We start from the raw sequence: 121,896 nt of genomic DNA on the forward strand, positions 1-121,896 counted from the left end.
GGACTAGCATCCAGGGTGGCCCATTAAGGCCAGCTGCCTGGTGGCCAGTTCTATGTGGCTAAATACACTAAAAAGTACCCACACAATAGGGAACTCGCTCACAGAGAGGCCTCCTAAGGCCTACTTATCAAAAAACTAGTCATTGCTAGCTGCCGAGAACCCCAAACCATACGGGTTTTGCCCACAGGGCGGCCCACCAAGGCCTGCTACCTGACAGCAAATTCCTGCTAGCTTTCACATACCCAAAGTGTTGGGGACTCGCTTACAAAGAGCATGTCTTGTTGTCCGGAGCGTGTCTTGTTGCTACAACATCCACACTAATGGCGGCTCGCCACAGAGAAGCCTGCTAAGGCCCATTATCTGATAGCATATCAAACTAGCTACCAGAAAACCCATTTACTGGGGCTGTTAACAGGGAGGCCTGTTAAGGCCAGCTACCTGACAGCACATGTGCTGGCTGCTAGGGGCCCAACATGGTGGGAATTCATTCTGAAGGGAGGCCTGTTAAGGCCTACTGCCTTATAGGAAGTTTAGTAGCAGAGATAGGTCCCAGGCCTTGTTGAATACTAAAACTATCACATTGCCAACAAGTGGTGTACTCAGTAAAATCACTTTTTACCCTTTAAGCAAGAAGAGTACAAACATACACCAACATGCCCTGGAGGAGGCCCACCTGGACCTACTACTCCCGATGAACATGAGCATCAGCTTGTGGCAATGCTGAGCAAACTAAATGACCATCCCATAGTGAAATACTGTTCAACCTGAGCCACAATGGTGCAGGGCAGACAAAACGGAGCTATAAGCGAAGCACTCAGAAAACACCTTTTTTTAAAAAGGGAGTAGTATCTGCCTGGACCAGGGTGGAGGCCAACCACCAAGACTCTACTCATGTACTCACCCCAGGGGAATGGGGGCCTTTCATAGAAAAGAGACCCACCATCAACCCAATGCTTGAATGTCTAGTACAGCGGGCTTAAGAGGAGCCTAGCGAAGGCGTACCAGAGCTCAACTTCTGAAATGCAGGCCGCAGCAAATGCATTTACTATTCACAAATAGAAAACTGAAACCCATCTATTCTGCCTCTACACCAATCTGCACTATACAGAAGGGGGACGGGCCTTGGCCAGACAACTCTCAATTGAGAGGATGCAAAAGGGGACTTACACTCACCTAATGAGGGATCAGAAGCAGAAATGTTCAACAGACTGCCTTCACTATCCCTAGTACTAGCCTAGGCCAGTGGTTCTCAAACCTGTCCTGGGGACCCCCCACCACTGCACATTTTGCATGTCACCCTCATCTAACACACCTGATTCAAGTCATCAGCTAATTAGTAGAGACTGCAAGAGTTGAATTGGGTGTGTTAGATGAGGGAGACATGCAAAATGTGCAGTGGTGGGGGGTCCCCAGGACAGGTTTGAGAACCACTGGCCTAGGCCAACTACCAGCCCATAACACATAGGTCTACCTGCCGCTCCTCAGAGCAGCGGCCTCTACAGAACAATTCTAAGCAGAGAGGAGGCAAAATCACCTAAACTGACACCACTAAGGTGCCATAAATGCCATAAAAGCCTTAGCTATCCTAAATTAATTAATTAATTAATTTTAGGATAGCTGAGTGACGCTAACCAGGTAACAATGTCAGGCGGCCCCGTGTTATTCCCTTAACTAAGACGAGTTGATACATACCTCTCTCGTCTCAGTGCGTGCACTAAATCGCTCTGTCTTGCGGCGAAACTTTGTTAGCACTTAGCTTAGCCCAGTTCATTCAATAGGGGCCAACTGAACCTTCTGGCCCTGTCCGCAGCCCACGGGTCAGGACGGGCCAGGCTCAACCTGTCTGGTTGAGGACTCAGACCTCAACGGCATGCACGTCTTGAATGCTGGTCTAAGTCGCTCAGCATCGTGTGCAGAGCAACACCAGTCTGACCCGCTGCCGCGTATGCCCTGCCATTCAAGCGAAATGCCACTTTAAGAGGCATAGATTGCAAATTCTGAGCTATCAGTGTTGTTGTCCGCTCTTTTTTTTTTTTTTTTTTAAAACAAGAAATGTGCTAAATAATAACACTTATTAATAGAATTATTTTACCAGGCGGTGGCATCAACACATACACATTCAGAATCAAATGTAAACATCCAAATAAATATTATACTCACATGATCCGACGCATACACCTAGTATGCATGACGAACATCTTGTAAAGATCCATTTGAGGGTTAGATTAGCTTTGTGAACTATGTTTATGGGTGGGGAGCGAGAGATTTAAAGGGGCTACGCAGCCTGAATCGTTGCATATAATGAAGGCCCAAAATAGGCAGTAAAAAAAAATTAATTAAAAAAAATCTATGGGGTATTTTGAGCTGAAAATTCAGACACATTCAGGGGACACCTTAGACTTATATTACATCTTTTGAAAAGACATTCTACGGCACCTTTAAATGTATTCTCTGAATTATTTCTCTTCCTCTTTTGCTTCAATTCGGTTTCAATATGCACTTAAACACTGCACACATCACATGAGAACATTCTTTGCCTTTCACAAATCACCAATTGAATACAAAGTATATTGTTCATCAACAAAAATCAAAGAAAAGAAAAAAAAATCTGTATGTGTACTTGAGTGTATACTTAAATCCGAGTGAAATATAAATGTCTCCGTTCCATTTGTGTGGATATGTCTCAGTTCAGTTTGTGTGGATGTGTCTCAGTTCAGTCTGTGTGTATGTGTGAATGCCTACAGTCTCTGCAGAAAGAAACTATGAAGAAAAACAAGCAGAGTCCTCAGATGACGCAATTACTTTGCAGTGCAAACCCAGCGTGGCTGTCCCTCACTGCTTGACTCCAACACGACCACCGAACGTTGAGACAGTCACACTTTACACCCATTTAACAAACAGCATTAGAGTCATTCTACGAAATGGGTGCCATTTCCATTTTGTTAAATTTTCATTATGAACAAACTTTTTTTAAACAAACCTACAAATTGAAAGATATGTTAATCCTCCAAAAACATATTTTCCCACCTCAGGCACAAAATCTTTATGAATATTATCCTTTTTATTCAGGCAAGGAAGCCATTCTTGTACCACCCCATCATGGACAATATGCATGTCACTGGAGTAGTAAAACAAGAAATAGATTTTTAAAATCTAATGTTTTCCTAATAGAATGTCCCTTTTTTGGAAACCATCAATAGAAAATCTGTAATTTAATATATATTTTTTATTTTTAGATTTTTAATCTTGAAACATGAATTTGACCTTTCAATGGCCTCGTTGTTTGTACTGAAAAAATGAATTTACTTAAAAAATACAAATAAAGTTACATTTATCTGATCAGTCCACACAACACGAACATCATTCAACATTAATTTATGTAATATTTAATTTTAATTGTGATGGGGTGGTATGGACAAAGTCTTTCTCTATATGATCTGCTGGTTTTAAACTTTATAAACTGGGGGAGGAGAGACCTTCAAATTGACTAAAATGTGAGTGAATGAGTGAATTAATAAACCAAACAGTGTTGCCAAGTCTGCATTTTTTCTGCGAAATTGGGCTAGGCTACTTTTACACTGTTGCCACGGGTTGTTTTTCATGTCCACGGGTTGAAGCGAGCCCAAATAACATGATATTTAGCCCTTGGAATGCACATTTTACCAAGGGAACCCTGTCAGACAAGGTGGTAAGTTTAAGCTTGACGGGCCCTGCCTAACATAAAAAGCAACAAATAAACAATGTAAAAAAAAAATTACATAGTTGCCTGCTTTTGTTCTTGGTGGCTATAAGGCTCAAATGATGTCACTTTGGCTTTGTGATGTCATTTAAAGGAACAGTGCATTACTTATAGATAAAACAAGTTAGTGTGATGGGGTGGTAAATCAAACTGCACAAATCATAAAATATTTACAAAAAAATAAGTTTTATTGTGAATAAATATATTTTGTGTAAACAGGGACACATATAATCCTGAAAATAGCATATGTTTGAAAAAAAAAAAAAAACACCTTATTTGGTGATATTATAGATGCAAGTGTCATGTTGGTTAACACCGACATGTGAAATTGGCTATGTAATAATGAAAAATGATTGAAAATAGTATGCTAATCTTCAAAAAAACATTTGATCATATATCTATGTGGCGACCAGGGCGGGCGAGAGCCGTGAGGGAACGGCGCGAGTGTTAATGAGCTTCACCTGGGAGGCGCACCGGCCTTGAGTCCCTCACGGAGGAGCTCCGGGAGCATAAAAGGAGAAGCGACTACCGTGAAGGACGAGAGAGGACCAGGCCTGGACTTTATTTTATGTTTTAATATGTTTGTGTGGCCGGCAGACGTCCACGAGGGTCTGCCGGCATTACTTTCGTTTTGTTCTTTGTTTATTTTATATTAAAGTTTGTTGAATGTTTGCCGGTTCCCGCCTCCTTCTTCCCCCATCTACTAACCTCGTTACAATCATGTTAAAAAGAACACTTGAATGAATAACTTTAAGCTGTGGAAACAGACTTTGGGACATTTTTTGTGCCTTATGCATCTGATCAAATGTTGCAGACCCAAATGGCACCCGTTTCGTAGAATGATTCATTAACCATCCGCATTTCATTACATGAACAAACATCAAACATATACTTTAACAATATTTATGAAAATAAAGAATTGAGACTTACCTAATGCAATGAAACAGTTCAGACATCAATTTAGACAAATAATGATGAAGATGGGCAAGATTAATAATAGCCGCACATGTGGCTCACATCTCTCTCTTCAACAAGCTGGCGCGCATGTGACGTCAGCACCCAACGACGCGTTTCTTTTACTTATTTTTGTCCGTCACGAAAACAATAATTATAAAATAATTAAAATTAAATAAAAAAAAAAATGTCTGAACATTTTATGCATTAGGAAAGGGGAAAAAAAAATACATAGGAACAACCTCAATTAATTGGGTGGGTTACATACGCACAGCTTGTGTGTGTTATCTGGTGTCAGATAATGAGGACATGGATCCACACATTTAGTAAGCCTACTAGATACAAGATGCTTTTCATAATTGCCACGATACTGTTTCACACAAAACAGTCTCTGAAGACAAAAAGAGAATGATATGTTTTCTGGGCGCCCCTTATATTGTCGCATGATGTCATGGGCTGTTGCTGGTCAATGTGATATTGCCCTATTCCATTGTATTTTATTTGTATGTTCTTGCAACTTTTAAAGGCGATATAAATTAAAGTTTATTATTATTGTTATAAACGCATGTTTCGGGGCTTCTCTTGGAAGACTAGTGTAAATTGACCCATAGGAAAGTGCCATCTGCTGTTTTGGAAGAGGAAGTTGCTCATTCTGCCTGCACACATTTGTGAGAAAATCTAGCCGAGAGATTTTACAAAAAGGCAAGTGTCTTACAATCGTAACAGACAGGTGTGCGTATGTATGCACTAGATTTGGTATTTGTTCAATGGTTACATGCCGTTTGTAGGATGGTTTGTATTTATTTGTGAAATATGATGTAGGCTCATATATTTATATTTGTAAAACAATGCATATATTTGTTACTCCTCTGCGTTTTCGCTCAAACTGACCTTTGTATTTGCACATCACTTTCTGTTTGTTTGCAAGTCTAGAAAGCACTAGCATTCAATATTGTTCACTCAAGACAGCACAACTTTAGCTCAATTAGCACACAAATACCCAGGTGGAAACACTAAAAGTCAATCACACACCAATCAGAACTGTCAATAGATAGATAAAAGAGCCAGAGTCAGTTCATTCAGTTTTGGAACAGTGGATCCAGAGAAATGTGATGGAAGAGCAGTGTTGGGGAGTAACGGAATACATGTACCGGCGTTACGTATTCAGAATACAAATTATGAGTAACTGTATTCCGTTACAGTTACAATTTAAATAGTTGGTATTTAGAATACAGTTACATTGTTGAAATCAATGGATTGCATGAGGATACTTCTCTGTTTCACAATCTCTAAATAACGTTTATATATATATATTAAAAAAAAAAAAAAATAAGGCAACTTCATGCATTTCCCAGAAGCCCCAATATAAAAACGAAAAAATGCGCGGTTTGCGTGATCAGTCGGAAGAGAAGCAGCGGGAGCTCAGCTACAGGTAGAGATGGAGCCGAAACAACAGAGCCAGGGCAAGAATGCGTTTATATCTTGGAAATTTAAACAGCATTTCACACTAAAAAAAGAGGGAGAACGAAATATATCTGTGCAATGCAACCTTTGCTTACCAGCAACCAACCTCCTTTCAGCGTCCAAAGACTCCACTTCCAACCTGAAGAAGCATCTTAAAGTAAGTATTTTTTTTTTCTTTAAATTAGCCAGGTTTAGTCGTCTGCTGTAATTTTACTGGTCACCTTGCTATTTTATAGTTGTATCAGGTAGCTAACGTTACCAGGTCTGTAACGATATGCAATGTGATATGAAACCGAAATCACGATGACACTCATATCGACGAACTGCGTGTCCATTACAGATTTGAGCAAAACTTTTGCGATTTTTTTTTTTTTTTTTTCTAAATGTCGACAAAAAACTATTTTGAAATGACGGTGTTTCCATTAACCAATGTTATGCGACTAAACCTTTTTTTTTTACATTTTTTTTTTCTTGCACGAAAAGCAAAATCATTCCAAAAACCATGGCAACGGACGTTGGTAGGTTTATGTACTAGGCTATATCCCAGCCACTGCGCTGGCCATTATTATTAATTGTTGGAAATGTATGTGTGTTTTCCAAGCATTAATGGTAAGGAACGACCCTTGTTATACTTGTGAGTGGCACATATGAGGTGTTTCAGCACTAAAAGACTGCTTTAAAACTTTCACAGAGACCTCAAACAGAAAGCACAAAGGCTTTCTGTAAAGTTAATTTCGTTTTGTATTAATTTTATTTTAATTTTAATCAACGTTTCATTAAAAAATTTCATGGATTTAATAAATAAGTAAATATAGCATACTCATACCACTTGGCTAGCAACATGGGTTCAGGATAGTGCTAAAACAATTTCAGTGTTATTAATTTGTGCTCTTTGTGTCTTTCTTTATTTTAGAGGAAGCATTCCAGTGTCTTGCATAGAGCAGAAATGGCATCAGATGATGGTGGTGAAGGAAGTGCCATGCCCACCCCACCTCCTCTCAAACAAGCAACACTCTGCAGCACCTCAGCATCAATCACCCAAAGTAAAGTAAACTCCTTGGTTCTTAATTTCATAATTGCAGATGTGCAGCCCTTTTCTTTGGTGGACAATGCCTCATTCCGTGAGATGATTGCAGGAATTAGTGGGGGTAGGACACACATGTGCAGAAAAACATTGATGCAGCGCATTGAAAGGGGATTTCAAAATATGAAGGAGGCAATTACTGAAACTCTTCAGGATGTTCAAACCGTGTGCACAACAGCAGATATATGGACGGATCATCATAGGAGTTTCATGGGAATCACGTGTCATTGGATTGAGCCAGAGACATTAGATCGAAAGTCTGCTGCATTGGCATGTGAAAGGATAAGGGGCCGCCACACCTATGATGTCATTGCTGCCAAAGTTAGTCAGATTCATGCAGAATTCCAGATCCAAGGCAAAGTCAGTGCCACAGTCACTGACAATGGTAGCAATTTCGTTAAGGCATTCAGTGAATATGGAGGCTGTGAAATGGATGATGAGATGGATAACACAGATGATGTGCAGTTTGCTGATGTCTCTGCAGTTCTTCAGGAAGAGGAAGAGGAGCTAAACTTTTTTTTGCCACCTCACCATCGATGTGCCGCGCATACCTTGAATCTTATTGCCACAACTGATCTTGACAAAGCTGCCTCACAGGGTGTTTCTCGAAAATTATACAGAAGTGCAATGTCTAAATGTGCTGCAATCTGGAATAAGGCTCATCGCTCATCAGGTGCTGCTGATGCAATTGAGGAAATTGCCCAAATGAGATGTTTGGTACCTTCAGTGACTAGGTGGAGCTCAGAGTATCATGCAATCGAGAAGTTGATGAGTCTCACTGAGAGTCAGCTCAATGGAATCTGTGACCAGCTGAAATTGGCCAAACTGCATCCTCAAGAGACAATGTTTCTAATAGAGTACACAGCCATACTGAAACCTCTTGCCTACTCAATCAACCTGCTCCAGGGAGAAAAGAACTGTTACTTTGGATACATAGTTCCCACCATTCTCAGCCTAAAAGCCAAGTTAGCTGAAAAGTTGACCCAAGTGCAGTTCTCAGCCCACATCCTCTCAGCTGTTATAAAAGCCATTGACACTCGATTTGGGCAGGTGTTGGCCTCCCATGAGGCAAGGATGGCGGCTTCCACCATCCCAAAGTTTCGACTGTGGTGGCTTGCTGATGAAGAGAGGGGAGCCATGAAAACAGCAATGGTCCAAGAGTCTCGTCTTCTTTCATAAAGAGCCTTCAGATGATGCCGGCACCACTGGAAATGCAGCAGTTGGAGGTGATCCAGAAGATGATGAAAACTTCTTCACTTTTGAGACAACACAGATGACAAGTTCATCAGCCGAGGAAGAGGTGCAGAGGTATCTCCAGGATCCAGACAAGTCATTGGCTTCATTGAAGATGTATCCAATGATCAGAGACCTCTTCTTAAAGTACAATACTACTCTGCCATCAAGTGCTCCTGTCGAGCGGCTTTTTAGCCAGGGAGGACTTATTTTCACTCCACACCGTAACAAAATGACAGATAAGCACTTTGAGCAGGCTCTCCTGCTGCGATACAACCGACTTTACTGGAGTGTTGACATGTAGAGTAGGTGGGTCAAATATGTAGGTAGGTGGTTCAAAACATATTGGTCTTTAGGTTCATAGGCTTTTTTAAAGCATGTAAATTGGCAATCTCATTATTATAAAAACAATTGTCTTTTTTTTCACCTGACATTCATATAAAATCAACACCTTACAATGCCTACTGCAAATGTTAGAAAAAAAGTTTTTCACCCTATGTTATGTTCAACTTTGACATTTTGGATAGGCTGATTTGTTGCTAGCCTTTGTTGTTACATTACCAAGAATGTTTTTCAATATAACATTGTTTCATGAGGTTAAAATTATATTTGGTGGCATAGTTTAAAAAAATAATATTATTTTGCCATCACATTCAGTTTGAGACTGTTTTATTTTGATGGACCATTATTAGTGTGTCTATCTTGATGAAAGAACATTAATGTGAATATAGTTAGCTGTAACAATCTGGACATTTTTTTTTTTTTTTATGGAAGATTTACAGAAACAGAATATTTGTATGTTCACAATTAAAATAAAGTAAATAAAGAAACTGAAAAAGGAAAATTAGCAAATTCTACTCTTTTTTTTTAACCAAGCAAAACTCTTTTGCATAAACACCCTAATAGTCTTTGTTCCTCTACAGAAAATTACAAAATGTTGCACTTTCAGGGAGACTTGGGCCTAACACATTCAGCCAGTTGGAACAGAAAAACACACCAGAATAGGCCTGTTTAGTAAGCAGGATTTGATGGCCGCATTCCTACACTTCTAAAATGCAATTCAATGTGGAAGTAATCCAAGTATTCAGAATACGTTACTCAGATTGAGTAACGTAACGGAATACGTTACAAATTACATGTTTGGGCATGTATTCTGTATTCTGTAACGGAATACATTTTGAAAGTAATCTTCCCAACACTGTGGAAGAGGTTAAGGACACCAGAGGGGAAGGAGGAGGAAGTGCAGTAAGGAGTGAAGAAGGAAGTGAAGGAAGAGTACGACGAAGGGGAAAGAGATGGGCAAGGAGACAAGTGGTCTAGTACAAGAAACATAACTTGTTACCAGTTTTTGTAGTATTGTTTTGAATTTATCTCACCAGTATAATGTTGTAGTGTATGTGTTTTAGAGGGCTTGTGTGTCATGTCCGAGGGCAAAGTTTGGTTTTTCAGCAATATTGAATGGTTTCGAGTGGAGAAGTTCTGGATTTGTGTTTAGAGTTTCAAGAAAAGGAGACATAATTTCAAGAAATGTGTTTGAGCAATCGAGAAAAACAGTGTGTCTTTAAAACTACTATGGACTTGCACCAAAAAATAAATTGTTAGGTGTACTTATTGTGTTCATGTTGTTTTGCAAAACAATTATGCTGCTATAAGAAAATATAGACAACAAGAAAACCATAAAAACAAAACACACAATACAATGCATTTCATCACTGACCATATGCTAGTTCAAAACGGTAAGTTTTTAACCTAGATTTAAAAACAGATATGGAAGGAGCAAATCTAATACTGAAGGGTAACGCATTCCACAATCTGGGAGAAGCTACTGAAAAGGCAAGGTCACCCCTACTTTTCAGCTTTGATTTCAGAATACATAGCGATCTCTGATTAGACTGGAGACACACAACTGGACAATGTTCTGTCAGTAAATCCCGAAAGGTAAGGAGGGGCCAAACCATTTAAAGATTTAACACGGTATCGTACAGGCAACCAGTGCAAAGAGTGTAGCACTGGAGTAATATGGTCCCGTTTTTTAGTACATGTCAGAAGTCTTGACGGCGCATTTTGTACCATCTGTAACCAGGATAAAGCTGTTTGGCTAATCCTGTAATACAGTGAATTTCAATAGTCTAGCCTTGATGTTAAAAATGCATGAATTATTCTTTCAAAGTTATTAAAAGATAGAACAGGTTTTACCTTAGCTAAAAGACTAAGCTGAAAAAAGCAGGATTTGACTACTGAATTTATCTGCAATATAAAGGCAGTGACGATAATCAAGTCAAGGTGATGAGTGATGATGGGGAGATGATGAGGGAAGTGAGTGCAGGTGTGGAGAACAGGAGGAACATGGGAGTCCAGGGAGACAGGGGATCTGTGACATGGAGTGAGGAAGCCAATGGAGCGTGAGGGACGAGGTGAACCCCGAGGAGTGCAGTCCTGATGTGAGGGTAGGCCGACGAATGACCGATGCGCAACCCGGGGAAGGATGGAGCCTGGCGGAACTGGTGGACTGATGGGCCACGGTGGAGATGAGGGAGGTTGGAGCCAAGGGGGAGCAGATGGACCAATGGGCCGAGGTGGAGTCCTGGGTGAGGTGGCTTGAGGTGGAGGTGCAGTGTGGACATAAGTGGGAGGAGGCGGGAGAGGGAGGCAGGGAGGGAAAACAGTCTTAGGGCTGGAGACCAGCGGGGAGACATAAAGTTCAAAGACTTTAGCAGGATCGGGCTCGCAACAGTCTGGAGCTGAGGGTTCGGCGGCGGCTGGAGATGCAGGCTCGGCGGCTGAGGCTGGAGATGCGGGCTGGAAAAGGGGTCCAGTCCATCCCCTCAAACGCGATTAAAATCCCCACTGGTACTGGAGAGGGGTCAGTGGAGATTGGAGAGGGTTCAGCGGAGACTGGAGAGTGCTTTGTTTTCTTCCTCCGCCTTCTGGACCCAGCAGAGGAGTGTGGGTCCAGCATAGAACAGGCAGGGCGTTCGCTGGAGGGATACACAGAGGAAGACGGAGGCTGGCTGACTGACTGGCCCGGCCAACCGTGTTTCTGGATGGACTAGAGACAAACGCTCATCCTGAACCTTATCAACGAAGAATTTGGAGCCATTTAACCACAAAATTTAATTGATAGTTTCGCTTAAGGAGAAACGATAATCAGGTTAATCAAAACGGATAGTGTCATCATCTAGTCCATCCAGAAACAGGGAGATTAAATAAGCATCAGGCCAGTCAGACAGTAAAGCGAGCTCAACGAACTTCTCCACATACCTCTCCAGCGAACGACCAACCTGCAGGACCCCGATGAGGCGATCGCCGGTTGACAGAGGAGTGGGAGGCGTTGGAGGAGCAGGAGCCAGGGAGCAGAGGAAAGTCTCCATTCCTTTGTGGAAATCCAGCGTTTTGGGTCCGTTCTTCTGTTACAGGTAGCTGGTGTAGAGATGAGTAGTGATGGCCGATTTCGAAACACTGCTTCATGAAGCTCAGAAGCTTCATGAATCTTTTTGTTTCGAATCAGTGATTCGGAGCGTGTATCAAACTACCAAAGTCACGTGATTTTAGTAAACGAGGCTTCATCACGTCATCACTTTTTCGAAACAGTTCAAAATTTCAATGGTTCACCAACAGAGGGCGATGATAAAGTGAGCCCATGAATCATGCAGATTCACTGAGAACTATTGAACAAGTGGCTAGGGCTTTACCCTATGGTTTTACCTGATCTCCGATCAGTTTTATACAGTTTTACATGTTTTAATTATCCATTAGAATAATTAAAATTAATAATGGTAGTTATTAATCTCTTATTGGCCTGTTTAGCTTGAGCCATGGAACAGAGAAACAAGCCTTTAAAATTGTTAAAAGAACACAAATTATACAGACACTCTATATTTAATCTTATTAGATGATTAGTTAATTCCATTTAATTGATTTTACTTTAAATAAAACTTTTGCAATACATTTGTTATAGTGTATTTTTAATGCATGTTTGGCCTGAGTTTTGTTGCATTTGCACTGCTCTGACCACTAGGGGTCACCGTGGAGACGGGTGTCAGATTGTTTCGAAGCCTCGAATCATTACGGCACACATTTGATTCAGCTGCTTCAGTGTTTCATGAAGCCTCGATCTGCCCATCACTAGAGATGAGGCAGATACAGATTTCCACAATTATATAACGTACTTTAATATAACAAAGGCAAAATAAACCCAATGTGGCGGTTTGGTATTTCAACAAAACTCTCAATAAACTGACTACGCCACCCTGTCAACCAGGGAAAGATATTTATGAATTGGTCACCTTTAAATGGGCACACAAGAACGTGGTTTCAAATATGGAGGCCTGAGACGTGGATAACAAGATACAAAACTTTATTTCAACAATAATCAAGCACAAATCTTAAAACATTCCTGCAGGCTGGGCATATTTTATGTGGAGATGGATGAAAAAAAATGAAACAAACAAAGAAAACAAAAACAACCAAGGGGAAACCGAGGCTTACCTAGGGCAGGTAACTAGTGTGATGAGCACACGGCTACAATATCGCAAAAGATCTTACCACCAGGTGCACAGGTCTCACTACACACACACACACACACACACACTCACGTCAAGCGTGAACACACAGCACTCCGTGACAGAGTCCCACCACCGCACACGAGGGCCAACCAGCGACCTGCCTGAAGCCTCGGTTCCTACAACAAGAAGCAAAAATTAACCCAAAACCTCAAAACACAAGAAAAAAATGATGATAATAATAATAATAATAATAATAATAATAATAAAAAGAAGAAGAAAAAAATGCTTTAATTGCAGTAATACAAACAGATAAGACTATAAGTATGAGACCAGAAGATCAAGACCTACTGATGAAGGTTAGGAACAGTCTCAATGGGAGATGTTCGCTCCCAGTGACATACTGGTATAAATCAACAAACATGAGCAAAATACATATTAAACAACAAAATGAAACAAAAAAATACATACAAATGAATAACACAAATAATCAATAAAATAAACAAAGTAAACAAATGAATAACTGAAAACTAAACTTAAACAACAAAATACACAAAGAGCAATTACAACACATCCAAATAAACATCAAATCCAAAGAAAAAAAATAAAACAAATGAACCAAACACCAGAGCGCTGACCCGACGAGAAGGACCGATGAACAGCGCACTATCGCGCCGATGGTGACCTTGAATAGTCGGAGACAGATCACAGAAACAAACGTAAACAAAGCAGCAGCATCAAAGAATGTTGCCCCACAGGCTGCACGACGTGCAATGGGTCCTAAAATCAGCTATTCTTCCTAAAAAAAAATGTAAACATTAAATTACTTACCACATAAAAATAGCATAGACCTTAGTGATAGTTACACATACCTCCATATTGTCGCTATAGTCACGAGTCAGTCCGCACGCACACTCGGACATCAAACCCACAATAGGATATAATCACAGCAGGAACATGTTGAGTGAAAGGGCAGCCGCCAACCAAACACTATGAATGATTTTTGTCGGAAACTACAACCCAAATAAAACCAGTTACCTCAGACACGCATTCTAATGCTCACTAGTTAGCAAACACATACCTGAGAGACGGAAAGAGCCAAAAACCGGAATGGGCGGGCCTCGGACAGTGACGCACAGCGGTGAGCAAACACACAATAGTGCTTTAAAAGTCCCCTTTTATATAGCCGTGAAAGTATGTGATTGGACAATTCGTGACTTGTGGCCAATTTAAAGAACGCACACCGTTCATCCCACTACAATCTACCCCCCACTCACGGATCGTCGCCCCGACGGTCCTGCTACTAAAGGTCAGCATTACCTAATCCCAAGGCCTAAACATGCCTGACACCATGGCATGCGTTTGCTGCAAATAAACCTCACCAGTCTCTCCCACTGAACGGGGGAGGTGATGCAGGTTTGGGTGCTGGCCAGCATTTACACGTGTCGTCCTGCGTAAGGCACCCTCCTCTGCCCTAACCAGGCCTTCAGGCTGCGACTCCTGTAAACTGGTTGTATCCCTAGCTGGAACCTGCAATCCTGGCAAACTAACAGGAGTTGCTCCCATAACACTCACCCTCTCCTGTGGACCAAGTTCCACCCCAGATGCCGGCCCACCAAGTTCTGGATCAACACCAACTTGATTCCGTTCTTGCACCAAAGCTAGTAAATCTACCTCATCCTCTTCCTCAACCAATGATGATGCTTCCACAACTGGGTCATGTGAAGGACTGCCATAATTAACAACCACTGTCTCTTTACAGACTCGACGCTTTAACAGTGAACGATGCACATTCCTTACCTTGGTCAGGTCATCTAGAGGCGCAATGGTGTAAACTACACCACCCTCCTTGGGTGCCCTTGTCACTTGATAAACCACTGGGCTCCACAGGTCCTGGATTTTATGGCGGCCCCTTACCCCATAATCGCGGAGGTACACCAGCTGACCCTCCACCAGTGGATCATCTCGGACATACTGATCATGATTGGCCTTGCGCCCATCAGCCATGACCTGCAACCGTTCACGTGCCCCTGCAAAGGCCACTTGGAGCCTTGTTTGATGCTCCACGACCCAGTCATGCACACTACCTTCTCTTACCTGTGGTTCTCTTCCCAACAGGAAATCAACAGGCAATCGTGGCTCCTGACCAAACATCAAAAAGTGTGGCGATTCCCCTGTGGCCTGATGAGGAGTGCTATTATAACTGAACACCACCTGGGGAAGACAAGCCACCCAATCTCGTTTCCTGGATACTGGCAGAGTGCGCAACAGATTGTGTAAGGTGCGATTAAAACGTTCACACTGGCCGTTACCGGCTGGATGATAGGGAGTAGTACGAGACTTCACCACACCGTAGAGCTCACATAACTGACGTATCAACAGGGACTCAAAATTTCTACCCTGGTCTGAATGGAGACGGCCCGGAACACCAAACCTGTAAAACCATTCAGTCACAAGAGCTTGTGCCACAGTCTCGGCTCGCTGATCCCTTGTCGGAACAGCCAGGGTATACTTACTGAATACATCAGTCATCACCAAGATGTTTTCAATGCCAGAACTTGTGGGCTCTAACACGGTGAAGTCCACTGCCAGGATATCATTTGGCCTAGATGACATTAACCGCCCCATGAACGTCCGAGTAAGTGGCTGGGTGTCCTTGGCTGCCTGGCACCGATCACACTCTTGACACCAACTTGCCACATCTGAGGACAACCCCGGCCAATAACGCCTTTGCCGCACTAACTCAAGCGTACGCTCTCTGCCCTGGTGTCCATGTTGTTGGTGCAATTGCCTTAACACCTCGGACCTCAAAGCGGCAGGCAAAACCAACTGCAACACCTCCTCCTTACCATTAGGGCAGTGAACAAGGCGATAAAGCATACCATCTAGCTCCCTCAACCGATCCCACTGGCGAAGCAACGTTAAGGCTGCCTTAGTCATTTGGCGGCATTCATCAGGGCCTGGGCGAGTACGTTGTTTCCAAAATCGCAACACTTCCCAAATAACCGGGTCAGCTGCCTGCAATGAACCCAACTCACCAGCTGAATAACCAGGAAGAGTAGAAACCACACATTGGGTCACTATTTCAGCAGTATCCAACCCAGTTAATGGCCGCAAAGACTCAGGAATTGCAGTACCTGGGGCCAACCTGTCCAAAACCACCGGTTCCAGGGGATCCCTCCGTGAAAGCGCATCAGCATTTTTATTACTCTTACCTGAACGATACTTGATCTCAAAGTCGAATGCAGCCAGCTGAGAAGCCCAACGCTGCTCAGTCGCACCAAGCTTTGCAGAAGTCAGGTGGCTAAGGGGGTTATTATCGGTGAATACCACGCACTTATTACCCAGCAGGTATTCGCGGAATTTCTCTGTCATGGCCCACTTGAGCGCAACAAACTCCAGCTTCATAGAGCTATAATTGGACATGTTGCGCTCAGTGGGCCTTAAACTACGACTGACATATGCAACTGGTCTTACCTTACCTTCATTTTCCTGGGAAAGGACCGCCCCTAGACCTTGATGGCTGGCGTCCACCTCCAGGATGAAAGGTTTGGAGAAATCCGCATACGCAAGTACTGGTGTGGTGGTAAGTTTCCGTTTTAACCCCTCAAAGCTCACCTGACATCTTTCACTCCAAGCACTATTAAAGCTCCTACCTGTCTGTTTACCCTTTGCACCAGCAAATTCTCCTACCAGCTTATGCAGAGGGGCAGCCAACTTTGCAAACCCCTCTACAAACCGCCGGTAGTAGCTGCAAAAACCCAGGAAGGATCGCAGTTCTGTGACACTAGAGGGGCGAGCCCACTGGGCCACAGCCTCGATCTTACTAGGGTCAGTTGCCACTCCCCTGGAGGAGATCACATGACCCAGATATTTCACCTCTTGTTGGAGGAAGGCACACTTCTCTAGCCTAGCCTTTAACCCTTCCTGTTCAAGACGGCCTAACACAACCTCCAACCTCTCCAAATGTTGAGCAATAGAGGTAGAGAACACCACAATATCATCTAGATATAAAAGTAAAGACTGGCACTGCTGATCACCAAATAACCTCTCCATAAGTCGCTGGAAGGTAGAGGGAGCATTGCACAACCCAAAAGGCATTCGATTCCATTCAAACAAGCTGAATGGGGTGCAAAAAGCGGTCTTCGGCTTATCCCCCTCTGTGACAGGGACCTGGTTATAACCACTAGCTAAATCCATAGTGGAAAACCAACAGGCCCCTGTCAACGCATCCAGCGACTCCTCAATCCGAGGCAAGGGAAACGCATCCCTTCTAGTCTTGGCGTTTAACTGGCGGTAGTCAACGCACAAGCGTAGACCACCATCCTTCTTTTTTACCAAGACAATTGGGGAGGCATACGGGCTGCAACTTTCCCTAATTACCTGAGACTCCAGCAGTTGATTAATGTGGGCCCTAACAACCTCATATTCAGAGGGGGGTATGCGGCGATGTCGCTGCCGCACCGGAACATCATCCAACAATGGGATATCATGGGAGATGAGACTTGTACATCCCAGATCGCCATCGTGTTCATAAAACACCATCTGGTACTTCCTAAGCAAGGCCCTCACACTGTCTTGTTCTAATTCTGGCAATGCAGTCAGATCTACCTCTGCAATCTGCTTTAAAACAGTGGAGCTAGCTGCTAGGGTGGCTTGAGAATAGACATTTCCTGTAGTGGGTGTAACTTCAGTAACACCTGCTGGCAAACTTACCACATGAACTCTAACCAGGGTACCTAATAGTCTGCGTGGAAAAAGCAGGACATCAGACGTGCCTACGTTGACCACAGGCACATAAACTAAGCCTCTAACCACTCGCACCAAGGCAGGGGAGGCTAACAACCCTTCAGGTAGCCCAGACTCAGAGGGCTCAAACAGTACGGTACTACCTGCCAACTGTTCTGCACAAGTTGCCGCAACCAGCTTAATAGTACCACTTGTGACGCGACATGCCCGAGGACCGCGCAGCCTTACCTTAGTCTCACACTCAATGGGAGGTTGCTCATTACCTTGATGGCAATGTTGCAATGCTTGAAAAACTGAAAGTGGCGCACTAGAAACCGGAGGAAAGTCAAACAAAGAGGGGCCATGCTGTCCAAAGAGCTCCTGGTAGCATCGCCCGAGTACATTCATCCCCAACACACCAGGGACTCGAGAGCGTAAGCCACCAGGAGGATCCCTGACCACCAATACCCCGCATCGCGGTACTATCCTACCACAGAGCTCAATATCCAGTTCCATATAACCAATATATGGAATTGAAAGCCCATTGACAGCCCTTAGCTGCAACCATGAACACGACCCCAACCGTTCTTGACCCCATGGCTCAAAATGTTGGGCAAAACAACTTTCCGTAATAGTTGATACCATTGAACCGGTATCAATTAGACAAGGAACCGACACGCCACCAATTGAAACATCTAGATGCGGACAAGGGGACATTAAATTTGGAACTGAACTGGATTTCTTACCGTCTGAGCCAGTCCTTTTCCCAACCGAGCTGTGGCTCTTCAGCACGGCGGGAACTAGTTTTCCGACACATTATTAGCTTGCGGCTGCCCACCACCAACTACTTGATCAACACGGGGCTGCAATGGCGACCCGGACGTGACCCGTTCCCCTTCACATTCCCGTGCAAAATGGCCTGGTTTTTGACACCGCCTACATATAATAGGCCCACTGCGAAAAGACTGTGTACGAGGGCGAGAATGGGGGCCCTGCAAACGGGCAATACTCCGGGTGAGCTGATTTAATTGCTCCTGTTGTGACTTTAACATTTCTCTAAGCTCCCCCATTTCTGACTTCTCAGCAGAACTACAACGCCCCTGCACTTCATACTGAAACCCATGCGCCAAAGGGACAGAAAAGCTCCGACCCCTTGCTCCACCTGGCATTCCCTCCCGCTCCCAACGGATAGCTTCGCCACGCACCTCCAAAAGTGTAGAATGGGGCTGGCGACGAACCAATTGTTTCAATTCACGGCGAAGGGAAGCGTCGCAAACATATTCGACAAATTGATCTCTCAATAAAATCTCTGCATTTGGCATAGCAGTAGGGGACTTCTGTCTTACTTTCTCTAGGAGGCCCATTAAGGCCAAGGAGAACTCCAACAAAGTTTCGCCCTCCTGTTGCCTCCTAGAGAAAAAGGCTTCCTGCAGGGCAACATAAGACTGCGAGCATCCATATAGTTCTTGCAAAATGGAAAAAATTTTCTCTGGGTCTCCGCGCTCAGAAACAGGGCGATGCCTAACCTCCTCACGTGCATTCCCTCCGAGGTGATCGAATAGGAAAAACGCCTGATCTGACACTGACAAATGACGAGTTCTTATGCAAGCTTTTGCTTCCTCGATCCATTCATTAATGCCAATACCCGATCTACCATCGAATATTGGACATTTTCTATCCCTTGGAATAAACACAAGGCGTTCAGTTAATGTGGCACTAGCACCCATGGATGGATCAGTGGGTGGCACTAAAGACTCCCGAGAGGGACCAGCTATTGGACTGGAGGGACTAGCCTGGCCCTGCTCCTGGCGCAACTTCTCTTTATCTGCCCTTAACTGAGCAACAAGATCCCTTAATTCCCGCAATTCCTCTTCCATTTTGTTTGTTTACCAACCAAAACTTACCAACCAATCTTGAAGTAAGTCAGGTAAGATAAGGAAACCCGCTACTGGAATACTCCAAGTCCACTGAAATGACACTGCTGCTTTGTTTCACACACTATAAAAAGAGAAAAAGAACAAGAACAAGAACAAGAACAACAATACAAAAAAAAGCATAAAAACAAAACCCACTAATCCATCCACAATTACAAAATTTTTACTTAAATTACAATAAGCATCCACGTCTCAGCCCCACAAAGAGAAACAACCCTGCCGACTACGCCAAAAATGTGGCGGTTTGGTATTTCAACAAAACTCTCAATAAACTGACTACGCCACCCTGTCAACCAGGGAAAGATATTTATGAATTGGTCACCTTTAAATGGGCACACAAGAACGTGGTTTCAAATATGGAGGCCTGAGACGTGGATAACAAGATACAAAACTTTATTTCAACAATAATCAAGCACAAATCTTAAAACATTCCTGCAGGCTGGGCATATTTTATGTGGAGATGGATGAAAAAAAAGAAAAAAACAAAGAAAACAAAAACAACCAAAGGGAAACCGAGGCTTACCTAGGGCAGGTAACTAGTGTGATGAGCACACGGCTACAATATCGCAAAAGATCTTACCACCAGGTGCACAGGTCTCACTACACACACACACACACACTCACGTCAAGCGTGAACACACAGCACTCCGTGACAGAGTCCCACCACCGCACACGAGGGCCAACCAGCGACCTGCCTGAAGCCTCGGTTCCTACAACAAGAAGCAAAAATTAACCCAAAACCTCAAAACACAAGAAAAAATGATGATAATAATAATAATAATAATAATAAAAAGAAGAAGAAAAAAATGCTTTAATTGCAGTAATACAAACAGATAAGACTATAAGTATGAGACCAGAAGATCAAGACCTACTGATGAAGGTTAGGAACAGTCTCAATGGGAGATGTTCGCTCCCAGTGCCATACTGGTATAAATCAACAAACATGAGCAAAATACATATTAAACAACAAAATGAAACAAAAAAATACATACAAATGAATAACACAAATAATCAATAAAATAAACAAAGTAAACAAATGAATAACTGAAAACTAAACTTAAACAACAAAATACACAAAGAGCAATTACAACACATCCAAATAAACATCAAATCCAAAGAAAAAAAATAAAACAAATGAACCAAACACCAGAGCGCTGACCCGACGAGAAGGACCGATGAACAGCGCACTATCGCGCCGATGGTGACCTTGAATAGTCGGAGACAGATCACAGAAACAAACGTAAACAAAGCAGCAGCATCAAAGAATGTTGCCCCACAGGCTGCACGACGTGCAATGGGTCCTAAATTCAGCTATTCTTCCTAAAAAAAAAAAAATGTAAACATTAAATTACTTACCACGTAAAAATAGCATAGACCTTAGTGATAGTTACACATACCTCCATATTGTCGCTATAGTCACGAGTCAGTCCGCACGCACACTCGGACATCAAACCCACAATAGGATATAATCACAGCAGGAACATGTTGAGTGAAAGGGCAGCCGCCAACCAAACACTATGAATGATTTTTGTCGGAAACTACAACCCAAATAAAACCAGTTACCTCAGACACGCATTCTAATGCTCACTAGTTAGCAAACACATACCTGAGAGACGGAAAGAGCCAAAAACCGGAATGGGCGGGCCTCGGACAGTGACGCACAGCGGTGAGCAAACACACAATAGTGCTTTAAAAGTCCCCTTTTATATAGCCGTGAAAGTATGTGATTGGACAATTCGTGACTTGTGGCCAATTTAAAGAACGCACACCGTTCATCCCACTACACCAACATACACTAAACACAACAGAGAACGGACGAGGAGTGAAGGGAGTGCGTGCAATATAAAGGCAGTGAGGATAATCAAGTCCAGGTGCAGGTGATGAGTGATGATGGGGAGATGACGAGGGAAGTGAGTGCAGGTGTGGAGAACAGGAGGAACATGGGAAATGTAGTCCAGGGAGACGGGATCTGTGACAGTTAAATTACCTAGGGTTATTTGACTAGGAGGGTCAGATGAACCAAAAACTATGATTTCAGTTTTATTTTCAATAAAATCGAGAAAATTTAAAGATAACCAAGCTTTCACATCAGATAGGCAGGCCCTAAGTGTTTACAGCCCATCAATATTAGGTTTTAGGGGTAAATAAACTTGAGTGTCGTCCGCATAGCAATGGAACGACAACCCATGTTTCCTAAAAATAGACCCTGAGCATATATAATAAAGAAATGGATCCCTGAGGAACACCACAAGATAGAACAGCAGCCTCTGATGAATATTCCCCAATTTAACACTGAACTTCCTATTTGTAAGATAAGATTTAAACCATTCAATGGCAGTAGAAAAAACAAGAAGAAGAAAGTATCAGAATTGCTCAGGGAAGCCACTGGTCAAATGGGTCCACTATGCAGAACTTCATTGCCCCCATAGCAAATCACTTTGTAGTTAGTGCCCTATGCAGACTGCATATTCTGCGTATATGGAACAGAGGCTGTTGAAGTAAAAGCTTTACATGAAGCTTTTACTGAAATGAAAACATGAAATTGCTGCCATTGATCAACAATAAATTCAACATACATGGTCTTTGGTTGTGGAAGCTTTTTTTCACCACAGAATAATAATAGAACCAAAGTATAAAGGGTAATTGTGACTTTTTATCTCACAATTCTGACTTTTTTCCCCCTTGCAATTAAACTAGTAATTGATAAGGGGGGAAAAATCATAATTGTGAGATTAAAAAGTCATAATGACCTTTTTGTTTTTTATTCATGGCATAAATAAGCTTTATAGATTTCACATGTGTAAGGGGGAAAATCATAAAGATGCACAATCCAGCACACATTCTTACTTCTCTCTCTCCTATATTTGTACCTTTCCCTACCCTTGCCCTAATTTAACTACTCCTCTCCTCCTTCGTCTGTTCCTCTCCCTTATTTTTTTCTCTCTGCTCCTCTGTGTTGTTCTGCATCCACACTGAACAAAATCCATTCAAAGAGTCCTATTTACTGTATGTCCATGTAATGAAAAGAACTTCAACACCTGGCTATGCCTCCAACTGAGATTGGAATCTACCATTTCTCAATATTTCAGTGATCTGCTAATTGAGCTGCTTTTGTTGCAGAAGTAGGTTTTATACTATATTTAAAGACTGGAACATACGGTCTTAATTTCTGACATGCTGTGTTTAAGCATTTGTAAATAAGTTGAGAAAGATCCATGATTTTGGTATTGGGTAAGCTTGTGTGAAAAGAAAATGAATTTTAGAAATGTGTTAAAGGTACAATATGTAAAATTTTTGCAGTAAAATATCCAAAAACCACTAAGCTAATGTTATATATTTTGCAGCTGATTACTAACAATATCTCTAATGTTTTCAACTAGGCCTACTTGTAAATCATGAGAAAATTCCCATTCTAAACAGTCACACGGGGCAGTGCAGTCGCCTGTCAATGACGTCAGTTACCTTTGTTACCGCCTTTACTGACGTAGAAACCACATGACAACAGTGCCGTGGACAAATGCGGAAGTAGAGTCTAGCGTCCAGCAAACCACTAACTTGCTTCAAGCAGTTCCTTATTTACTTCTTGCACGTTATATGGTGGATTGTGTTACTTATTTATGGAACATAATTACTGTTTACCATCTGCAGCTGGTTCTGTCGACAAGGACAGCTCCCGTAAACTCATGACCGGAAAAGCGGAAGCGGCGCCGGCGACTGTGTCATAATAAAAGTCCTGCTGCTGGTGAGGCGTGTGTTGATCAATCGCTCCAGCTCCTCGTTCAGCTCCCGCAACACTCGGTCCTGCTTTGCTTCACACTACAGTAACGTTAATAATCGCATCCACGAACATGAGTTCTTCCAGACTCCAATCCCTATTCTTTTGCACTGTCCATTGAGGTGGAGACCACATGTCCCAAGATTCCGCTTTCAAACTTGCCGTCATCAAGCTACGCCTTTGTTTTGAATAGGCTTCTAGCGACCTCTAGCGGGAAAAAAAAAAATATCACAAATTGTACCTTTAATTGACTGCATATTGTGTGAAAATGACATGAAATGGGTTAATGGTATGGTCACAACAGACAGATGTTGCTAATTGTGTTTAGAGTTTTGAAAATGTGACTACAGATTGGACAAAAGGACAAAAAATGCAGATATATTAAATTACAATTAAAAAAATTAAAAAAATAAATAAAAATTAGATTGAATGAAACAAATAAATAATACAATTATCAGTACATCACTATAGCGAGCATGTAAAATATATATAATGTGACTTAATAGAATCTAATTTTAGATTAATAATATTACATTTTCATCATATATTTTGAGTGTTTATAAAAGATAGATGCCTTTTAAATTTTAGGATGGGGGTCCCTCACATGAGGATGATCATATTTGGGAGTCCCTGTCATCTAAAAAATTGAAAACCCTCTGGGTTAGGGGGTCAATGGTCAACAGTGTAATTATAAAAAAATATAAAAATATAATAATGTAAAAACATGCAAGTGTTTTGTATTAAATGATTAATTAAATAGTACATTACAGTTTTTCACAGTTGCTAAGACATTTCTTGAAACATTTACTCATCTTTCACAGCATTAAACACAAATCCAAATCTTTGAACTATATTCACAAAACCCCTGTATACTCTTCTGGTAAAATCAAACAATCAGCTCAAAACCATTTCACCTGTACTCAAATACACACCAGTCAATATATATAAACACTACAGAGCATGCATTAGACATTATCAAAAAATGGAGAACACAGCATCCAGAACATGAGGTTACAGAAGAAAAAAAAAAGGTACAGTACTGTGCAAAAGTCTTAGGCACGTCAGTATTTTCACCCCCCCAAAAAAGGTTTTAAGCCAGTTATTTATATCTTTTGCTGTAGTCAATAGGAATTATCCGTTCACATTTCCAAACATTCATTTTGCCATTAATTGTAATAATCCAGTGAGATTTTTGAATACACAATAAGACTGATAACCGCCAGTGCTCCACATGGAGATCAGAGCTCACCATCATCAAATCCATCTGTGATTACATGAAGAAACATATGAAACTGAGACAAACCAAATCCAGAAGAACTGTAGCCATGTCTCCAAGAGATTTTAAGAAACCTGCCTCCAAAGCTGCCTGAGAAATGATGCCCAAGTGTACCTGGACAAGAGCTGTTTAAAATGCAAAGGGTGGTCACACAAAATATTGTTTTGATTTATTTAATATAAGTTAATTGATAAATAAAATCTATTTATAACAGTATTTTTTAAAAACATCCTCACTTTACAGCATTTTTACACAAGTGCCTAAAACTCTTCACAGTACTGCAGGTTTCTTCAAGCATCGTAGAGACACGGCCACAATTCTCCTGGATTTAGTTTGTCTCAGTTTCATCTGTTTCTTCATGTTATCACAGACAGATTCGATGATGGTGAGATCAGATCACTGTGTGGAGCACCGGCGGTTGTCAGACTCCTTGTGTATTTAAAAATCTCTCTGGATTATTACAATTAATGGCAAAATGAATGTTTGGAAATGTGAACGGATATTTCCTATTGACACACTACAGCAAAATATATAAATAACTGAATTAAAACCTTTTTTGGGGGGTGAAAATACTGATGTGCCTAAGACTTTTGCACAGTACTGTATATTGTATACAGAAAAAAAAAATTGCAATTTTTTTTTCACAAAAAGGATAGTTATCACAACTTAGTAAGGTGAATAGGACACACTTTAGATTAGGGTCCAATTCTCATTATTACCTAACTATTAACTATGACTTTTGCCTCAATAAACTCTTAATTACTGCTAATTAATAGTTAGTAAGGTAGTTGTTAAGTTTAGGTATTGGGTAGGATTAAGGGATGTAGAATATGGTCATGCAGAATAAGACATTAATATGTGCTTTATAAGTACCAATTAACCGCCAATATCCTAGTAATACACATGCTAATAAGCAATACTGCTTACACTCATTTTCAAAACTTTATACACAAATCCAAGAATTGCACACACAAAATGCAAAATGCCTCACATCTCTAGCAAAATTAAGCACTGCATTCATAACATCACAAACACATCTCAATAGCAAACAGTTGTCTTACGTAGCAAACACCATTGCCATAATATTTTATTTTTGCATATATCATATACACACAGTTATTCAAAACCTAAAGCTCTTCTTTCATGAGCTCCTATGTACATTCCTGTACAAGACTGAAAGTAATTGGCAGAGAGATGTTGAAAAATTCACTGTAAACATGAAAGCATACAGTATTACACAGTATGAAAGAAAAGAAATGCATCAACCATGTGTATGAACTTCCTGTTAGATTTTTGTGTGTTATGTAGAGAATTGTGTTGTGTTTTGAAAAAAAGTGTTTAATGAAGGCCGAGAATTAGTGTATGGTTTTGCAGATTTGATGTGTGGTTCTTGTGTTTGAGTGTCAGGTTACAGAAATTATTTGACAAGTAAGGATTTTGTGTGTAAGCGGTTGAAAAAAACTGTAATAGTGAGAACTGGACCCTAAACTAAAGTGTTACCGTTTTCTTACTGTAAATATGTCGAAGTCCAATTGCAAAAGCCCCCAAAAATCAAAGAATACTCTAAATGAAAGGCAAGTTACAGTACAATCAAAAAAGTTGTGCAACTGCAAAATCAAAGTTAATGGAAGAATCATTCTGCCTCAGTCTTCATGCTGGGTCCGGACTGAGGACTTAACATCACTGTAGCGTATGCACACGTATCAGGATAATCAATAAACTTTGGAATGTTCAGAACGCTTTTAGCATGCTGGACTGGGTTGTAAAACCCCCCCAGAGACTGACCAGATCCACATTCCAACACCCCACACACACAGGGACACACAAAAACACACACACAGACAGACACAGAAACACACAATCATACATTTTCAACTGTATTTGTAAACTACCACTATGCTGAAATATATATTTCATATATTTTTAGGGCCTATGCATGTTTCCTAGTGTTTAAATGAGTGTATTTGTGCTAGTGTGCATTTTAACGATATAATTTTGTCTGTAAACCATAACTTCTCTCCTATGCCTTTCTGACCTATCGAGTTTGGTCTCTCCGTAAAGCTCCGGACACGAGCTATTCACTGAGATATGTCACACCGCTGATAAATGCATTTTTCTATGTGTTTAATGATACTGTGAAGAACGCACTCCATTTGGAGATCTGATCTGAGAGTCATAAATCATGCAGATTAAGTCGTGAGGCCAAACAAAGGAAAAGCTTTCCCGCCAACTTTGCACCCATGTTATTGGCTACCCCACCTCAAGGAGGTGTGTCGGCTTATCTGTCATAAAAGCAAAGACGCACAATTTCTTGTGTGTTCTCTCCCGATTGTCTCACGAGCATCTCGTGCACGTTTTTCCCGGACCCCTCCGGTGACCACGCGCTGCCACCGCGCTCAGCTTCGGGATCGCCATCTTCCAGCGAAACTCACTCTCGTCCTCAGTTCAAACCTTCCCGCTGAACGGAGGAAGCCAACGAACTGCACCAGCGCTAACCTGAAATTCGACACACGCAACCAATGCAAGTATACTGCCGTTTCTCAATCTTAGATGATGAAACTGATTTCCGTGCTGGCTTAGGACTGGTTGTGAGTTTGCTACTTGCCTTCTCTCTCTTTCCTTCTCTAATTCTATTCTTGTACATAGGTGTGTATTTTCTTGTATATATATTTAGATGTATAACCTCTGTATTCGTAGTTTGCATATATTAAAACGTTATTCATGCTCGATTGTTCTGTTTGTTCTTTCAGCGGAAAACCCAAGTCACTTTAACGTTTTTTCGATCGCTTTATGCTTTAGTTATTTTCATGGCCAGAGAATAACTCCGTTTATAATATTCTGTGAGGGACTTAGTTTGCTGGACAAACGAGCAGTTTCTCTAAATAATTATTAAACCAGAACTAATCATATATGTAATTGATTATAATTCGTTGTAATTGATTCACAATATATGTTTAATTCCCCATTGGGTCGATATATGAATCATAATTTATTCATAACCTTATGAATTATTATATTCATATTTCATCCATAAATTGATTAATAACCGCTACATTTCGTTACATATATTATTTGGTGGAGAATGCGGGCAACGTTTTAAACTTGGTTTTCGGTAAAAGAGCAATGTAGAATAATTTTGTATGATTTAACTTACATGCGCGCTTTATTCAGTGAGAAGACGCACGGGTCCTCACTACGCACCGTTAACAAGCTGCTGTTTGTGTCTAGAAACACTGCAGGCATAGCCTTGGTTGACCGTGAAATACACTGCAGTCCATTGATATCTCAAGCTCGTATCTGTGAAGGACGACAATCTTTGCAGTAAGTTACAGTTTTGAATATTAATTTCCGCTTGAATAAACGAATTGAATCGTGTTCAGCGAGTTTAGAGGGTCGTGGCGAGATTCCTGCGATCACTCTTTCGAGGCCTCATTATATTTACCCGCTATTAAATCTGAATTTCTTGTGTCGTCCAAAAATTCACAATAGCCGGTTTGCTCCTGGGTTACGTCGTTTGGACTAGCTACCCAAAACCACGTGATCCCCGTTACAGATCTAATCGGAAAAGCAGTCCGTCTGGTTTATCGATTGATGTGTGAGAGTTTGGAGCTATATCAGCATCCTGATCCAATGTTGATTTGTAACCCGCGGCGAAGGAATCCCGCAAGCGTTACATATTCGCGTGCATTAAAGTTTGCACCAAAGGGACTGATTCCCAGAGTTGTGTACCCGTGAGTAAAACGGTACACATATATTTATGAAAGAATCCGCTGAGGTTCTATAGTTGTAATCGTGACCGTGCAGTTAAAACAGCGTAAGGGTCAGAAACCCACAAGCGCGCTCGTTTTTGTATCACGAATTAAAGAAAGGGGATGCAGTAACTCTGACCAGACGCCAGAGGGCAGTCTGCTCAGGTGTGCCACCCCTCCCTACTTATTGGTTGTGTGGACTCAGTGACGCCACCGCGTGGACGTTCTGAGTTAAAGCCGCTCCATACTTTGAACTGAAATGATCTCCAAGTTATCTTTTGCTTCTCTATACTGCGGGGAGTTGTAAAAGTAATTTGCTTTTGGTGGTTATGCTTTCCAATCATTGTTGGAATGTGGTTTACTGATTTAAATTTAATTTAAACACGTTTAAATTTTTAATTTAAATTGTTTCCCTTCCAACAAGGGAATTCACTTTCTGAGAGTGCGCCCCCTGGTGGACACTGTCAGATAAGTCAATTCTCTTTTCCCTTGTATTCTTTTTCCTGTATTCACAGATCTACTTTATTTTATTTTATTTCAGTTTATTTATTTTATTTTTATTCCACTTTGTGTTATTTCATCCATTCCCTTTTTGTCTTTTCTCTCTCTCAAGTTATTTCTTTAGTTTACTTTGGAAATTCATTCCCTTTATTACTTAATGTTTTATTTTATTCACTCTTAGTTCTGGGTCCTGTGTGTTATTGGCTGGCAATAATATTCACGCACACCCAAGCCTCCCTTATTTTATACACTTATTTTTTAATTTAATTAAATAACATTTAATTGAATTTTAAAATTAAGTAGTGTCAATCAGTTGGCATTTTGCTCATCAACAAGCAATTCTCTTTAGGGAACCTGCAAATAGGGAAGGCTTTCTCCTTTCTTTCTCCCATTCTGTTATTCTATGCACTCATTTAAATTTAATTGAACAGAGTTTAATTCAAATTTGAGTCAAGTGCCTCTGAATTATCCTCTTTTCTCTTTTTCCCATTCTGTTATTCTGTGCACTGATTTAAATTTAATTGAACAGAGTTTAATTCAAATTTGAATCAAGTGCATCTGATTTGTTTTTGTTTTATGTTATTTTTACTTTTGTTCTGCTTCTAGCTAGTTCATTTTAGACCCCTACTCTTTTATCCTACACACTTAATTATTTAAATTCTATTTAAACAAGATTTAAATTGAGATTTAAATTTACAATTAAGTCGTGTTTACCTGACTGTTTGTGCACTTGCAGAGAAGGCCCTTCACCGCCGGGTGGTGAGTTGACAGTCGCCCCAGTGAGTTCCAGTGAGTGGAGCTGCCTGGCCTGGCGCTTCTTACACTAACCGTGTGTGAATCGTGGACATTCTGACCTCGTATCACGGGCAACACGCAAGGACATCAGCGAGTTGTGTATCAGGTACAGGGAGGCAACGAGACCCGGGGTGACAACAAGCGGCAATTTTGTTTAATTTCCCTGCTCAGGCTTCTGCACGACAGAACCGCCCGTTTGGAGTAACTGCCCGTAAAGGGGACAGACTCTGAGTTCAGGGAAAACTCAATTTTGACTGGTCACTCGGGCCGTTGGCGCAAATACCTTACCGAAGTGCGCAATTGTACTGGTGTTCCCTGTTTGAGAGGTTGCACCGTGTTACAAAGGGGACAGGTGGCCACGGACACCGCAGTAGAGTGTTTGAACGTCGAGGAAAGGTTGCCTGCCATTGAGTTCTTATCTGAGCACCCACAATTCACCCAGGCCTAAATTAGTGACATACAGTCATTTCACCTAATTGAAAGCCACAGAATATTACATATTCTTCAATTACTCAGGTGCGGGCCAACCCTTATGCTCTCGATCCATACCATCCCTCTAGGTTTTATGACGCAACAGTGCACTCGCCTGACACCGTCATAAACCCAGCTGGAATAGGAAGTTTAAGTTTCACTTCTCCCCTCTAGCCCTTCTGTTTTAGTTTATTGCTATTCTATTTTTATTCCTTTCTATTTGTTTACTGCTCTATTTCTCTTTTAATTGCAGCCACCCTGTTCTGTTTTGCTTCTCTACTGTGTTTGTTTCTTTCAATTCATGTAAAAGCAGAGCCTGTGAGAGCCATCACGGAAAACTGAGTAATAGATAGACGACCGAGCAGCGAGAGTCATGAAAGGACTCTTAGGGCTACCGCCTGTCAAAATCTTTATTCAAATCCGGCACTCACCCACACAAATTGACCCGCGTGGTCCTTTTTGCTATCGACAATTAAGTGTCTAGCCTACATTCCACTAACTGTCTGCACCAGTTAACTGGAACCAAACCAAAGAATTATATAATCATGCATTATTATAAGTCGTTAGCCCTGCGCATGCTTGCATTGGTTCTGTTTGTGCTGTCTTTCTCTCGCCAACAGCAAGCTAACGTGTTCAGAGCAGCCAGCCCCAGCACCCATGGGGACGGACTCAAGACCGGGTTGGGCTCCCTGACCAGCACAATCCTGCCCAACGACGCTGTGGATCCCCAGCACCTAAGCAACGAGCAGCTGGACGACAACCTGAATCGACTAATGGCCCACGATCCAATGCCGAGCTACAAAGAGTGGGCGAGAGTCATCCGAGCCATCGCCCACAACCTCAAGCTCCAGGCGGAGGACGCCCGGAGGAATCAGGCCCAGATTCATCGTCACCACGATCAGCGACTCGTCGAGACCCAGGACCAGCGTTGGACAGCGGACGAATCCAAACCCGAGCTGCAGGAGGAGCTGCAAAGACTTCAAAAGCCCTTGCAGAGCTCCACCTGGAGGTGGAGCGTAGAAAACTGACTGGAAAACTCCAACACAGCGAAGCTCCCCTAGCCAAAGCAGAGACTACACTGAAAGACAGACACACTAAAGCCCTGACCTGTGAAAATCATCTTAAACAGGCCCAGAAAGGAGTTATGGCTCCGAAACAACAAAGAGACTATGTGAATGAACTTGACACTGGTTACAGAGTACTGAAAAGTGGCATGGGAGGGGAAACACACATCACCGAGTTTCCCCTAACCAGTCAAGAAGCCCTAATTCCAAATGGGGTTAAAAGTCCACTGCCCAAAACGTCCAATGGCCAAGAACCTTCGCCAGCAGCTGTCACATCCAACTGCCAGCACCTGCGACAGGTTCTGATCCAAAAGCTTTCTGACCCTGCATCAGATCAAGGGCTCCCTGCTGCCATGGACCTAAAACGGGGCAGACTGAATAACCCATACACTTTCTACAGCCGAATGCAAAGAGGGTACTACGGAGCACGTAACCAGCCAGCAACGGAGGAAGATTTCATCTTCAACCCTCTGCTTCTCCGAGAGCTGCACCCTGCGGTGAGTGATCATCTGGCAGCCTTGGCCTGCTCAAGCAGCATGTCTATTCAGCAGCCGCGAGACTTGGTCGACGAAGCTCAAGCCAAGCAGAGAACTGCGTCTAAAAAGACTGTAGAAATTCCAACCAGTTACCCAGACTCCGATCACTGTCCAGAAACCTGTCCTTACCTTTTTGAAAGACTGAGAAATGAAGCTGAAAGACAAACTCAGACTCTCAAGTCACAAAGATGTGAGCTGAATGTGCAGTCGCACAGTCCAAATGAGGTCCACCTTGAACACACAGCTCCCACACACCACACCATTGGTCGAGTGAGCCTGGTAACTCCTGTGTGCGTAGCGCAAATGGACACGTTTCTCTGTTCCACTCACAAAGACCTGCTAGACTGTTTTGAGCCCTTATTGAACGCCAGACCACTGAAAATCTGGGCTCAAGTGTGTGAACTTCTGCCTTCCCAGTCACCCAGGCCACCTGAGCCAGACGGTCAGGTCACAGAGGTCGCGGGAAATCTCCCAGCTAACCGCGGGAACCCTGTCTCAGAGCACAGTTCAAGGTCGCCACCCGGCGTACTTCAACTCACCATAGACTGTAACTCTCTCTGCTCCAAGGTCACGACAGACTCACAGCTGAATGATGTAACTACAACAGACATTATTCTCACACTGTGGGCAGGCAACTCAGCCTTCAGCCACACGCTGTTAAGTGCTCTCATTGAAGGAACACCGGACCTCCCATTTGTCAACATGCAAATACGCTTCCCATTGGACTTTCGTCTGTCAACCATGATGACTGTCAAGGACATCTGCGTTTTGAACTTCAAATGGAACAACCGGCATTTTACCCATCACTTCCTGGTCCTTCCAGACCTCCTGATGCACTCTAATGCTCATATGGACAGTGCAAGTGAGTTGTTGTGGGCCCCTATGACTGTACAGCTTCCTGTTGTTCCTGTCAACACTGCCAACTTCCTGTCAGGCCAGACTATCCAACAGGTCTGCATCCTGATCAACATACAGGAACCTGTAGTACCACCTTACACCAAAGGAGGTGCTGTTTGGATCAACATACAGGAAATTGTAGTACCACCTTACACCAAAGGGGGTGCTGTTTGGCTCAACAGGCAATGTGGTCAAACCCTAAGCCACATGCTGGGCTCCTTCACACTGTCACCTGAAGGCGTGGAACTTGGACTTGCTCTAAAAGCCACACCGCTAACTGAAGTGTCACCCTACGGAGTTCACAGCTGGCTCAACGAATGCATGGTCACAGACATCAGCATTCCCAAAGCCCACCATCTAGAATGGATAATGGACCACGGCCCCTATGACTTTGAACGCAAGTTAACAGTCATTAACTTAATACCAGCTGCCATGGTCCCAGAAGGAAGCTTAAGCAACACAAGTTTCACAGCATCCTTCAAGAGCATCTCCATCACTTCCATCAAACTGGTACCCACAGAACAGGTGCACAGAACGGAGCTGATGGAGGACAAACACCTTGCAGTACCCACAGTCGCTAACCAGCCTGCCTGTGAAACTCAGGAAAGCGCTGCACCTCGGACAGCCAACCTGACAGCTTACACCACAACAGAGGAGCCCTTCCCAAGGTTTGAGCCTAAAGGCCAACAGATCCAGAAAGATGCAAGTGCGCTAAAGAATGATGCAGACTGTCGAAGACTCAGAAACGTCTTGCACAAATTCAAAGTGACATTTGACAAAGACCTTTTATGCTGTGGTCTCACTAAACTTCACACAGTGCATAGTGCAACACACCCAAATGCTCCTCCCACCTTAATCAGGCAGTACGAAGGTCACATCGCCCCACATGAACCAGTACAGGAGGTTGTTCATTCAACAGAAGGAAAAGGTGTTATCTGCCCATGCAACAGCACCTATTCAGTCCCTACCTGGTCCATTGTCAAACCAGACAGCAAGTGGCGACCCACCAGCGACTTCAGGAGGCTGAACCAGCAGGTGCCACTGCCACAACGTGCCAGAAAGCACAAGTCTGCACGGAGCAGAGATTCAGCTGCCTGTCAAAACTGCTATAACAGCACACCAGCGTTGACACTTGAGATACTGGTACCCCAACAACAGCGACCAGCCTGTCACAGATACCTCAAAGAGAATGCGTGCCAAGGAATGCCCACGGCCTACGTCGATGGACGTTCCTACAACCATGAGGGCATCTTACAGGCAAGTGCAGGGGCACGATGGTTAAACAACCAACCCTGCCAACCACAGAACAGCAGGTGGGGTCCCCAGTCATGTCAGTATGGTGAAGCAGCAGCGACCCTCAAAACCTTTCAAGTCTCCTCTGTCCATAACATCAGAGAACTCATGTGCACAGACTCACACTTTGCCAGACCTTGTTTCACATGCCATCTTCTGGGCTGGAAACAAACTGGTTTCAAGACTGAATGCAACAAGCAGGTGAAACATCAACACATGTTCCAGACACATGATCACCTCACCCAAGCACACGACATGATCGTTTACTGGGAAAAGGTGTAAAGATGCTTAAAGCAACCAGGGCGTGACAAAGGCGTGAACGACCAAATTAATGCCCTTGCCAAGACTGGCACCCTGCATGACAAGCTATGGTCACACCCACCCCATTCACCCACCCTTAGTGTGGCAACAACAACCCGCAGCCAGCGGACTGTTCCTGCAACATTTCCCGCCTCACTGCCACTGCCACTGACAACCAAACTTGCCAACACTTCCATGCAAAAGGTTTTGTACCACCACTCATACCCCTCCAACCTCCCGTTCACGGCACCTGGTCCCATGACCGACCACATGCTGCGTGTGGGAGTGAACTTTCTAAAATATGTCCCTGATGTCTTCACAGCGCCAAAGCTTGTACTGCCACAGGGCCAAAAGGGGGTGAACTGATATACACCCACGACACACCATGTGCCAAACACCATGGCACCAGAACTATTTATGAGACTTTGGAACAAGTGGCGTACTGGCCCAGCATGCAGAAAGATGTGGCAAAGTATGTCAGAGAATGTCAGGTTTGCTGTCAAGTCCAAACTGTAAACCCAAACTACAGAGCTCCACTGCAACACAGAGGAGTCACGTTTCCACGGTCAGTCGACCAGAAAGACTGGACTGTAAAACCTCATCTGATGCTCATGGCCATCACAGACACCATACAGGAGTCAACTCAGGTGTTCCCCACAGAACTACTGATGGCACGGCAGGTGCCACTGCCGTTGCATCTGTACCAACCAGGAGACTTGAGTCTCATCACAGCCTGCTCCCCTCATCAGCATCACAACAAGCTCCGCCTACAACTGAGAAAGCAACTCGCAACACAGAGCCAAACCCTGCAAACCACCTGCAAATCCTGGAAAGGTATTGCGGTGGTTCTCCGCACTCACAGTTTCCTGCTGATCCAAACTGCAAACTCAAGGAAGCAACTGTTTACAGTCCTCCAGAATGACTTTGCCCAAAATCAGCTGGTTATAGCTCTGTTGACAGACCTGCTGCGAGAAATTAGCTTCTCTATGGACAGAGTGGCTATGAATAGGATTCCTCAGTATCCTACACAAACTGTGCTGGACTTTGCTACTGGCAGACCCAAAGACACGGTCAATGTCAGGTGGCGGCAACGTAACACCCATGCCAAGAAACACACCTCAGTTGCGGTAGCCTACCACAACAGCAACCCACGGCTGTGCCCGGCTCCCCACTTTCGCAGGTGTAGTTTCACCAAAGACTTTCAGTACTTCTGCCCAAACCAGCTCTTCCTCAGAAACCACACTGAAGGAATGGGCCGGTTGCAGCCCATGACCAGCGACACACGCTGCCCGGCCAAGCCTCGCACCCCAGTTATCGGAACGCAAGCCGAGACTGTGGGTGATCGACTGCTCATCCACACCCCCACTCATGCTGCCATCCTAATCTACAATCAGCACAACACCGCCACTCGTGTCAGCCGGCCCAATCCAAGTAAGAGGATCCAGGTACCCCTGAGTTCCATCCTTTATCACAGCCATCTGGCAGTGCACTGTCTCTCAAGCAAAGAGGACCAGTCAGAACTGGAAATCCCATCTTCCCCCAGGGATCACCATCACACCTTAGATCCAGGAATGGAACCGAGGATTGACAAAGGGGGGTCCCAGCTAAGTGACAGTACTCCCACTGATGCAGCCCTCCAAGCACTCTCACGACTGCCTGTCCTGACCAGCTCACCTAGAGCCCGAGCTTGGACTGCTGCCAACACAATCCGTTGCCTCTCCATGGCAATCAAGTACGCACTCGCCCTGGGCCTGGCCTTCATCCTATCCCAAGGGATCAAAGGGATGCAAGAATCCACGGACAGGTGCTTATCTGCTCTCCCTCAAGGACCAGTAGGAACCACCTGCTGCGTGACCATCCGGATCCATGTGCCATCGAACTTGGTTACCGTCCAACGAAGTCCGCACAGGAACTTCGTTGGCCGAAAGGGGGAATCTGTAGCGTATGCACACGTATCAGGATAATCAATAAACTTTGGAATGTTCAGAACGCTTTTAGCATGCTGGACTGGGTTGTAAAACCCCCCAGAGACTGACCAGATCCACATTCCAACACCCCACACACACAGGGACACACAAAAACACACACACAGACAGACACAGAAACACACAATCATACATTTTCAACTGTATTTGTAAACTACCACTATGCTGAAATATATATTTCATATATTTTTAGGGCCTATGCATGTTTCCTAGTGTTTAAATGAGTGTATTTGTGCTAGTGTGCATTTTAACGATATAATTTTGTCTGTAAACCATAACTTCTCTCCTATGCCTTTCTGACCTATCGAGTTTGGTCTCTCCGTAAAGCTCCGGACACGAGCTATTCACTGAGATATGTCACACCGCTGATAAATGCATTTTTCTATGTGTTTAATGATACTGTGAAGAACGCACTCCATTTGGAGATCTGATCTGAGAGTCATAAATCATGCAGATTAAGTCGTGAGGCCAAACAAAGGAAAAGCTTTCCCGCCAACTTTGCACCCATGTTATTGGCTACCCCACCTCAAGGAGGTGTGTCGGCTTATCTGTCATAAAAGCAAAGACGCACAATTTCTTGTGTGTTCTCTCCCGATTGTCTCACGAGCATCTCGTGCACGTTTTTCCCGGACCCCTCCGGTGACCACGCGCTGCCACCGCGCTCAGCTTCGGGATCGCCATCTTCCAGCGAAACTCACTCTCGTCCTCAGTTCAAACCTTCCCGCTGAACGGAGGAAGCCAACGAACTGCACCAGCGCTAACCTGAAATTCGACACACGCAACCAATGCAAGTATACTGCCGTTTCTCAATCTTAGATGATGAAACTGATTTCCGTGCTGGCTTAGGACTGGTTGTGAGTTTGCTACTTGCCTTCTCTCTCTTTCCTTCTCTAATTCTATTCTTGTACATAGGTGTGTATTTTCTTGTATATATATTTAGATGTATAACCTCTGTATTCGTAGTTTGCATATATTAAAACGTTATTCATGCTCGATTGTTCTGTTTGTTCTTTCAGCGGAAAACCCAAGTCACTTTAACGTTTTTTCGATCGCTTTATGCTTTAGTTATTTTCATGGCCAGAGAATAACTCCGTTTATAATATTCTGTGAGGGACTTAGTTTGCTGGACAAACGAGCAGTTTCTCTAAATAATTATTAAACCAGAACTAATCATATATGTAATTGATTATAATTCGTTGTAATTGATTCACAATATATGTTTAATTCCCCATTGGGTCGATATATGAATCATAATTTATTCATAACCTTATGAATTATTATATTCATATTTCATCCATAAATTGATTAATAACCGCTACATTTCGTTACATCACAGTCAAAGTTGTCTCTGGTGAGCTGAGACAACGCTCTCCATACCATTCCTCATCCTCTTCCTCCTCGACCACCACCTCTTTCACATATTCTTTCTCCTCTTCCTCTCAGATTGTTTCTTTCCATTGTTCGTATCAACATTCACTGCACCTGTGCCACCTATGCACTCTGAAACAAGTGTGAACAATTTTGAGCTGTTGTGTATAAACGATGACATCTGTGTTGAAGTTGTTTAACTTTTTCCACTTGTTTACCGTTTTGCAACACAATGCATCACAGTGCAAAACATGTTTTAGTGAGTGAAAATGTGTTTAGAGCTTTGCAAAAAGAGTACATGAGATTTTTTGCAGTGTCTAACTACATGAACTTGTTTGGTTTTGCAGAAAGAGTGATTTATCTGACAAATAGGTTTAGGCCTTTGAAAATTTGGTTAAATATATATATATATATATATATATATATATATATATATATATATATATATATATATATATATATATATATATTACACTGCGTTCCAAATTATTATGCAAGAGACAAATCAGTAAGATTCCAGTACAATAAACATTCAGATTTTAGTTTTTCTAAGAAAATGTTTGTTCATTTATTTATCCATGTCTTTTTAGATAACTGGTATCAATTTCAGACAAAATAATTTGCCAGATCTATGGAAACCTTACTTAGAGGTTGTTCCACATTATTAAGCAAGTCAAAGTTCTCATGCAATATGGGGAGGAAGAAAGATCTTTCTGAAGATGAAAAGCTTGAAATGATGCAATGTTGTGCAAAAGGCATGAAAACAACGAATATTGTGTGAAACTGAATGGAGATTATCAAATTATCTTAAGATCTTGTTGGAACGTGGAGCCATTCACCAACCATCCAGAAATCCATCCATTTAGACCATCTATTGTAGTACGGCATTAGTCAGTGAATAAAACTATTTAAAAATGAGTCTTCATGTATTTCTAAACCCACTGTAAATGTTTCACTTTGTGAGGTTTGGTTTGGAGTGGCTGAAATGCACCTTTATGCACAACTGCCAGCCTGCATGGAGAGCTTCTCGAGACTCCAGAGACACCAGCAGCTTCAAATACCTTTTTTTATAGCTGCCCTTTTAATACAATTACATTTTTTGACAGGAACTTTCATTAATAAGCCTTTATCTGACTGAGTTCTGCTGTGCTCTAAATCACTCACAAATCTTATGATAATTTGATAATCTCCATTCAGTTTCACACAATATTGGTTGTTTTCATGCCTTTTGCACAACATTGCACCATTTCATGCTTTTCATCTTCAGAAAGATCTTTCTTCCTCCCCATATTGCATGAGAACTGTGACTTGCTTAATAATGTGGAACAACCTCTAAGAAGGGTTTCCACAGATCTGGCAAATTATTTTGTCTAAGATTGATACCAGTTATCTAAAAAGACATGGATAAATAAACAAACAAACATTTTCTTAGAAAAACTAAAATCTGAATGTTTATTGTACAGAAATCTTACTGATTTGTCTCTTGCATAATAATTTGGAACGCAGTAATATATATATATATATATATATATATATAATATAGTAGTTATATAACACATAAAATGGGAACATATATTTTATTTGTAGATTAAAGAAAAGAGAGTCCTGTTGGTGAGTGAGTTTCAACTTTATTTCACATCTTTGCAGTTGCTAATTTCATGAAAAACTTCATTCACCACAGAAAATCTGCCCTTATATTTGCCTTTATTTCTTTTATTAGACATACTTTGCATTTACATAAACAGTTTCTCTATATTCTGATTTTATTAGTATCTGTATATATGTACATTCGAAATGACTCATGTGAACATTAGTGAAATGGAACATTAAACACTGAGTGATGGAGTGATTGTTGACATGCCATGTCTATAACTAGGCGTGAATCTCTTGATTCAGTACAAAAGTGCAGTTTTATGAAGAAAGAAAGACAACAGTGGAGACAGAGACAGGGGCCAGAAAGAGAACAAGTGAACACAATTAACAATTTCACTACTTCAAAGTCTAAAAATAGTGAAGATTATCTCCAGATTTGTGTAAATTCAGGCCAAGCGTTCAGCTTCAGCCTCATTCAGAGCAAATAAACAATAGGCTAAATAAACAGACACATAATTATGCAAAGATGCTATGTTTGACACAAAACAAAAATAAAAATGAAAATAGTCCTTACCCTGCCAGAAAGCATGGAACAGGATAAAGCAGGGGCACTTGAATAGTGTGTATTTCTACAGCCCTCTTATAAGACAAAACACATATATAAAATAAAATACAAAAAAAAAAATTACAAAAGGCAGATGTCAAAGAGGAAAATAAATATTATGGTGTAACAAGTTAGGTTAGAAAACTACTACTGATACATAAATTTGAGTTTTAATATTTGGGGGATAATGAGTAGGCTAAACATTTGAATAAAACACATTTTACCTAGAAACAGCTACATTGCTTTAATCAGTTACATTTCCTTTTATATTCATCATGTTTTATTATTATCATTACTAAAAAACTTTCAATGTTTGAACATTTGAACTTTTTCTATGTTTATTCTTTTAATAAATATCATAAATAGCATTAATTCAGCTCAATATCTCCACATTCATATATTTAATACACATTCACACGTTAATTTCATTTTGTCAGTCCAGATCGGCTGAAATACACTTTATTGGTTCAGAAAAGAAAATCCTTACAGTCCTTTCCAGATTTAACAAGAAGACCGCTGAAATGGAAAGATACATCCAGCAATCTAAGAGTTGTTATCCACCTTATTTTTAAGAGTGGCCATTTGTAAACTGAATGTGAAAGGCTTCCGGTGTCATCAGCTTCCACTTATTTTTAGCTGTATCAAAACAGCTCGTTATGCTGCTTGATATTGCAAACTGGTATTTCTTACCATATTACTTTAATATATTGTCATAATTATACACACACTGGTTTGTAGCGTAAATAGTTGCCATTTATTGTACTAATAATTATTTGAGTTATTAAGTGACTATGAATCGGAAGTCTGCACATTCACAGAAAAGGGAAAATAGCCTACTTCTGCATTGTAAAATAAGGTAGTTTCAGCTAAAGGGATAAATATGATGTTCTTAACATATTGGGCTGACAGGGATATTGTACTTTCTTCTTTTTCAAAAAGAAAGAAATTAGTACGCCCTATACAGCAAAAGAGAAGCATTTCAGTGCATGTGTTTGTCTGCTCAATAGATACAGCAACAGGCATTGGTGGAGTAAACACTGAACGAAAGGTAAACGTATAACTTTGTTTAGATTTGTAAGTTAGATTCATACAAAAATAAAGTCTTATTACACACTAGAGGGCAGTATTTGCTAAAGATGCCTGTATGCATCTGCGTTCAGACTTCTGTCAAGCCAACATTTAGCCTACTTCTTCATACAAATGAAACGTCTGCCTCCACAAATAAAATCACTATTTGGAAGAAGTTTTATACTAGTGTACAGTAACTTAAATGTTATGTGAATATTCTCTATCAACGAGTTCTGCGCTATTAGTAGCCTATGTACCTATATATTAGCATGTGTCTGTACAGATTACAAAGATAAGAGTCCTAAGCACCCTTAGTGGTAACATGGATTGCGCTACTCATAAATTCTTCAGTTTTTACTCATCTAGAATAACTTAAAACAGTGCTAGCACATTACTCTTTCATTACCAAACTATTTGTCAAGCAAAATCATTATGCAAATAGTTGGTCTATGAACCTTACAGTAAAGCAATGAGCACATCTTGAATTAGGCTACACATTTTCATGCATGCATTTGAAATTCTGCCTACTTTACCATCTCGTAATTTGCTGATTTCCAGTCCAAATACAGGGATTGTGCTATGCCGACTATTTAGGGAAATCACTGCACGTTCGTCGTTTCAGCAGCTAGGAGTGATATATGTCTAATGTTTTTTTCTTTTACACTTAACTACAGACTAGGCCTAAGCATCTACACATTTCCATCGTGTTTATAATATTATTTAACACGATTTTTCTATAAATGAGTGAATAATAAAGATTTTTTGTATGCTTGGGGATGCAACATGCAGTCATTTTGCTTATTTGTCATTTCCTGAAATAAAAGGATTACAACAGTGTCCACAGAGGGAGGATGACATATCAGGTTAAACAATATGTTCAAAATTCAGTGTAGCCTAGTTTTCATCTGGCTACTTTGGCCTCTTGACACACAGGCAAAATGTAAAAAAACAAAACAAAAAAATAAATAAATACATAAATTAATATCCTATAAATAATCAGGAATAAATAAATAAATAAATAAATAAATCCAGATTGGCATCCTGGACCTAGAAAAAACCCTTACAATATTATTTGCCACTGTTTCCAATAGAGACAAGTGGCAGCCAGTACATTTTACAGATTTTCAACATGAACTGAAATGAGAGCCTTATTATTTCTGAAGTTGTTGTTTTTTTCTAAAGATTTTTTGCTTTAACAACATTCAACATACTATGAATAAATACCTCCACTGCATCTAAAATACTTCATCAGTCAATCTTTGTCTGTCATTTTATTAAACCTACGGAGGTAATGGTTTACAGACTTCTTCCGTTTTGGGGTAAGTTTAATTTTGCATACCATTGTGATTCAAATAATTACATTTCATAAAAAAATAAACATTAAATAAACTTGTTTGTTTGTTTATTTGATATATCATAAAGCTGAATGGATCTGCTGGCTGGATGCATCATTAGTTATATGATGTGAATAATATTATGTATATAAAGAAAATTAAAACACAGGCATTGTCAAACGTGCAGAATACATTCTACTTCTATTTACTACCACCACCGCTATAACGTTTTCTTATGTTCTCAACATGTGTGTATAGTATACAAACATAATAGAATTTTTAAAAATCAGAAAATGAACAATGGCCAATTAGCTCATGCAAAGTGAAAACTATTTGAAGAATATATCAGTTATATCAAGGAATGATTGCTCCAGACCAGCTATTAGTCAAAAGTGCAGCACATTCACAGCATGAACAAACGGCCTACAGAGACTGAGAAATGACCAAACGCTGGCTGCTATAATCACAGCATCTGTCTGGTTATAAATCCTTAGTGCTCCCTACAGAGTGATTAAACACTGGCATGCCGGTGAAGAAATAATCAGAGATCATTCGGAGAGCTCCATCCGTGTTGCTCTTTGGATCTCAAACTGCTGTGAACTGAACTTGCATGTTGTTTGAAAATAAATAAATCTATAAAAAGCTGAGGTTTTATATATATATATATATATTTGTTTTATGAAAAACTGAACAATGTTTATTCTTAAAACAAGAAGAAAAATAAGAAATAAGAAAAAAAACTTAAGTCAAGATATAATTTCTGAAAACAAGCAGACAGTTCAGTTATCTTAAGGATATTTAGATATTTTTATTGGAAAACAAGAAAAATATTAATATTAAAACCTTTTTTTAAGTGTGTAAAACCCCATAAACGCACACAGGTCGGAAACTCTTAAGTATCATAAGGTCATAGGTAAATAAATCACTATAGAGGTGTGTTAAAGTCAGCAGGTATGATTTTAGCTTTGTGTGTGTGTGTGTGTGTGTGTGTGTGTGTGTGTGTGTGTGTGTGTGTGTGTGTGTGTGTGTGTGTGTGTGTGTGTGTGTGTGTGTGTGTGTGTGTGTGTGTGTGTGAGAGTGTGTGTGTAAATGAGACCAGACTTTAGATAGAGATGGGGCAGACGATGACCTTGTCCTCCAACAGGACGCTGACCACCAGGAAGACGATATAGAGCAGGAACATGATGAAGCCCAGCATTTTGCTCATTTTCCACTTACAGGCGGCAATGGAGATGATGACGAAGATGAGCATGAGGAAGAGTAGCACGATGGCACAGAACAGGCCGTTACTACTCACCCTAACTGGGCTCATACTGTTTATAAAGGAGTACATAAGCCATGGGAATGGTAACCTGGGGAAAAAAAGAAATTGTAATTTAGGGCTCTGAAGATCATAAATGTACAGAAAAAAACATTAAGTGTTTCAAAACCTTGATGCTTAACGTGGCTTCCTGGGATAGAAACGCATAAATGACTGATCTGAAACAATCTACATGGGATGGGAAGCACATGTATGTGCCACAGAAACACACACATGCATATATACTGTATATGAGTATGGTTCGAGCTGATAGAAAGGCAACAGTAACTCGAATAACCACTCATTACAACTGAGGTATGCAGAAGAGTGTCTCTGAATGCACAACACGTTGTTGAAGAAGATGGGCTACAGAACACTGCGTGCCACTCCTCTCAGCTAAAAATAGAAAATTGAGGCTACATTTCGCACTGACTCAGCAAAATTGGACATTAGAAGATGAGACTCTCTCTCTAGCTCTCGCTCTCTCTTTATAAATTATATATCTAAGTGTGAAATGAATATAATACTTTCAGACAAATGCACTTAAATGAAAATGTTTTAAAGTTTAAATGCACATTACATGCAATTAGATTAACTTTTTCAAATTTTGTTTTTCAAATTTTTATATATAATTTCATAACTACATTTATTGTCTTTGAATTATGGTTAAAGTGTAATTCTGAATAAACTGACAAGCATTTATGGTAAACATTCTTTAATTTAATTTCTATTGAAACTTGTATGTCATGTTTGGATCTTTAACCCTTTAAAAGACTCGGAGCAGTTTCGTAATACACACACACACATAATTTCTCATCTGATGAATAGAAAGTATTAAATATAAATCTATTTTTTTTTTAACATTATAAATGGTTTACTACAATTTAATGCATCTTTGCTGAAGTTGTTTTTTTTTTGTTTGTTTGTTTGTTTTTTAGAAGATTTTAAATCATACCCCACAGTAATGTCGAAAATGTTAGAGCCCACAGAGCTAGACACGGCCATGTCGCCCAGACCCTTGCGGGCCACAATGACACTGGTAATAAGGTCAGGGATTGAGGTTCCAGCCGCAAGAATTGTCAGGCCCATGATCTCCTCTGTGATTCCTATAGTCTCTCCAACCTGCAGGGATATGAGCACAAAACAACCAGACTGGTGAAAATCATAACTTGGCCATAAATCTCAATTGGACTCAACATCAGTAACACACTGCCAGTGAAGATCCAAGGAAGAACACTTTAAATAAGGGCACTTTATAATAATATATTATTATAAATGCTTTACTTAGGGGGCTTTACTTAGATTGTTTTAATCTTTTGTTTTGCTTTAAAGTAAACTTATTTTGATATTGACCTAACATACTTTTTAAATTTATTAAATTGAAACATCATCATTAAAAATGTACAATTGCAAATATATTTAAATACATGACACACAAGTTTCAACAGGAATTGCATATATTTTAGTTCCCCTTCAAAAACTGCTCTTGATGCTGCATACTTATGCGCAACGGATGCAGCATCTCTTTCCCGCTTTTTCAGGGAACAGAGTTACAGTCACCCGAAACGTTCACCATAAATGCTCAGTACATTCAGCAGTGAACTTTAACCATATTACAAAGACAATAGAATTATTGCTGTCTTACCTGATGAGCCCACCAGACCATCAAGTAGGAGAATGCTGCAATCCAGCAAATTGACCCCAGAAATGAAATGGGAAAAAACTTCTTTGAACTCTAAGGAAAAAGAAAAAAGAAAGATCTCACAGTTACATCTGTTTCCCAGCTTGCAATTGGAACAACACTAGTCAAAAAGTACTCACAGCTTTCCTGACATCTGGCAGAGTTATCCACAAAGGGAAGACTATGGGAAGGATGATGAGATACGTGAAACGCTTGCGGCCGGTCTCTGGCCACGACAGGCTAAGAGGCTGATCCTCCTCGTCATCTTCTTCACCCTGATTGGAGAGAAATGTGTGAAATGTGAGCATTTCTAATGATCTCCAACACTCACACACATAAACCACTCCAACACATTAGATTGAGTCCCTGTTTCTTCAATTAAAGGTTGTTCAAATCCTATGGGGTGGAGGCAGTCGTGTCGGAACATGCAATATTTAATGTCAGCTATAAACCAAGGTTATTATAGTTAACTAAAACTAAAACCATTTTCATTACTTGAAATAAAATAAGCATTAACTGAAATAAAATATACTAGTTACATATATGTATATTTCAAGGCAACATTTCTCATTTTCATTTAGTTTAACATTATATATATTAATTTAACTGAAACTAAACAAAAAAATAGTCATTAAAAACAATAACAAAAAAAATGACAAAAACACAACTAAATGATTAAGAACAAAAATGGAAAATAAAAAAAATAATAAAAAAAATTATTCAAATTATTACTACACACTGATACTAAAATAACACTGAAACACAAAATCAAAATCATTAACCCTTAAATATATACCTCGGGTCTTTATCGACCCGGGACGTCATTGACAGCCCTTCCTCTCATTCATTTTTTTTTAAATTTAGACATCAACCTTATTTTTTGTAAAACATGAATAGGATCCCTAGTAACCACAGGTATTTATTTTAAGTTTTTTTTTGTTTTTTTGTTTTTTTTGCGCAACAATAATGATAATAATTCACAAACCCAGAAATGTGAAAAGGGTCCAGTGCTGCAGTTTGAGATCCATCTGAGTTGGATATAGATCCATCGCTAAAAACCCAGCTTTGTAATAATGACTGGAGAAACATTCATGCATTTAAGGGTTAAAACGTTAACTAAAATTAAAGTAAATATGGAGAAAAAAAAAAAAACATTCATAATATTGATAAAATCTATAATAGTATTTCAAAGACGCTAACATAACACTGATATAAACCAAATTGCCCCATTACCCTCAGAAAATAAACAGCTAGGCATTTGAAAGTGGTGTTCTGCATCTGCAGTGTGTTACAGTGAGCACAACAGAGACCCTCAGAGACGCACTGTCAGCCTCCTCACCATAACTGCTGTGATGGAAGTCACTGAGACGGAGCAAAAACAAAAGCGTGAACTTATTGGAAAGCTCCTTTTGTCTCCGTGTTCTCTTTCTTTCTCCACATTTCTCTTTTAAGGCTCGTCAAAAACAGGTGCAGAGTATGTAGAGTTTAAGTGTGTTTGACAATTAATGTAATAAATGTGTGTGTATGTTCCCTTTTAAGGGCACAGAAGTGGTTACTATGGTGATGGGTGATGAGTTTAAGAGGTTCTGGCTCAGCTGATTCCTTAAGGAGGAGAGTTTGTGGTGAAGCGTGATGAATCTGAAATAAAATCCAATGCTTACAGCAATCTTCAAGTAACAGAGGTCAAACAGAACTGTATTTGTGACTGTGATTTTGCCAAGTAGGACATTGTCATGTCACTTAAACAATATTCATGTCAAACAAACATAGTCCTAATCTTAAGCTCTGACAGAAAAATCAGAGCAAAAATACCAATTATCAAATATGTTTTTGATTGCTTGGTAAAAACGTTGTTCTAAGACCAATATTTCATAAAATAAATGTAATAGTCATATATTACTCTAGCTATGAATAGTATTTAATTAATTTGACAAGGATGTGTATAGTGTAGTTTTTTTTCTTCTTTTTTTTTCATTGTAAGCCTTTTAAGTGCTTAATTTAATAAGATCATAAATCACTTTGGCAAATAACTACACTGTACAATAGCTAATTGTCACCCTTGTGAAACTGAATGTGCACTTTTTGTGTACCACAAATATTAACAAATATATATTCTTTAAAAATTTTTTTTTTTTTTTTTTTTTTTTTTTTTGCATATAAAACAATATGAATGAAAAAGACCACTTAAGTACACTTAAAGAGTACACTTTCATGTACACTAGTACACTTTTAAAATGTGCACTTTGTAAAGTCAAATTACATTTTATTTTAAAATACATTTGTAATCAATGTTTTAATATTTTGCCATGCTTCAAAAAAGTACTTATTTTGATGTCTTGACTAACATACTAAAGCACATGCAAAGTACTTGTTTATAATTTTAACTGTTATTCAATCTTGCATTTAAAGTTAATATATTTTAAAAATTGCAACATCATTACAAATCTGCAGTTACTAATAATAAATACATAAAAGCATATCTTAGTGTACTATAAATGTATTTAAATTTGTCTTTAAATTGTACTCTTTTTGAAAGTAGGCTAAAGTGTATTTATTTTTATAGGGTATAATGCAGAATGAACTAATAAATGAAGAAAGTGACAACCATGTGCCTTGCATTTCACAAGGCTTTATGACATTGTAAGGTAAACGCTAGTCTCGCGTAGCTAGACCTTTAGACTGACGGCAGAAGGTCTCCATACCACTGGCCAAGGAGCGCCCAGAGGCCATCTGATTGGCATATAGATCACTGTCATAAGGTGGTTTGACGTGAGGACCAAACTGTTAAAGAACGGGACTGAAACTCCTGGAGAATTCAATTATATGATGACTTTGAAAATCCAGAAGTGTTTCCCATTTTATGTGCCATATACATCAGACGTTCAACCAATGGTCCGTGGGATTGACGTCTGAGGCTGAGACTAGGTAAATGCAGATTTAACAGCCAGATATGAAGTACATATATTTGCAAATACTGTATGTAGTTTAACTTATTTTTTACATGGAAGTACTCTGGCTACACTAACAGACATTTTTAAAAAGTAAAAAATAAATAAATAAAATGTGAAATTAAATTCAGTTTATATATATTTTTAGTTTTATTTGTTTAATTATTATTCCTTTTTTTAAATTTATTTACTTTTTGTTAAACTCTTGTTCTCCACGGTTGCGGTCAAATGTAATTCAAACTGGTGAAGCATTGTAGGCGTGTGAATATTCAAACTTGATGCATTCACTATAAGAAGACAAGTGAACACGATTTTAAAGTTAAGAATTACATAAAACAGTTTTTACAAATGTTTTCTGTTTAAGTTTAAATACACAGTGAATGTGATTTGACTGTCCGACAATCTGTTAGTTTACAGCTGTGCTTCTGGATGTAGTCTTGATAAATAACAGCAACTTTTCCTTTCACTTTGGCACAAATGTGACCTTTCTTCAAGTAAAAATAGCTGCTTGTTGAGATTATTTTGAGTTTCTTCATGTCACCTTCAGCTGGAGTGAGTGTGTGTGTGTGTGTGTGTGTGTGTGTGTGTGTGTGTGTGTGTGTGTGTGTGTGTGTGTGTGTGTGTGTGTGTGTGTGTGTGTGTGTGTGTGTGTGTGTGTGTGTGTGTCATGGGATGGCATCCTGCAGAAGCAGAATAATTATCAGGACAGCACACTCATGCACACTCCTGCAGGTGTGAACAGAGCAGCACTGCCCCCTGACAGACGCAGACGGGGAATTGCGAGAGAGGGACCAGCACTCAAAATACTTTCAACAGAAAAAATGACAGGAGAGACGAAGCAATCAATGGTGTCAATGAGATAAAGAATAGAATGAGCACAGGTGATCGTGAAAAAGTAGGTGAAGAAAAGTTGCTTTGGTACAAAGGTACCACAAACCAGGGGGTTCAGTATAAAAAAAAAAAGTATACAATTATTTATTGATAAAAAATATATATCCTCCTGGATATATGGAATTTATGGAAATTAATTGATATACCATTTTACTTTATGCAATATGTGGGTAAAATAGCCATACAGTACATGGGTTTTCCCATTCAATACAATGCATCTATACATTGTATCTAATTTGCATATTAATGTGTTCTTGGGGCAACATATTATGCAAAAAGAAGTGTAATAATAAAATGGGAGTAATACTTGGCAACAGTTTCAAAAAAAATATCTAATAATTAATAGGAATATTGATGCATAATTTATTTTCGCTATTCACTTTTGTTTCCCAAAATGCCTGATAAACATAATTTAAGTCCTGGTGTCCTCAACAGTGGACATGTATGAAATCAATGCCCTGTTTTGTAAAAGAAAGTCATATTTTGATTAGAAACCCCATAATATTTTCTTGAGATGTTGATTTATAACAAACAATTTGAAAATTAATCCGATTTAAATGATAATTACAAAGTATTATCATATTTCCCTAAGATTGCTACATTTTGATCATTAAATTAATGTCAGACATATTTAAAGTCCAAGGAGTTGTTGTTGTCAAGGTGAAACCTCCAAAAATTAGGTATCTCTGCAAAGCTCTTTACAGGACTCCTGAGTTGAAAGAAAATCACTAAAATATAATGTCCACTACAGAGGACAAAAGTCTATTCCTGGGTCTCAGGACGATAAAATAAAAAGGGGTCCCTCGCAAGTGGATCATTGCATTTGGGGGTGCATATCAAATTTGAATATTTAAAATTGAAACACTGTTAATTACATGACAATTATGGTCTAAAAACACTGAATGCTTCATGTTTAGTAAATTCCAGTACAAATTGTCCAAACATAAAAGAATGCTAAAAGCAAAAATCCTCTTTTTCATCAATAATGAAGCATTTGATTTTCCACATATGCACTGAGGGTTCGCAGGACTCGACGGCTCCTACTCTCTCTTATCTCCTTTCCTTCGTTCTCTTTTTTTAGTAACTTCCAGGACAATTTGTCCAGACATAAAACAATCCTAAAAGAATGAATCCTTCTCTTCATCAATAATGTAGCATTCGATTCTCCACATGAGCAGAGAGGCGAGGCTTCGGCTCTCGGCTCCTCTTATCCTTTCTCCTCTACAGTACAACAAAAATGTCTAGACCTCCAGAAAAGACACCATATTCACAGCAACACAAACAAAACATGAGACAGTGAGAACAAAATTATTGTTTGATCGGTATGTCGTACTCTTTTAACTATGTCAGATCTTTGCCGTTTTTCTTAACTGGAAATTTGTAAAAAAATAAAAAATAAAATAAATAATAATGATAATAATAATTGGAGAGAATGTCAACATAATACTAAGATAACATGTTACTTGAATTGAATCCTTGGCAGAAACAAGCTTCCATACTATTGAAAAAAGCGATATACAAACAAATTTGACTTGACTTGCTTACGGCAATGCTTCAAGAAAGCTGATCTAAAAACCCATGTTATATTTGTGTTGACAGATGCCATTTTATAACGTGTGTGCACAGTCTATGAGCGATGGGCCTCTTGTGACCGGGTTGTCACGGTGACATTGAGAAGGTCTCTCTCAGCCTGCATGCATGCTGTGCCGTCTGTTCTGCTGGCATGTTGCCGTGCCAACAGGGGGCAGAGGATGAGAATGGTTCATCTTCTGAACACAGGACAGTGTGTGTGAGAGAGATGAGGAGACACAGTACAGCGGGAGGGAGACGGCCAAATGTGTTTTCCATTGAGTCATAATAAGCGTGATTTTTTTTCAGTCCTGCCGTGACTTGGCCTTCACTTCTGTTTCCAAAGTCAGCACTATGATTCACTTTTTGTCCTTTTTTTGGTGTTGAAATCATCAAGTGCGTATCAAATGCGTAGTAAGTGTACAGTAGTGTGTGTGAGCCAGTGTTATTTTAGCATCATTGAGATACTGTAGGCCTACTATTATAGTTTAATTAATCATTTGAATTTATTTTTATTTGTATATTTTACGTTTTCATTTTTATTAGTTATTGATTTTTTTAACTCTTTTCCTGCCAACCTTTTTTTAAGTTGCGAGCCAGCTCTAGCATTTTTTATCATATTGTTGTATCTTGTATGAATATGAACAGTGAATATATCAACAGAAAGAACAGAGCCTCTGCTTACATTCTAGCTTCATATTTTTATCATCACTTGAATGTGGGTACGTTTTAATAAAAATAAAAAATAAAAAACCTGAGACAACAAAACCTGAGAAAATTGCGTTTTGTCGAAGACTTTACAGTTACATATCTCTGTATTTTTGTTTTTCACCCTTTTTGCTCAGTAACATTAGGCATTCAGTTTGGATCTATATGCTGTTGAATGTTGGATGCTCACTTTAGCGTAAGCAACTTCTATCCACAGATCTACTTTTTCGCTTTGGATCTGGAAATCCTGTACTATTTAATAAGATGCGCAACAGCGCCCACTACCATATAACAATGAAAACACTGATTAACTTGTCAATGGTGGGGATGCGTTGTGTCATAAATCATGAAAAATCCTGTCAGTGGTGGGAAAAGGGTTGACTTATTTTAGTTTATTAGAGTTTACTTATTTTAGTACATCACGTAAAACTAAATAAAAATAAGAAATGTTGTCTTGGTAGTTAAAGTTTATTCTTTTTCAGGTAACAGATTTTTTTAGTTTTTTAGTTTTTTAGTTAACTATAATAACCCTGGTGTGTGAGTTTTTTCTTTAATATCAACAACTCACCGCATCGCCATCCTGTCCAGTGGTGCCATTCATTGGTGGAGTCATGTCCACCTCGACGCTGGAGCTGTTTGGCAGATTTTTATCTATAAAACGAAAAGGAAAAAAGTGTGTTTACTAAATGGACAAATAAATAAAACAAATCACATATGCAACATGTCACCAAATAAAATTATTTTAAGACAGGTCAAACATTCTGTAATCATTAGCCACTGATTTTTCAGCACCTTATGCAATAAACACTACGTTTTTAAGACACTTTGAACTTGATTCCTCCATTGTTTTTTTTCCTTTTTTTTTCTGTAGAAGGTTAATTAAGCCTGTAAATTACAATTTTAAATAATATATATTCAAATACCATATTTCCATAACCGTCCAAACTATCACATACTGTACCTTTACATAATACTGTATTTATATAGTTCTTTAAGATACTTCAAAGACTAGCACAGTGTAGCCAAGGTGTGTGTCTAACAGAATTTTTGTTATATAAATATTGGCTAACAACAACAACAAAAAAAAAAGATGGAGAAAGTGCAGTAGATGGGTTTAAAAAGTGTTAAAGATGTTCTGAAAACAGACTGTGGTCACATCAAAGAAGCTGCTCTCAACCGCCCTGCTTTTGATGCTAATATGCTAATATGGAACTGTTAGCATAATTTACCACTTGAAATGAAAGTCCATGTGTGTCTTCAACACACAAATGATATTAGGAGATTAAACTATGATGCTTTCTTTTGTTTCTATAAAGTGCACAAGCAGTTGTTACCTTAAAAGATTGGAAATTGGTTGGGAAAAGCTGGGTCTTGTTCACTTCAGCAATGGATTTAACAAGCAATGGCACATTTATACAGAGCTAGGCTCAGTACGTAATTTACCAGGAATAATTTAGCCATAACTTAACACTTTAACATAATGTAGTAGTTGGTTTGAATCGGTCTTGAATTTATTAATGCATGTAGCACTTACCAGCAACTCCATTTGAGTCTTCCACCTGGCATTTCTTTTTGGCAATTTTGTGAAGGATGGATGCCTTCTCACGGAATTTTCCTGAAAAATAGTCCAGAGAGAGAGTGAGTGATTTGGTGTATCTAATTTCCCCAGGAGATTTTCCCAGCTGAGTGTGAATGTTTAATTTCACTCACTGGATATGAAACAAATTTCTAAAAAAATCTCTAAAAGAAATACAGTCCTGGTTTCTGATTGGCCATATTCAACCATGTTTAAAAACCTGATATAGTAACATACAACAGAACACATCGGTTTACCTGTGTATTACTTGTGAAAAATAAGCGCACTTGAATGTTGCAAATGAATGTTTATTGACACAGTTAATTACACTTTTAAAAGGCAATAATGTCAAAGTAAATATTTTACATTTTGTTATTCATTATGTTTTAAAAATCTTCTGTCACACTTGAAAAAAGTACACTTATTTTGATGTGCTGACTAACATACTAAATAGGGGTATAATACGGTGGCCCCGCAGTGCACAACACAATGAAATTAAAAAAGTAAACATGAGTTCACAACACAGTGAAATAAAGCTACAACACAACGGAAACAAGCCACAACACAACGGAAATGCTCCCGACCACTAGGGGCCTCTTAGAGCTCCGTAAAGTTGCCACTGTTCTACAAAGTCAACAGTCTTACAAAGATATCAATACCATGATAAGTATGTAAACATTGTATATCGACTTGAAATATTAATTCAAAATCAACTACGTGCACAATAAGCTTCATATTTATACCTGTGAATGATTTGACGTGTTACCATGGCACATGATGAAGGGAACGTCTGCCAATTCCACCAAGTGGTTAAAACATATAATTTGTATTTATTAAAATTACTTTGTTTAACGTTTAAAAACAGACATGTTCAAATTCCAAACCTTGTTAGTTCCTGTTGGTAAGACAAGCTTTGGAATTTAAACATGTCTATTTTTAAATGTTAAAAGTCATTTTAATGAATACAAATTATAAGTTTCAACCACTTGGTGGAATTGGCAGACGTTCCCTTCATCATTCACTGTGGTAGCGCGTCAAATCATTCACAGGTATAAATATGAAGCTAGTGTGCATGTAGGTGATTTTGAATTAATATTTCATGTCGATATACGGTGGTTACATACTGTTGAAACTGATCGTGATATTGATATCACTGCCGACTCTGTAGAACACTGGCAAGGAAAACTTTACCGAGCTCTGAGAGCCCCCTAGTGGTCAGGAGCATTTCCGTTGTGTTGTGGCTCGATTTTGTTGTGTTATGGCTTTATTCCATTGTGTTGTGGCTTTATTTTGTTGTTTTGTGGCTCGATTTCGTTGTGTTGTGGCTTTATTCAGTTGTGTTGTGGCTTTATTCAGTTGTGTTGTGGCTTGATTTCATTGTGTTGTGGCTTTATTCTGTTGTGTTGTGGCTCAATTTCGTTGTGTTGTGGCTTTATTCAGTTGTGTTGTGGCTTGATTTCGTTGTTTTGGGGCTTGATTTAGTTCTGTTGTGGCTTTATTCTGTTGTGTTGTAGCTCGATTCCATTGTGTTGTGGCTTTATTCTGATGTGTTGTGGCTCGATTTCATTGTGTTGTGGCTTTATTCCGTTGTGTTGTGGCTTTATTTTGTTGTGTTGTGGCTCGATTCCATTGTGTTGTAGCTCGATTCCATTGTGTTGTGGCTTTATTGTGTTGTGGCTCGATTTCATTGTGTTGTGGCTTTATTCCGTTGTGTTGTGGCTTGATTTCATTGTGTTGTGGCTTTATTCTGTTGTGTTGTGGCTCGATTTCGTTTTGTTGTGGCTTTATTTTGTTGTGTTGTGGCTTGATTTCATTGCGTTGTGAACTTATGTTTGCTTTTTTAATTTCGTTGTGTTGTGCACTACTGGGCCACCGTAGTGTAACTGTACATGTATTCATCCCGAATTGTACGGTACGGATGTCATGGACAATGCAGGTGCGAACCACACTCCAATCCAGAAGGGGGTGTGCGTGGTAATGCAACACTGTTTGCTACCAGTAAAAAGTGCAGAAGAAGAGATGATGATATATGTGTATTCTTTTAAAGTATATTTTTTCATAATAAGTACTCTTTTTAGGTGTGCTTAAGTGTACTTTTTCACAAAGGATACCACTCTGCAGCACCCACAGAGACCAGATGGTTTAGTTGTATATTGCTAGTTCAACCTTAGTCTGGACTAGACTATTTAGTTGAAGAATTTACCCCCGGTTTCACAGACAAGGCTTAAGCTAGTCCTGGACTAAAATGCATGTTTAAGCTGTTTTAACTGAAAGCAACTTGTACTGACATATCTTAAAATATGTCATTGCCACTGTTTTGTATTAAGATACACACCAGCAATGTCTTTTTCTAGGATATGTTTATAAAAACTACTTAAATATCCTAATTGAACTACAGTCTAATCCTGGTTTAGCCCAAGCCCTGTCTGTGAAACTGGGCCATAATGTTTTAAAGGGTTAGTCCACCCAAAAATTGAAAATAATATCATTTATTACTCACCCTCATGTTGTTTCACACCTGTAAGACCTTCGTTCATCTTTGGAATACAAATTAAGGTATTTTTGATGAAATTCGATGGCTCAGTGAGGCCTGCATAGACAGCAATGGTACTTCCTCTCTCAAGATCCATAAAGGTACTAACAAAATATTTAACCATTTCAAGTGTGAGTTTTAAATATTCTAACTGACCCCCCAGAGTGAGTTTTTTTAAGGTGACCGTTATTTTAGAACGTATGCCCTTATTGTTTCCATGGCGACCCATCATGCGTGTCACGTACGCTGAACGCAGCCACAATAAAACTGTATGACAGAGATCGCTATTGTTTTGTTTTTCCTTTTTTTATTTAAAATATTCAGAATATATTTACAGAACGTGAGTTCATCAGTTTCTCCCGAAATATATGCAAGTAAGTGGCTGGTGAACTGGAAGAAAAATAGAGTAAACTTTATAGTTACTTAGGCCCATTATGTGTGTCTGATATGAATAAATGTCGGCAAATTGAATTGATTGTTCTTGCTGCTTCCACTTATGTCTGACATCAGTGTGTATTTTATAAACTCTAAATGTATACTGAATATAATTCATATAGTAAACTGAATATAATTAATCTGTTAAAGCTGCAAAAGTGATTTTCTCTTTGTATTTTGTTGTTTGTTGCTGTCACTTTAAGACCGAATGTACAGATCCTTTATAATGATACACATCCGTTTTCTTTGTCTGCATTACCTAAGACATAAGCAACTGTGTTTAAAAGGATACTCACAGAGATGGACATTTTGGCATAATTTTGCATGTATGTTTCCATTCAAGCACAAATAGACGCAGAAGTGAACAGAATTCGGTGTACATGTGCATGCACAGAAAAGCACGAACAACTGACAGGACCTAAAACACATGCAAATTATGAACTTTCGGTCTATGATGGTTAAACTGTCTGTACGGATTAATGATCCCTATACTATTAAGTAAAATTTTATTTATATAGTACTTTTAAAATGTATTGTTTTACTGGTGCTTATGCGTATTTAAATGTTTGAAACCTTAAAAGAAACATTATGTGGCTGAAAACACTGCATAGCTGTGAAATATGACAAGAGCTGTGCACGTCCGTCTCACAGCCAAAGCACGAAAGCACAGTTTGAATCTGGCAGTTTTGCCGCACAAAAAATATTCTCGTTGCTTTATAATATAAAGGTAGAACCACTGAACTCACATGAACTGATTTAAATGTTTTTAGTACCTTTATGGATTTTGAGAGAGGAAGTACCATTGCTGTCTATACAGGCTTCACTGAGTCATCGGATTTGATCAAAAATATCTTAATTTGTGTTCTGAAGATGAACGAAGGTTGTAGCGGTGTAGAAAGACGTGAGGGTGAGTTATAAATTACATTTTTTCATTTTTGGGTGAACTAATCCTTTAATGAAAATTTGTGTTCTTAATTTTTTAATATTTCCTAATTTGCAATCTTTTCTTTTATATAGTGACCAGTGATGGGAATAACAGCGTTAAAAATAAACCGCTTTACTAACACCGTTACTTTTTTCAGTAATGAGTAATCAAACAAATTACTTTTTCTCCGTTACAATGCCTTTACTGTAACTGGCAAAAAAATGCCGCATTACTATAATTGAGCTCACCGAAGTGGTTTTCATCTGAGTAAGCTCTCTCTCATAAGAGCTGCAAAGATTTTTCTCTGGTGTGTGTTGCAGTTAGTCATACACAAATATAATTTTAAACTGATAATAATGTACGATGCTCTGTCTGTGTGTGTGTGTGTGTGTGTGTGTGTGTGTGTGTGTCAGAGCATGCGAGCTCAAACCAGAATACCCTTTGTGACATGCTGGATCGAAAATATGTAAAATAAGTTTTTCTAGTCAACTAGTAGTTGTTCATTTAAGCTATTAGTTGACTAATCACATTTATATTAATTAAATTTCTTAAATACCGGAGAGAATAAACTAATAATGAGCGTTTATGTAATATAGGCTATGCACTCAAGCACGCGCATAACGCTTGCCATAAAGAACCGGTAAAAGTAATGATTATTAATATGACAAAAACAGCAAGGAGACATTTTAATTGTTTATTAATAAAGTAATGTTTTCTGAATCAGTGTCGGCTGATTTTCATTTTTAGATATTTCAAGCTTTCTATAGATATATTTCTCATGTCTGCAAGGCAAGCAGCCTATACGCTGAGTTTCGGTTCATTTAGCCTATAAGTCTCGCTCCAGTTCACGGGCCAGTGATCGCGAGCATCCATGATTATATTGTCTGCTATATTTGCTTCTTATTTATTAAATCCAGGCAATTGGTTGACGAAACATTGATTAAAATTAAGATACAATTTCTACAAAACTAAATTCCCTTTAAAGAGAGACTTTCTATAAAACAAAAATTAATGAAGTGGTCAAAATCATGTCTGACCTACTCCATGTCTCCCGATATATTGCGCATCTTATGATGCATCTTACTCATGGTGTTCACTTTTCATAATCAAGTAAATGAATTTAAAACATAACATAGGACTATTTAAATATATATATATAAAACGTCTCGGGTTACGAGTGTAACCCTTGTTCCCTGAGTAAGGGAACGAGACGCTACGTCGGATGACGTGATGGGAACCCTCTGTATTTTGTGTTCGTGAAGCACCTCTGTATCCAACCAATGAAAAGACGTGATGTCAGAGATGGGTGACGTCACGGATCAGGAAGCTATAAAGCACACCTGAACACAAAGCACGCCAGCTTCTGTAAAATGTCTGAAGCAAGCGCACCAGGTATGCAGGAGATACGGCCACGTGACGTAGCGTCTCGTTCCCTTACTCAGGGAACAAGGGTTACACTCGTAACCCGAGACGTTCCCTTTCGTGGGAACTAGCGACGCTACGTCGGATGACGTGATGGGAACGCAATCCCAACTACGCCGTCTCTCCGAGTGCCTGGCTGCTATCTTGTAGCATCCTGGCCCCCGGAGTGATGTTAAGGTGAAGATTGTAAAATCTGATAAAGGTGTGCTGGGATGACCATCCAGCCACACCACAAATGTCGTCCATAGAGACACCAGATAGGAGAGCTCTGAACGCGGCCATACCTCTCGTGGAGTGAGCCCGCACCATCAAAGGACACGGGCGCCCCACCGTCTCATACGCAAGTGAGATGGCCTCGACCACCCACTTGCTCATCCGCTGTTTAGATGCTGGGCCCCCCTTCTTAGGGGACCCATAACATACAAACAATTGTTCTGTTTTTCTCCACAGGGCAGCTCTGTGAACATACGCATCTAATGCTCTTACAGGGCAAAGCAGATTCTTCCTTTCCTGATCCAAGTTTGCGAAAGGAGGCAGGCAGAAAGCCTCAAGTACAATGGGGCCTGGGACCCTCGTCGGACCTTTGGAACATAGCCCGGCCTGGTATGCAGAAAGGTTTTCACCATACCAGGTGCAAACTCAAGACAAGATGGAGCGACTGACAGCGCTTGTAAATCACCAATTCTCTTCAAAGAAGAGATGGCCAAGAGATAGATAGTTTTAAGTGTCAAGAACTTGTCTGACACCTCCTCTATTGGCTCGAAGGGAGCCTCAGCCAGCCCTTGGAGCACAATAGTGAGGTCCCAGGTCGGGGTCTTTGTGCACACCACAGGTCTCAACCTGAGAGCACCACGGAGGAAGCGTACTACTAGGGGGTCTCGACCCAGCAAGGAGCCCCCTACAGGGATATAATGAGCCGAAATAGCGGCCACATAAACTTTCAGCGTGGAAGGGTTTAAACCTTCCGAGAACTTTTCCTGAAGGAACTGAAGCACGTCAAAGACAGAAGAATGGACCGGGTCCAAATTATGCTGTTCACACCACACAGAGAACAATTTCCATTTATATAAGTACAACTTCCTCGTGGAGGGAGCTCTGGAGTGAAGGATGGTCTCCACAACCTCGGTTGAGAGACCAGTTCCTATGAGCCTTGCCCCCTCAGGGGCCAGGCCCACAGTTTCCACATTTCTGGGCGGGGATGGAGAATCATGCCGCCCGCTTGAGACAGGAGATCCTGCCTGAGAGGAAGCTCTAAGGGAGAGCCGTGAAGTAGAGACATTATGTCCGAAAACCATATTGTGGTCGGCCAGTAAGGGGCCACCAATATTAGGTCGACCTTCTCCTGGCGAACCTTCTCCAGAACTTCCGGGAGCATTGAGACTGGGGGGAACGCATACAGACGTAGCCTCAGCCACGTCTGTAGCATGGCATCCAGCCCTAGAGGTGCTGGGTGCTGAAGTGAGTACCACAGAGGGCACTGAGCTGACTCCTCTGTGGCAAAATAGATCGACTTGAGCTCGACCGAAAGTTTTCCATATCAACTCCACCACCTCGGTGTGGAGTTTCCATTCCCCCGGTCTCGCGCCCTGCCTCGACAGGGCGTCCGCTCCCACATTCAACTGCCCGGGGATGTAAGCTGCTCTCAGCGAGAGGAGCTTTCCCCGGGACCAGAGGAGGATGCGACTGGCCAGCTTGAATAACAGGCGAGACCGCAAGCCCCCCTGATGGTTGATGTATGAGACCACCGCAGTGTTGTCTGTGCGGACCAACACATGGTGATCTCTCAGGTCTGGGAGGAAGTGTTTTAATGCAAGAAACACCGCCATCATCTCCAGCCGATGTATGTGCCAGGAGCGCTGATGGTCCTCCCAGAAACCCTGAGCCGAGCGACCACTCATGATCGCCCCCCAGCCCGTGAGGGAAGCATCTGTCGTAAGCATTACACGATGACCAGAAGTCCCCAGCACGGGTCCCTGGGATAGGAACCAAGGCTTCTTCCACATGACCAGAGCACGAAGGCATCAGCGTGTGACTTTGATCATGCGAAAAGGATTTCCCCTCGGGGAAAACCCCTTGGTCCTGAGCCACCACTGTAGGGGTCTCATGTGCAGAAGGCCAAAAGTAATAACGTTGGACGCAGCTGCCATCAGACCCACCAGTCTCTGAAACTGTTTTACAGTGAGTGACTGGCCTAACTTCACCCCTTTCACAGCCCCGAGAATGGAACTCACACGAGCAGGGGACAACTGCGCCTGCATCGTGGTGGAATCCCAGATTACACCTAAGTAGTTTGCAACCTGACTCGGGACCAGCACACTCTTTTTGGCGTTGAGCCTCAGCCCAAGCCTCTTCATGTGCGACAGAACAACATCTCGATTTTGAACTGCCAATTTTTCTGTTTGAGCTAATATCAACCAATCGTCGATATAGTTCAGCACGCAGATGCCCTGGAGTCTCAACGGAGCCAGCGCTGCATCCACGCACTTCGTGAACGTGCGGGGTGAGAGGGATAGGCCGAACGGAAGAACCCTGTATTGGTAAGCTTGGCCCCCGAAAGCAAACCTGAGGAACTTCCTGTGTGAAGGATGGATGGATACATGAAAGTATGCGTCTTTCAGATCTATCGCTACAAACCAGTCCTCGGACCTGATCTGAGGGATGATCTGTCTGAGTGTAAGCATTTTGAATTTCAGCTTCTTTACGGATCGATTTAGCACACGTAAATCTATGATCGGACGCAACCCTCCATCCTTCTTCGGAACAATGAAGTAGCGGCTGTAAAAGCCCGACATTTTGCTGGGAGGGGAAACCCTTTCTATAGCCCCTTTTTGCAAAAGCGTCGTTACTTCTTGCTCCGTCACCAGAGACTGCTCTGGGGTTACCACCGTAGGAAGCACCCCATTGAACTTGGGCGGTCGTGAACCGAACTGAATTCTGTAGCCCTGTTCTATCATGAGCAGCACCCACTTCGAAACATTCGGGAGATTTTTCCACTCTTCCAAATATTCTACTAAGGGAACCAGTCTCTCGAGACTGGTCTCTGGTGTTTTTGAGCACTTGGCTCGTCTATCTGACGCGGCGCACCGGCAGACAGACGAATCACGTGCTGGCCGACCCTCCTCGGAGGATCGGTGGAAACTGCTGTGCCCTGACTCACGCTTGGTGGCAGGGTTGACAGAACGGTCCCCTGAGGGCACCGAGGAGGACCCGATATCCGAATCCCCCCGGAGGGGCTGCCCTCAAGAGATCCTGCACTATAAATGTCAGGACCTCTTCTTTGAAGCCTTCCGAGAGATAATGACGGTCCTCAGATCCGTCCTACCTCCGGACTTTTAAATTCCTCAGAATTTAATGTATTCAATATTTCATTTAATCCTCAAATTAAATGCAGCCAGTTCTTATATAAATATATATTTTTTGAACAGACTGAATATATTTAGAATACAAAAAAGAATTATAGCTCGTAATAATTCGCAAGGTATTTTAGGGAAAGAGAGAAAGGGAACTCCCGTCTACTCAGATCCCTTAATATATACATACACATACACACACATGCATAATTACGGATACGTGATATATGCGCAGCCGCGGCAAACGCAAGACCCGAGCCGTATTTTCATTCTTGCAGACTTAATCTACGCGCTGCCTCGGCAACGCGAGATCCGAGCCATATATTCTTTAATGAAAACTCAGTCTACGCGCTGCCTCGGCAAGCGCGAGATCTGAGCTATATACTTTAATGAAAACTCAATCCACGCGCTGCCTCGGCAAGCGCGAGATTCGAGCTTTGCAATAGACTTTTATTCCCTCGAGAATAAAGCCAACAGGAGTGGAGCTACAAAACTCCCGCTAGTGCATGCTTTTCTTCGGGACATTTTTATGAATGAACACGGTCACTGTCAGTTGTGAGCTGACGTGCACGCTCCACTCCCAGCAAACAAAAAATAAATCGTGTGTATCCCAACTCGCTTTGTAGTGTAGCACAGGGGGAAAATCAAACTGCTGTTCACGATTGATTTGTTATAAACGTGTGATTTTGAAACACGATATGTGTGTGAGGTGGCGATCCTCAGATCGATATCACAATATCCACCTCCTCAGAGCTGGACATGTGAGTATCGGTGCCTCAACCCGGGGGAAGAAACCGCAGAGCGTGCTTCCACCTGGGAGACGGCACTGACTGAACCTGGCTGGTGAGGGCAGAGAAAAGGCGCGCCCGTCTCTAATCCCTCTGTCAGATCCATTTGTGAACCCCACAAACGGAGCCTCCGCCCTGCCTCAGCAGAAGCGGGACCCGATCCGCGGGAAACACTGGAGCAGTGTCCTGAGAGTGATTTTTTACAGTGCACACAGACGGCTCCCTCGAGAGCTGCCTGTGCTCACTCCCATTTCACTGCTGTTTCTCGCCATAATACGTGTCTTTTTTATATATAAATATATGGATTGGTGTGAGATACTCTTGTCCTCAGACGAAGAGATCTTGACTTGTTTATATGTAATAAGACAAACAACACCAAATAAGACACACAAGATACAGAGAGCGCTTGCTGAAGACAACAGAAGCTGGCGTGCTTTGTGTTCAGGTGTGCTTTATAGCTTCCTGATCTCTGACGTCACGTCTTTTCATTGGTTGGATACAGAGGTGCTTCACGAACACAAAATACAGAGGGTTCCCATCACGTCATCCGACGTAGCGTCGATAGTTCCCACGAAAGGGAACTACATTTTCTTCAATGGCTACCAACACGTATTGTACAGTACAGAGAAATTTCTTAAGCAAGAGCGGATCATGAGTCACGAGTCGGATCAATAATTATTTATTTATTTATTATTTAATAATGGGGGCATTCAAGTTATTTGACATATTTTAATTTTTTTTTTAAGTAACGCAATAGTTACTTTCCCTGGTAATTAGTTACTTTTATTATGATGTAACTCAGTTACTAACTCCGTTACTATTTGTGAGAAGTAACTAGTAAAAATAACTAATTACTTTTTTAAAGTAATGTGCCCAACACTGATAGTGACACTATATGGGGAATATAATGACTCCAGTACATGCCATTCACAGTAATGTTTATGGTTACTCATGTAACCCTGGTTCCATGAGATAACGGGAATGAGCATTGCATCAGTTCGCTGATGCTTATGGCTTATTTTCTCCGAATATGGAAGTCTGATTGGTTCTCATCTGTGCCACTGTACAGACAAATGACATTTCAGCCGAACGGCCGAAGTTGACTGTCTATTGACTGTCTATTTAAATCCTGCAGAAATGCCATATCGTCAGAACCTTTCGACTGAGGAGCGACTAGCATGACTTGCTGGGCAGCGTAGAAGTATGCCAAGCTACACGATCTCAAGGAAGCAGGGTTACATGAGTAACCATTAAAGTTCCTTTTCGCTGTGGTTCACTCGTATTGCATCAATTTGCTGACACTTATGGGGAACTTAATCCCAAAGTCTCGAGTGGCTCAAAGGGAGGGTCCTGAAGTGCCCTAAAGACTGTGGAGAGATCCCATGATGGGATCGAGCATTGGCGTGGAGGACTCCTAGCCCCCCTGAGAAGCTAAACGACCAGGTCGTGTTTCCCATCTTGCATCGATTGGCCGGCCACTGGGGCATGATTCGCTGTGTTGGCCGCCACATATACTTTGAGCATGGAGGGGGCTCACCCATCCTCCAGCATCTCCTGCAGAAACATAAGAACTGACACAATCTCACATTTTGGCAGGCTGAAATGCCATTTGTCGCCGATGTGAACCAATCACAATTCAGGATTCTGAGATTATGGAGTTTTCCCCATAGGCATCAGTGAACTGACGCAATGTAAGTGAACCGTATTGAAAAGGAACTCCCTTTAACGGACGATATTCACTATTTAGCACAGCCTCTTGTAACTTATAGCTTGAAAAAAGGTCAAAATACCATTTGACCTTTAATGTAACCTTCAAACCAACAGCATGTTAAACACAGCTGCTTTGCTACTGGTTAAAAAGTTTAGAGACAAAGTCTATAACTCAGCGTGGCTAGAGCAATACCAGAATCATGACGCAAATATCAATACAGTTGCACAGCTTTTTCAGGATCCATCAATGTGGAAGTAAAATCTCAGGCAAGCCCAGATAGTAGCAGTGTGTTCCTGTACAGAATGAAACTGCATGTGCTTGAGCTTGTGTTAAAGCATATGTGTGAACATAATGAGTGGAGGATTGGTTTACTAATGGCAAACATCCGGATCACCAAATGTCTTTGACCTTCCTAAGGATTCATTGACTCTGATTGGCTGACAGACTGTGCTGTCTGGCTCGATCAAAGGGCAGTTTTGTGACCCTAATCAACACGCACATATATGTTATGTGACCTACATATCACTAACACAGATTGGAATGGATTGGAATATAAAGAAGTGGCTTTGGAATTTTAGGGTCTATGCTGAAGTTTGTTTGAACTATGTTTAAGTAGGTTTGTATGTTGTTTGGGTATGTGGTGTAGTTGTAATGTAGGTAGGATCTAAGTGGGTAAGTTTTTCTAAAGTATTGTTAGTGTTCTGTAGTCAGCATAGTCTTCAGATTCAATGGAGGTTGACAATGGAGGTTAGTTGGGTTCCTCAAAATCATGGCATCATTACCTAATAAAAAAGAAGTATGTTTTAGCACACATACAAAAGAGTATTGTGGAAATAATATACACTGATTCATAATGCTAGGAAGCCTCCTGAAGCATTGTTTTGAAATCGGCAATCACTTTATAAGTCATTATTTTGGGGTTTTTTTGGCACACCAAAAATATTCTCGTCACTTTATAATATTAATATTGAACAACTGTACTCACATGAACTAATTTAAATATGTTTTTAGTACCTTTATGGATCTTAAGAGAAGAAATGTCATTGCTCCCTATGAAGGCCTCACGGAGCCATTGGATTTCAACTAAAATATTTTAATTTGTGTTCCGAAGATGAACGAAGGTCTTACGGGTGTGGAACGGCATGAGGGTGAGTAATAAATGACAAAATTTTCATTTTGGGGTGAACTAACCCTTTAAAATAAGTGCACTTCTTTAAAGCATGACAAAAGGTCATTAAAACAATTATTTAAAATGCACTTTACATTAAAAACTTTAATTTGACATTATTACAAAGCTCACTTTAAAAGTGTACTTAAGTGGGTTAAAAAAACAGTCATAAAAATGTACTCTCTTTAAGTATACTTAAGTGGCATTTTATTTATTTAATAATGTATTATCTGCATTAATAATATATCATTGTTGGGCTACTTTGAATAAAAGCACAGTGTGGTAGAGTTACTCTAAATAGAGTCAGATAAAATATTGACTCATGTACCTTACCATGCTGAATATTACAACATCAAAGTCTATTTAGTGCGGAGGAGGGAACTAATACACACACACACACACACACACACACACACACACACACACACACACACACACACACACACACATACACACACACACACACACACACACACACACACACACACACACAAACACGGTGATTCTGTTGCTTTAGATGTTATGGATCCTCAAAGAGACTTAAGCAATTCAGTCATAACTGATGTCTAAGAACTGACATTATTGCATTAGTGAGACGTGAGGGAGAGAGAGAGGGCCTGTTATTATTGCATTATCCCTGCGCTGCTGGTATTGCATAACTCTAGTTATAGAATGACTCACTCCTCTTCCTCTCAACACAGTGACGTACATTTCTTAGCATCTATTTCTGTGTGTGTCTGAATGCAGCCAGGCACGTTATCTGAGTCTCATGGATTGCCGAGCAGTCACAGACAGTGACGAATAATGCAGTTTTGTTATCGGAAAACTTTGTGTACATTTGACCAACCATTCTGATAATTGCATTTTTTAAAGACCCCAATTAAACTAACCTAGTTTTCTTTCACGTATTTATTGAAACAGGATGTTTGGGATGAAGCTTTTTTCAATGGCTTGCTAGTCAGTTGGCTTGCTGGTGGCTTGCTTAAATGGCTTGCCAGAGCTAATCGGTGTCATTCTCATTCTGGTGAGCGCTTGATTGGTCAGAAATGTGTAAATGTAGTACTGGATGAATCATCAATATTTTGGAATCATTTTCCTGGAAAAAGAGAGATTGTATATTTTAAATGAGTATATCTGCTACAGGTTAGTTTTTTCACATTTAGTTGCAAGCTCAAAATTAATTTCAATCATTGCATAGCATTGCATTATATTTTTCAAACTACAGAGCTTTGATCATAAAACTAAGCATTTAAATATCACCTCACTTAGACATATTACTGGCAGGTAATAAAGTGACAACTGGTAGTTATACTGTTATAGATATCTCACTGATTTACATTACAAGCTATCAGAATTTCGGCACCAAATTTTTGCTCAGTTCGGGCAACATAATAAAATTGAGCTTTCTTTCTTCCTCGTGTTTGAGCACCCTATGCTATATCATACTATACATGAGCCATAAAAGCCTGGTGTATCAAATATGATACTCAACAAAACGCATACAGTATGCAAACTTTTTTTTAATATAGATTTTGTCTAATGGTTCAATAAACTATTGCATTTAAAAAATAAATTTGATTTTTTTTGGACTACTATTACTATTAACTTTACATGGTTAATATGATAGGGTTCTATGACTCTAAATGTTTTACTTCTAATGTTTACTTGCACATTTTATCATGCATTTATATAACTTTTTTTCCAGAACAAACAAAGAACAACCAAAGCTGGAGAAAAAAAAATGGACGGGTTGAAAGAAATAATAATCATGGAAATTAAAAATGATACTAAATTAAGGATGGAAACCACGATTTGCACTTATGTTAGTGAAATCTCGGCAAGAGGGTTATGAAAGTAAAAAAAGTGGGAAAGAAAACTCTCACACACACACACAAATGGCATCATGGGTAGAGAGGCGAAGCAGTAAGAGAGAAAAATTAGGGTTGACAGAAAGATTCTTACCTTCCTCGTTCATTGAGTGATAATATTTTAGCTTGCCATAAGTCCCCAGCTCTACAATATCACACAGAGACAAGGGTAAGGAAATACACGCTTGCACATGTAGACGAGCACACAAACACACACACAGACAGACAGACACATATACTGTATAAGTGTCAGTGAGGATGAGGAGGTAAGGTGGCTAAAAACAAAATCTCTCTCTACGCCGATCTCACAGGCATAAGTGCAAAAAAAAAAAAAAATGAACAAAAAGAAAACAAAGAGGAGAAAAAATAGGCCTTATATTTAAGTGTACTTTCTGCCTCACATGTGGAACTAAAAAAAAACTGGAAAGTACTAGTGAAAATTACATGTTTAATCAGAGTTTGTGAGAGTCAAAGTGCATATGTTTTTATCAGTCTGTTGGGAAAACAAAATTTAGTGGTTTAGTATTTTTTTTTTTTTTTAGTAAATTTGGTAGTTAATGGAATCAAGCCTCTGAAAGATATTTAGAGATTTGCATGAGCTACACTAAAGGTTTGGAGTTGGAAATATGTGTTAATGCTTTTGAAAGAAGTCTCTTCTGCACACTAAGGCTGCATTTATTTGATCAAAAAATACAATACAAGCAGAAATCTAAAATAAATGGTGAATATATTTTAAAATGTAATTTGTTCCTGTGATGGCAAGTCCTTCAGAAATCCTTCAGAAATCCTTCTAATATGCTGATTTGATGCTCAAGAAACATTTCATATTTTTACCAGTGTTGAAAACAGTTGTGCTGCTTCATATATTTTGGAAACTTTCATGATTCTTTAATAAATATAAAGTTCAAAAGAACAGAAATTATTTTAAAAAAAGAAACACTTTGTAACATTATAAATGTCTTTACTGTCCCATTTGATTCAATTAATGCATCCTTGCTGAATAAAAGTTTTTTTATTAAATAAATTGTACTGACCCCAAACTTGTGAATGTTTGAGCAGAATTTCATATTATGCATCCATTTACTATTTCAGACCCATTTTTCCTGTCTAATAATAATAAGCTGCAAACTAGTCCAGACTTACAAAGAGTCAAAAGTCTGGCAATGTGAGAGAGCAATGCTAAAATTATGTATAAAATGATTTGCTGCTCTCAACCTAAGCAAAGTCTATTTTAATTTGAAACAATCTGATTTTCATTTTACTGTTGCTGAAGCATAGTCTCGAGCTTACTTCTGATTGGCCAGTGGTTAGTGATTATTCTGTGATGAAACCATTGTGACGTGATGTTGTTAGCCATTTTGACAACACGTCACGATGTTAGCCATTTCGACATCACATTTCAATATCGTAAGCCATTTTGGCATATGCATGGTGTTAGAGGTCTCAAAAAATTAGTTTTAGAATTCAAACAAGAGTTAGGGACAAGGCCAAGTTTGAGTTTGAGTAAACCAAATTGATTAAACATACAGTGGGTATGGAAAGTATTCAGATCCCCTTAAATTTTTCACTCTTTGTTATATTGCAGCCATTTGCTAAAATCATTTAAGTTCTTTTTTTCCTCATTAATATACACGCAGCACCCCATACTGACAGAAAAACACAGAATTGTTGACATTTTTGCAGATTTATTAAAAAAAGAAAAACTGAAATATCACATGGTCCTAAGTATTCAGACTCTTTGTTCAGTATTTAGTAGAAGCACCCTTTTGATCTAATACAGCCATGAGTCTTTTTGGGAAAGATATTTTTCACACCTGGATTTGGGGATCCTCTGCCATTCCTCCTTGCAGATCCTCTCCAGTTCTGTCAGGTTGGATGGTAAACGTTGGTGGACAGCCATTTTTAGGTCTCTCCAGAGATGCTCAATTGGGTTTAAGTCAGGGCTCTGGCTGGGCCATTCAAGAACAGTCACGGAGTTGTTGTGAAGCCACTCCTTTGTTATTTTAGCTGTGTGCTTAGGGTCATTGTCTTGTTGGAAGGTAAACCTTCGGCCCAGTCTGAGGTCCTGAGCACTATGGAGAAGGTTTTTGTCCAGGATATCCCTGTACTTGGCCGCATTCATCTTTCCCTCGATTGCAACCAGTCGTCCTGTCCCTGCAACTGAAAAACACCCCCACAGCATGATGCTGCCACCACCATGCTTCACTGTTGGGACTGTATTGGACAGGTGATGAGCAGTGCCTGGTTTTCTCCACACATACCGCTTAGAAGGCCAAAAAGTTCTATCTTGGTCTCATCAGACCAGAGAATCTTATTTCTCACCATCTTGGAGTCCTTCAGGTGTTTTTTAGCAAACTCCATGCGGGCTTTCATGTGTCTTGCACTGAGGAGAGGCTTCCGTCGGGCCACTCTGCCATAAAGCCCCAACTGGTGGAGGGCTGCAGTGATGGTTGACTTTCTACAACTTTCTCCCATCTCCCGACTGCATCTCTGGAGCTCAGCCACAGTGATCTTTGGGTTCTTCTTTACCTCTCTCACCAAGGCTCTTCTCCCCCGATAGCTCAGTTTGGCCGGACGGCCAGCTCTAGGAAGGGTTCTGGTTGTCCCAAACGTCTTCCATTTAAGGATTATGGAGGCCATTGTGCTCTTAGGAACCTTAAGAAAGAAATTTTTTTGTAACCTTGGCCAGATCTGTGCCTTGCCACAATTCTGTCTCTGAGCTCTTCAGGCAGTGCCTTTGACCTCATGATTCTCATTTGCTCTGACATGCACTGTGAGCTGTAAGGTCTTATATAGAGAGGTGTGTGGCTTTCCTAATCAACACAGCTGGACTCAAATGAAGGTCTAGAACCATCTCAAGAATGATCAGAAGAAATGGACAGCACCTGAGTGAAATATATGAGTGTCACAGCAAAGGGTCTGAATACTAAGGACCATGTGATATTTCAGTTTTTCTTTTTTAATAAATCTTCAGAAATGTCAACAATTCTGTGTTTTTCTGTCAATATGGGGTGCTGTGTATACATTAATGAGGGAAAAAAATGAACTTAAATGATTTTAGCAAATGGCTGCAATATAACAAAGAGTAAAAAATTTAAGGGCATCTGAATACTTTCCGTACCCACTGTATATAACATATATAAACATATATTTATATAACATTTTTGCTTCATCCTAAAACATTCTATATATCTTCAGGTTTAAATTAGATTATCAGATTTTATACATGGTTTCAGATTTTTGGACTTCTTCAGATTTTGTACTTTTTCTATGATGTGTACTTCATATGATATATGATGTAAATGTTCTCGTTAAGCAATGAGTCCGGCGACTTTGCAGAATGACCTCTGCAGCTGTTGACCGTTCATCCCAGCGGCGCAAAGCTTTTAACATCGATTTGGCTGGGAAAGGGTGTGCGACTGCATGCATGTGTGTGCGTGTGCTCACGTTACATAATAAAGGTCACATAAAATAACCTCCTAAAATCAGATGGTTACTGGTATGTGTGAATGTCTGTGCATGTTCGTATGCATTTAGCCGGAAGGGCTGAATAACAGCGTCTTTATGAATGCATGCGTGTCCGTTTGACGGGGCAGACAGATCATTCCAAAAATAGAGAAATTGTTGGTCCGGCGTGGGGGTCGAGCTCAATAATCAATACAAACTGCTGTGCAAGAGGTCAGACAGTGAAAAACACATACACACAGACAAAACACAGACAAAACCACTGCATATACCATCTGTAATGTCTGAAGAGTGTGAAAGGTTGTGAGAGCTGTGGCAGTGCAAGGTCTGTGTGAGTAATGAAGAGGGATGAATTACGTGTGCATATGGAAAATCAGGCAGTAGTCATTTATGATGTGTTCAATGTCAATTAATGAACTTATGCAATTAATCAATTAATTTGGAGGGTGTGTGTTTTACTCCAGAACTCCATGTGCCAGCACACATAAGGAATACTCGTCACATCAAGCCACCAAAACAAATATATTATGAACCCAATCACGATGTGTTGCTGTGTTTATATAACAGCAGCAGTTTTACAGAGCTTGAATGTGATGCTGCAAGTGACATAATGACTTGTTTTTTGTTACTTTATATATATATATATATATATATATATATATATACGTACAAGGGTTAGACAATGAAACTGAAACATCTGGTTTTAGATCACAATAATTTATTAGTATGGTGTATTAGTATGTTGTAGTATGGTGTCAATATAGCATCAATTCAGCTTGGGAATGACAGATACAAGTCCCGGACAGTGGCCTGAGGGATTTTGAGCCATCCCTCTTCCAGAACAGAGGCCAGGTCACTATGTGATGCTGGTGGAGGAAAATGTTGCTCCTCCAAAATTCCCCAAAGTGGATCAAAAATATTTAGATCTGGTGACTGTGCAGGCCATGGGAGATGTTGAACCACTTTCATGTTCATCAAACCATTCTGTCACAAGTCTTGCTGTGTGTATTGGTGCATTTTCATGCTGATATATGGCACCCCCTGCAGGGTACAATGTTTGAATCATTAGGTCCACATGGTCCTCCAGAATGGTTCGGTAGTCCTTGGCAGTGACGCGTCCATCAAGCACAGTAGGGAATGTCATGTTATTGCAGCCCAAACCATCACTCATCCACCCCATGCTTCACTCTGGGCACTCAACAGTCTGGGTGTTAAGCCTCTTTGGGGGTTCACCACACCGTAAATCCCATGGATGTGGGAAAGTGAGTGAAGGTGGACTCATCAGAGAACAATACATGTTTCACATTGTCCATAGTCCTAGATTTGCACTGCTAGCTCCAATGAAACCGACAGTTTGCATTGGCACGAGTGACCATGAATTTTTACCCTGTGGAGCTCCCAACGAACAGTTTTGGTGGAAACAGGAGAGTCGAGGTGTGTATTTAATTCTGAAGTGAGTTGGGCAGCTGTGGTTTTATGTTTTTGGATACAATCCAGATTAATACCTTAACATCCCTTTCAGCCAGCTTCCTCTTATATCGACAGTTACTCCTATTGGATGTGGTTCGTCCTTTGTGGTTGTATGCCAGCATTTCCCTGGATACCGCAGAAGATGTGGCAGCGAGACGCGCACAAACAATTCGTCCTCTTTTGAACTCTGATATGTTATGCTGTGTGGATTGCAATAGTTAATGTACTTTGATCTTACTTGTGCAATGTAAAATCAGTGAAGATTGGCAGCCAGGCCTTGCATATATAGACCTAAGAATAACCTCGAACACTATAGCTGCTTTTCCAATATGCTTTTCGGGCCGAACGGTTCTTAGAATGGTAAGGAACGGTTCCAGTTGTGTTTTCACTGGAGCCTGGTACAGCACAGCACGATTACAGACCCATCTCGGCCTGGAATTCTCGGCACGGTTGTCTAACCATGTCTGAATCGTGCTGGTAGAATCCATGAAGTGATGTCAACACACAGGATTTGTCACTTGTCTGTTGCCTGGCTACCAGTTACTCTGTAGCCGGCTAAGCGCTCTATTGGAGCAACGTAAACACAAATTAATAATAAAATTAAAAGAAATATCTAATAATCCGCCATAACGCGGTCGTTATTACATCTCATATCATAAGTAAACTGTTGCGCTACAAGGCAACAACTGACGCTTTTATATCACATTCCAAAGAGTGTCCATTATCGCAATGAGAACCGTTCGGCCCGATGGTGGAAAAGGGTCAGTGTTTCGGTTAAATTGTCCAACCCCTGTGTGTATATAGGTAACAACGGGGCTAAAGGCACTCTGGGGTAAAAGGCTTTATTCTCTTTTAAACCACCAGATTTTTGATGATGCACGAGGAAATTTGGCTGATCCCTGATGCGATCGCAACAGCAGCGCAAAGCTGATTCTGTGCTAATTTTCAGTTTTGTTCAAGGTAAATAAAGCAATTTCAATAACGGAAGAATGTGTAAATGTATGGTATTTGGGGTGAAGGGCAACCCTGATGTTTGAGCTACAGTCATAATAATTAACATGATAATAAATAGCTGGCTGACTTTTTTTGACATGACATAATTAGATTTAGATGGTAAATATCATATCAAGTTGGGTGTCCACCTTAAAGATAATCACCATACTGTCCCTCCATACACAGCGACGAAACTGACATTTTGAAAAAAGAATTAAAATAATTTAAAATAATTGTTTTTCTATATTTTTAAAATCAACATATTTAATGACTATATTCTTTCGTTTATCAAAATAAAACGAAAATAATACAAACTTTGCTAAAATTTTGAACAAGTTAACTGAGATATTATTACAAACACATTTGTGATTTATTTTCACACAAAAGCTGTTGCTCCATCAATGTTCAGTAAAAACATAAATATTTTTTCTGCAATCATACACTATGGGAGTAGTGAAAAGCACATTTTTCTTAGAACATACAGTCTACTTGCATAGAGTAATATATACTATATAGCAAATCTCAAATGATTGTTTATAATCGCTAATTGTAAACTATATTATTGCACAGCACTACTCTGCAAAATGCAACTATAAGGCATAAAGATATTAAAATATTATAAACATTAACATCATGATATTATGTAATGCTGCCTTGGAACAATGTGTGTTGTGAAAAGTGCTATAGAATTAAATAAATAAATACATTTAAAACTGAAAAAGACACTTCTGGCTTTTTTGCATCTCTGCCGGTGAGAATTAAAAAGAGATTTTAAGAAAAGAATATAAGTATGAGAAATATGCACAACCCAGCTAATGTATCTTAAAGTGGGTAACTGTAATCTCACTAATTTAATAACAAAAACATTTTTGCTAATAAAGATTAGATTACAGTAACTACAAAAAAGCAAGGAGAAACTGTAAACATGGGCAAGGGTGGGAAAAAAATGCAAAAATAAAACATAAAAAAAAAGAATCAGCTGGGTTTTAGATTGTGTGTCTAGAAAAACGCATAAAACAACAGTAAAGGTCTTTGTGAGCTATTAACTGTAGTCATTATTCATACACATATGTCAATGAAAAACAAAATGTGTCCAGTTTGCAATGGTGTTATGGAGATATTAGGGTTATGGGTTACACGAGATGAAGCTTTAGCAAGCAAAAACACACATGGACACTTTAAAGAAACAAACAATATCCAGTATCCATCCCTGAATACTGAGAGGAAATTGAATAAACAGCACTACAGACAGCAGGGACAAGCAGGGACATGAGGCTCAGTGTTTGTGTGTGGTTTTGGGGTAACGTGAGTGGTCAGCTGTGACTGTGATGACAACGGGATTTAGAGAATAACTCACCAGAGTCAGCAAATTCTGAGGAAACAGCAGACAGAGAAAAACAGAAAGAGATAGAGACAGAGACAGAGAAAGAGATGAAAAAGAATATAAGCAAGAAAAACAGTATTTAGCTCTAGTGCAAATGTAATGCCATGTAATGAATAAAAAATGATGAGATGTGCTACTATTAAAATCCCCATAAAACGTGCATGTAAAACTGATTGATATTTTTAAAATGCAAGGTTTCATTTAAGATCTGAAAGCTTTTAAAGACCCCACTGAATCAAAAATTGAGTTCTGTGGCTTTTAGCTCATACTGTATCTTTTAGATTTGAGCTCATCCATGTGAAAAAAAAAAAAAAAAAAAAACCTTAATAAACATAGACTGATTAAGCATTAAACTACCACAAATATTGATGACTCATCCTGCATTCACTCATATGGTCCAATCAAAATGCTTTCTTAAATGAGAATGCCCCTTTCCCTAATGCCACCAATTTATAGAGCGCAACGGTTCTGGAAGTAAATACATATATTTTCTCCATAAGGAAATTGATATTTAGCAATAACCTAAACCTTTAAATAAAGACAAAACTACTGTGAGCTACGAAGTTGTCAATGGTTGAAGCCAATCGTCCGCTTTATTTCAATTGGTTTTTATAAACGGATATAAACTTTTAATGCAGTGTGTAATATAGCCGTTTGTAAATGTAAAAGGTCTTTAAAGTTTTAGGGCCCTATCATATACCTGGCACAATGCAACACCAGGCATGACGCAAGTGTTTTTTGCTAGTTTCAGCTAGATACAGTTATCATTTTCACGTCCAGCACCTACACTGTTTAAATAGCAAATGCACTGAAAACAAGGTGTGTTCAGGTGCATTGTTGGTGTGTTGCTATTTTCAGGCAACTGAAAATGACTGCACCATTGACCAACAAAAACCTGGTCTAAAGTCAATGTTGCAGAATTTATTTAAAGGGCACATTAGTAATATGCGTCTATAGGCAGGTAGTTATTAAAAATAAAAGGATTACAATGTAAAAGATTATTATTGTGTACATAAAGGTAAAAATGACTAAATGTCATAATGGATAATCATTGCATGTATCAGAATTACCTATTTGCAGTAACTGACCAATTAAATTGGTAAATTATTTGACCAATCATGGCAATACACACGTGTATTTAAACTGACTCATCAGGTTGAGGGTGTCTATATTCCGCCATGTAAATAGCAGTTTTATTTTAAATAGCACGTTACGTCCAAAACACACCCATGACTCATTAAGAGACTAGGTGCAACCCATTTGGACCATGCGCCTGGCTCGCCAACTATTTTTTAAATTGTTAAACTAGCAAAAGTGTATTCGGACAAGCCCTAAGTGCCCTATGCGCTTCAGACCATGATCGTTAAAATAGGGCCCTTAAAGTTCAAAGTGCATGACAAAGTTACTGTCTCCTCAAAGAAAGAATTGATTCCAAACTGCCAAAACGAGCTGTCAGCAATTCAGGCTCACGTCCTGTTACATACCTTCGTATATAGATAGTTACTTTGGTTCATGGTTTATCATGCTTTAACACAGACTTTTTAAAAAATTCATATGGGAAAAATACTTCTGGAACCAACGCCACTGAGAAAGTGGGGGAGCCCTAATGCAATCTATGCCTAGCAAGAGCAAGTAGAAAATCATGTTATTGGCTGTAATTTAACTATTTAAAAAAAGCAATGATATGTTCTCTGCAAGCAAACAAGTTGATATGTTCTTCGCAGCTGTCTCAATACATCAGCAAAGATCAGAAAACTCTCATCAATTGATTGCATGGGGACTTTTAAAAGGGATTGTTCACTCAGAAAAAAAAAAAAAATCTGTCATCATTACATCAAACTTATAACATAGAAGAAGATTATTTTGAAGAATGTTTTTGTCAATACAATAAAAGTCAATGAGTTCCTAAACTGAGGTCCTTTTTTTTTTAAATGCATGAGTGAGTAAATGATAACAGAATTTTCATCTTTGGGTGAACAATCCTTTAATAGCTGGTTTTACTTCAGGACACAGAATTTACATTGAATATATTAGAATGGCAAAAGCTGAAAATTTTGTGAATGCATAAACAACAGCAGAAGTGTGATTTATCAGGCTAACCCATGTGTGAACTTGCGAACAATGTGTTAGGTGCATTCTGGTTAGGCGATACTGCCGTCATTTTTGTAGGATCATTTTTCAGTTATTTTCTGGCATATCTGCATATCTTACAGGGTTTAACCGGCTTCACAATGTTAAGACATGCATTGTATGTAATTAGAAATGTAATTATCACACCAAAACATACTGTAAATTTCAGAACTTATAATTTACAAATATAAAAGAGCATTTTTTGATGCAAAAACTACTTGCTTAATACTGCCTCAACTTCACACAGGTAAATGCACAGGGTTATGATAGTTAACTAAAACCTTAAAAAAACCTTTGAAATAAAATATACTTTAACTGAAATAAAATATTAAAAACCTTAAACTTATTTTATTTCAGTTAGTTGCCAAAAGAACCTAAATTGATGTACTAAAATAACTAAATCTGAAATCAATGAAAATTATAAATTCTTTAACTGAAATTTAAATGAAAACAAAATAATTTTAAATATTACTGAAAAACTATAATAGTATCTCAATGATACTAACCACCTCCACAGCAACACATCTATTCTTAGACTGTTCACATTTACTGTTGCTCTTGCAGTTGCAAATTTCCAGTCATACCTCTCATTAGTTATCCGTGATTGGGAGTTCTGCGTGAGGATGAAAAAGTTCCACATGCAGATTTTGCTCATGCTCAAGTCACTCATGTTCAACAGAAAGCTGCTTGGTTTGAAAGTGAAAAACTACACTATTGTCACATGGACCTTTTTTTGCAAAAAATCTCACCAAAATTTCACTAATGTGAATACATAATAAAAATACATAATAATAAAATAGTACCTATGTAACATGGAAATTCTATACGTTTCTTTACAAGTGTCATTAATCTCTCATCAAAAGCAGCAGGCACACAAAGCCACACCGTAACACTAGTGCACTTCATCAAACCATGACACAGTCTACAAAAATATCTGTCAAAAATCACATTATCAGCTCTCCCAGAAGGCAAACATAGAGGAATAGGTCTCCTCATCATTACAATAAGACTAATAGGAACTTGTGTAGATGAAAAGAGAAATGGTGTGAAATGAAAGCGTATTTCAAATAAATAGCAGAATAAAAGAAAAATAGGAAATTCCCACCCCCTATTTTCTTATGAATGTAAAGCAAATTTAATTTTTTTTATCTAAAAATGTTTATCTAAATTTTCTATCTATCTATCTATCTATCTATCTATCTATCTATCTATCTATCTATCTATCTATCTATCTATCTATCTATCTATCTATCTATCTATCTATCTATCTATCTATCTATCTATCTATCTACCAACCATGTGGTTAATTATCATTAAAATGTCTCCATGCAAAAAACAGGCTTTATTTTTTTTAATTAGTTAGTAAGTTACTTAGTTAGTTAGAGAATCACTTGTTTAAATAATTTATTAATTCTGCTATTCAGAACATGATTCTGATTTTAATTAATGTAGATGGAGTGTGTGTGTGTTTTACCTTCACTGAGAGGGTCAAGTGTGTGGATCATCAGCTGAAAGATGCTGTTCCTCATTAGGCTGTTGTGTAAAGAGGCGGAGCTTCCTCCTCTCTGCAGTCGTGGTTTGGCCTGTGATTGGAGGAGAAACATCAGTGAAATCACCGCGTAGTATAATATAGTCAATATTCAACTATACTATTGATTTGACTGCACGGACACTCTTGGATGATAACTGAACTGAGCTGGACAATGACATCACTGTTCCCATTCAGTCGGTCACGTTCGACGTACGTCGGACAGACCGACGAATAGGAATCTCGCCAGAGAGGCCAATCTACTTTGAGTGTAACTAAAACGAGCCAATGCACATTGGCATGTAATCATATGCATCAGCTGCTCGCCTTACAGCGCGGGTATATAATGAGTGCGTTGCATCTTCAGCTTTTCGCTTCGGAGCCGAACTACTCAACACGGTAGTATCTACGAGCGAGTGTTTTGAAGACGGACTTCAACGAGCCAGCTCTCTCTCTGACTGCTCTTCTTGTCCGGTGCAGGAGGAACAGCACAGCAGCAGGGCCGATCTCGTTTTCTCTTCTTTGCTTTCATTTTCTTTTTGCCTTTCATTTGAGCCAAAAAAGCTGTGTGTCAGCTGTGAAAGCTGTTTTGACGGCTGGTAACGGTGCGCTTTAGAGCGCTGAAAAGCTATTCTCACAGCTGGTAAGAGCAGCGCCTGCAAAGAGAGTGCACATGACAGGCTGCACATTCCCTGTCTGTGTTGCAGCAGCTTTCCCTGCGTGCTTCGGCACTGAGAGAGTTTAGTCCCTGAAAGAGCTTACACGAGTAGTTCGCGTCTTTTTAAAGATGTCGTTCTACTTGTGTGCTGCTGGATGCGGTCGTTGCCTGGCGCCTCGGGATGGTCTCCAACGCTGTATCGCGTGCTTGGGCTTAAGGCACACTGAGGCGCCGTTTGTGGATGAGTCATGTACCCATTGTGAGAAGATGACCGTCGCAGAGTTGCGGTCTAGACTCCAGTTCCTGCAAAGGGGCGGAGTCCCGGTGCCGTTGCCTTGTTCCAATCCTCCCCAGAGGGTTGCGTCGGGCGGCGGCACTGGTGACCTGAGGATTACGGTGAGCGCGTTTCCTTCGGGGAACCAACCCCCTAGGAACCCTCACCCCTCCTGCACTCCGCAGCCTGTAGAGCTGTAGAGGTGTGTACCATCCGTATCCTTCAGAGCTCCCCAAGACGACCGGATGTCGATCGCTGCATCGGAGGGTGAGCCTGACGCTTCTGGGGATGGCGATTCGGCGAAGCTGCCTCCTTCGGGAGTAACAACTGTGCCCGATTCAGACCCGGAAATGATGGCTATGCTTTCCCGGGCCGCCAACAGGGTCGGGCTCATGTGGAATCCTCCACCGTGTTCCGAGCCCTCGAGGTTGGATGATTGTTTTCTCGGGGTGGCAAGGACTGGTTCTCAGCCCCCCACCCCAGTGCCTTTCTTCCCGGAGGTGCATGAAGAGCTCACTGGCACATGGACGGCACCTTTTACCACCCGAAACCGTGTTGGTGGGTCCTCCTCCCTCACCACCCTTGACGGCGGGGCAGCTAAGGGTTATACGCGCATACCCCCTGTGGAACGGGCCGTTGCTATGCAACTGTGCCCTAACTCCACCTGGCGGGGGGAGCCGTCTCTCCCATGCCGGGCCTGTAAGTACTCGTCGGATCTTACTGGCAAGGCTTACCAGGCCTGTGGGGAAGCTGCCTCTGCCCTACACGCTATGGCGTTGTTGCAGGTCCATCAGGCCAAGGCACTGAAGGATCTGCACGAGGGTGGCCATGACCCACAGGTTCTTCAAGAACTTCATGCTGCGATGGACCTCGCGCTTCGTGCGACGAAGGTTACGGCGGACAGTTTGCCCAACAGTTCTCGGCTGTACAAAAGGAGTCTGAGGCCATCAGTCACATCCTGACGAGGCGGTCAGCTGCTGCTCCACCACCGTCCGCAGCACCTCAGACTGCCCGTCGCCGTGGGCGCCCCCTGCGGCCACTCCCGCGCCCCAGCAGCAGCAGCCTCCAGCTAAGCGGCGCCATGGAGCCGGTCGCGGTCGGTGCGCCCAGCCCGTCCCACCACCCCACAAGAAGAAGGGTGGCAAGGCCAAGTCCAAGCGGCCCTAGGACGGGCGACCCGGAGATGGATGGGACTGCTCTACGGGAGATGGTGACCGCACCGCTCCTTCCCCCGGAGGAGGGCCGGGTGGAGAATCTTTTGTTTCCTTCTGTTTTTGTTCCGCCAAATTCTCAATAAAAGAGCAGTTTCCTCTATCTCTGGGTCCGAAGAGGGCTCGGAGAGCAGTGGGAGGGCAAGAACCTCACCACTCTCATCCCCCTCTTCTGTCGCCAGTGACAGCAGCGTGCAGCAGGCAGTCAAAGCCTCGACTGCTCCCTCTGTCCTCCCGTGGAAGCAGGTAAGTGTTGCACAGCACACTGTGACACCGCTTCGGGCCGCCTCGCAGAGAGAGCCTCCCGGGCCACGTCCCTGCATTCCACCTTGCTGCCCCGCTGCGGGTACGCCTGTGGTTCCTCTGGTCCCGCTGGTGTGGTCTCTGGGAGCCTGGTTAGAGCACACCAATCCGTCCCGCTGGCTCATTCGGACCATCAGGCTCGGCTACGCGATTCAGTTCACCCGGCGTCCCCCCAGGATCAAGGGCGTCCACTTCACTGTATTGAAAGATGTTGATGCCCCTGTCTTGCGTGCGGAGATCGCAGTCCTACTGGCGAAGGACGCGATAGAGCCGGTCCCTCCAGCCGATATGAGGTCAGACCTTCTTTCTCAGAGACGGGGCACTCTTTGGCACCCACGTCCAGACCTCTGGAAACTCCATGTCTGATCCCTGGACGGGACGCGGAGGTTCTAGGTGACTTACCCCCGAGGTACTTAACACCATCACCTCGGCTCGTGCACTGTCTACGAGATGTGCTTACGCCTCGAAGTGGAACCTGTTCGTCAAGTGGTGTTCTTCTCACCGAGAAGACCCCCGAAGGTGCTCGATCGGTGTCGTGCTTTCCTTCTTGCAGAAAGGGTTGGAGCGTAGGCTGTCCCCCTCCACCCTCAAAGTCCATACTGCTGCTATCTCCACTTACCACGACCAAATAGATGGCAAATCTGTTGGTCAGCACGACCTGGTCGTCAGGTTCCTTAGGGGGGCGAGGCGGTTAAATCCTCCTCGTCCCCCCTCCATACCCTCTTGGGACCTCGCTCTGGTGCTAAGAGCGCTTCAGAATGCTCACTTTGAGCCTTTGCAATCGGCAGATTTAAAGATTCTGTCTATGAAGACTTTGCTGCTGGTTGCATTGGCCTCCATCAAGAGGGTAGGGGACCTGCAGTCATTTCGGTCGACGAATCATGCCTGGAGTTCGGGCCGGGTGATAGCCACGTGGTACTAAGACCCTGGCCTGGCTATGTGCCTAAGGTTCCTACCACTCCCTTCAGGGACCAGGTGGTGAGCCTGCAAGCGCTGCTCTCGGAGGAGGCAGACCCAGCCCTGGCTTTGCTCTGTCCAGTCCGCGCCTTGCGACTGTACATAGACAGAACTCGAAGCTTCAGGACCTCAGACCAGCTCTTTGTCTGTTACGGAGGCCAGCAGAAGGGAAAGGCTGTCTCCAAGCAGAGGATGGCCCACTGGATAGTGGATGCCATCGCCCTGGCTTACCAAGCTCAGGGCGTGCCCTGCCCGCTCAGGTTGCATGCTCACTCCACCTCCTGAGCGCTGGCTCGTGGCGCCTCACTAACAGACATTTGTAGAGCTGCGGGCTGGGCGACACCTAACACGTTCGCTAGATACTATAGCCTTCGTGTCGAGCCGGTCTCCTCCCGTGTTGTCGCCTCAGGTCAGAGGCATGGAGAGGCCCCGGCTTAGTGTCGGCTTGCTGCGCTGCATGCGCTTCTTCGCTCCAGAGAGTCCCTACGGGCAGACCCTGTTGAGTCCTCCGGTTACCCTTCGGCAGCTGACCTGGCGGAGCGTCTGGCGCCAGGCCTATACTCCGTTGCATCCCTGAGAGCCGGATTTAGGCTGGGTTCCATATGTGTGACCCTACGGGGATCCCATATGGCTTTCTCCACGGCTGCTCTTAAACGAAGCCTGTGTCTTTCCCTCTGGGAGAACCCATCTCTAACCGAGTTGGAGTCACCCCAGTTCTTCCATATGTAGCACAGCCCTAATGGGTTAGTCCATATGTACTTCTCCACATAACTCCTTCGGGGAAGGATGTGGCTTTCCGCAGCGTCCCTTTCCTAACGAAAGGTTACACTTTCCCAGCGTTATCCAAAAGTCTCACTGAATGGGTTTGGGAACAACAGTGATCGACCCTCTCTGTGTGTTAGCCCTGTCCCACCGTCCGCAGGCAAGGGGGTTCAGGTCGCTTACAACAGAGCGCTGGAAGAGGGCAGCTCCTGTGGCGCTTTGGTAGGGGATTCCTATTCGTCGGTCTGTCCGACTACGTCGAACGTGACGTTTTCTGCAGAACTGTTTTATAGATTAAATTAATTAATTTAATAATTGACGATCTTTACAACAGGACTGAATCAACACTGAATTCTGAATTCACTTCAGCTGAACAATAACACTATTTTGTTTTAGTGCTGCTGTACAGCCGAAGTTTGCATCATTGAATTATTTTCCTGTTATCACTGTAAAACTGCTTTGAAACAATCTGTATTGTATAAAGCGCTATATAAATAAAGGTGACTTGACTTGACATCATAAGGCTTCAGAGTGACAGCCCGGTCGCCATAGAGACAGTATAACCATGACTCATCTAATGGAAGCAACATTTTTGACCAATTCTAAACTGTGGCTGGACATCCTTTAGAGGTCAGAGATGGGTGGGTCAGGGTGATTGGGGACAAGGGTTAAGGGGAAGCTTAAACTGTCTTCAGAGCAGCTGATGCTATAGTAGCATGTCAGTGCAATCAGAAGAGTCAGCTGCTGATTAACACAAGCATACAGGTGTCAGGAGTGTGTGTGTAGTGTGCTGAGACAAACACTCAGTAAATTGCTCTGAGGATCAGGGAACAGTGCTGGCAGATGTCAGGGTTCCGTTTTTACTGTCACTTTGAGGGAAAGAGGTGCAGACCGTAGCACTATATATCTATCCCTCCATCTACCTTGGTCTGTCTATCTAACATAAAAGCACCAAAATGTATGTTTTTTTGGAAATCCATCCATCCTTCTGTATATCTATTTATCTTATCCATCTATTAATTAAGATATATTTTAAATAATAATACTAATAAATTCCTAGGTGATTCCCAGTAGATGTTTTGAAGAAGGCAGTTTTTTTTTTTTTTTTTTTTTTTTTGCTTTACATCACAGAAGGGGCGCCGCTGGGGTTTCTGGGCCCCCCTGGGCCCTCTGGCTAAGTTCTCAATGGAATTTCACCATCAGTTGGGGGGGTGGGGTGTATGAGGCAACATGCCCCCAATAATGCCCTTGTCTGACACTTAGAATTGCCCTAATCTTCCCCCCCATTATGGCGCCCCTACATCACAGCACTAACTAGGGCTGCACGATATTGGAAAAAAAAACTGACATTGCAATATTTTATTTTTCTGCGATATACTGCGATATGAAATAAATTTACCAGATTACAGGAATACTTGAGTTTGGAAACAATTAATACTTCTAGAATTATTGGGGTGATTTAAATTAAATAAGAGTGTGTTGTATTTTTCAGGGAAGTATTAAAATGGAAAATGAATAATCAAATGTAAAGTAAACTGAATATAATTAATCTGTGTTAAAACTGCAAAAGTGATTTTTTCTTTGTATTTTGTTGTTGTTTGCTGTCACTTTAAGACCGAATGTACAGATCCTTTATAATGATACACATCCATTTTCTTTGTTTGTGTTACCTAAGACATAAGCAACTGTGTTTACAAGGATACTCACAAAGACAGACATTTTGGCATAATTTTGCATGTATGTTTCCGTACAAGTACAAATAGAGGCAGAAGTGAACAGAATTCAGTGTTCATGTGCATGCACAAAAAACGGCACATACAACTGACAGGACCTAAAACACATGCAAATTATGAACTTTCGGTCTGTGATGGTTAAACTGTCTGTACGGATTAACGATCCCTATACTAGTAAGTAAGTAGGTAAAATTTTATTTATATAGTACTTTTAACGCTACAATACACAAAGTGCTTTACACAATATAAAAACACAATCATTGAAAAACATTAAAGGATCAGTTCACTTTCACCCTCAAGCCATTCTAGATGTATATGACTTTCTTTTTTCTGATGAACACAATCAGAGATGTTTTAATAAATATCCTGATGCATCCAAGCGTCATAAGGGCAGTGAACAGGGGTCACAAATACAAGCTGAAGAAAGTACTTCCATCCACATCCATCCATTCATTATAAAGCTCTGATGTGTCAGGAACTCAGGATATTTATTAAAATATCTCTGATTGTGTTCATCAGAAAAAAAGAAAGTCATACAGTACACACCAAGGATGGCTTGAGGGTGAGTAAAGCTTGGGCTAATTTTCATTCGAAAGTGAACTAATCCTTTAATGAAGAGCTATACACAATATACTAGACATCACACTTCCTCCGATGTGACTATCATGGATGTGCACATCGCAATATCAATGCTAAAACAATACATCGTGCAGCCCTAGCACAAACACAAATGCACAGACACATTGACAGGGACAATACTTACCGACAGTTTGCTGTCATCCTCCACTCCACTAGGGCTCAACTTCACAGTCAAGAGACGAACAAAAAGAGAAAGAAAGAGAGAGAAGAGACAACAGCACAGTGATGTGAGACAGGACCAGCAGACAGCACACTGACATCAGACTCCATAGAGACACACACTAACAACATATCAACAGAGCTGGGATAGAGTTGACAGAGTGCGTCTGACCTCACATACAGTGTGTGCTCTAACCTCACCAACAGTGTGTTTTGACTTCTGACCTCACCAAGAGTGTTTGACCTCTGACCTCAAAGAGTGTGTGCGCTTCATTTCATTTCATTTCATTTATTTTATTTATAAAGCACATTTAAAAACAAAGCAAGGTTGACCAAAGTGCAGTACAGATCATAAGATTCAAACATTTAAATACCATCCCTTAGAAGATGTTTTTTAAGTTTAGATTTAAAAGAAGAGAGTGATGGTGCCATTCGGATCAATACCGGAAGGCTGTTCCAGAGTTTAGGGCCTACTACCGCAAATTCTCGGTCTCCACAAAGTTTTTTCTCACAGGGAGTAACAAAGGAACTTAAGTTGCCAAGGTCCAGATCGCCAAAGTCGTAAGAGTCATTAGGACCAAACAGTACAACTTCAGTTTGTGCTTAAATTCTGAATTCAAAGAGTGTGCTGACCTCTGACCTCACAGAGAGTGTGTTTGACCTCTGACCTCAAAGAGAGAGTGTTTTAACCTCTAACCTCACAGAGTATATTTTGTGACTTCTGTCCCTGCTGAGTGTGTTTTGACCTCTGACCTCGCCAAGTGTGCGATTTCACCTCTGACCTAATAGTGATTTTGACCAATGACATCAAGGGTGTGTTATTACCTCTGACTTCACAGAGAGTGTGCTCTGACTTTTGACCTCTTACCTCACTGTGTGTGCTGTGACCTCACTGTGTCTTATTAAACATGACCTTACTGATTGTGTTCTGACCTAACCTTACAGAGAGTGTATTCTGTCCTCTGACCTGGCCTCACTGTGTATATTTTGACCTCTGACTTCACCAAATGTGTGCTGTGACATCACTGTGTGTTATGAAATGTGACCTTACTGATTATGTGCTGACTGCGGAAAGACATCAATAAAACAGCTTCAATGTCACTTAGTAGCTACACTATATTGCCAAAAGTTTTGGGACGCCTGCCTTTATGTAAACATTAACTTTATTGACATCCCATTCTTAATCCGTAGGGTTTAATATGGAGTTGGCCCACCTTTTGCAGCTATAACAGCCTCAACTCTTCTAGGAAGGCTTTCCACACGGTTTAGGAGTGTGTTTATCTGAATTTTTGATCATTTTTCTAGAAGCGCATGTGTGAGGTCAGGCAGTGATGTTGGCAAGATGGCCTGGCTCACAGTCTCCACTCTAATTAATCCCAAAAGTGTTCTATCAGGTTACCATATAACGGTTACCCATGTCTTTATGGACCTTGCTTTGTGCACTGGTGTGCACTGTGCAGTCATGTTGGAAAAGGAAGGGGCCATCCCCAAACTGTTCCCACAAAGTTGGGAGGATGAAATTGTCCAAAATGTCTTGGTATGCTGAAGCATTAAGAGTTCCTTTCACTGGAACTAAGGGGCCAAGCCCAACCCCTGAAAAACAACCCCACACCATAATCCCCATCCACCAAACATTACACTAGGCACAATGCAGTCAGGCAAGTACCGTTCTCCTGGCAACCGCCAAACCCAGACTCATCCGTCAGATTGCCAGACAGAGAAGCGTGATTCGTCACTCCAGAGAACATGCCGCTTTGTAGATCCGACGATTTGTATTGCACTTGGTAATGTAAGGCTTGGATGCAGCTGCTCAGCCATGGAAACCCATTCCATGAAGCTCTCTACGCACTGTTCTTGAGCTAATCTGAAGGCCCCATGAAGTCTGGAGATCTGTAGCTATTGACTCTGCAGAAAGTTGGCAACTTCAGCATGCGCTGACCCCGCTCTGTGATTTTATGGTAGGTCATACCACTTTGTGGCTGATTTGCTGTTGTTCCCAATTGCTTCCACTTTGTTATGATACCACTAACAGTTGACCATGGAATATTTAGTATTGAGGAAATTTCACGAATGGACTTATTGCACAGGTGGCAACCTATCACGGTACCACGCTTGAATTCACTGAGCTCCTGAGAGAGACCTGTTCTTTCACAAATGTTTGTAGAAGCAGTCTGCATGCCTAGGTGCTTGATTTTATACACCTGTGGCCATGGAAGTGATTGAATGTTTCCATCCAAAGTTGCGTATTTAACTTATGCACAAATTTTGAATATCACATAAAACATTTGCGAATAAAGCAGTGTTTCCATCTAGCAAGTGAAAGAGAACAATAACGTCACTTCATGATACACTGGCGCTAAATATATCTAAGAAAAATGGAAGTTTCTGCAGTAGAAGCCACTGTATAAAATCATTTTTATATATAATACATTATTTGCGCCTCAGAGCACACAGACGAAACGCAATAAACATTGTCATATTATCTTGCATTTAGATGCCTGGTGTTTGTGGATGCAATCGTGTGAGGTGCTTCTGTGAAGGAATTATACTGAACCGTCTTTGCTCAGGCATTACAGAATGTTTAGATGCTGTGCAACAAGACTGGTCTGCTGGTTGCTCCAGTTATGCTGTCACATTGCAAAGTCACATGTCTTTTTCTATGCACATCAAGGAATTCATTCAGTGTTTCCATCGTAAAACCCGAATTCCGGAAAGGTTGGGACGTTTTTTAAAATTTTAATAAAATGAAAACTAAAAGACTTTCAAATCACATGAGCCAATATTTTATTCACAACAGAACATAGATAACAAAGCAAATGTTTAAACTGAGAAATTTTATGCACAAAATGAGCTCATTTCAAATTTGATGCCTGCTACGGTCTCAAAATAGTTGGGATGGGGGCATGTTTACCATGGTGTAACATCTCTTCTTCTTTTCAAAACAGTGTGGAGACATCTGGGCATCGAGAATATCAGTTTCTTGAGTTTTTGTGCTGAAATTTGGTCCCATTCTTGCCTGATATAGGTTTCCGGCTGCTGAAGAGTTGGTGGTCGTCGTTGACGTATTTTTCTCTATAGGTGAAAGATCTGGACTGCAGACAGGCCAATTCAGCACCTGGACTCTTCTACAACAAAGCCATGCTGTTGTAATAGCTGCAGTGTGTGGTTTTGCATTGTCCTGCTGAAATACACAAGGCCTTTCCTGAAATAGACGTCGTCTGGAGGGGAGCATATATTGCTCTAAAACCTTTATATACCTTTCAGCATTCATAGTGCCTTCCAAAACATGCAAGCTGCCCATACCGTATGCACTTATGCACCCCCATACCATGCTGGCTTTTGAAATGAATGCTGATAACACACTGGAAGGTATCCCTCCTCTTTAGCCCAGAGGAAACAATGTCCGTGATTTCTAACAAGAATTTCAAATTTGGACTCGTCTGACCATAGAACATTTTTCCACTTTGAAACAGTCCATTGAAACCACAATACACACCGGCGCTTCTGGACTATGTTCACATATGGCTTGCTTTTTGCATGATAGAGCTTTATTTGGCATCTGCAGATGGCACGGTGGATTGTGTTTACCAACAGTGGTTTCTGGAAGTATTCCTGGGCCCATTTAGTAATGTCATTGACACATCATGCAGATGAGTGATGCAGTGTCGTCTGAGGGCCCGAAGACCACAGCCATCCAATAAAGGTCTTCGGCCTTGTCCTTTACGCACAGAGAATTCTCCAGTTTCTCTGAATCTTTTGATGATGTTATGCACTGTAGATGATGAGATTTGCAAAGCCTTTGCAATTTGACATTGAGGAACATTGTTTTTAAAGAATTCCACAATCTTTTTGCGCACTCTTTCACAGCTCTGCCCATCTTTACTTCTGAGAGACTCTGCCTCTCTAAGACATCCCTTTTATAGCTAATCATGTTACAAACCTGATATCAATTAACTAAATTAGTTGCTAGATGTTCTCCCAGCTGAATATTTTCAAAATGTCTTGCATTTTCAGCCATTTGTTGCCCTCGTGCCAACTTTTTTGAGACCTGTAGCAGGCATCAAATTTGAAATGAGCTCATTTAATGGATAAAAGTGTAAAATTTCTCTGTTTAAACATTGGTTATGTTATCTCTGTTCTATTGTGAATAAAATACTGGCTCATGTCAATTGAAAATCTTTTAGTTTTCATTTTATTCACATTTAAAAAATGTCCCAACATTTCCGGAATTCGGGTTGTAGTTTCTGCGCATGTTTATGTCGCAAAAAAAAATTATCCTACTCATTTGAGCGCATAAGTTTTTTCATGTGCATTTTTAGAATTTATGCATTTCTTGGTGTCTCCATCCAGCGTTTTTTTATGCAATATCCCAAAATGCACATAAAATAAGGGGATGGAAACATAGCTAGTGTTACATTAGCCTCAGAAAGGCCATTCAATGACCATAAACTCGATAGCCAGAAAATAAATTTCTAGACAGGAGTATTTTGCTATATATATGCACTATATTTCCCCACACAACAGGCTATGACACTTAAAACAACACTTTCCTAAAAACCAGTCACTCCCAGCCCAGTCTGGAGCAATATGAGCCAATCTATTCTAATCCAGTACTATTAAGAACTGGTTTATAGTCAGATTGTCTCTTGAAACGGGTAGTTCTGGTCAGAATATGCAGTAAACTGATGTAAAGCTCAGTGAGTTCTGTTCCAGTGTTCCCAATCCAACAGGCTGCAACACATCAAAAGGGTACTGAAAGAGCTGAAAAGTTGTGTGCAGTGGACTTTGCTACTAGAGCATCAGTGGGATCAGTTCAGCAGGTAATTCAGAACCATTACAGCCTCAATCATGATGGAAAAGACTCTAAAATTAGCTCTTAGGGCTAAATTAGCTCCAAGAGAGTGCCCTGGAAGAAATCAATTTGTACCTCACGTCTCTGCACACCTAGTTTACTCATCACCAACCTTGAACCAACTTGCAGTGCGAGTCTGTTAAAAATCAGCATAAATTTCCATGCTTTTATTTAATTGTAATTGAAATCTTTTTGCATCCACAGTGCTGAGAACACTAAAGTTAAAGTACTTTTTTCTTATTTCAAATATAACTCCACATAAATAAATAAAATACATAATAAAAAACAAATAGAATGTGTAATTGAAATGCGTAAATAAATAAATAAGCGAGCCTTTCCCCTCTTGTTAATTAGTGACCCAATTTTCTGCAAGCAGAACTAATTACAAAAGCAGCCACTCTCATCACCTACAGGGGATTTCAGGACGGCACAGACCCCAAAGCGCAAATCACAAAGGAGCCAAATCATCAATCTCCAACACTTAACAGAAAAAAGGAAAAGCCTCCTCAATTAAGTGTCACATCCTAAAAAAAGGCACTAAGAAAATGTCTATGCCTCTTTTAACAAAACATCAAATCAGTGCTACTGTAGCTAATATACCTTGATAGTTTTAGGCTGGTAAATGGAGTATGTGTAAACGAGGCACGTTAATTAGTTAAATAGTGGAGCTATGCTCAGGGATTTCTACTAAACAGGCAACTTAGTTTTGCTTTCTCTGAACGGCTCAGAGCAAGATTTGAAGTTGTGAATCAAATGTGAGGCTGATAAGAAGATGTGAGCTGACTAATTGGAGGCATTACAGATCTAAGATTAAGCCTATTACTTAAATGTGCTCACAACTAATGTATTTAAATAAGTGAAACTATTTTAAAGGGGTCCTATTATGCATTTTTATAGGTTCAACTTTCTTTAGTGTGTAATGTTGCTGTTTGAGCATGAAAAAGATCTGCAGTTACAAACCACAAGTCACTCCAAAGACAGTTATACCCTATATCAGTAAGCACTTTTTCTGAACTGCCTAGATTGTACTCTTGAGTTTTCTTTCAGGAACGTACGTGTCACAATATTCCTCATTTAAATAAGATGCATTAGTTTTGTGTTGAAACTCATGGGCTGCATCCAAAATTGCATACCTCTCTACTATACAGTAGGCGAAAAACAGTATGTGACAGAAGAAGTATGTCCGAATTCACAGTACTCATAAAAGAGTACGCATCTTCTTGCAAGATTCTGAAGTGTACATACGATGGGAACTTTACCATCCCATGAGGCCACGGGAGAGGAGTTGTGAATGGCACTGAAGCGACGCAACTGACGCTGGTAGGTCACGTGATAATGACAAAATTATATAGTACATCCAGATTACATTCATACTACACACATTCACACTATATATATTTACACTACTTATTTATAGGTCATGAAGTAATTACTTATTCAAAATAGGTACCTACTCAAGAGAGTATGTGATTTTGGACACGACCATGGTTATGGTAAGGGGCGTGACATTTCCCAAACACGCTCAAAGCGGCTGATGAATCACAACACAGTGGTCCAGCCAACCAATCAGAACACATTGCGCTTTTTGGTAGGAGGGGGTTTATAGAGACGGAACTAAACACAGACTGGGAAGAGGTGCTGCAACAATGCCAAATATGAGAAAAATAAAGTGATTTTTGAAAATTCAAGCATAACAACCTATTCTAGTAGATCCTAAAAACAAAATCAAGACATTTTCTAAAAGGGTATAATAGAGTACCTCAGGGATGACGTGTTTTTGTAGGCAAAACACGGAAGCGAGTTAGCATTTTAGGACTTCCGGTTCCATCGCTGTAAAGTCTATGGGTTTTTTGAATGTGTTTTTGATAAATCACCTGAAATAAGGTCTGTGGTTAACAAAGCCTCTAAATATTTTCACATTTTGATCTATGACATAAAACACACCAGTTATATCCCGCTTGTGATTTTTTAAACCTTTATTGTGTCTTAAAAACGGCGGTTGCTAACAAGTTGCTAAAAGGGACTACTTCCTTTGGGGGTGACTTTAGACGTCATCATGACAAACAGGACATTTGGACAGCAATTCTCATGAAAAAGTGGATAAGTATTCATACACAGCACAGATCATAATCAGTGAACATGTTTTGAAATAAAGTTGTTTTTTAAATAAAGTTTGGTGGTGGTGACGTTGATCCGCGACCATGGTGTGCTGTAGTCCGTTTATAGCCTACTGTTAGCTTTTTATATCTGATGACTTTATTTAGGCTTCAAAATGTATAAATGTTGTGTTAACTTGTAAAGATTATCTTGATAGACAAAACGTGTAAGTGTCATAACCCTTTGTTAAACACAGAGCTTATTTTTTGTGATTTTTCTAAAGTCTATGGGAAAAAAGCTTAGGCTTTCGATCGAGGGAACCCGTGCACCACTAACTTCCGGATTGGCCTACAAAAACACGTCATCCCTGAGGTATTCTATAGGTCCCCTTTAATATAAATCTTGCTGCAGACTGAAATTCATTTCTGTCCTTACAACTGTCGCTTGATATCAGCTAAATAAGTATATCTTGCAAAAAGCCAAAAACACTGACATCAATGGTATAATACATCTTAACTAAGACTCTGGACAGTAATTAAATGGGGTCAATTTCATGTTGACTAAGGAGGTCAAGCGACAGTACTATAGTTTTCGTGTTTGAGTGTGTGTTTGTGTGTGTGTGTGTGTGTGTGTGTGTGTGTGTGTGTGTGTGTGTGTGTGTGTGTGTGTGTGTGTGTGTGCTTTTGTTTATATTACATTGTGGGGACCAAATGTCCCCATGATGTAATATAAACCTGAGTTCACCTACATCGTGGGGACCAGCCAGCGGTCCCCACAATGTAAATGGGTTTATAAATCATATAGAATGAGTTTTTGTGAAAAAGTAAAAGTTTGCACAGTTTCCTGTGAGGGTTAGGTTTAGGGGTAGGGGCAGGGTAGGGGGATAGAATGTACAGTTTGTTCAGTGTAAAATGCATTGAAGTCTATGGAAAGTCCCCACAATTCACAAAAACAAACATGTGTGTGTGTGTGTGTGTGTGTGTGTGTGTGTGTTTGTTTGTGTAGAGGTCACCTTGGAGATGGCATGAGGGCCAACAAAACAGAATTGGTGAAGGTTGTGATTATGAGCACAAGCTGCTGAATGAACATTGATAGAGCAAATTCAGTCATTATGATAATTAGCCTTTCACAAGCCTCATCATAGTGACTGATTGCAATCAGACCTGCTTTAATCTACAAAGTACCACAGACTTGAACACATGTGACCACTGTATGTGCACACATATACATACACACATTAATATTCATTCAGAAAATAATAATAATAATACTCTATAACACTGTAGTCTAAAAGACTCTAACAGGCAAGAATTGGGCGAATTTCAGAATTTAAGAGTTGGCTCCCTTTTAATTCATGAGTTGGAATTTGAATTCAATATGAATTTGAATAACAGGTGGAATTTACATAATTGGAATTCAAAGAAATGTAACAAATTCTAATGATTCAACAAAATAGGAAGATGATAACTTCTTTTAAAAGGAGGCAATGTGGTCACTAATGTAATACATTTGGTCATAACATGCATATTATGTACTGAGTGAAATGAAAAATAAACATGAATGTCTTAGGGTTGCTTTCTATTACTTTCTTTTGGGTGAAATTTTCCACTTCGAGACTCAGAAATTAGTCTACCGTCAAGCCCTTGACAGAAAATTAATTTCAAAATTGTGAAAATGGCAGCAGGACAACTGCAAGTAATCTCTAGCTTCTACTGCTTCCCACAACAGAAAGAATCCGCACAAACAAAAGCATCACACACACAGCTGATGATGCTTCGGTAAGGAAAGTCCCGACTGTTCTGCCCTCAACATTAGCTAATTCTCTAATCTTTTAAAATAGCTTAGATCGATTGAGCCTCAGGTTTCTGTCTCCATCTCTCTCGCAGCTCCTCACCTTCAGTCCTTATCATGAGTGACCTTGCCACTCAAGCTCAAATACAAACTAATGGGATCTGCTTACATACATATACACACACACACACAGATAATTATATGCGCACACAGCGGCTGACAGCAGGAGAGGAACACCTCACCCATTTTATTGTGGTATTGGTGGGTTATGATGTACATGTTTAATTGATCTAGATTGTGTTTACTCATTTTGTTGTTTATACATTTTTGCATGAGAGTGGAAAATTCTGTGGGGTAAAAGGCACTTTCCATAAATAGGATGCATTTTAAAGTCTCATTACTTAAAAGCATTTAAGGCACAAATGAAAACTGTTAGATTAGTTGGAAACTATTAAGATGGGCTTTGAGCTTCTTGACTGTATCCAACAAATGAATTCATACAAAACTGTCAGTCTTATCATAATCTGTTGAACTGGCATTATTTATTATACTGAAGAGCAAATTGTGATTAAATAATTATAATCACTAATTATGTATTTAGCAGTGTCCTACATTTTGTGCCTGCACCCAGGATGATTTTTTAAAGTCAATATGAAGCAGAAATTGCAGCTGACATCCATATTTTAATGATTTTCAAATGAAACGTCTTATCAAACAAAAGCAAAACTTGATATTATTCATCAGTTACTGATTAGACTGTGAACGAGAAGGAAGAGAAAGTTTAGAAATTTTGCTTAAAATGCATTAATAAAATAAAATTAAATATATATATATATTTGACATAAGTAACATTTTCCGTAAGCTAAGCAATTTCTTCTTCTGACCATTTGTTCAAAAAAAAAAAGAAAAGTATTTTGTACCCTATCCTTGGAATTTGCTTGAGTAAACGCCTTGCAGAATCTCAGATGTTTTTCTCATGGATGCACGATTGTAATAATCTATTTTTATAAGAGAGAGATTGAAATGCATCTCTATTTCACATTTACATTTACTATTCAGACACTCTTCTAAAGCTGATGAGCGCTGATATCAGCACAATGATCTGGAGGCGTTAAGTGCAGAGACAACAGTGAGCACACACACACACGCAGCAATGAACTGAGGGTCTTTGTGTGGTTACAGGGTCAAGCTTTCAATGGTCTCATATGGACAGGACGTGTTATTTTTAGCATTCAAGGGGTGATACAATCAAGACTCCTTAGTCCCTGATGTATATAGAAAGTAACCTGCTATTGAAGCCAAAATGACCAAAAGTTTCAACCTAATCCTGCTCCTATACTAAACTGAAACAACCTGAGATCCTGTTGTCTGTATTTCACTAGTTGTTTGTCCAGTAAACCCTCATATGATGTGGTGTTCCCCGAGGCTTTGTGCTTAGACCGCTCTAATTCTTCATTTAATAGTATTAAATAGTAGAAGTGTAACAGTGTGCATTTAAAACTTTTTCAAGATATCGCATAACGTAAATTGTTTTCTTTACAGTGTGGTGCACTATACAATGGCATATAGTTTTACGAGATTATCAACATTAAAATCTATTTAATATATAACATGTGTGAATGAATCCTTCACAATAAAACCAGTAAAATGCATTATGAAAATAAAGTTGTTGTTGTTGTTACTGTTTTCTTCAGAATTTTATGCAGACTTTTAACATTACTTAAAATTGTGACATCCAAGGAGCCATTTAACTTGGTGTCATTGCAACAAAAAAGATCGCATCAGCTCAAATTAATCAGATCAGTTTAATCCTAATAACAATGTATGAGGTATACAAACCAACCCAGAAAAAAAAAGTGACAACAGAACTGTGATATAAATCTGATGATTTTATAAGATTTAAAAATATTCCCAATGATCTCTTGCTCTGGATAGATGGATGGATGGATGGATGAATGAATGGATATACATATATATATATATATATATATATATATATATATATATATATATATATATATATATATATATATATATATATATATATATATTTATATTCCTGGAAAAGAAGCCAGAATTCTGCTGACCTCAATAATGTGGTACTAAAATAGGCCTTACAATTTTTCATCAAGTGAAGGCTAATCATAATCTGTTTGCCCACCCACATTGACCCAGGTGTCACAGGTCCTCTCGCTACAGTGAGAAGAGATAGATCAAAGCTAGTTAATAAGGAGATTAGAGAGATTAAAAATGATCACAAAATCCCGAGCAAACACATCACACCTTCCCTTGCAGCAATTCATGGTGTGACAGTTTTCACCCTGCATTAGTGAGATGGGCTATGAATATGGTAATGTTCTTGATCCTTGAAGAGAATGACAAAAACAACATCAAGGTCATGGATTTGATCACATAATGGGCAATATAGACACATAATAATAAAATGTATACCTGTATCTTTAATGCAATGTAAGTAACTTAAGATAAAAATGTCTGACAAATGCATATGTACTGTAGCCAAGCTGCTCTTTTTGATATAATGAAAATGAATTGTTACCCAGCCAATATAATCTTAAAGTCTCCTAAGTCCTCCAACATTTTGTGTGAAGAAAAGCTAAAATGTGTGTGTTTGTGTGTGGGAAGCATACAAATCTACGTGGGTATATGTGAGAATTATTGGATAAAGATGAGTTATTTGTTGTTTGAGCATCAGGAAGCGGAAATTGAGATAAAAACCACTTATTCACAACCTCTGTCACATCAAACAGCAAAAACTACTTCAAAATATGCAAAAATGAATTCCAGTTAATAGAATAGACATTTATAAAAGTGTGAAACACACACTCTCTTTCAAAATCCACTCAGCTGCTTATCTAGAAAGCATTTTAAGGATCTCAAACAGTAAGCAGCAAAATTATGCTGACTAGCCTGACAATATATTATATTACATACACCGTGTGCAGAATTATTAAGCATGTTGATTATCTGATCATCATATTCAATCTTAATAACTGCTATTAATTTTGTATTTAATCATTTATAAGTGATATATAATTGTTCATGAAGGCTGGAAATGAAAAATGCCTTATATTCAGATGTGCATAATTATTAGGCAGGTTTTCTTTTACAGGCAAAATGAGCCAAAAAAGAGATTTAACTAAGAGTCAAAAATTATTAAATGCTCATGAGAAGGATGCAATACTAATGCAATACTAGAAATTGCAGTTAAGGCATGACCATTGGACAGTAAAATGCTCTATGGGTCAGCGGGGTCCGACAAAAACAGGTGGAAAAGAAAAGACACATGTTAACTGCAAAAGAATTAAGAATTAAGGTGAATTAAGTGTGAAACCATCAGGAACCCTTTAGTCTCCAGCACCACCATTTTCCAGAATGGCAACCTACCTGAAGTCTCCAGAAGTACAAGGTGTCAGGATCTCAGAGACTATATGAGAAATAATGACCCCACTTGATAAGAATCACAAGCTACCGTGTTGAAAAATACATGAAGACTGAAATTTCTAGTATTACATTAGTATTGCTTCCTTCTCATGAGCATTTAATAATTTTTGACTTTACAGTCTGAGTTAAATCTCTTTTTTGGCTCATTTTGCCTGTAAAAGAAAACCTGCATAATAATTATGCACATCTGAATATAAGGCATTTTTCATTCCCAGCCTTCTGAACAATTATATATCACTTATAAATGATTAAATACAAAATTAATAGCAGTTATTAAGATTGATGTGGTTTGGAATTTGATAAAATGTGCTTGGGGGAAAAAATATGATCAGATCAATCAACTTGCCTAATAACATAATAATTCTGCACACAGTGTATGTGTGTGTGTGTGTGTATATATATATATATATATATATATATATATATATATATATATATATATATATATATAATTCTTATATTTTATGTATCATTATATTTCAGTGCTGAAAAGTAATAACAGTTCAATTCAATCAAAACCCAATATTTGTGTACCTCATATTTATAATGCTTTTTTAAAGCTGTACATCATCAGATTAGCAGCACGCCAGCATCAAACCCTGTTGGAATCAATTGTAAGTCTCTTGTGTGATAGTTCTATATAAAGCCAAGCACACAGTACAAGACTGAAATTTGTTGCTCGAAGGCATCTCAAGGCAATAGGGGCACATTTTTAAGACACCATGTCAAGATAAAAATAGTACAACTGCATTGCAGCAGATCATTGACAGTTTTAAAATAATGAACTACTTAGATGATTCTGGCACCGGGACAAGCATATTTACATAATTATCCATACTTAAATTAACAAAGAAGTGAGACTGTGCAGAAGAAAATAAGAGCAAACATATCCAATAGTCTTTGAACTACTCATCTTTCTAAAATGACACAGTCCAACAGTGAAACCAGTGGATAAAGTTTCAGAGAGAGGAAGCAACTCTTCTGCATCCATTGAGTTCACATCATAGACTGTAAAAAAAGATGGATGACGCGACGCCGCTTCCTTCCATTGTAATCAACTGAATGTAAAACGTACAACGACGGGCGTTGACATGTTATGCAAAAACTTCAGTTTGGAGCCTGGGCATGTGCAGAAGGAATTGTCAGTGGAGCCCGGAGGCGGAGTCGCGGTATCAAACTTCCGCCCAGATGACTGCGTCATCATTGATGTATTTTAAATAGGCTATATAAATTATACACAATTTAAAATTCTACCTAAAAAATAATAGGCTATTCTGTTTCTAGAGCAATGATTTTTTTGAAACAGCAAATTCAGTAGATAAACTCAATATAATATGCCACTAGAAACAACTCTAAAATGTCAGAAATGGTCCTGCCACTTTAAATAAAGTTAAACTAACGTTACAGGAGCTTGATTGCTGTAGACATTTATTAATTAGCTTATAAAACCCACATTTAACGTTACCGGAAAAAGTACAGAGATCCGTCAGATCCCGTAGGTTGGTTAGTATAGTATAAATACGGTTAGTTATATATCTTCAATCTCCCCTCGAAGCTCCGACAGTCCTCAGAGAAGCTGTCAGTCACAACTTTCAATCATGATGACACACCCCGTTTCTATAGCATCAAATTGCTAGCTAAAATCAAACTTATCACAAAAATGAACAATTGAATATATATCAGCATGATAACAACTACCTTAAATGACCAAAACCATCTTTTGGAAAATTTTATTTGAAGCGTAATTTATTTTTTTGATTTTGACTCATTCCCGTCCGTTTGCATTGAGAGGGCGAGGTTTATGACCTGTACTGCATCCAGCCACCAGGGGGCGATCAAAGAGCCCGCAGCTTCACTTTTCAGGACGTATGAGGCAGGGGTGTTTCCTTCGAGTAGGCAAGGGAGGCATTGCCTCCTCAAAAAAAAAAAAAAAATAGGATGATAAAATAATCCATATTACATATAAAACAACACAAATATTACAAATTATGGCATTAATCAAGTCACGCGTATTTCTTGAGGAACACTGCCCAACAGCGACACCCGCAGGTAAAGTTACACAGAGGAGTCATGCTTTACAGTCTATGGAGTTATGCCTCCCTTTCCTCTCATAGGAAACCATATAAAATCATCAGACCCCCGGCGTGCGGTGGGTTTTGTGGAGGGTAAGTGAGAATGAATGGGTAAAGTCACGTGAGAGGAGGCAATGTCTCAAACGCGCTATGATTGGATGTAATTGGTTATGATTGGATATGATTGGTTTGTGCGATAAATCCCACCTCTCGTTGACGTGCGCATTCCGCGCGTCAGTTTGACTGAACAAACGATGGCGTCAATCGGAAGACTGATTGAAAAGTAAGTAGACAGATCACCCAGTTAGATATATCACTGCTTTATGTCACGTCAAAATCAAACTTGAAATGGACTGAAAGCATGATGACTGCGGGGGTTTTTAGTGCAATCAGCTTGGTGAAATTAAAAATACAATTCGTGTCTGTGACAGACGGTGTTAATGGAGCATGACTGATGATCCAAAATATCCTAGGTTGACAATTAAAAAGAAAAACCGCAATACACAAATAAAATATATTGTTTAAATTATTATTGCATTTAGTTATTATTTTGGAATGAATGTAGAAATGCTTAAAACACTAACTTTATGAGATTGACTTGGTTTTGATAAATAGAACATTACATTGTTAATGTAAAATTACAAAATAGAATTGTATTTGGTTTCTTTTTTTTCTTTTTTGATGTACTGTAAAGTAATGTTCATTTAACAAGGAAGATGTGTCAACTTTAAGAGTAATGCACATTAATTTACATTGATTCATAAAAAAAAATGCGCCTCCTCATTTCAGAACACCACTGCACGCCACTGGTATGAGGCACACCTGGTTCACATACAAGTCACTGAAACAATGCATGGTGCTAGAACAGTTTACGGTAGTTTAAGTGAATGTAAAATGATCACGTTCATTCAGATGTTTGCACAGCCAAGTCTTTGGTATAAAAAATAAAGGTCTCACTTTATATTAGGTGGCCTTAACTACTATGTGCTTACATTTAAATGAATCATGTGATACAATGCACTTATTGTGTACATACATATTTTCACAATGTACTTATGTTTTAAAAAATACCTGCATGTAATTACATATTTAATTAATTTCTGTAATGACATTTATAATTACACTGTTGACCCATCCCTTACACCTTTTCCAGTATCCCACCTCAATAGCAGCAAAAGTGTTTTGCAATACAATATGAACACAATAAGTACATTGTGCTTATCTTTCGATGTAAGTACATAGTAGTTAAGGCCATCTAATATGAAGTGGGACCAAAATGAATATTGTCAATTCTGATTATATGCTGATTAGAGGCGAATAAAGTGAAGATGCCTGTAACCATAATTACACCTGCCATTGACCTGCTTAAAGTCGACATGAAATGGAAATTGTGATCGCTGTGATAGTCAGATTTTGCCCTGTTGTTTCAAGTGAAAGAGCTTCTGGGACAAGACAATTTAGGGCGGGACTTCATTTTCTCCATGTGGAATTGATTTGATGGTCGAACACTGACAGCAACATAGTGTCGGCCCAGATCCGGCCCACATCTGGTCCACACTATGTTGCTGTCAATTGTCAATTTTGATTTCATTTTGATTTTAACATCTTGTGTTTACAAAGATTGTATTGACTAATGGTCTGAAAAGGAGATTTTTAGCAAGTATTAAATAAGTTAGCATATTTTGGTGGTCGGGCATTTTGCATCTCTGCCCCCACACTCATTCTTGATCTCTCATCACTACATGATTTCAAAACCCACCTTAAAACATATCTTTTTTTGTTTCTCATTTCTCTGACCTCTGACTATATGATCTGATTCATGTTATGTTTTTTATGTTTCCGTATTGTTTTTCTGTCAGCTGTCATATTTGTGTTGCAATACTGTAAAGTGACCTTGAGTTTGCAGAAAGGCGCTATATAAAATAAACTTATTATTGTTATTTTAATTCCATTATAAATAATACTAACCAAACAACATAAAAGATACATAAAATTATTTTTTTTCTGTACTGTATAGTTAATGATTTTTGTATTGTGAGGCTATATGAAAATGTTTAAATGCATAAAGGAAAAGACTTTTAGATATTATTCATTTTTAACAAATAAAATGTCCATGTGAAAAATACTATATTAGTATAATGAAAGTTTGATGGTTGTGTAAGCTAAATGCTTTTGCATTAACCTTTAACCCAGGAAGCAGCATAAACATTAAAATTATTTTATGATTTTACATAGACAAAAAAAATATAAAATCAGAGAAGAGACTTTTCAGAAATTCACCGCTCACCGTTATAAAGGAAGCTGACGAATGAAGATCAGGAACTATCTTAGTATTTTCTCTCCTAGTCTATATAATATTTATGTACTCGAGATAAATCCAGATTTACCAGGCAGTTTTTAGAGCTCATACCTCCAAAACTAATTTCCATCTCTTGTCACAAGGTAAGACTAAATCCTTAGGGATAATCAGAGCGTCAGTAACAAATCTCACAGAAAGGTCCTTTACCTGAACTAGTACAGAATAGAAGACCCTGCATATGATCACATTTTACCACTGAACGCCCGCACAAGCAAAAAAGAATGGCTCAGCAGATGATGTATTGTGCCAAAAAAGGATGATTTTCTCGCACTATAAAATGCATTAGAGGATGGCACATTCCTAGACTGTGAAATATCAAAAGAAGATCAATTTTTTTTTTTTAATTATAACATATACTACTTATGAATGTTCTAGAAATCTGGAAACAAGTATTTATTTTTTCTTTAGATCATTAGCTAACATGTCTTATTATATATATCTATCTATTACCCGACTCTTGGTGATTCTATAGCCAACTCTTGCCATACGCAAGAGACTTTTCTTGGGTAGGTTACCAGGTATTTACCCAACCCGCCTCATTACATGGCTTGAGACTCACACAAACACATGCATTCACACCTATGCACAATTTAGTGTCTTCAATTCACCTGTACTGCAAGTTTTTGGATTGTAAGGGAAAACCGGAACACCCAGAGAAAAAGAAAACCAACACACAGATTATGAGGTTAATGTTTAATAATATTCCGTATAGTCACGTTTAGTTGATTAGAGTTGTCGGTAATATAATTTACATTTTGCAAGGATATATTTTCTAGAAAACAATGTATATAATTCTTTTTAGACCAATAGCCAACAAGTCTTATTATATTACAGTTTTCTCTATTAATTTTTTATCTTCTTTTAAGGATGTTTAGATATTTTGCATTGCATCATCCACAGTTATGAACCAGGGTTAGAACTACCAATGGGAGTGATAAAAAGACAGAAGGTGAGTTCATGTAGTTCAAAGTGCTGCAATGTTCATGTGATAATGCAAAGTAAAATAAAACTCAAAAAGATTTCCATAATGTAACTGAAACTGAACAAGAGCATGTCAGCACAAACATCAAGTATTATCAATGAATCTCTTTGGAATCTCTTGTGGTACTCCAAAACATTCTTTCTGTTTATTAAAGGTGGAAAAGAGGTAGATTTGAAAATAAGGTGGAAAAGAGGGAGATTTGAAAATAAGAAGAAAAAAAACTGCAGAACCAGAAATGGTACACAATACAAAAGAGCTCAAAAGAATATCACTGGAATGCCTGGACAAGCGCTTTAGGACCTGTGTTTATATTAGAAAAGCTTTCTAGCGCTGGAGAGAGCTAAGTGGGAAGGCCTGAAAACAGACACGGAGGCTGCTTTGATCCTGCTACTCATGTGAATAACATTGGGTTTTAATTGTCTTCAGCTGCTGTGCTGTTTGCGACTAACAACAAACCTTCCTTGCCGTTTGTTCATCAACTGCGCTTTATTTTTCGTGAAGCATTTTGTTGCGCATCAGCTGTGATAAACAGACATCCACTCGCATTGCATGTGTGACAGTGGCCAGACAGTGAGAGTTTTGCTGTTAAACTACTGCACACTGGCAACCACTAGAGAATGCAGCGTTTAGCGTCATTGATGGTGAATTCGCCTCGCATGCCAGCAGTGCTCGGGCCGGGGTTCGAAACCGTCTCGGACCAGGGTGGTTAAGATTGGAATGTGAGTTTTGGAGGCGGAGCAATGAGGGGTGGGTTTGTTTGGGTTGATTTCAAATATTAAAAATGTCCAACAGCGTTGTTCAAATTCTACTTGCAGCACCTTTAAGATAACACAAATTGGTATGATATGAAAATGTTTAAATATGGTAAATAAATAAACAAACTACCATAATGAATAACACCTTCATGCAAAAGCTAACAGCCAGTCTCTCACTAAACAATAGCTTCGACAGGGCTCGACAATAACGACTGCCCGATGGCCCGGAGCCAGTGTGAACGACGCTCGGGACAGTAGACTGAACTGTCACTTGCCCGATCGGGCCAATGCTGTAGGGTGTGCGATATATAGATCGCCTATGATATTGCAATTGTTGATTTAACGATCTGAAATTATCGAGTATGTTCCTCACTTTACAAAAACCAAACAAAAACAAACATTGAGTGCACGCATGGTAGGTTAGACTAGTGCGTGTGCATATTTAGTGTGCACGATTTCACTGTTTGATTTAGTCTACTGAAATGCCTTTAGAATGCACCAGAATTCAAGATAAGGGGCAATAATGTATATCTGTATACCTGTATATCTTTCATATTTATATCATTAAATATAGTTAACCAATAATAAACAAAGAGCATTGTTTTTCTCCAAATATCAGCATGATTTGACATTTATCACATTTGATGATGTGATATTGATTTTATACAGTGTACAGTTAAATGAACAAGAACCTAATATCAAGTGACCTACATTTTAGACACCAAATCGCCTTTTTCGCTCTCTTTCACCTAAGAAAATAGTCCCAAGGTCCACACAGCCAAAACCACTGGAAGGCAAGCCTGCAACCTTTAGCCAAAAAAGCATAACGGCTAATGCTAATGCTCCACCTCTGGCGGTACGCAGGGAAGGAGACCAGAGGCTGTGTTTTGAATGGATGTCAATGGATGAGAGGCTTCACTAAGCTGATTAAACAGCTTTTGTGGGGAAATAGCTAATCATTTAATTAATTGACAGCCTGTTCTCTAATCTTCAGCATGTTTTACACTAAACAATACTTTCGTTGGGAACTATATAGATTTAAGGTTGTTAAAAATTATTTTTTTTGAGAGAAGGGAGACTTGGAAATGTTGCGACAGGTAGGACTCATTTACGGCATTACCAACAGCAAATGTGTCGCATTACTGTTTAACAGATAGAACAACAGATGTTGTGTCAAAGCCACTGGAAGGCAAGCTTGCAACCTTTCGCTCAAAACAACATAATGGTTAATGCTAACGCTCCGCCTCTGGCGGTACACAGGGAAGGAGTTTTGAACGGAGGGCATTGATGTCACTGTCATTACACGATTAAGTTAGCCGTTACGCTTTCTCCAATGCTAAGAGATACAGACCTTCTCATCTCCCTATAATATACAATCTCTGACACAGCATTGTTTTGCATCTCTGAGAAACACTTCCTGAATGAATCAGCCGTTTGAATCTCAATGACATTCACTGCCACCTACTGGTGGGTTTAATTTTATGTTTAAAGTGTCTTTCAAAACATTATTTATGCATCTGCTGCTCTTGACTGATTAACTTTAATAAAGTCTAATCTATAGTTATACAGTTATACACTAGATTACAATTTCTGTACCTGATAATCTCCTGTTTAAACCTACATGAAGAACTTGAAAATCATTGTTTATTTCATTTATATGCTTGTTCTGTTGTATTTATTTTTGCTATTACTCATAATTTGATTATTGTTACTATTTTATTACTTACTGTTTATTTGTCTATATTTAAACAATATTTAAAATTTAAGTGAGTTAATCTAGTAGCTTTTTGGTGTCATAAACCTATTTATTAAGGTTACATGTATCAAAAACAACAAAAACAATAACTAGGCTTATTTTATAGGCCCATTTTCTTTTCTTTTACTTTACTTTATTTTTATTTTATTTTATTTTTTTGTGGGGCAAGTACAAATTTGAACCACTGGTCCAACCGGGCCAGTAGAAAAAATCCTTAGCATTGAGCCCTGTTCGATCTTTTAAATTTTATCCAAACTGTAATTCTTTATTTCCATTCTGCTGGCATTCAGGTCATCTCTTTCAATTGAGTACTGTAAATAATCAAGTTAATTTCCTGCAGCTTAACTACAGCATTATAATGCTATAGAAAAAGTAATACTTACTGGAATTACAATTACCCAAGTATATTAATTTTCACAGAGCCAATGCCAAAGTCAACAAGGTGAGGGGGCTTTAGGTTTCTGGGACTGCAATCGCACAGCCCATGGCACAGCGCTGACCCAAGACTTTCCTGAGTCATTTTACACCCCATAAAGAACATGGTACGAACAAATAGCTTCCTAAAGTACCATCAGTGTTTTTCCTTCCCTTTAGCTAGGCTGTTTTTCACAAACGCTTCACCTCACTTCATATCACTATAGAGACCTGTCTGTTGTCAAAGCAATTAGCATTGAAGAAAGACAGCGGTGGCCATCCTTGACAAATCAGCCTAAACTACCAGGGCGCATCTGTTCTACTGCACTTACTGCCTCTATAATGTTATGTTTTTGACATCAACAAACAGAGAATCCCTACCTCCAGTTGAACCTTTCTAACCTCTAACCTTAACCTTATGTGACATAACTGAAATACAACAGCAGATTAGAGCAGAGGTCTAAGGAGCCTTTGATATCTCCAAAGATTTTATTAATTCTTTTAACCGGACATATTTTGTTTAGCTTAACCCAGCAGGGCTTCTCTGGCACTAGACATTGTATAATCCCTTGTGAACAGAATAACGTAATGAACATGACTCCACAATCCAACAATCTCCCACTGCTGCAATACAGTTTACTTTAGATTCAGCTCCACAAGACTTCTCCTTGCTGCCTTAAGCCTTGTTTATACTTTCGCCTGGCTCCGCATCGTGAGCCTCTGCTGACTACGCATACACCTCCCCAAACAGATGTGGCTTTTATGCTTGATGTGCTTGCTGTTGCGCTATTCTTTGAAACGGCAGGGGGCGACTTGGAGTAATTGTCCTCTAAACCATCAGAAAGCAGCGGTGAGAATAAGTAATGCTGCATTCACGTGCTATCGGAAATTTGATAATTCCCACTTTGGAAGCCGTGATTACGAGCTCATCGCATTCAAGTTTCAAAATGGGAGGCCATTCTTGTGCAACTTTTACCTAGGAAACTCGTATTTACGTTAAATCAGAGAGCATGTGACAATACAAACCCAATGTAAACCCACAATACAAAAGAACCATAGAATTGTGTAAAACTCAGTGACCAGTGACATTAGAATAAAATATATGGATATGAAAACACATGTATAAAACTAAATTAAACAACAATCTCCTAAATATTTTCTAATTTCATTAAACATTTTCATTTAATTTCATGAACATTTTTATTAAACATATAAATCTCATGTTTACTTATAAATCTCAAAAGTCAACATATTAGCTTGAGTAGCCCTAGGTCTTATTTTTATGGGTTAACAAGAGCTAATGCTAATAGATGGTGCGTCAACTTGATACCTCACACATTCCCCAGAGGTGATGCATGACCTAAGAGAAGAAGCGCATAGCCTTTCAAAGTATACTCTATTTTATAGCATGCACGAATGCAGGGGGTCAAGTACCGCCTATCTCATAACCCTCTCACACAAGCGCTTGTCAATGCGGCCATCAGTTGTTGTTGCAGTCTCTGGTATGTTGATGTTGTTGTTCTGTTTTCTACTGTCAAACAATACACTGTAACTAAAATTATCTGCCAATGGGGTAAGAAAAATAATTGTGTTTTCCGTTTGCATTAAGATTATTTTTCTTACCTCATTGGCAGATAATTTTACTAGTTTTAAGCAAAATTAACTTAATTTAGATTTTTTTCTCACAGGAAACAAGACTAAATATTGTATGTAATTTTTCTTGTATAGAAAATGCATCTTGATTTAAGAATTTTTTGAAATTTTGACTGGAAACAATGGTGCGTTTAAGTCCTCCTGGGAAGTTCGTATTTACGAGGTGGGAAGTCGTGTTTATGACGGCAGGTGCGTTCAAGTAACTTTCATCGGAGTAAGATGGCGGTGTATCTTCTCTTAAAGGGATAGTTCACCCAAAAATGAAAATTTGATGTTTATCTGCTTACCCCCAGGGCATCCAAGATGTAGGTGACTTTGTTTCTTCAGTAGAACACAAATGATGATTTTTAACTCCAACCGTTGCAGTCTGTCAGTCATACAGTATAATGCATGTCAATGGAAACAAAATCTATGAGAGTAAAAAAAAAACATGCACAGACAAATCCAAATTAATCCCTGCGGCTCATGATGTCACATTGATGTCCTAAGACTCAAAACAATCGGTTTGTGCAAGAAACAGAACAGTATTTTTATCATTTTTTACCTCTAATACACCACTATGTCTAACTGCCTTGAGCGCGTTCACGGCATCCGGTGTGTGAGGTGTGTATGCGCTCTGGCGTAGTTTACGCAAGCGCCGGAAGTGATCTCTCGTGCATATACGTCACTGTTTACACAGTGCACAAACATTGTAGGTATGACGGCTATTCAAAATGGTACTTACTTGCGCTTATCCAGATTGTTCAAACCGACTTAAAACTAAAAAATTACATTCTCTCACGCGAACTCATTCAGGAGTGGTGACTTTCCAAATATTCCCAACTTCTGAGCCTGCTCACCTGAAGTTATGGTTGATTGCTCTTCGGCTGAATATCAACACACCCATTAACGTACTAAAGTTGTTGAGTGATCATTTTTCCCCTGATGATTTTACATACCCAGGAGAGGATCACATACGACTTAAACCATCAGCTGTGCCTATGGTTTTTCAACATCCAACTGAGGTATGTGAACAAGATCTTTGTATGTGTCCTTTTTATTTGTAAAACTGACCTTATGAAAAGTAATGAAAAGTAAAATAAAATTAAGTTTTGATGTAATAAAACCATGTTTTTTAGTGGTTTAACAACTGTTGTACTACAGGCACCATGTTTAAACTACACCAGAGCATGTACACACCTCAGACACTGGATGCCGTGCGAACACTCAAGGCAGTTGGACATAGTGGTGTATTAGAGTTAAAAATTGATATAAATACTGTTCGGTTTCTTGCACAAACCGATCATTTCATGTCTTAGGACATCAATGTATCATCATGAGCTGCAGGGTTTAATTTGGATTTGTCTGTGCATGTTTTTTTTTTTACTCTCATAGACTTTGTTACCATTGCCATTCATTATACGACTGACAGACTGCAACGGTTGGAGTTAAAAACATAATTTGTGTCTACATCTTGGAAGCCCTGGGGGTAAGCAGATAAACATCAAATTTTAATTTCTGGGTGAACTATCCCTTTAATTAATTACACATAAATATAGCACTTCTACTTAATGAAAATGAAGAACAAAGAATGTACATCAGGTGTGTTTTGCTTTTTTTCTGATGTTTTTATTGAATTTATGAAGCCACTGTAAACTTTATCATTACATATTATTTTGTTATATTATAATGCTATCATATTTTGTGCAAGCAATTAGCTTACTTCATTGTAAATATAAAAGCTGGACAATGTTGCTGCTAAATATCTATAATATTGTGGTATTCCGCCATGTTTCGCACTGACACGCCCCCAACTCATACAGATCGGGGCTCAAAGAAAACTTCCCACTCATATTTACGACGTTGTAGTGGCGTTCATGTGCGTTCAGCTTGTAAATACGATCATTTCGACGTGACTTGATCGCACCACAAGACAAAATAGGGGTGTGACAAAATATCGATATGGCGATATATCGTTGTCCTTCTCTGTGCAATATGAGAATCGATATGCTGGTGCCAAATATCGATATTTTAATTAATAAAATAAGGCACTCTAAATAGATTTCCCTGCTCCCAGCTTCACAACTTCAAGGTGCCGCTCAACACATGAATGAGGAAAACATGAACAGAGTTAACAAGCTTAAGAAAAAGAGGTTTTTAACCGAATAGCAGACAGCAGTGTGAGTAAAATAATGCCCCAGCCACATTTAAGTTCAAAGTCTGGATGCACTTAGGCTTTTATACTATTGATGTGACAAATGTACACATCTTTGACGTTATCACCAAGCGCTTACAAAGATATACACGGAAGCATTTAAAAGCAGCTGTCTCTCAGTGGATTCATCTATCAGTGGATATATTAGGGATCCGCTGATTACGCGATTAGGGATTACGCCTGCTTTCAAACTCTCCTGTGCGAATCTGAAGCACTCGATGAAAACCAAAGATGTTTATTTACAATATGTTTTGGAAGCGTTGATCATTGAAGCCAATCACAGACATATATGTTGAGCGCGTGAACACACAATGTCCAATCAGAGGTGTTTAAGAATCCGCTCAACAGCGCTCAAAATGCTAGGCTATGCTGCTGTCACATTTTTAATATTTTAAAATACGCTACCTAATTCGGTACCTTTGACAACACTATTCCCAGGATTATTTTAAGGAAGCTGGTAAACACTGAGATGTTCCGAGGTTTAAATAATAGAGATTGGTATTTTTTTTTTATGTACCAGGTTTATATAAAACAAGTCGATAAGCAGTTAACTTAGGATAAATGTCAGTTTACACGCAAAGAAAGTTTAAGCTTTTAAAAAGTATAAGCACAAAATGTTTAATTTACTTAAAATGTTAAATTTAATAACAGACTGAAAAACTTTTTGTGTTGTTTTCTAATGCTGTGTTCACACCAGACGTAATATATATATATATATATATATATATAAAGTTCAGATTTTTCAACTTGCGCGTTTCACGCGTCAAACAGCAGAATCGCTCAATTTGCGCCGCATCATTCACCGCAGGATGTCTATTCGCGTCTTTGCATTGACTTAACATGTAAATCACTTGCGCTTAACGCTTCATTCGCGTCCGGTGTGAACGCACCACAATTTCTACTTTAATAAAGAGAGAAAACCTGCACTTAATCTTTTCAATGGCATATATATATTTATATATTATATATACTTAGACAGATATTGTAATGTATCATTATAGAATTGTCTAGCAATATATATCGTTTATCATAGAATCACTGTATCGTGATATTATCGTAATCGTGAGCCATGTATCGTAATCGTATCATATCGTGAGTGTCACGGCTGTATACTTGTCATTTTTGCCGTGTCTGGGTTTGTTTTGCTCCTCTTACAGGTGTGCTGCGGAGCTGAGGCAATCAGGTGGATTGGGTGCACCGGTGCACAGGTGTGCCCGTCATTAAAAGCTTCCTGTTTGGCGTCCTCAGTGAGCGTTCCATTCTGTCACCTGGAACCCTGGCCAGGACCGAGATGTTGATCGGCGTTGCGGCGTATTGCGAGAACTTGAGACAGTCTTTGCTATGTAAAGCCAAGAATAAAAATATTGTAACTGCCGTAAACGTGTTATCCTCCTTCATTGTTGCTTCCTGCTAAGGGCGTAACAATTGGGGGCTCGTCGAACTAAATTTGTGTTTGGATTCGTGCGAACGATTTTGGAAAAAAAAAAAAAATTTTTGAAGGAGGGTAAAAGGTAGGATATTTGAATTGAATTTGTATATTATCCGCTGATTTTTTTTTAACTGAAAAGTTGGAACGCTCCATTAATTAGTTAGGCTCTATAACATGAGATGTTGGGTGTAGGTTATTTAAAGAACAAACCTTCCGGGTAGGTTTAGTGCGTGTCTTTGTGCACGTAGTTTTTTATTTTAGTTTGTTGTTTTTGGTTGGCTTGGGGCTTAGAGCAGTTGTCTCGGGGGCACAGCCGAGGTTTGGAGGGTGACTTGGTAATTGGTCGTCTTTCCAAACTTGCGGGATTTAGTGCATAAGTACCCGGTCTTGGGCCAACTGAAGACTAGGGTTTGTTTAGTTTAAATGGATGGTTTAGTTTCTTTAAATAAACCTTGATTGTTATTTTTTAAAAAAAAAAATAAATAAATAAATATTTTGTTGTAGGTGTAATATTTGTTAAGCGGGATTAGTGGTAATTATGGCGACCGATGTTATTGAAACATTTTTTCAGTCTCCGTCTGAAGAATTGTTAAAGGAAATGACCAAAGAGCAATTGTTGGAATTAGCTGCGCATTATGATATCGAGTTGACGTATAATCAAAGAAGGTCAAAAGATGGAATAAAGCTAGTCCTTGAAACTGCGCTGGGTGATCTTAAAATTTTGAGTGGATCTAAATTGCCTGATTCAGCTGCGTTGCCTGCTGTAAGTACGCCTATTTCAACTACCCTTCCGTTGTCTGCTTTAAGTTCTCTTTCATTTGAGCAACAGAAAGAGTTGTTGCTCATACAACGTGATACTGAGTGTGAGAAACGTCGCTTGGAATGTGAGAAGGTCCAAGTGGAGTTGCAGTTGGAAAAAAGCCGGCAAGAATTAGAGCAACAGCGTTTAGAGATTGAAAGGCGTCGATTAGAGTTACATGAAGGTAAGCTGGAGGACGCAGGTGTTAATGTTGATTCAGAAAAACTGAGTGTGGTTCGTAATTTACGATTGGTACCGCCGTTTAATGAAGCTGAGGTGGAGAGTTTTTTTCTCCTATTTGAGCGAGTCGCAGTAGCGTATGATTGGAGTTATGTTGAACGCGCTATGCTGCTTCAGTGCGTTTTAACCGGGAAAGCGCAACAAGCCTATTCTACGCTATCTGATGCTGACAGCCAGAATTATGAAGCCATTAAAGCGGCGGTGTTAAAAATTAATGAGCGTGTTCCAGAGTGCTATCGGCAAAGGTTCCGTACGTTACAACGAAAGGTGAATGAAACAAATGTTGAGTTTGTGAGAGATTTGACTGTGCAGTTTGATCGTTGGTGTGTAGCGGCAGATAGTACAACAATGGATAAGCTGAGAGAGTTAGTTTTATTTGAACAATACAAAAATACACTTCCCGAGATGATAGCCACTTATGTTGCGGAGCGTCAGGTTAAAACTGCTTCAGAAGCTGCACTGCTGGTGGATGACTGGGAGCTTATTCATAAGCCCCGTGCTGATAAATTCAGTGATCGTCAGGTTCATACACGGGGGAATTCTTCCATTGTCCCTATTGGTTCAGCCAGGCGTTTTGTGAAAAAAACAAGTGACTATGATAACTGTAACTACTGTTTGGGTAAAGGACATTGGAAGTCAAATTGTCCAGTGCTTAAATCAAAATTTGTTAGACACGCTCATTCCGCGAAACCTGCTGTCCTGGCTACTTCTGTTCCTGTATGGAATCAGGAGGGTACTTTGAAAGGAATATCGGTGTTAGCACCCAAGGATGTAGAGGATCATCAGCAATTATTTGAACCATTAATTTCTAATGGTTTTGTGTCGCTTCCAGGTAGTGTTGAGAAAGTGGCAGTGAAAATACTCCGGGACACGGGGTCATAGGAGTCGTTTATTTTGGAGTCGGTGTTGCCCTTCTCAACTGAATCGCACACTGGTAGCTCGCTTTTGATTCGTGGCATTGGGCTTAATACATTATCCGTACCCCTGCATAAAGTTGATTTGACCTGTGAATTAGTGCATGGAGTGGTGGATCTTGGTATACGCCCTATTCTACCTGTTGATGGCGTTTCACTGATCCTTGGAAATAACTTGGCCGGCGGACGTGTTTGGGTTAATGAATCGCCCTCTTTGGTTGTGACTGATGTACCGTCCTGTACTGATGGTCCTGATGACAGTGCGCGACAGTATCCGAAAGTGTTCGTCGCGTGTGCAGTGACTCGTTCTGGTGCTCAACCTAGCGCTGAAGAGAAAATCAGTGACCCTGAATCGTGTTTCATTTTGAGTGTGCATGATTATCCCATAGTGGTTTCTCGGGAAGAGTTGTCTACTGAACAGCAGAATGATGAAACATTAAAACCACAATTTGAACAGGTTATTGATAGCACTGAAATTCGTGATAGAGCGCAAGGCTATTTTATTGAACAGAATGTGTTACTGAGAAAGTGGTCCCCACATGCTGTGGATGGTATGGGAGAGTCTGTCATTCAGGTCGTGATACCAGTAAAGTTTCGTTTGTTAGTGTTAAAGATGGCTCATGATCAGCTCGCCGGTCATGCCGGTGTTCAGAAGACCTATGACAGAATTCTTCGTTACTTCTATTGGCATCGTATTAAAAAAGACGTTGCAAGTTTTATTAAGACCTGTCATACGTGCCAGCTTACAGGCAAACCGAATCAGTCATTAAAACCAGCTCCTTTGCGTCCAATTCCGGCTGTATGTCAACCATTTGAACATCTCATTATTGATTGCGTCGGTCCTCTTCCTCGTTCGAAGGCTGGAAGTGAGTACCTGTTGACCGTGATGTGTCAAGTTACGCGTTATCCAGCTGCGTACCCACTGCGCTCGATTAATACAAAATCTATTGTGAAAGCGCTTACTCAGTTTGTGTCTATTTTTGGGTTACCGAAAATCATCCAATCGGACCAAGGAAGTAATTTTACTTCGAAATTGTTTGCGGAGGTGCTTTTCGAGCTGGGTGTTAGACATAATTTGTCAACAGCGTATCACGCCCAGAGTCAAGGGGCACTCGAACGTTTTCATTCTACGTTAAAATCACTATTGAGAGCTTACTGTCTGGAAATGCAGCGGGACTGGGAAGAGGGTATTCCGTGGCTGATGTTAGCAGCCAGGGAGGTTACGCATCAGAGCATTACGTTTAGCCCAAACGAGCTGGTCTTTGCACACAAAGTCCAGGCGTTGTTGGCTGTTTTGCGTGATCAATGGGTTGATTCAGAGCCACCAAAAAAAATTTCAGAGTACGTGCTGGGTTTTCGTCGTCGGCTTTCATTAGCTGGGGAGTTGGCTGGGAAATGTTTAAATAAAACTCAGGGGAAAATGAAAAAGTTGTTTGACCGTAACATACGATATTTTGACCGTAGTGTTGGAGATCAGGTCATTGCGCTTCTGCCTGTAGTAGATTCCCCGTTTCAAGCCAGATATACGGGGCCGTATGAGATAGTATATTGCGGGGCCATGGATAATTACACGATTTTGATGCCAGACCGAAGAAAGAAATCCCAAGTCTGTCATGTAAATCTCCTTAAGCCATATTATCAACGAAACCGACCGGTCTCCGTGCTAGTAGCGCCTGTGGTGCTAGTGGATAGCTCCCCTCGGTCAGGTATTTCACAGGACATGTCTGTGGACGAATTAGAATCTCCTGATGATTGCGTATTACTGGGGCGTTTGAAGAATTCTGAAACGTTGAAAAAATTGTCTTCTAATCTTAAACATTTAGACGTGACGCAAAGTCAGGAATTGATTAGTTTGCTTTCTGAATTCCCGGAGCTGTTTTCGGATGTTCCAACTCAAACGACACAGGTAGAGCATGATATTGAGGTGGGCGAGGCTGCTCCTGTCCGTCAGCGTTTTTACAGGGTTCCACTGAATAAACGAGAGTTTTTAGAAAAGGAAGTTCAGTATTTGTTGGATAACGGATTAGCCGAGCCTTCATTTTCCAGCTGGTCCTCACCATGTTTATTGGTAAAAAAAACTGAATTCTGTTACAAGGCCAGACTCTTTTCCTCTGCCGAGAATGGAGGACTGTGTTGATCAGGTCGGTGCAGCAAAATTTGTGACCAAATTAGATTTACTGAAAGGCTATTGGCAGATTCCGCTGACAGAGCGTGCGCGTGAGGTTTCATCATTTATAACACCTAACGGATTATTTTCTTACCGGGTTATGAGCTTCGGTCTTCGAAACGCACCGGCATCGTTTCAAAGAATGATGAATAGAGTTATTGCGGGACTAAAGGGCGTGACGGTTTATCTGGATGATACGATCGTGTTGAGTGATACATGGTCAGAACATCTTAAACGGTTACATTCACTTTTAGTCCGTCTCTCTCAAGCAAATCTTACGTTAAATCTCGCTAAGTGCGTGTTTGCAGGAGCTACAGTCACGTATCTGGGTAAGGTAGTGGGGCAAGGACAGGTGTGTCCAGTGAGGGAGAAGGTGAGAGCCATAGATGAATATCCTGTTCCAGTCACTAAAAAGGAGTTAATGCGTTTTCTCGGCCTGGTGGGTTTCTACCGCTGTTTCTGTAGGAACTTTTCGACGGTCGTTGCCCCTTTGACGGACCTTTTGAAAGCTAAAGCTTTGTTTGTTTGGTCTGAGTCTTGTCAGAATGCCTTTGAGGCAGTGAAATCGTTGTTAACTGTTACACCTGTCCTTATGGCACCTCAGTTGGAGAAAACTTTTAAGATTCAGGTGGATGCCAGTAAAGAGGGAGCAGGGGCAGTGTTAATTCAAGAGGATGATGCAGGTATTGAGCGGCCGGTTTGTTTTTTCTCGCGAAAGTTCAATAGTCATCAAATGAACTATTCCACAATTGAAAAGGAGGCACTTGCGTTAATTTTAGCACTCCAACATTTCGAAGTGTATGTTGGTGGGAACAGTTCAGCGGTAATAGTTTATAGTGACCATAACCCGCTTACATTTTTACATTCTCTTAAAAATCCAAATCAACAGCTGATGCATTGGTGCTTGTTTCTTCAGCCCTTTCATTTGGATGATAGGCATTTGAAGGGCTCAGAAAATATAGTGGCCGATGCACTGTCTAGGGCACCATTGTAAAACCTACTGTAAGCTGTGCCTTGAAGAGTTAACAGGTTTGTTTTTCTATTTATTATTCTATTCATGTGGGGGAATGTTGTTGATATTGTGAGTATAGGCCTACTAAAGTGTGTTGGTGCGGTTATGAATGTTTATTGTTGGCGGAAACTTAATTGTTTCCTTTTCTTAAGGGGGGGAGTGTCACGGCTGTATACTTGTCATTTTTGCCGTGTCTGGGTTTTTTTTGCTCCTCTTACAGGTGTGCTGCGGAGCTGAGGCAATCAGGTGGATTGGGTGCACCGGTGCACAGGTGTGCCCGTCATTAAAAGCTTCCTGTTTGGCGTCCTCAGTGAGCGTTCCATTCTGTCACCTGGAACCCTGGCCAGGACCGAGATGTTGATCGGCGGATCGGCGTTGCGGCGTATTGCGAGAACTTGAGACAGTCTTTGCTATGTAAAGCCAAGAATAAAAATATTGTAACTGCCGTAAACGTGTTTTCCTCCTTCATTGTTGCTTCCTGCTAAGGGCGTAACAGTGAGGTACCCTGCAATTCCCCCCCCCTAAAAAATACCAAGTATGAAAATAATTTTTTGAAGTGTAGCCCGGGCCAGTGTTGCCATCTTGTGGAATTCAATTGCGCATGTGCAATCTGCGTGTAAAAAAAAAAAAAAAAAAATATGCGTGGTTAAAAAAATCGGGTGGCAAGAATACTATTATGGTGACGAAATTTGCATCACACGCACTGTACATGAACCCTCACATATGCATAAAAACACAATTATATTTTGGGCTTTAATCCATGTTTTCCTACAATAAAGGCAGTAGGAATTTTTGAGCCTCATTAAAATCTCATATAAAATGGCTAAATTCCTTATTTGCTAAATTTGGTGTTGGCGATTGTGAATGTGATACTTCTAACTGTTACAAGCCTAAACTTACACTGTATGATGCACATGATTCTGCATTGAAATTGCTGCAAGGAGGATTAAGCCAAGAACAGACAGCATTTTGAAAACAGTCCCAAATGTGGAATCCAATCATAACAGTGGGCATTAATGCTGTATTAATAACATTAATATTATTTATATTACACCTAAAAAGGCAAGTGTTATGTTACCGAACATCACAGTCCTGTGGGAGTATGTGGACTGCTGTTGAAGCCATGTGACGTACTAGAGGAAACTGATGCTGCTTGAAATAATTGCAGCATTGATCCCAAAACCAGTTTGCTGAATCTGTGGATGTTTTGAGTTCAATGTGCAAAAGGCAAAAATTTGTGCAGAGTGTTCAAATTAAACTGATTAGGTACGTCCTATCACTGTGCAAGCAAAACCTTAAGTAAAAAATCTAATTTTAGGTCACCAGAAATTATTTTGTAGGGAGCACAATATTCTGTAAGTTTGTACATTGCTTAAACACCATATTACATTTGTGATTAATGAAACAACATGCACAGCAGACTATTTTAAGGGAAGTTCAGTTGGAAATTGTGTATCTTATAGTGTGGTGCTTGAAGATGCTTTGGAAGCTGCAGGGGTTAGGGATTTGGCTCAAGGTTAAACTGCTGTATTAGATCATGATTATTGTTAGTCAAGGCCTCATTGCTGTAGCAGAGACAAATGGATTATGCTACATAAAGCCTGCAGGATTATTTCAGCTGCATCCATGACTACTGCATCACAAATGAAGAGCTTATGCCTTCATGGACAACCAAAACATAGGAAACTGGAGGAAAACTATATTCACAGTCATGCATGGGCATATGCATATGTCTCTGAGTGTATCCCATAAAGACAACTTCTACCTGTTGCCTGGCAACATTTGAGTGCTGACTCGGGTCCGGTATTGTGTGTTTAGAATTTATATGACTCTTCATAATCCTCAGGATCTCTTGTGCATGCCAACCACTCTAACAACCTTTCAATTCCTGTCCACTTATTAACCAAATAATAGAAGTCTACAGGACAACGGCCCTCCAGAACATAAGTTGTAGAGCCCTAGATAACACGAAGCCACCAAAACGTGGACTGCGAAGAGGACCTCAAGGGCTGAGAGTGGCTACTGGTATGGGGCCTTGTATAAGATTACTATTTACGTAGTTGAAAAGAAATAATAATTAGCATTTTTCTGCTTATCCCTTGGTCTTCAAACTTTGGTCTCTGGTTAGGGTATTGTAACATCTCCTATTACTGCAGTAATCCTGCCCAGAAATCACTCTCTACAATCAGACCAGTGACCAAATTACAGTCTTCAACCAGTCCACCATTCAAATGGGAAATTCTACATTGGCTGAACACTCAGAGGAAGGAAGAGATGTTGTCAACTCACCTTTGGCTGGGCCTCCACTTCCACCACCTGGTTTCTGTTTACGATGCCCTTGACGAAAGTCTCTACCGTCCCATTGAACTTCATAAAGACCACATAGGTGGCATAGGCAAGCAGCAGGCTGATACTTTCCCAGTACGTGATGTAGTTATCCAGGAAGAAAACTATGAGCATGATGAGGCCGATGATGTAGAAGGAGACGTCTCTGAAAAGAGGCCACCATGTCAGGTTCAGGATCTCTCTCGAGAACACAGCACACATTCCAATAACGAACAAGATGTTGAACACTGCGGAGCCGACAATGGTTCCGATGCCCACGTTGCTGTGGGAAATGAATACGCCAATGACAGAGGTGAAGAGCTCAGGAGCCGAGCCCCCGGCCGCCATGAAGGTGGCGCCTGCCACATCATCTGAGATCTTGAGTTTCTCTGTGATGACCGTGAGTGCGGGGACAAAAAACTCATCGCAAACGATCGCGAGTGCAATGAACATGTAGATCATGCCAAACATGTGTAACACGACAGCGCCGCGCCGACGGTCCTCCAGGCTGAACAGGTCAGTCGGATAGTCCCCTTGACTCACGTTTGTCTCTGCGGACGAGCGCATGGCTACAGGCGTGTCCTCTGAGAGGTTACTGTGGTAACTCAGGTGTGTGGATAGCAGTGTCCTGTGTGGAGCGTGGCTCTGTAGCCCCTCCCACTGAGCAGTAGAGTGCCATGAGAAGGCCAATGCACTTATTGCTACGAGACTGATGAGGAGGCCGATCACCCGTGCAGGCCTGAGTTTTCTCCACAAGCGCTGGCGGGCACAGACAATCTGACGGTGCTGCACGTCGGAGGCCATGACCATTCTCTCTGCTTCAACGCTCATGTGCTCTCTTGTTACGTTACGGTTGGGCTTGGTGCATGCTGAGAATGCTACTTGTACAATAAATCTGTGGAATCCAGATGTCCTTCAGCACACCAGAGGCTTCCTCATATTAGCCTGAGAAAAATAATCACAGAGAAAGGGTGGGGTGGGGGTTAATCACGCACCACACAAAGCCAGCTAGATCTATGCTGCCAGGTCGGTGTCCGTGTACTAAGTGTGTCTGAGTGCACTAAGTAAGTGGTGTGTGACGTGTGAATCTGTGAGCATCTGCGATTGCTGACTTGCTCTCACTCACAGCTGCGTCTGCATTTTCAAGGTCACAGTGAAACGGCACAAAGTCAAAAGCATGTCTGCATCCCTCTCATGCGCGACGCAGCAGTTTCACAGCATGAAGCTTACATAACCAAAAATAAGATCTAAATAGAAGCTAAAATTCATCAACAGTGATACTACTGAGAAATCTGACTGCAATGAAAATAAATGTCTTTATTTTGACTCCTTATCTATGCAAATATTTTTCTGAACACCTGAAATTAGTAGATTATCAAATAACAATGCTTCTGAACATCTGAATGAAACTTTCATAGTTTAATTTCAGCTCTACTCCTGCCAGTGTTACAACACATTTAAAAGTCTTCCTCACTGGATCAACACTATTCCTTCCTCATTGATCATGCTATTAGAATACTAGAATGAATGTAGTCTGATTAAAGAAAGGTCTATTATTTACATGTACATATATCATATTTTCTATAAAGCATATTACAGTGAGTATGCTCATATATTGTATTGAAGCATTTGTAGGCTTAGTTGCTGGAATAGATACAAATTAAGTGCTAAGAGTTGTTAAAGTCCAGCAACTACAGTAGCAGAAGGAGAAAGTGCAGTAGAGAAAATGGAAGTGTTGAGTGAGTTGGTAAGTATGATTAGTTAGGCTAACTCTGTCTTTAATTTGTTTTACTTTTACTGAAAATAACAATCACTATTATTATCAATTGTTGTATTACTAAGTATAACAATAATGTATAATGGGAGATGGTTTAATTTGTTATTTTGAGAATACTGATATTTGGACATATTTAGGTAAATAATTAAATGAACATCTGTATTTCTCCAAACCCTTTACTTATGCTTGTCGTGTTGTCATTCTCTCTCTGTCTCTCTCCCAGTCATTTGTCATATCATGTTATGAATATCATCAGTAAATTTCTCCATGCATGGCAATGTCACTTCTAATAATGCTGTCATTTATCATGTTGCTATTAAAGGGCGGTATGGCTGTCATACCTGAATAATCACCGTCTGTCTGACATAAAACAGACCTGTCATTCTCATGACCTCTGAGCTCTGTGTGATAAAATATGAATGATATAAATATAAAATCACGGAACAATCAATAGTCTGATATATGAAGGTAAGTTCTGACCTAACGCACCGTTGTCTGCTCATACTCTTGATAACACTAATGATGCATCATGTGCCATGTACAACGAATCAATTCCGAGCTGTATAATAAAAGGAAATAAATACGCAGATAAACTCACTGATAAAAAAAAAAAAAATGTGACTTACATTCAGAGGTGATGATTGAACGCGACGGTTCGGCGCGGCGCGTGCAGCAGGTTGACAGTCCGCGTGCGTCCTCTCTCGTGCCCTCCAGTTATTTCTCTCCGTCTATGATGATGATGATGATGTTATTTAGGGGCGGAGCTCCGAAAGCGCGTCTCTGTGTCCAATTTCATGATTTTATTCCCAGACATTACCTATGGCGAGGAGCAACGATCAAACTGACCACAGCCCCTTTTTCTTTCTGCGTGTGTGTGTGAGAGAGAGAGAGAGCGCGCGCACAGGTGTCGCCCAGCACGATTCAGCGCCGCCGTGTGGCTCTGTGACATCACAATGGCCCGAGTGGAAGCGTTGTCGTGGTTACAGCAGCAGCGTTCTCCGACTGGAGAACTCTCACATCATCACGAGTTCCGAAAGATAGAAAAAGCACAAATCATCATGTTCACAGATTCTCCCCCTCCCATTCATGACATGACACTGTATTATTTTTAAATGGTGCCTCTGGTTCAGCACCATATAGTACAAATAGTACTTTTAAATACTTCATAGCCTCCAAATGAATTAATATTTTTACACATACGATGACAATTTCAGAATAAGGATGCTTTTTGCAGTAATGAGATTCCCAGAGAATGCTTTTTTTTAATGAAAGTTATGTCCCAAAAACAGATAGAAGCCTTTATTGGCTTCATTTTCTTAATGCAAACTGTAATCTCTTTTTTCTTAGATAGGAGATCTTCTTTATAGTCATTCATGAGATTCACTCACATATACAGAGACAGCATGATGATCACAGCAGTGGTTATTGTGGCTGTGCTGTTCAAATGTGATTACGCATAACTGCTCTCCCTCAGACTCACTTGCATTGGAGTTTATTATGTAAAAAGTGCAGTACAAGGTTTGAGAAACTATTAATATTGAGAATCTTTCTTTTGGCCAAATTTATGGCTGTGTGGGAAAAAATCTCTCTCCATCTCCCTCTTTGGAAATGTACCCTTCACTTAAAAAAAAAAAAAAAAAGTCGTGCTCTATTCATGAGTCTGTTTGGTGTGTTGAGTGAGTTCATTTATTCAGACAGTTTCCTGAGTGAGCTGACAGGGATCACTGTATCAATGCTCTAAATCTGTCATTTTTGTCTCAAACTGAGACTCTCCATTTTTATTCTTCTAAAATAATGGCTGTGTTTACTGATACTGGCAGGAGACAGAAGTGTGAAAGTGTTGGGGGTGCATGAGTGTTGCTGGTGTTTGGTTGGGTTGTTGTGTTATTTGTGTGTGTGTGTTGTTTGGGAATGTTTATTCGGGTAATTGCTTTTATTCACTGTGCAGATCTATGCAGTATTTTTTGCTGAATCTATTACAATTGCCCACGCAGAATCCAGAACACTCTTGCCCTCATCAACACACACACATTCTCGCTGGCTCATTAAGTTACTGTTTG

General features: G+C 40.1%; 2 protein-coding genes across 2 annotated transcripts; one reads left to right on the plus strand and one right to left on the minus strand.

The window, feature by feature from the left end:
* The first annotated feature begins 33,905 nt into the window (after positions 1 to 33,905).
* Positions 33,906 to 34,277, plus strand: LOC137030781 (ribonuclease H-like). The gene has a single exon (XM_067401215.1). The coding sequence runs from the start codon at positions 33,906 to 33,908 to the stop codon at positions 34,275 to 34,277; it is 372 nt and encodes a 123-aa protein (XP_067257316.1).
* A 9,072-nt stretch (positions 34,278 to 43,349) lies between these two features.
* LOC137030827 (sodium/potassium/calcium exchanger 2-like) lies at positions 43,350 to 120,590 on the minus strand. The gene is made up of 11 exons (XM_067401272.1): positions 120,463 to 120,590; positions 118,020 to 119,004; positions 90,313 to 90,325; positions 86,503 to 86,521; positions 78,037 to 78,145; positions 52,879 to 52,959; positions 51,913 to 51,995; positions 45,369 to 45,503; positions 45,193 to 45,282; positions 44,503 to 44,669; positions 43,350 to 43,599 (listed from the first exon to the last, which is right to left on the minus strand). Exons 2-11 carry the CDS (start codon positions 118,888 to 118,890, stop codon positions 43,350 to 43,352), a joined length of 1,818 nt encoding a protein of 605 aa, XP_067257373.1. The 5' UTR covers positions 118,891 to 119,004; positions 120,463 to 120,590.
* Positions 120,591 to 121,896: the final 1,306 nt, after the last annotated feature.

The sequence above is a fragment of the Chanodichthys erythropterus genome, chromosome 11 (genome assembly GCF_024489055.1).
Source record: "Chanodichthys erythropterus isolate Z2021 chromosome 11, ASM2448905v1, whole genome shotgun sequence".
NCBI classification, from domain to species: domain Eukaryota; kingdom Metazoa; phylum Chordata; class Actinopteri; order Cypriniformes; family Xenocyprididae; genus Chanodichthys; species Chanodichthys erythropterus.

Excerpts from the sequence above, each read along its gene's own strand:
- LOC137030827 (XM_067401272.1), bottom strand. The coding sequence starts at position 118,890 with ATGAGCGTTGAAGCAGAGAGAATGGTCATGGCCTCCGACGTGCAGCAC. Across the intron at positions 45,283-45,368 it reads TGCCAGATGTCAGGAAAGCT|AGTTCAAAGAAGTTTTTTCC; the intron begins GTGAGTACTTTT and ends CTTTTTCCTTAG. Across the intron at positions 44,670-45,192 it reads TGGTCTGGTGGGCTCATCAG|GTTGGAGAGACTATAGGAAT; the intron begins GTAAGACAGCAA and ends ATATCCCTGCAG.
- LOC137030781 (XM_067401215.1), top strand. The coding sequence starts at position 33,906 with ATGCCCACGGCCTACGTCGATGGACGTTCCTACAACCATGAGGGCATC.